Source organism: Diceros bicornis, chromosome 15, assembly GCF_020826845.1.
Source record: "Diceros bicornis minor isolate mBicDic1 chromosome 15, mDicBic1.mat.cur, whole genome shotgun sequence".
In the NCBI taxonomy this organism is placed as follows: Eukaryota; Metazoa; Chordata; class Mammalia; order Perissodactyla; family Rhinocerotidae; genus Diceros; species Diceros bicornis.
Window position 1 is genome coordinate 27,244,331 of NC_080754.1, and position 118,446 is coordinate 27,362,776.

The following is a 118,446-nucleotide window of genomic DNA, read 5'->3' on the forward strand; positions in this document are numbered from 1 at the left end:
TTAATACTTAGAAAACAACATAATTTTTTGAATGGGCAAACGATTGGAACAGACATTTAATCAAAGATATACAGATGGCAAATAAGAACATGAAAAGATGCTCAACAGCATTAGTCATTAAGAAGATGCAAATTCAAACCACAATGAGATACCACTACACGTTTCTTAGACTAGCTACAACAGAAAATCAGAAAACAAAAAAAGGTGACAATGCCAAATGTTAATGAGGATGCAGGAGCAACTGGATTTCCCATGCATTGCTTGTGGGAATGCAAAAGGGTACAGCCATTTTGGAAGACAATTTGGCACTTTCTTATCAAGTTAAATATTCAGTTACTGTATAACCCAGCAATGCCACTCTTAAGAATTGACCCAAAGAAATGAAAACTTATCTTCCCATGCCTGTACACAAATGTTTATAGCCACTTTCTTTATGATCACCAAAAACCAGAAACAACCCAAATATCCTTCAGTTGGCAAATGGATAAGTAAGCTGTGGTACATCCATATGAGGGAATAGTACACAGCAAGAAAAAGGAAGAAAGAACTCCTATGGGCAGCAACGTGGAGGAATCTCAAACGCATTATGCTAAGTGCAAGACACCAGACTCAAAAGGCTATGATTCCATCCACACGAGACTCTGGATAAGGAAAGACAAGAGGGATAGAAGACAAATCAGCGGTTGCCAGGGGCAGCAAGTATGGGGAGAAACCGACTGCAAAAGGGGCTTCAGAGAATTGTGGGGGTGATGGAACTGTTCTAAATCTTAATTATGGAGGTGGTTGCAGGACTGTATGCATTTGTCAAAACTCCTATAACTGGGCACTAAAAATGGGTGAATTTTACTCCATGTTAAAAAGAAAAAAAAAAAAAAAACCTGTCCTGGCTTCCAGGTTTCCACCGCACCAAGAGAAGGCTCCAGCTGACTTTCGTGCCTTTTCCATCTGGCCCGAGCCCAGCAGTCCACTTGATTTCCCATCCACTTTCTGCTCCAATTACAACTGTCCCCTCAGCATCCTCAACATTCCACAAACTTTCCGGCTTCCCTGCCTTTTTGCAAGCTCTGCCCCTCACCTGCAATGCCCTTCACTCTCCCTTCTGCCCCCAAACCCTCTACACGGCGGTCCTCTCTGAACTCTCCATTCCCTCTGAGTCTGCCCTGCACAGCACAGGGCAGGCCCCTCTCTCAATGTGCACGGGCGAAGGGCGGAAGATTCTCTGACTTCAGGGGCCTTATCAACAGGAGCGCAGGATGGGGCCTTCCTCACCTCCATGCCCAGCCTTCAAAATAATGGACGCGCGGCATAGCACTCACTAGGCCCTCGACGCAGTGCACCTGGGAGGGAGAGGGACCCCCGAGCCCCTAGAGGAGGTGAGATCTGAGCTGAATCTGGGCCTCAAGGCCTCACGAGGCACCTTCAAGGGAGGTCAGGCCATGAGGACCGGGGCGGGGGAGAAAGGGCGGAAAGTGTGGAGGTCCTGAAGGCCCAAGGTGACCGCCCAGAGCCCGCTGTCGTGGCGCCCCCGGAGACCCGCGTACCTTGTCCTCGTAGGAGCGCTGGGCGGTGCTCACCGACCTGGCCTTCATCAGCAGAAGCACCAAGAGAGGCACCAGGAAGCCGGCAGCGGGGACCACTACGACGATGCTGCCCACGAGCTAAGGAGCTGCGCCCGCAATGGACCTCCCGGGCCCGGACCCTCACCCCGACTCCGGCCCTGACAGACCCGCGCACGACTAGCCAGTCCATCCTCTCCCCACCCACCAAGCCCGGGTAAACCTCACCCCACCCTGCCGACCTGGTCTCCGTGCCACCCTCAGCGTCCTCCATCCAAGACCCCGCTAGATTGCCCACGCACCGCAGTGCCTCCTAGCCCCACCCATCACCCGGACCCTACCACCCTCCCCTGGTTCAGACTGGTCCTCCCCAGGGGGTTTCTCTCTAACCTCGCCCACCACTGGCCCGCCCCCGGGACCCCGCCCTTCGGCTGTCCCCGCCCTGCCCACTGCTCCCCAAGTGGACCCTACAGCCTGGTGGATACGCGATGACCTTGTCAATGGAGAAGGGCAGGTGGGTGGTGCGCAGGAGGAAGACCATGCAGGTGACAAGCATGGAGCCCAAGTACAAGCATAGGCACAGGAGGAGCAGGATGAACAAGCCCAAGTTCCGGTGACCTATGCAATTGTTCACCCACCTGCAGTGGTGGTCGAAGTCCTGAGCGAGAGGGAGAGGGGGCAGCATTCTGGACACCAGAAGAGGACAGGTCAAGCTCCCCGGGCCAGGCCGACAGCCAGCCGTGGGGCCCTTGGGCATCTAGTGTCAGTCAGCCCTGGGGTAGGACAGGGGTGCCTTTCCTTCCCCTGGCCTGACCAGGCTCAGCATAGATGTGGATGCTCCTGGGCGTGTCAGCACCTGGGTTGGAAGGGGCCAGCCTCCCAGGACCAGTGCAGGCAGGGAGGCAGTGAGCTGCATGAGTGACCAAGAGCGGCTGGGAGTTACTGCCACCCTTGGCCTTAGCAGTCCCGGAAGTGGTTTGAGGTCTGCTACTGGTCCCCTCTGCAAGTGGGCCTCCTGGTGCCAGGCAGGTGCAGAGCGGGTGGGGGTGTGGGCCAGAAGGGGGCAGATGAGAGGGGCGCTCACCTCCACACAGATGTTGCACCAGGGGCAGTGGTAGGTCCGCGGCGGGCGGTGGAAGCAGCACTGTGGGCACCACTGCAGGCGGAAGGCTATGTGCTTCGCCCAAACCACACGCACCGTCCTGGGGCACTGTTCATTGGAGCCTGGCATGGGAAGAGGATTGGGCAGCAGCAGGAGCCCTTCATCACACTGCTGCGGCCGGGGTGAGGGCAGCCCCACAGCATCGCTGGCCTAGGCAAGGAGGTGTGCAGGGGAATCCTAGTCCGCACTGAGGAAGCTGACCAAACTCAGAGAGGATGGCAGTCCAAGGGAAGGTAGACTTCCAGCCAGAGGACTTCTGTGAGAACGCAGGCCTTTGGAACTGTGATTGATGTAAGGAGTGTGTGCAGTGGGAAGGAAGAATACACAACCGAGTGGTTGCCAAGAGCTGGCTTCTCTTCCCAGCCTGCCCTGGCCCTGCCTCCAAGGCAATTGGAAAGCCTCCAGAATGCTGTTGTACCACATCTCGGTGGCTTGGGAAATGAAGCAACAGAAGCAGGGCCCAAGCGAAGGGGATGTGGGGTGACGGGGTCTTGAGGCCCGAGGAGGGGACAAGGGAGAAGCACTTTAGGAATCATCCCTGCATGCAGGACCCTTTAGGGTGCTACCTCCTTCTCCCAGGGGCCCGAGAGCTCACCTTGGTGCAAGATACCAGGGTCGGAGATGTTTAGAAACATGAGAATGCCGAAGGTGAGGACGAAGAGGGGTCCTGTGACAGTGGGAAAGGCCCACTCCCCATTCTGGGCCAGCCATCTGCAACTGAGACCAGAGCAGGACTCAGCGCTGATCCTGGAGTCCCAAAGCTCCCCGGGGGACTCACTCCACCTGGTCAGGACTCACAGACCTCAAAGCCTGCTCTAAATAGCCAGGGCAGTGACAGACCCAGAGAGGCTCCACCAAATGTCACCCAATACTCCTAGCCACCAACAGCTCCCAAAGGCACCAAGCACTCTATGCCTCTGTGCCTTTGCACATTGGTTCCCACTGCCTAGAATATCCTCCCTTCCCTGACACCTCTTCTGCACTTCCCCTGTCCGGACTCTCATGATCTGTCTTCCTTTCTGACTCTCTGTAAGAAACCTGCCGGCTTGTGTGGGAGACTCACGGGAAACCAAAGAAGAGTCCGCTGACAGCGACCAGCAGGACTCCACTGAAGGCAGCGAGCAGACTCGGGACGAGCCAGGGAATTGGGACCTGAGGCGGGGGATGGCGCCCCTTCGTGAGGGGCATGCCATCCTCCCAGAGCCGCATGGCCGGACCTCTGGTGCCCACAGGCTCCCTCCCTGATACTGGCTCCGAGAGCCCTATGTTCCCAGCAATCGCTGAGGCCATAGTGAGCTCAGAAGCCACAGCCCAGGGTGGAAGGCAAGAAGTCCCAGTGTGACATCACAGAGGATGAGGAGAATGTGGACTAGGGGCTCTGCAGCCTGTGACTGTCACTTCCCACAGCAACCACCCCACCCCCACCCGTGCTGGGGACTGAGAGGTCCTGCCCCGGTGAGCTTGGCTTGCACACCACATGAGATTACACAAACACATGGGGAGAAGGAGATGATTCCAATCACCCTCTCAGGCAAAGTGCCAATAGAAGCAAACCGTGCTCATTGCTCATCTGTCTGCAGTTTTTGCTTTGGACTCTTCTAAAATTATACTTTGGGGGAGGGGGCAGCAAAATAATTTCACAGGCTTCCTCATTTCCAGGCTTTTCATGACACAATTCTGGTCGATGAGATACAAGTGGATGTGTGTTCAGGGTTTCTAGAACAGCTTTTGCCTTCCTGATAAAGGGGGAAAGGACACAGTTGGCACAGCTCTGTTCCTTCTTCCTGTCTTGAACCTAGATGTGCTGGCCCGGGGGGCCCCTTTGACCCGTTAGCCAGCCCCTCAACAAGCTACACAGACAACATGTGAGGACCTTGTTGAGTCACTGCCCCAGCCTTGACTCCTTCCCCCTGAGCTGCGTATTATTTGAGAAAATAACTGGCTTCTCTCTTACGTGCAGCTGACAGTTGTCATTCGTTTTAGCCACTGAGCGTCTGAACCCCTCTGTGTTTGGAAGATTCCCCCAACTGGGACCCAGGGGCCACCAATGAGCCTCAGAGCTGCTATCACCAACCGACTGGGGAGTCTTGGCCGACAGGCAGCCACCGCACTCATTTTCAGAGCTCCTGCGTGTTGAAGTGTAGTGGCCATTTTGGAGGTCACTTCAATTTCAACAGTGATTGTATTACTCGTGGACGTGGGCCAAATATGTATTTCCAAGGTTCCTGCTTTGCTTTAAAAGCTTAGGCTGATAGTGAATGGGAGTAATTGAACTAGAACATTCTGAGAAAGTTAATTTGATTAAAAACAGAGAGGAGGGGACGGTCCTGTGGCGTAGTGGTTAAGTTCGACGTGGTCTGCTTCGTCGGCCCAGGCTTTGCGGGTTCGGATGCCGTGCACAGACCTACACCGCCTGTCAGCCTGACTGTGGTGTCGACCCACATGCAAAAGAGAGGAAGATTGGCACAGTTCTTCGCCCAGGGCTAATCTTCCTCAATGAAAAAAAAAGAGGCAGATCGGCAACGGATGTCAGCTCAGTGTGAATTCCTCAGAACAAAAAGAAGACAGCACAAGTCCCTCATCAACTCACAATGATTGTTACTTTTAGTTTCTTGTCTATAGAAATGTTATGTTTCTTCCTGGTGTTCAAATTAAGAGGTTGAAATCAATGTAGTAAGAATATTGTCTTATAATTTGCTTGATAAAATTATATTTTAAAAACTAAAGTTTAAAGCTTTAGAATTTTCATTTGTCAGAATTTCGTATAACTCTATATTTCTATGCACATTTAAAATACCTACATATGGAGAGATATTAAAAACTTTTAAAGGTATATGTATAACAGAGAGAAAGAATTGGTAGCCTGCAAGAGAAATGACCTTTGAATAACAGTCTGTTGTCAACACGATACAGTAAAAAGTCCTTATTTGTTTTCTGCCTATTCCACCCAGTGGTAGACAGTCATTATCTCAGCGAAAACCTAAGTGAGTAATCTGAATGGGGTCTATTCACGTACATGCTTTTTTGCTGTTTTGAGACATTTTATGACCATAGACAATTCTAAACAAATTAATAGAATGATAGGAGAGTCCTCACTTCTAACAAAAACTGAAAATGCTGAATGTTTGTTATGGTACCTTCTGCTGTGCCATGTAAAGGGCTGTTAGTCTGATGAATAACACGGTCAACACTATGACGCTTTCTTATCCTCAGGCACCTGGACTCATATAGAGCAACAGCTCTCTGATGTTGCTGTTTTCTGACGCTGAGCTCCAAATTCAGAAGAACAAAATTGACCTTGTGTCTTTTTGGCTGCTAGGTACACCACAGGCTGGCTCCGCCATCTCAGAACCCATGACACGGCACTCTCAAGCATCAAAGAATGTGAAAAACATAGAGATAGAACGAGCGTGCTCCATATTTTCTTCGTGTGCTCAATGACATTCTAAGCACTGCCTTATTTATTGGGCCCAGATTGTGGGGTAAACTGAAATTAGAAAGATGATTTCATCTCGGTTTTCTATAGGTAAAGTGTTATCAATGCGAATAAGTTTTCAGTAATTTGGATCCTTTTGCAGAGTCAGGAAGAGCACATTCCACGTCAAGTGCACGGCCCAACACAGAGACTGTCAACAAACTGGCCTCTAAGAATATATATATATATATTTTTTTGGAGAGGAAGATCAGCCCTGTGCTAACATTTGCCAATCCTCCTTTTTTTATTTTTATTTATTTTTTTGCTGAGGAAGACGGGTCCTGGGCCCACATCCGTGCCCGACTCCCTCCACTTTATATGGGACGCCGCCACAGCACGGCTTGCCAAGCGGTGCGTCGGTGCGTGCCCGGGATCCGAACCGGCGAACCCTGGGCCGCCGCAGCAGAGCGCACGCACTCGACCGCTTGTGCCACCGGGCCGGCCCCATAAGAATATTTTATTCCTTGGTTTACAACACTTATGTCAATTGGCAGCCATTGTGGCACACGCTTTACATAACAGATTCCTCAGTGTTTTCACTGCCCATTAATCCATTTTCTCCTCAGATTAATTACCAGTTAAGTCTTCATGGAACAATTTCAGGGACCCATGCACTTATGTACCTCACCCCCATAGAGATTCCACTCTCCTCCATCTGATAATGTTGGCCTCTGTAAGAAGTTGCCCTGCCTTGTCATCAACACATGCTTTCTCTGCTCCCTTCATTTTTGCCTGAAGGTCCCTGCCAGAAGCTACAGGCCAGAGATTAGGTCTTCTGGAAGAAAATCAGAGAAGTGCAGCCTGAGAGAGGGATACAGGGAACAGATCCATGCTTACAGCCTTCCTAGAAGAAGCTGATGTGCCCACCAGAGTAGACACCAGGGGGACCTGACACTCGGAACTCCAGGACTCCAAGGTCCAGCAACAGATGACTTGAGGAACACAGATTGTTGAGCCTGGGTTGACACAATGAGAATTCACAACATATGACTGAGTAACGCCCATGAGGGAAATCTGATGGTGCCTATTCATTTCAGAATTTGTGGCTTCTTATTTCAGAATTCTGTTGACCAGTTGTACTGTTTTCTGATGAGCAGACAATAAGGTCCCTTTTTATACTTTGTGTTCCATCTCTAAACCCTGAATTTCACAGACTATGACAATTGTCAAAACTTATCTGACTATTGGTGTTTAATTTAAATCTTTCCTTGATTAACATATTGATCCAAAATATATATAAGAATGATCCTATTTTATTTACTTATTTTTTGTGAGGAAGATCAGCCCTGAGCTAACATCCCTGCTAATCCTCCTCTTTTTTCGCTGAGGAAGACTGGCTCTGAGCTAACATCTATTGCCAATCCTCCTCCTTTTTTCTTCCCCCCAAAGCCCCAGTAGATAGTTGTATGTCATAGCTGCACATCCTTCTAGTTGCTGTACGTGGGACGCGGCCTCAGCATGGCCGGAGAAGCGGTGCGTCGCCGCGCGCCTGGGATCCGAACCCGGGCTGCCAGTAGCGGAGCGCGTGCACTTAACCGCGAAGCTGCAGGGCAGGCCCAGAACGATCCTATTTTAAACAGCAAAAATACTTCTTCACTTGGGCCCACCTGTCGGAATCCAGGCACATATAAGAGTTCCTCCACACTATCACGGTGAATCTGAATATGGAAAGCTGTGAGTTACAACTGAGAATTACAAGCTAATTAATTCTCAGGAAAATTTTACAATGATGCCCTAATAATTGAAATCCAGATGAGCGCTTTTACACAAATTGAAGCTTGGGACTATTCCAGCTGCCCTGTGAACATTCTGTGAAACATTTAAACTATAATGTGTAGAGACCTCCACTTGTTAGTGTCACGATAACTACAGGAACGTGAACATACATTTGCGCACAGACGCTCAGGATGCTGCTTAGATACACACGCTGCCTTTACTGAGTCCCTGTACTGATCATTGCAATGTATTATTTTCAAAGTTTCCATAAGAACTAGTTCTGTTTCCTAATTGAATAAATCAAATCTGTTATCATGCCCATGACTGAAATGTCACTTCTAAAAATAAATTTCATTTAATTAGCTATGACCAGCCCACAATGAGGGAACAAGAACTATACTTTATAAGTAGAAACATGCTAAAATTCCCTCCCAGAAAAATGATACCTGTCCACTGGCTTTATAGACGGCACGTCAGGAACATTGGACAGCGCGGGGCTCTCAGAGAACACCTGGAGTTTTCTCACTACATGCCTGTAGCGACTGGCAGCAAAACCTGGAGGAGAAAGGACACATGATCTCAACCTTGGAATACACAAGAAGATAGGTTCAGCAGAAAAATATATCTGGAATTTGGGAAGCATCTAAGTGACTCTCCAGGCAGAGTTTAATTCTCTAGTCTTAGGGTCTTACAGCTCTAGATCTCTGGCCAGAAATCAAGGAGGTCTTTGGGTGTCTTTTACTTACACCTCTTCCTATTTTACATAAACAAAACAGCCCAAACAGAACACGACATGCACAAATTGAAAGCCCAGTCCTCCCAGCACATGAGCTGCCACCGCTGCCCTGGTCACTGTGAGGTTTCGTTTCGATATCCTTGCCTAAGGGAGGAAACAGGCGTCAACAAACAATATCAATGTGTGTAAAAATATAGCTGCTAATTGTGACTGTGTATGTCTTCTAAAGATTAATTTACACTTATGATATTCCTAATTTCCACTTCCTATAAGAAATATAAAGAGGTAACATGTTCAATTAATGATATTGGCAAAAAAAAAAAAAAAAGCCACACATGAGATGGAACTTGAAATATCAGCTCAGTGAAAAAGAGATATTGGAAAAAATTGTATGAAAACCTGGTCTGGGACATTTTGCCTGTGATAAATTGCTAGCTGCTCCTGGGGAACAACTAGTGTGCTTGATCAAATCTGGTAGATTTTAATCAGATTAAGATTTCTTCTATGCAGTTACCAAGAGGACCCAGCCAACCGTCAATCAGAGGTCACATTGTCTTGAACAAGACATTTATTTGACCCTTTCCTTCTTTTTCTTTCATTCTTTTCTTTCTTTCATTTCCTTCCTCCTTCTCTCTCTCTTTCTCTCTCTCATTCTCTCTTCCTTTCTTCCTATTAATGTCTTTGAGAGAACTCTTCGAATTGGACTGCTTAGACTCCTCTGTCCTTGCAGCAAGTTTGAAACGAAACTTGCACGCATGCTTGTAGCCAATTTGTAGAAAAAGTTGTACTGTTGTACTGTCTACAATAATTAGACACCACAACCTCCTGGTTTTCCTCCTCCTTTATTTGCTGCTCTACCTGAGTCTCCTTTGCTGATGCTCCCTCCTCTCTGACCTCTAAATATTAGAGCATCCGGTGCTCTTCTCCATCTCTACTTCACTTCCTAGACCATCTCATGTGGTCCATAGCTTAACTACTCTCCATCTGCTTTCAGTTCCCAAATTAGTATCTCCAGCCCTGTCCTCTCCCCTGAACTCCAGACTCATCCTTCCACCAGCTCAGACGACATCTGCACTTGGTGTCTAACAGGCATCTCACATTTCACCTTTCCAGACTGAATCCCTGGATTCCTGCCTCCAGAAACCTACTCCTCCCTCAGTGCTGTACGTCCCAGGAATTAGGACCATCATTCACCCTCCTGTTCAGATCAAACCCTTAGAGTCACCTGACTCCTGTCTCTATCTCGTATCCCACCTCCAGTTCATCAGCTCGACATTCAAAACAAAATCTCACGAGTCCAAGCCATCACCTTCTCTTGCTTGGATATTGCAATACCTTCCTAAGTGACCCGTGCCTCTTCTGCCCTTGACCCTTAATAGATTCTGCTGCAAATAGTAGCCAGTGCTCCTTATAAAGCTTAGATCATGGCCTCTGCTCAGAACCCTCCAATTGCTTCCCGGCTCACTCACAGTCAAGTCCGCACTCCTTACTGTGGCCTTCAAGGCCCTCCCTCATCTGGCCCCACTCACTTCCTGACCTCATTCCTAACACTCAGCCCCTTGCTCACTCCATGCCAACAGGCACACAGCATTCTCCGCTACAAATATTCACAGAGCTGGCTCCCTCACTGCACGGAGTTCTTTGTTCAAGGGGTGCCGTCTGCCATTATCCACATGCCTACATCTCCTATGATACACTTAGAATAGATTCCTAACTGTTGGATTTGTGTCAATGAATGTGAATATTTAAAACATCTTTTGCATGATTTGCAAGATGCTTTCCAGAAAGTTTGCACATGTTTATACTACTATTATGAGCATAGCTATGTTATAATACTAACATTACAATTAAATATTAACACAAAATCATTTCTCTAATTTTATAAATGACAAATGATACCTTGATCTTTTCTTCTATATCTCTTGAATTACTTATGAAATTAAATATTTTTATACACCTGTAGGTCATTTTATTGTAGTTGTTTTCTGAATTGCTGTTTTATATCTTTTATCACTCACATTTCTTTTCCTTTTTTTTTTCGTGAGGAAGATCAGCTCTGAGCTAACATCTGCCAATCCTCCTCTTTTTCCTGAGGAAGATTGGCCCTGGGCTAACATCCATGCCCATCTTCCTCTACTTTATATGGACGCTGCCAAAGCATGGCTTGACAAGCAGTGTGTAGGTGCACACCTGGGATCTGAACTGGCGAACCCCGGGCCGCCGCAGCAGAGCACGTGCACTTAACCGCTTGCCTCACTGGGCCGGCCGGGCGCTATCACTCACATTTCAATGTGGAAGTTTTGGGGTATTTTTCTTGTTTTTTATTGTGGTAAATATACATTACATAAAATTTGCCATTTTAACCATTTTTAAGTGCGCAGTTCTGTGGCATTCAGTGCATTCACATTGTTGTGCAACAATCACTGCTATTCATTCCAGAACTTTTTCATCATCCCAAACAGAAACTCTGTACCCGTTAAATAAAGACTGCTCATTCCCCACTACCTCCAGCCCCTGGTAACCACCGTTCTACTTTTTTTTTTTTAATTTTATTTATTTATTTATTTTTCCCCCCAAACCCCCAGTAGATAGTTGTATGTCATAGCTGCACATCCTTCTAGTTGCTGTATGTGGGACGCGGCCTCAGCGTGGCCAGAGAAGAGGTGCATCGGTGCGCGCCCGGGATCCGAACCCGGGCTGCCAGCAGCAGAGCGCACGCACTTAACCGCTAAGCCACGGGGCCGGCCCCCACTGTTCTACTTTCTGACTCTATGAATTTAACTACTCTAGGTACTCATATAAGTGCAATCATAGGATATCTGTCTTTTTGTGTCTGGCTTATTCCACTTAGCATAATGTCCTCAAGGTTTGTCCTTGGCCTCTAGCAGTCCTGGAAGTTGGTATTTTGTAGCATGTATCAGAATTTCCTTCCTTTTCAAGCCCCAATAATATTTCCTTGTACGTATGTGCCATATTCTCTTTATCCATTCATCTGTTGTTGGACGTTTAGGTCGTTTCCACGTTCTGGCGATCGTGAGTAAAGCTGCTATGAACAAGAGGGTAGAAATATCTATGCAAGTCCCTGCTTTCAATTCTTGGGGGTACATAGCCAGAAGCGGAAGATCTGGATCGTATGGTAATGCTATGTTCAATTTTTTGAGGAACGGCCGTATGATTTTGCACAGCAGCTGCACCATTTTACATTCTCATGAGCAATGCACAAGGGTTCCAATTTCTCCACATCCTTGCTAACACTTTCTGTTTTCTTCTGTTGTTTTTTTATAACACCTATCTTAATGGGTATCAAGTGGTATCTCATTGTGCTTTTGGTGGAAGTGTTGGGTTTTTCTTTCTGGCTTGCAGGAGCACTTTTCTTCAAAAATTTTGGCTGTGTTTATTGCAAATATGTTCCTGGTTTGTTGTTTGCCTTTTAATTTTGTGTGCAATTTTTAATGTCAGGTTTTGTTGCTTTTATGTAATCAAATCTATTGATCATTTCCTTAGCATCATCTTACCTCTCTTCTAAGTCTTTCCCTCTCCTTCTGTCTGATAAATATTTACCTATACTTCTTGTTTTCTTTGTCATTTAACTCTGTAATCTATCTGAAATTCATGTAGGAGTAAGATATAAGGTAAAGGTCTAATCGTGTATTTTGCTCATGTCATCACAATAAATTGTTCCAGCATCATTTATCAAGTAAGCTTTCCTTTTCCTCTTACAACAGTTACTAAGTTCTTCATATATGCTAAGATCTGTGGGTGGCCCTGGGAGGTGCCTCCCAGACCCCAGTCCTGGAATGCAGAATCTATTCCCCAGCTGCTGGAACACAGCCTCTGCTTTGAGGGTAGCCTCCTCGAAAGAAAATTGCCTCACCCAAGGTCCCGCCTCCTTCAGGGACAGTTTGTTTGCATCCAGGGACTGGTCAACAGGAGAGTTTCAAGGCCCAGCCACTTTGCCCCAGTGCAGGACAATCCTGAAGGGCCATCCCAGCCCCCATGTGACCTCTGGGTTGCCTGAGGCTTTTGTGGGGCCCTTACCACAGATGGACTGCTCCCTCTGCTCAGGCCCGCTTCCTTCCCTTCCCTTCCCTTCCCTTCCCTTCCCTTCCCTTCCCTTCCCTTCCCTTCCACAGGTGTTGATCCCAAAATCATTGCCTAATAAACATTCTGCAGGCTACTCTTTAGAATCTGTTTGTGGACTTTTGTTTCATTAATTTACTGAAATTAGCACCATGTATTTTGGTTTTTGTAGTTTTAGAATTCAGGGGACTTTTTGCTCTCTTAGTTATCACCCTCTGAATCCCTAAAGTTATGATGTTATGTAGTAAACAAAAACATCAGAACACAAAAATATTCACTGATGAACAAGAAATGAGGCCCCACCCCAAACATCACCTTTCACTGAAAAGTAGCATCTTCATTTCCCATCTCAACTGCAATGTAAAACAATGCCAAGTGCAGGTATAATGAAAATTTACTGCAAAGTGAAATTTAAAATCTTGCAAAAGAAGTAGAATTGGATGATGTTTATAGAAGTGATACTGGAATACCATTTAAGTCAACCCAGAAAGCCATCAACCAATAAGGAGCTAGTCTACAACAGCTAAAAATTGAAGAAGGGCCAACATGGTAGGCTCTTCAAAAAAGAATGGCCTATGGCTTCCCTGGTAAATTCTACCAAACATTAAAGAATGAACACTTATCCTTCTCAAACTCTTCCAAGAAATAGAAGAAGAAGGAATGCTTTATCTAATTTGCTCTATGAGGTCAGTATCATCATGATACCAAAGCCAAATGAAGACATCACACACACACACAAACTACAGACCAGTATCCTTCACGGATATAGATGCAAAACCCTCAACAAAATACTAGAACACTGAATCTGGTGCATATTAAATGATCACGCACCATGACCAAGTAAGATTTATGCCAGGAACACAAGAGTGGTTCAACACACAAAAGTTAATAATACGTACTACACCATATTAACAGAGTGCAGGGAAAACACAGCATGGTCATCTCAATGGGGAATAAGCATTTGGCAAAATCCAACACCCGTCTGTGATTAAGACACTCACACACCAGGGATAGAAGGGAACTTCTTCAATCCGATAAAGGGCATTGATGAAAACCCCACAGCTAACATTGTACTTGATGGGGAAGGACTGAAAGCTTTCCCCGTAAGATCAGGAACAAGACAAGTGTGCTTGCTTTTGCCATTTCCATTTAACACTGTGCTGCAAGTTCTAGCCAGAGCAGTTAGGCAAGAAAAACAAACAAAAGCATCCACATTGGAAAGGAAGAAGTAAAACTATATCCATTTGCAGATGACACAATCTTGTGTATAGAAAACCCTAACAAATACACACATAAACACACACACACACACACACACACACACACACCCACACACAGGTAATAGAAGAGATCAGCAAAGTAGCAACATTATTCATAGTAGCCAAAACAAATGGAAACAACCCAAATGTCCATTAACTGATGAGGAGATAAAACAAAATATGACATATCCGTATGACAGACTATTATTCAGCCATGAGAAGGAATGAAGTACTGATACATACTATGACATGGATAAACCTTGAAAACATGCTAAATGAAAGAAGTCAGATGCAAAAGGCCACATAGATGTACCATCCATAAGAGACAAAACCGTAGAGACAGAAAGTAGATTAATGGTTGCCAGGGGATGGGAGGAAGGAGGAATTGGGAAGTATGAGGCTTCTTTTTGGGATGATGGAAATATTCTGCAATTAGATTCATCGTGATAGTTGTACAACATTATGAATATATAAAAAACCACTGAATTATGCACTTTAAAATGACTAAAATGCTGAATTTTATGTTATGTGAATTTTATCTCAATAAAAAATTGTTTAAAAGAGAGAGAATGGCTTTTAAATGTCAAACGATTGAGTAGCCCTGGGGAAAAAACAGTGCAACTCAGGTTTCTTTTTCGTATTTTCATTTTTCAAAAATGACCCTTACACTGAGACAGCCAAAACTGAAGTGATAGGTAATGTATCACATTATCATACAATTTTGTGAGGAAAATTAAGCCAAAAAAATGATACGAAGGAAGCTTTGTTCTTCTTGGCTCTAAAAATCAGTGTTTAAGAGGTAGCAGTCCAGAACTCACAAGAGAAGAACTGATTGGCTGGTCCAGCTCGTCCTCTCTTGCCACAGCTGAGCTATGAATTGGCTGGCCTTGAGTCAGGGCATCGCCCTGGACTAGTCATGGGTCACCCTTCACAGAAGATAGCCGCTGAGGGACTTTGGGTGGGGCAGAAGTACCCTGTCAGAGCTAAAGTCCTCCCCCTCACCCACACCCTGCCATTCCTCCCGCCATCCTCAGCCATCCTGAGAATTCGCCAGTCTCCCCTGGACCTCACAGCCCCTACAACCCAGCTGTGGGAGCACTGAGTGTCAGCCCAGCCGCCTCCCTTCCCAACTCCCTCCTGCTCTTCAACTCCCGTCTCTTGCCTCCCCCACCCCCAACTCTGTCCTGAAGAAGTTTTGGAGAACATCCTCAGCACCTTGTTATCGGCTCTGGAGAAGGCTAAGGTTCAGGGCTTTGGGCAATTAAGCTCAAGTCCTCTCGCTGGCTAGAGATGAACGACCCAGGGAGCGCTCTGTGCACATAGTTTGAGGAAGCTGAGTCAGCCTGTGTCTTTGTCAGGGCTGCCAAGGTGATGGACCCTCTGGGGCTCAGTGCCCTTGATTCTTTGTTGTGCCTTTATCCCCACCGCAGGAGGTAATGGGGCCCCTGAGACTCCTGGTTCCCTGCATTGTCCTGTCCCCAGTGTGTTCTTTAGGAGGAAGGTGAGGGAGGGAGAGGATTCTGTTGACCCTGGGGAGATATTTGGAGGTGTTCATGGACAGGAGGAGGGAGTCATCTTGGCACCACAGCAGTAACTGCTTCCTCTGATCGCATCTACTCCCCAGCCAGGGCAGGAGCCACCGCTGCCTTCCCAGAATTCACTCTCTTGACCCTCTATGAGTCCTTTCCTTACCATCAAAAATCTTCACCCGAACCTCAACAGAGCCCCTAAAGCACGTCCCTCCGCCTCTCTCCACACCTCCATGGCTTTCTATCCAACCTGGTGTCATAACCTCTCTGAAACTCAGTTTCCTTATCTGTCAAATGGGAATAAAGATAGTATTTACCTTATAAGAGTGACTGAAGGTTTAAACAAGATAAGGAACATATTGCATTTCATACAGCACCTGGTGCTCCATAAACGCTTAATAGACCTTAGCTGTTGCCATGATTTTATTATTTTGTAAGTCAGGCGACCAATTCTAAGGAGAGCTGAGTAAATGTCAGGCCCTGTGCCAGGAACCTAGGGTTACTGTATTTGGCCTCAAATAAGTTTAAATCTATTTGTAGACAGAGGAGAAATCAACAACCAATAAAATAGTTCATAAGCAAATAATTTGGCACAGTTTTTCAAAATCTGTCAAAATGCTCAGAAATCTCACTCAGCAACTCTGCCTCTTAAATACAGCCTCACCCCCATTTGCTGCATCCTTGGCTGCTGTTTGGCTGGATAAGCCCGTCACCAACATGTGGAGGGCTGGGCTTTGGGAAACCCACAAGGGCTTCATCTGGCTTTTCCAGCTAGTTCTCTCTTCTATGCCAAGCCAACAGCACCAACACAGTCTAAGCCTCAGCCCTGACTCTCCCATCGCCAGGGGACCAGAGCCTGAGCTCCAGACAGGTTCTGAGGGAGGCAGGGTTGCTGACCAGGAGGTCTTGCAGGGAGGATTGAGAACTTTGTCCCTACCACTGCCCTAGAAGGCTCCTTAGTGGGGGAAGTAAGATGGGGGCGGGCCAGGGGCAAGGGGTGGCCAAAGGCATTTGTGGGAGGGAGGCAGGAGGGACCAACACCGGGACAGGGAGGAGTCAGGAGCCAGGGAACTCAGCCAGCAGACAGGATCAAATTCCTCCTGGGTGAACTCTGAGATAGGTTCTAGAAACTTGCGGGCACAGGAGGCCTGAAGAGGGAAGGAGCCAGAGGCGAAGACCAGCCACTACCTGCAGCCTGGGTCCTCTGGGAAAGGCCAGCAGGCAACAGGGCCAGCGAGAGCCACCTCCCTCAGGGCCCCCTCCTGCCCACCACTCCTTGCCCTTCAGTGCCTGCCTGGAGAGCCACAGAGAGAGAGAAGACCATGGAGTCAGGCAGGACTCAGATAAAGCTTGACCCCAGGTGAGTGAGAGCAGCAGGCCCTAAGCCAGTAGCCAGTTGATAAGGAGCGGTGGCCCCTATGGCTCTGGCCTGTCCCTCCCTCCCTCCCAGGGCCCTTTGGCTCCCAGCACACAGAGTGAGACAGGACTGATAATGGTCTGGCTGTCCATGAGGTCCTCAGGAACACTGTGGGGTTGGGCCAGTGCATGACCCCTCGGAGCCTTGGCTTTGCCCGCCAACTGGAGAAAGAAAGATCCCAGAGGTGGGCACTCTGGGGGGCTTGCACAGGACCCTGAACAGTTGGGGACTCATCCCTGGTGCTAAGGGTCCTAAGGGTGCTAAGCTCTTTCTCTGGGACCCTGCTCTTTCTCCCTAGCCAGCCTCTGGGCTGCTGCCTCAATGGAAGTGGAGAGAATGCACTGTGGGCTTTTTGGACACCATAGCCAGACCTGCCTGTGGCCTGCGTGACAGCCTGCCTGACACCCTAGCCTGGGCCAATTCTCCATTCCCTCAAGACCATTAGGGGAAATAGACAAGCTCCCTGAACCCAGGAGTGTTTGAGGGGGTGTCAAGTAACTGGTGTCCCTTCTGGTACCCTCCCCCTTCCCCAAGTCCCCATATTCTGAAGGCAGACTGATGTCTCTCCAGGTACACGGCAGATCTTCTGGACATACTGAAAACCAACTACAGCATCCCCTCTGCCTGCTTCTCTCTCCCGCCCACCGCAGCCCAGCTTCTGAGAGGTGAGTCAGGGACCCTCCCCAGAGGGAAGTGAAAGGAGGAAATGAGCATCCCAGCGGGAAGTCAGGACAGCTAAGAGGAGCTGAGGAGAGGTGGTCCTGAGCTGGCCAGCCTGGAGAGCCTGGGAGGATGTCTGGAACAGTGTCCATCGTGGTTGAGGCCTTGGAGAAGAGCAACTCCTCACGGAGCCAGTAGGTCAAAAAAGGGACATGACAACCTAGCCCACAAGATAAACTTGCATGTGGGGCCTCCCACAGATCCCAGCCTCAAAGCTCTCAAACTGGGGACACTGCCTGGAGCAGTTTTCAGACCCCAGGGCCATCCAGGGACTCAGGACGGTGCCCGAATGATCCAAGCCCCACAGAATCCCCTTGACGCCTGCACAACAGCCTCCTTGGGAAAGGGCCTGTGTCATTCCAGAGGGGTAGCCGCTAGGAATAAAATTCTTAAAATGTAGATGAACCTGTGAAAGTATTCTGACCCTGCTGGCCCACTAGATCCTATCAATGAACTGCGTTTGAAAGTAAGAGGCAGAGGATGGGACTCAGTTCATTCTCTGGACACCTAAGTCATCGACAGTCAAAAGAATCTAGCACCTTTATAGCAAATGTGGTTCATATCCACGTTGTATTTTGTTTTCCCACTGCATGATTAACTTCCTCTTAGATGTAGATGAAAGGTGTCTTTATGGTATCCTAGATGCTTTCCCAGCCTCCTTCTGATCTCGTCACCTCAAGGAGCAGACGCTCTCTGAACAACAGGATGTGCTCAGCGTGCATCAGGAGGCAGACGTGGACATGGCCTTGGGCAGTATTCAGCCCCGTTTCAGATGCTCTGAACCAGAGCAGATGCCAACTGCCAGAGAGTGTCCAGAGACACCTTGTAGCTGCTCTGTGGTTCGTGCCAGGAGGCAGCTGCCAACTCCAGCTCCAGGGACCCCTTGTTCAGACGGTGCAGCTGGGGGTACAAGTCCTCCCTTGCATCAGTGGTTGTCAAAAGAGGCCGTGTTGTCCCCCAGGGGACTTCTGACAAGGTCTGGAGACAGGTTCAGGTGCCACAACTAGAGGGTGCTCCTGGCATGTAGTGGGCAGAGGCCAGGGATGCAGCCTGGAAACAAAGGAAAGCCCCCACAACAAAGAATTATCTGGGTCAAGTGTCAATAGTGCTCAGATTGAGAAACTCTGCCTTACCCTCTGAAAATGGAGCTCACGTTGCTTTGCTACAAAGTCTGCAAATAGAAGCACCAAGGATGTTCACAGTAGGGAGACCATTCTGGCTCTGGTCGTCGGGTGAGCTGCCTTGTTCCAGGTGGAACTGTTGGAGTTGGGTAGCAAGTGGAGAGTGGAGAGCAGGCAGTGGGCACGGCTGGGGTGGGCATAGAGACTGAATGAGCAGGCAGGTTCCCCAGACACTGAGGAGCTGGATCCGGCAGGAGTCAAGGTTACCGATGGAAAGCAGGTGACAGTTGAGAGGGCTTGGCAGGAAAGCTGGGGCCTGCTGAGCGTCAGGCAGAGGAGCTGTACTTGATCCAGCAGACAGAGGACTCTGAGATTGGGAGGGCCTGGATGGTGCTTTACAACCACTGATCAGTAATCAGGGTGCCTTCAGGGAAGAAAAGTCTTGAGAAGCAGGGTCATAAACGGGAGGTTATTGCCCCAGCCCAGCAAGACAGACAAGAGGCTGAACCAGGGCAAAGTCAGGGAAAGGAAGGGAAGGCTAGGGAACAGGCAAATCAAAGAAAGAGCCGGCAATCTGCTAAATATCTATACAAGGAAGGAAAGTAAAAGAGACTCTAATGATGACTCGGGATCTGGGCAACGTGATGACAGTGCCGGAAACAGGGCGTCAGGAAGAGGCGCCCATTGGAGGATGTGGCGAAACCCCTTCCTCCTTCATTTGTAAATTCTGTTGTTCCTTAAATTAAATGCCATTTAACAAAGAGCTATTCTGGAAGAGCTATTGAACTTTTCAATAATCCGGTTTTGAAATGCCTGTGATATGATTGCAATTATAATCCCTACAGGATTTTTTTTTAATGGACTGATCCAAACATTTATATGGAAGAGTGAAGGGCCAGGAAAAGCCAAGAGAATTTTGAAAAAGCATAAGGAGAGTACCTGCTCTACCAGAGGTTAAAGCTTATACTAAGACTATATTAAATCAATGAGGTACTAACTGTAAGGGGCCTGACAAGTAGACGAATGGAACAGAATAGAGGGCCCGGAACAGACCGCTGCCCACTCGGGGGCTGGCTTTATGAAACGATGCTACACATATCAGGGGGCAGGATGGATTCTCCAAGAAGAGAGGCTGGACAAATGCCTGTCCCTATGGCAAATAAACAAACATGAAAATAGCTCCAAAGTAGCTTTAATCTGGATTAAGTACCTAAATGTAAAATGCAAACATTTTTGTAAAAGAAAATATAGAAAGATATTTTTATGACTAGGAGTAGATAATAATTTCTTAAAACACAAGAAAGAACAAATGATCATGGAGAAGATTGACTGTATAAAGTAAACAAACTTCTGCACAACTGAAAACAACATCAAAAGCCAAACCATAGACCAAGAGAAGATATTTTCAAGCCTCTAAACAATGAAGGAAGAGTAGGCAACATAAGACAAATTACCCAATAAAAACTGGATTAAATATATGAACAGACAATTCAGAGAAGAAGTACCAAAACGGCCAATAAATATACAAAAAGATTATCTATTTTGTTAAGCATTAGGGAACTGTGAATTAAACAATGAAATATCATTTCACTCCTATCTTATAGGCAAAAATAAAAAGCCTGAGATTCCCCAGTGATGGTGAATTGGAGGTGAACTGTGAGCTCTCATAGACTGCTGGTGGGAGTAAAAATTGGTGTAACCACTTTGGAGGGTAATTAGATATCTGTAACACTGAAGATTCTCATCTCCTACACCCAGCAACTCCAGTCCGGCGGGTCCGAACACAGGAACTCCCCTATACACGCCAGGGAGACACATCCATGAATGCTTACTGCAGCATCTGTTTGTAGTGATAAAAAAAACAAAATCATGAAAACAATGTTGAAAAAGCATTTTGCAGGATGGTGCCATTTATATAGACTTTTCAAAGATGCAAAGCAATATCATATGTTGAATATGTACACATTGTAAAAATTAAAACATAATTGGGAAAGATATACACCAACTTCAGAACAGTAGTTACATCTGGGGGGTGAGATCAGGAAGGAGAGAGGATCCGGGAAGTACATACAGGGGGCTTCAGATACGTCTGTAATGTTTTATTTTTCTAAAAATAACTTTTGAAGCAAAATTGGCAATTTGGTAACACTTTAAAATGGATTATGGGGATATTTATGTTTGCTCTATTATTCTCTTTATTTTTGAAATATCTTATAATTTAAAAAATAATTATAAAAATAGTTTTTGAAAAGCTGTGATGAAATGTTAGATGAAAAAACAGAATACAAAACTTTACAGTATGATTGCAGCAATATCCTGCCTGTGCACTTTAACCAGCATATTTTTTAAAACTACTTTTTATTGAGCAAATACTACACGCCAGGTGCTGTGCTGAAAGGTTTAATGAGGAGATGAATAACATGTCTAAGGTCATAGAGCAGAAAGTGGAATTTTACTTTGAACTCAAATGTCTCTGACTCCAGAGCTTACGCTCTTAACCTCCGTGGAAACAAATATGCAAAAATGAAAATAATTTTGGGTTAGGAACTAGCTAGGATTATAACTCATCCTCTGTTTTCAGAATTTTAATGTTCTGATATCGTTTTCATTATTCAAAAAGGTAATCTTCACTATTTCAGAGACAGTGGGAAATGTGCTAGTTGCTAAAGGTATAGTTGTTTTCAAAACGGTCAGCTAGACAAGCATTTCCCAGAGTGTTTTCCTGGAATACGAATCCCGAGGAGTGCTTCGTGAAAACAGAGTCGGCAGAAAAATAAGTTTTGTACAAGCTGTGTTCTATGACATCCTTTTGGAAATTAATAATGCAAATCAGATAAAAATCTCCAGTATGCTTTGCAGGAAAGAAACACGTTTAACTTTGTTTAAGGCATTTCTTTTGTCTAAGGCAGATCCGTAGGCGATAGAACACTTTTGTCCTGTAATATCGATTAAGAAGCAGACAAATACAGTGTGGGACAATCTTCTAAGAAGACAAATGAGTGTGATGGAGCGAGGGGTGGCAGGCTATGGGTGCTCAGGCCCTGCTCTCTCTCAGCTTCTGCGCTGTGGAGGTGCACACAGGAGCCTGTAGATACTGCGGGTACTAGAAAGAGTCGAGTGCCCAAGCCAGCACTCACAAGACGCTGCACAAGCACTTCTGTACTGAACAGTCAGGACATGCCCATCCCCACCTTCATCAACTGAAACAACCCTTTAGGGCTGCATTTGATTGTCTATGTCACTCCACACTCTCTCCCGTATCCATGTGAACACACACCAAGAGTGAGTGTGTGTAATGGTGAAGAATACAGGCTTAGCGTCAGGACCCCTGGGTTTCAATCCAGCTCCTTCATTTCCAGGCTGTGTGACCCTGGGCAAGGTGCTTAACTCTCTCAGCCTAGTTGCCTGGAAAAGCCTATGCAATGGAGATGACAATAGCAATTGTCACGGGGTCATTTCTTTCATTCAAGGAATAGTCACAGACAGTTACTGCTCCAGGCAGTTGGATGGTGGAACGGAGAACAAGCCCCAAAGAGTCCCTGCCTTCGTGGAGCTTACACTATGGTGGGAGGACGGTTGGTGGGGGCAACGTCACACAGGGCCAGGGAGAGGCTAGCTGAGCAGGGACATTGAAGCAGAGAGCTCAGAGATGAGAAGGAGCCAGCCACACGCAGCTCAGGGAGAAAAGCTGAGCAGGCAGAAGCCACCTGGAAAGTCCTGGAGGTGGAAACAGCTCACGTGGTTGCTGGGAGTCTGAAGGAGTGGTAGGGAAATCGGAAACCTCAATCAACAGAGAAGAGAAACCTCAATCAACAGAGAAGAGCTGAGCTGCCCTGACTGAGTTTGGAGAACACAGGGTGTGCGAGAGGGTGAGGAATCAGTCGAGGAGACCTGGGGTCAGAGGCCTGGGGGGAACCAGGAGGACTGCGGTTCTGGGAGTCAAGGGGAGGGGGCTTTTCACGGAGGAGGGAGCAGTCAAGGACAGCGAGGACTGGGAAAGCCTTGATGGCTCGGGAAAGGGTGGTTTCTGCTCTCAGCTCTCACTGAGCTGATGAGGATGAGAGTTGAGTAGGGCGTGGGGGGGCGGGGCAAGGAGAGGCTTCCAGCAGTGACTCCCCCTCCTGACAATGGACATTGGTTTTAACATATCTACTGAATTAATTTTGGTTTCTGCCTATCTGGACTTTATCTTTCTTCTGTATTTTTTTAAAACTAAACATTTTTATTGTAAAAATAATTCAGATTCAGTAAAGTAAATATGAAAATACAGAAAAATAAAAAGAGGAAAAATCATATGTAATCCCACAACTCAGAGATAGGCACTGCAAATATCACAGTGTGATTTTCTTTTTCTATGCTTTTATTTAACATTAGTAGAAATACACTACCTAGAATTTTGTGTCCTGTTTTTATATGCATGACATCATATGAATTTTTTCATATTATTATATATTTGGCAAAATGTGTCCTCTTAAAAAACCATATTTTTTGTTATAAAATACATGTTCATTATAGAATAATTGGAAAAGATAGAAAAAAGTTAGAGGAAAAGATAGAAAACAAGAAGACCAAAACCACCCACAGTCCCACCACCCAAAACAGCATTGCTAATGTTTTTTTTTAAGTATTTCTAGGCATTTTTCTATGAAATGACTTTTTAATGTTTTTATGCTATCAAAGTAATACCACACCTTGGTTAAAAATTCAAATAGTGCAAAAGGGCTACTAACGAAAATCAACAATCACTTGCTCTCTCCATTCCCATTTCTAATCTTCCTCCCTTTTTAGCTGTTGGTTCTTCTGATGGTTACCTTCAAATCACCAATATGTGCACACCATTATTTTCTGGGGTATCAATTTTGGACTTTATCTGTGGTGCCTCTGTGATACATGAGGATTTCTCTCACTTGGGCCAATCTTCTTCCATTCTCTCCATATAATTATGTCAATATTTTTAGTTATTTTTTATAGCAATATAGTATATCTATAGTTTATTTCTTATCCTGCCAATTATGGACAGTATTTGTTGACTTTCCATTTTGTAAGATAGAGATATTAGTGCCCAACTCTTTTCTACCTGTCTCTCCCCAATCAAATCCTTTAAACATAGCTATAATTTTACTGTGCTAATTTTGCATCCTGCTTTGTTTACATAAGGATTTTTTTTGTAGGTATAAATTATATACAGTAAAGGGTAATGATCTTAAGTATATAGTTTCATGAATTTGTACCTATGTGTACATCTGTGAAACCACCACCCAGATCAAGATATAGAACATTTCCAGCATCCAGTAGGGTCTCTCGTATTCCCTCCAGTTAACATTCCTCCAAAGACCACTACTCTAACCTCTATCACCTTTATAGATCAGTTTTCCCTATTCTTCATCTTACATAAACAAAATCAAACCGTACTCTTGTGTCTGGCTTCCTTCACTCATCATTATGTTTTTAAGATTGATCCATTTTGTTGCATGTATTGGCTGTGTGATATTCCATTGTGGGAATATATCACAATTTGTTTATCTGTATCCTTGCTGAAGAACATATGGGCTGTTTCCAGTTTGGGCCATTATGAATAACGCTGCTCTGAACATTCTTTTGGTGTTTATAAGCACTCATTTCTATTGAATGTCTATCCAGGAGTGAAATTTCTGTGTCATAGTGTAGGTATATGTTTAGCTTTAATAGATACTAACAACCTGTTTTCCAAAGTGGTTGCACCACTGCCAACAGCAATGTATGAGAGTTCCAATTGTTCCTCATCCTCACTAGCACTTGGAATCGTCAGTCCTTTTAATTTTAGCCCTTTTGGTGGGTATGGAATGATATCTCACATTTGTATTTCCCTAATGAGTTCTCTGAGCTTGTCTTTTCATTCTCTTAATGGTTTCTTTTGATGAATGGAAATTCTTAATTTTCAGGAAGTCCAATTTATCAATTTTTTTCTTCATGATTATTGCTTTTGTGTCCTATTTTAAAAGATCTTTGCCTATCTCAAAGTCATGAAGATACACTTCTCTGTTTTCCTCTAAAAACTTTATCGTTTTAACTTTCACATTTAGGTGTTTTGTGTGACGTGAGGGAGGTGTCAATGTTCTTTTTTATCCCTCAAAGGATATCCAATTAACCCATGCATCCTTTCTTGAAAAAAATATTCTTTTCCTCTGGAATTGTAGTGGAGACTTTGTCATAAATCAGATGACCATAGATGTGTGGGTCTGTTAATAAGTTTTTTTATTGAGTGCTAATAAGTTTAGAAAAATATTATTACATATTCTTCGCAAAGACTTTTTATGGCGTGCACAAATTTTTCATGCCTGCATAATATTCTATTGGGTAGTTTACTTAATAATTCCAATACTGTTGGACATTTAAGTTGTTTTTAATTTAGGGCTGTTAGTTAATAATATTATAAACATTATCTTTTAATAAAACAAAAATAATATATCACTGTTATTTTGCTCTTCTCTGATTACTAGGCAGGTTGACCATTTTCCCACATGTCCCAAACTGTGTAATATTATTTTCCCATTTATTTGCAAGAGCCTCCTGTTTTTGTTATCAGTTTTCTTTATGTTAATAAAGATCTTAAACTTGAGTACACATTTATTAAAAATGCTTTCCTAGGGGCTGGCCCGGTGGCGTAGCGGTTAAGTTCACGTTCTCCGCTCCGGCAGCCTGGGGTTCACATGTTCGGATCCCAGGTGTGGACCTAAGCACCGCTTATCAAGCCATGCTGTGGCAGGCGTCCCACATATAAATTAGAGGAAGATAGGCACAAATCTTAGCCCAGTGCCAATCTTCCTTAGCAAAAAGAAGATGATTGGCAACAGATGTTAGCTCAGGGCTAATCTTCCTCACCAAAAAAAAAAAAAAAAGCTTTCCTCCAGTTTGTTTGCTGCTTTCTTTTTTTTAACATTCAGAAGTTTAAACTCTTTATACCAAATCTGACCATCATTCTCTTTGTGATTTCTTGGGTTGCTCCTAAGCTTAGGAAGGTCTTCCCTCTCCAAAGCTTTGATGAAGATATAATTCTCTCTCTTTTTCTGTCTCAATTTTTTGTTTGATTTTTAAAGACTTGTCTCTTTAATCTATCTGGAATTATTTTGATACATGGCAGGCTTTATGTGTATCTCTATGATTGTTTTAAATACACATTTTTGTTGTATAAGGGTAAAACTGTGTACAAACATCCTCTGTGATGTTTGTATTTTAAAAGTTTCAAGGAGGAAAAGGTAAAGTCTTTTTTTAATAAAGGACCACAACCCGTTTTTTAATGTTCAAAACTTGCAGGGCCTACTGGAGCAATATCTAGAGAGGTAATTGAGAAAGAGGCAACAGAGCTAAACAGTAACAGCAATGTCACACCGGTAATTTAGTCCCCCGGAGGGCTGTATCCTAACTAAGTAGAGGTGGGTGGAGGAAGGGATGGGTAGAAGGAAAAAAAATAGCACTATCCTGTCTTTTGTGGCCTGTGATAGAAAGCACAAGTTTACCACTGACTTCAGAAGTCCAGCTTGGGAGCTGGATTCCAAGGGCCACCTTCCACCAAGGGCAGGTCCTCTGGACTGGTCACTAGACCTAAGTGTGGTCAGAGGTAAAAGGCTTGGATAAAGCAGAGAGAAAAACGTGTGTCCCAAAATAAGGGCACCAGGATCAATGTGATATTTTTTGACAGATTCACCTTTGTCCTGGATGCTCCTTGTGGTGCCACAAGGCATGACTGACCCAAATGACAACAACTCAAGTCTTTAGTGTGATATGGTCTCTTTCCTTCCTGTTTTGGTTTCAGTGGTAACATCTCTGACTGAGCTGCCCTCAGTCACCAAACTATAGGGCAGACTAGCCAATACCTTCCTCATACCTTACTCCCAATACAATAAGACAATGGACTGGGCTCTGGCAGTCTTCTCCCCCTTCTTCCTCTCATCTAGCCAGTTAGGAGGTAGAAAGGAGAGAGTCTGCCAACTAGGGAAAAGACTTAGATAAGTGAGGGTCTGGGCTTAGTCACGGAGGACACAGAACCCTTTGTTTAAAACTAATTGCTGCATTGGTGAATCACATGTTCAGAAACACATATTGTGACTATATTCATTTTTTCCTGTTAGCAATGGTAAGGCCAGAGGAGCTTCACCAGTGTTTGACCATTATCAGGTGAGCTTGTTAAAAATGCAGATTATGGGGCCGGTCCCAGATCTATTAAAACAGCATCTCTGAGGGCAGGGCCTGGACAGCTACTTTTTAACAACTCCTCAAATGATTGCAATAAACACTAAAAAGAGCTACTGGACCGCATTTAATGTAAGACTAGGTGTGAGGCCAACATGGGTCGAATGTCCTGGGAGTCTTTACTTGTATCCATTTCTCTTTTGTTAAAATTCCTTCGTAATGTCCCAGTTTCACGACATAATTTTTAAAATCAAATTTAAACAGCTCTTAAGTATTCCATTAATTACATTCTGCTCCAGTTACAATGTTAATTGGTCCATGTCTGTTTGTATGACACCTGGCACTGGAGGTAGAAAAGTGAATAGGTCCTGCCGACCTCCTGATTCGAAATTTTTGCTAATTATGTAAAAACTTGTTTGGTGTCTATACCCTGGTTCAGGTAAGCCTTACCATACCTAGAATTATCTGGTCTAGTTTCCCATCCATGCAGAAGAACACTTACTCACGTGTTGGATACTCTAGATCTAAGAAAAAGCCATTCTTCTGCATGGATGAGAGCCTAGACCAGATAATTCTGGATATGGTAAAGCAATTTAGACCCAGATGAGGAAGCCCACATCTGCCTCTCAGTCCTGGTCTTCAGCTCACTGGAGTCTGCCCTCTCTTTCCGCTCTAGCATTGGGCCCTTTGGAAATTGCCCTCACAGTCATCATGACCTTGCTTTCTCTGGGCTCGATCGCCATCTTCCTGGAGGACGCTGTCTACTTGTACAAGAACACCCGTTGCCCCATCAAGAGGAGGACTCTGCTGTGGAGCAGCTCTGCACCCACGGTGAGGGCCCTGTAGCTGCCCTTTGGGAGGGATTGAAGAGGAGGCAGGGACCATTTTGAGAATTCCTCTAAACTCAACAATTCAAGTCAGCAAAGGGTTGCCTGCCTCTACCACCTTAGGGTGGGGGTTGTAATCTGATCTCCATTTGCGGTCAAGACTCCATGCTTGGAAGGCCAACAGGCAGTGGGATGGAGTGTTTGAATTCCTAGAGCCACAGAGCCAGCTGGAGAAACTGCTCAACCTTCCAGCAGCCCCACTCACTACTCCCCTGCCACAGTATTGCTGTTAAAAGCAAGCTTCCTTCCTGTACAGGCAAGTGGTGGTTCCTCAGAGTATAAGAGGGAAAGAGGGCCGGCCCCGTGGCTTAGCGGTTGGGTGCACGCACTCCGCTGCTGGCGGCCCGGGTTCAGATCCCAGGCGTGCGCCAACGCACCACTTCTCCGGCCATGCTGAGGCCGCGTCCCACACACAGCAGCTGGAAAGGATGTGCAGCTATGACATACAACTATCTACTGGGGCTTTGGGGGGAAAATAAGTAAATAAATAATATTAAAAAAAAAAAAGAGGGAAAGAATTTTTTTCCACATGGTCATACTCAGCTCTACTCTTACATTGTAGGCCTTTTTAACTCATTCCCACAGCCATTATATAGGCCTTTAGCTTGCTCCTAGGCCATCAGATTGGACTTCTGTTTCCTTGTGGTGAGCTCTGTGTATCTGTTTGGGGTGGAGAGTGGAGTCCTTGAGGTCCTTTCCTGCCAGATGACATCTGCCTGGGCCATCTCAAGTAATCAGAGATGCTCTAATAACATGAGATGTTCAAAAGGAAGTGCTGGATCTTGATCCATTTACTCCTAAGGGTGAACTTACCTACTCCTACCCCAGGGATATAGGATAAGACAGTCTTTAAAAGAGCCCCTGTCTCAAGGTGACTTACTGTCTCAAACCCTAGACATAGAAGGAACTGACAGCTAAATTAAAAAAATTTTTTTTAATTAGTTGATTTAATTAGTTATTTTTCCAGCCGGCCCCTTCTAAGTAATGGTGCCTCCAATGTTTAGGTTTTGCTTCCTTGGGCCCTTGCCACAAAAGGTCGAGAGGGCGAGCACAAAGTCTCCTTCCTTGCTCTAACTGGCTTCTTGCTCCTCTCCAAGCAGGTAGTGTCTGTGTTCTGCTGCTTTGGTCTCTGGGTCCCTCGTTCCCTCACGCTCGTGGAAATGGCCATAATCTCGTGAGTGTCCTGGCCCACCCGCAGCTCTGGGCCCAGTATCCTTCTGGCATCCCCTTCTGCTCCCCATTCACCCAGGACTAGAGTCTGTGTCTCCTTTTATCCCCCTACCCCTTCCATAAATCCCTGCAAACCAATCAATTGATCACGAATCTAGCCCTTTCCAACTTGTGCTACTCCGGGTCTCTTGAACTTCTGGTTCTGCTCTTCCTCAGCCACCATTTCGTTCCCACAGTCTGAAATTCCCCTCTTTCCAGGCGCCTGGACTCTGTCCTCTCTCTCACTCCTCTTGGGTCACACATTCAGAATGCCTAGTCCCTACCACGATCCCCTCAGTGAGCCCCACCTCTCCCTGCTCCCTTTGCAGTCTATCTTTCTTTGGTAGCAAAAGGTGTTCCCTCAGCTGGCTGCCGCCTCCCATCTGTGCACTCCAGTCCCACCTCTCCCCCTGCTCCTGCTCCAGATTTTACTCGGTGTGCTTTTACCTGCTGATGATGGCCATGGTGGAAGGCTTTGGGGGGAAGGAGGCAGTACTGAGGACATTGAAGGACACCCCGATGATGATCCACACAGGCCCCTGCTGCTGCTGCTGCCCCTGCTGCCCCAAACTCATGCTCACCAGGTAAGGCGGGAGGGAGAGGCATGCTTGAGGAACAGGTTAGCCTCTTCCTGCACTTTCCCAACAGCCTCTGCTGGCTCTCTCAGCCCTGCTTCAAGCCTGTTGGGATTAGGCTTGTATAGAACAAAACCAATGATGAAAGGGTGGGCATCTCACACCAGGACCCATATACTGGGCACCCACCCAGGGGTAAGGGGAGCAGAGGAAGAACCCCAAAGTTCCCATCACTTAAGCTCTCTGCCCCCTACAAACTTTAGTCACACAGAGCAAACTGGACTTTGGGCTATTTACTTGCCCATTTTGCCCCTTTTGATTAATGAAGTTGGGTCAACACTCTGATAGTTCTTACTCAGAAGGCAGCACTCTGATCTGGAGGTGAGTGGGAGGCAAGATGAAGGGTTCCTAATGCTCTCAATATTCTTGCTTCTTCCTATGTTCCCATTCATGTAACCGTTTTGGTATCTATGATGGCAGCCAAGCCTCAGCCCTGGAGCCCAGTGAGGGAGCTGAGAGTTATCTTCTTGGGGTGGGTAGTTTGTGGGTTCATGTTCCTAACCCTCTTCTCCCTTCAGGAAGAAGCTTCAGCTGCTGATGTTGGGCCCATTCCAGTATGCCTTCTTCAGGATAACAATGGGCCTGGCGGGCCTGTTTCTTATCCCTGATGGCATCTATGACCCAGCAGATGTAAGCCAGGAGTAAGGGGCAGCAAAGTCCAAGACTCATTTAGTACCTCTGAGCTCTAGAAGGAATAGCTGGAGCCAACATCCCCTGATACAAGGCCCCAGGGTCAGCGTAGTTGTGGAAAAGTATAGACTCGGGGACTCTGGTGGGGAGAGAGGAGACCGGAATACGCCAAGGCTTTGGGGCCTTTTTTATTACCTTTCCTACCATGGGACAGGAGAAATAAAAGGAGAAGAACGGGGCTTGCCTCCCTCACTGACTACTTTCTGATCTGACAATAGATTTCTGAGAAGAGCACAGCTCTGTGGATCAACACCGTCCTTGGCATGTCCACCCTGTTGGCTCTCTGGTCCCTGAGCATCATTTTCCGTCAAGCCAGGCTGCACCTGGGTGAGCAGAACATGGGAGCCAAATTTGCTCTGTTCCAGGTAACTATACCCTGGGAGAAAAAAGATGCTTAATAATAGAGCTACAAATAATTGGGGTTAGGAGGTGAGACTAATAAAGGCTAAAAGCAGGTGTGGGAATCTTCTTAGGCCTTAAGTTTCCTGTGCCATTTGGAAAACGATCCTGCCACTTCTCAGTTTTTGCTTTTCTGTGCTGTAATACTTTCCTGGGGCTGCCATAACAAAATACCACAACCTGGGTGGCTTAAACAACAAAAATTTGTTGTCTCAGTTCTGGAGGCTAGAAGACAAAATCAAGACGTCAGCTGGGTCATGCTCCCTCTGAAACCTGTAGGGGAGAAGCCTTCCTCGCCTCTTCCTAGCTTCTGGTGGCGGCCAGCATTCCTTGGCGCTCCTTGGCTTGCAGCTGCATCACTTCGATATCTGCCTTCATCGTCACGTGGCCTTCTCCCGTCATGTATCTGTGTCTTACGTCTCTTTTCCTCTTCTTATAAGGACATCAGTCATCTTGGAATAAGGACCCTACTCCAGCATGACCTCATCTTAACTAGTTACATCTAATTAGTTAAGCAAAACATGATGCTGTTTTGAAATAAGGTCACATTCTGAGGTATTGGGGGTTAGGACTTCAACATCTCTGTTTGGGGCACACAATTCAACCCCATAACACATATATTATCAAACCTTAAATTCTTCTACGTTTGCTTTTTTCTCTTTTCTTTTGTACCCAGTACTTCCTAAAGCCCTTTAATTCATCACCACCAGCAGCACCAGCATTATCGCAGCTACAACTATGAACTACCTACACCATGTGCTAGGAACTTTCTATACATTACATTTAAATTTTCACAATAATCTTAGGAGTCATTATTATTTCTGTTTTACAAATGAGGAAACTGAGACCCAGAGATGTCATGGAACTTGCTTAAAGGCACGTAGGGATGGGGCCAGAAATTAGTTAAATCTAAACTCCCCAAACCCACATTCTTTCTTAGCACACTGCCTCTTCCTCTTCACACCTCTTCTGAAAGTTCTATCAAAGGCACATTTGTTCACTTTTTATACTTTTCATTCTCTAAACCCAAAGATAACTTTTCCACCAAATGCAATGACTTCTAGCCCAATCTTGTTTTCCTTCTCTCTTCATTCTTTCTGTCTTCTTGCTGGGCCCATCTCCTGTTCCCAAGGTATAACAGCTGCTTTATAGTTAAAAGAGTGATTTCACATAAATTCTCATTTGATCTAAGCAGATGCCTCTGGAATGTGAATTTCCAGGCACACAGTAGGTAGAATTGAAGGGGCTATGGGAAGAGAGAGGAAAGAGCCTGAAATGGAGTCAGGGACTGAAGGACAGAAAGGATCTGGACCCCAGAAGCACTTAGGATCAGGCCACAGGGTAAAAGCCCTGTGATTGCCCCATGGTTACTGTGGGGAAGCCTGGAAAAGCAGAGTCTGCCTAGAAGAGGCTGTTGCTCCAGGAAAGTATACTCAGGGAAGGCAAATACTAAGACAAATGGTGCTCCTGGGGCCTCTGGACAGAGATTTTCTTTTTCTTTTATTTTTTTTTTGGTAAGGAAGATTGGCCATGAGCTAACATCCATTGCCAATCTTCCTCTTTTTTTGCTTGAGGAAGAGTAACCCTGAGCTAACATCTGTGACCATCTTCCTCTATTTTGTACGTGGGACGCTGCCACAGCGTGGCTTGATGAGCAGTGCATAGGTCTGTGCCTGGGATCTGAACCTGCGAACCCCGGGCTACCAAAGCAGAGTGCCTGAACTTAACCACTACGCCACTGGGCTGGCCCCCTCTTCTTTTTTTTTTTTTTTAATTGTGGTATAATACACATAAAATTTACCACTTTAACCATTTTTAAGTGTACAATTCAGTGGCATTAAGTGCATTCATCCATCACCACCATCCATCTCCAGAACTTTTTCATCTTCCACACAAAAACTCTGTACCCATTAAACACTAATTCCTCTTTTCCCCCCTCTCCCTAGCCCCTGGCATGGCCAAGATTTTTTCAAAGGGCACTTTAATGGTTCATTGTCCACCATTCTAGGAGCAGGGATCTCAGATACTTGAGCTAGATGGAATGACTCTTCTCTAATTATCCACGCTTTTCACCCATTAAGTGCTCATTAGTAGCCATAGCTGAGATATGGAAATAAACATGAACCCCCAATCAGTTCTTGTTGTTTCTTCTCAGGAGCTCTCAAAAAATATTGGGTAGAAGACAAGATTGTAATTTGCCTAAAGGTTAAAACTCCACAAAATTTTAATCAAGTGTGAGTCTCGACCCTCTGTAACTGCACAGATCTAAAGGTCGGCCAAATGCACAGTGAAAGGACAAGCACAGCAGTGGGCCAGCCGGCCTCAGCGCCATGGGTGCTGGGCCCACCCTGCCCTAGCTTCTCTTTTCTGTTTACAGGCACTCCTCATCCTGAGTGCCCTGCAGCCAGCCATCTTCTCAGTCTTGGCCAACAGCGGGCAGATTGCTTGTTCGCCTCCCTTTTCCCCTAAAATCAGGTCTCAAGGTGAGCACACAGGGGATCCTATCCCATTCCAGGATGGGCAAGGGGGGAGGGTCAGGGAAGAGAGGACCTTAGAACAGAGGTTGGGACAGCCTGGTTTCTGCTCAAAATACTCAGAAAGGGATCTCCAAGAAATCCCAGCAGAGGCTTTAAGGAGACTATGACTTCTTTGATCACACAGAAGAGAGCTGCTATCCCATAGCTTGAGGCCAGCCCTGATGGCCAACCCAGGAAGTCATGGGTACAATCCTTAGCTCCTGGGAGAAGAATGGGTATGGTTGGGAAGCAGAAGGTCATGCTGATAAAACACACAAAAGAAACGAGGTTTCATGCTAGCCTCAGATTGCAGAAGGTAGAGAGCCAAGTTCTATTTCTGCCTCTACCATTAACCTGTTATATTACTTATGACAACTTAATATCTGTAGGTCCCGGTTTGAGGATAAATTGGAGAAAGTGTTGTTCAACTCATATGCAAGGGCTGCTGGTGGGATACTACCTCTATAATTTAGCATAACCTACATTATATTTCACCCTATGCTCCAGTGATGAATTGCCACCTCCTCATACTGGAAACTTTTCTGCTAACTGGGCTGACACGAATCTATTACCGAAGGAAAGATGACAAGGTTGGATATGAAACTTTCTCTTCTCCGGACCTGGATTTGAACCTCAAAGCCTGAGGTGGATGGCTTGGACAATGAAAGAGACACTGTACTCATTAGACGAGCAAGAGATTTCTTCACTGTCCCTTAACCTTGACCAAATGGGGAAGGATTCCATTGTCAGCACAAAATGGCAGATTACCTTTGACTATAGACATGAAGATGAATTATGCAATAGGATGAAATTGTTTTGGATCTTGCCTGGGGAAGGTATTTTAAGTTTTATAATAAAAAAACAGGATGGGTTTAAAACTCTACAACTGGGCACATTGCCTCTGTGGGTGCCACTATTAGCCCTTAAAGCCTCTATATTGAAAGGTCACTCTGAGCTTTCCCAAAGCAAATGAAAAGGGAAAGAGTATATGGTAGTTCGTCTGGTATAAGAACTGAGTAGAACTCAGCAAGGCAAAACAGTACAAGCCCCAAGTCTCAAAGAAATAAAGCTTCTGAAGAACAGATGGAAGGTGCTCTTTCTCTTACAGATGTGTCGTTGGGGTACTGATGACACCAGACCTGGAAGATCTAGATCAGCCTCCATTTGTGGGACAACAGCTTTTTGAGTCTTCTGCGCCAAGATGCAAAAGGAATCCCCCAACAATATGGTCATGGAGCTTGATTTTGAGGACAAATATTAGGATGCAAATGCAAAAGAACTGAGAGTACAGGTAAAAGCCCCAAACACATGAAATGTATCACACATGTATACCAGGTCAAAAACAAAGGGAATGAACTTCAGGTAAAACCACATTGCCTTTATTTGGCTAAATGACAAAAGCCAATGTAACTCTGAACAAATTAATAACACTCAGACAGGAAAACAATATACTCAACACTGACTGAAGAAAATGTCCCTGTAGACGCTGGCACTGGTGATGGGGCTAACATTCACGCCACGGCCAGCATTTCTTTCCCAGACTCGTTTTTGCGGGTTCCTCAATACAAAACAACCCAACTAATCAAGTCTGTGTTCAAAACAGTCAGTGCCTCCAAAAGAAGGGTGGGAAAGCCCACTTTATACCTAAAGGAACACAACTTGAGTCATCCTAACGTTCAACTTAGTACTTTTGTTTTCTACCCCAGTCTGAGTACTAACATAAAACTTTAGCAGACAGAATATCTTCTTTCTTTTAAAGAAAATTAACATTTAATAGTTTAATCCCAAGAACACGTTCTGCTTATTTGGAAAATTAGAAGCTAGGGACCACTCTTTATCCCATGACAATCTATTCTATAAGAGAAGACAAGAACAATCATTGTATGACTTTGAAAAATATAGCCTTTAAAAATACTTATATTGGTAAGCTTAAAAAAAATACCATTAATTAAAAACATCGTTATGGAGGCCTTTTTTCCTGCCTGTAGTGGTTCAACTTCTGGTGAGACTGTGTGCTGACAGAAAATGAGAAGCTATGGCTTTTAGGAAATTAAAGAAAAGCAGCAAAATATAATCGATTTGGAAAGATTTTAGATAAGGGATCTGGAACCAGATTAAAAAGGAAATGAGCTCCAGGGGAGAAAAAAAAAAAAAAGCTACCCACAAATCAAGATATTCCAGAAAGACAGTAATAAAAACACTATGAAAAACCATTGTAGAGAGACTATCCAGAGACTGCCTGACTGGCTGTGGTCTCAAGTAAAATAAGAAAAATGCAACTCAGGTGCTGCCTAAGAAGTTATCAGTGATCACAAAAGGTCAAAAGTTCTCTTGACCTCCTCCATATTTTCTCTTCTCTTCAGCATTTCAACCTCCTCACATCCCCAACCTTCTTACCCAAGCCTCAGCAAAATAATGGTCTTTGGCTCCAGCTATCAGAAGCAGCTGCAGCAGTACAAATGATCCATTTCTATTCCTCTAAAGTTTCAACCTCTATTCTTCAGTTCTACTGTGTCTAGTGTATGAAAAGAGCAAACTTCCTGCTCAGCCCATCTCAAGGTAACTGCTGAAATGGCACCTCTTCAGCACCAGCTACAGGGCTTCAGTCTCCATTCTCCTTCTATCTTGCAGGCAGAGGCTCCAAGGCCAACCAACTTTTAAGGCTCTCCCATCTCTGCCACATTTGGCCTATTCAGGCTGACTGCTTTGTGCATGGATTCAGAGAAATAGCTCCACAGCCTCAAACATTAATATTAGATTTACAGATCACAGGCATGGTCATGGTATGCAAACCTCTAACCTCATTTAATTAGGCACAAATATCAAATAATGCATCATCCTAACAGCTTCCTCTATCCACTCATCCTTATCCAGCACCTAGGATCACATTCATCCCAAAGTATCTAACATGCCACACCATAAAAGTTTTGCTGTAAGTCAAAATTATTTGAAGATATACTAGTGTTAGGAGACTGAGGCAGTAGAGGCTCACCAAAAGGGGCAAGAGAGTTTTTCAGGAACACATGCACAGGCTGGCCCCAGCAGTCTCACAGAGCTTATCAGCCTGGAGGTCATATTCCAAGGGCAGGGCATGCCAAAAGCAGCCCATTGACAGAGCAGAGCAGGCCCCAAACATTTGGGACCTAGACATGACATACACTTGAGAGGAGTGACTGCAGGGAGGAAAACCACATTCTAGGCATCTCCCTTTCCAAATACACTTGGATAACATGTGTACTTTGAGGGAACAAGTAAGTGGGCTTCAGTGGTGACTGCATCGCGTTTCTATACCAGGGAGAATAAGACAAAAACAGGCAGAATTCCAAGAGGGAAGACTGAAGCAGAAAAGTTAAAATATGTGATCATATGAAGCTGGGTAATATAAGAAAACATTAACTCCAACTGTTTCAAAAAAAGGATTCCAAGCCAAAGCTCGTGTAAACTAGATTTGATAGTAAAGATAGCACTTCATGAAGAGAGTTAGAAATGTAGTTTTCATAGGCCATCAGGACAAGAGGTTTCCCCCTCTTTGTCCCTCTACTCTGTCATACTCTGACTCTCTGGGTGATCTGAGTTTTAAGGACGTAGGTAGTCCTGCTGTGCAGGCAGGCAGTGATTCTAGCCTTTGACCCTTAGGCAGAAGAGTAGGTTTTATCAGAAAGTTTTTATGAAGGGGACTATGAGATCCTCATAGCCCTAGCAGAGAGGCAAGAAAAGATGAAATGTGGTTTTCTTAGCTGAAAACACTAAAACTTCACCCCCACAAGGGGTATTTATGAGTGACGGGGTGGGGCTTGGACATAAGCAATTTTCCCCTGAACCCAGCTACAGGATTATTGATGGATGATGATCTGTGAGGTCATGTAGCTGTAGGATGCTGGAGGTTTAAATGAGCTCATGCTCAACAGCAAGTGTTAGGTTTCAGCATTCTCTGATGTGAAATTGAAGAGGTGAATCCCCCTGGGCAACGTTAATAGGGGAGGTAGAACCATAACCACCAGGCACACATGGAGAGGGAGAGACCCTACCATACTCTTGTAATGTGAACCCATGCTTTGTGGCCTGCTGGAGGGGCAGTGAAGGGAAGTCTCTGCCAGCTGCAACTCTGAGGAAAAGAAACACTGCATGGAGCACTGGTTCCAGTTAAGAACATTCTTAAGAGGGGCAGAGGTCAAGATAAGGCTTTAGAAAGGGGGGTTGTTTACTTACACTTTTGTGTCTATGTTCTGTGCACATCTCTCCAAATGTTCAATATGGCTATGAGCAACATGGATTAACAGATCATGTTCAAACTGCAGACATTTACAAAGTATTCTTTGTAAAAAGCTAGGTAATAAGCACTGAAATAGCAGTAGCAGGGCCAGAGACTTACTCCCAGCAGAAAAATTAATCTAAACTGACTTGGTATATGATTGAGTATTGTTCCACTCCCCTCCTCAATCACAGTAACCCAGAAAGTGTTCCTTCCTTTAAAAGTAGATTGCAGAAAAGAGATTGACAAGAGCTCCCAAATAACTGGGCAAGACATTTTCTGAGAAGATGAACACAGCAGAAAAGCTGCAGCTGATGCCATGTGGTCTGGTTCCATCCCCATCAGTGTCTTCATGGACCCCCTTGGGTCCAACAAGAAACTCCTCAGGGAGTAAGAAAAGTTAGGCTCAGATCTCCTTCTTCCCACAGCCACATTGACACATGTATCAGCAGTACATTTAGAGGATTTGTGACTGTAACTCAGCTTTTAGCTTTTCTTTAAGGTAACCAAAATTATGATATTTCCCCCCCAAAATCATCCATCAGCATGGCTCATTGCTTGAAGGATTTGGCAAGCCAGTTTGCCTCAGAAGAAGAGGCAAACACCACAGTGTATCAGGAAGAAAAGGTCTCTGGGTATTATACCACTTCCTCTGCCCACTCCTCAAGGGCAAAAAATTAGTTCTCCTTACTATATTTGAAAGATTAATTTTTAAAAAATTAATAAAAATGACAATTTCCCTGTCAAGATCACATGAACATAAACAGTAAAGCAAAGTCCATGGGGAGAGTATATGGATGCAGAACAGGCTTCTAAGGTGTAGTCAGCCTCCTTCTTGGTATGGGTGGGTGATGTCTCTTGGAGGACGCGCTGTCTGGTCTCCTCATCCTAGGTCCTCTTGCCCCAATTGTCTTTCGTTTGTAGCTGTCCTTACGTTTAGTGTTGGGATCACAATTTGGAATTCAACAAAGAGCTTCTGAAGGTGATGGGGCAGAGGGAGGGGAGAGGAAAGGAGGGATGAAAAATTAGTCTTCTTCATCCTCACTGATATCATAGGCTGCAGCCTTGTGCCTGGAGAGGTTTGTTGGGGAGGAAGGTGGGGAAGTCTTGCCAGAGAAGGGCCATCGGAAAGAGGGGGAGGGGGAGCGTTCACGAGTGGGGCTGCTGCTGGGACTCTGCTTTGGACTGATGGCCTGCAGCATCCGGCCTTTCCCCTCTTTCAGCATATGTTTCTGAGGAGACCAAAAGGAAGAGTTAGGAAAAAACCTATGGATCCTACTAAATCACCACTAGAGGATCTAAGACTTCAAATTACCATGAGTGCTCTCTGCAATGTCAAAAGTGATCAAGCCAGAAGAGGGACATAGCTATGATTCTGGGCAATTTCTTCCCTAAAGTGGTCTATGCTATACTACTTATCTAAAGGGTCCCACCTGCTATCCATAGTCACCCATGGATATGTCTGGACTTCTTAAAGGAGTTCTTAAAAGGCTACTTGGTCTGTAGTCCAGGCTCCAGGCAAAAAGCAAAGGAACTAACTCAGACAAAAGGGTACCAATACTAGTTTTAAAGTCCCCTGAAAAGAAAATTCCATATTCTCCCTGAATAATCTATTCTGATACCCAAACACTCTCATGGGTCAGATGCTTCCTGATATCTAACCTAGGGCTCACGTGTTGAATAACTACACATACACCTTTTATTTGGCTGGAAAAGACCTTGCTACTCCTCAGGGACAGAATTCTCACCTTACCCAGCTATCCTGCAGCAGCTGTTTGTAGTGGAGGCAGCTTTCTTTTTACTGTTCTTTGTTCTGTCCTTTCCTTCTGATAACTATAATGTAGAAGCAAGCTGGGCAAACTATTTGCTTATCTTGTCACCAGATTTGGAGGTTGATAGAGACCAGGCAAAATTATTTAGGAGAATGTATAAAGGTTTTAAAGAACTCTTTCTGTAAAGATTTTAAAGAACTTTTTGGGGCTAGCTGAAATATAGTTCTGACCAATAAGGGGAAGAGATTAGACAACTTCTTAATGTCAATGCCCCTTTCTACTTAACGATTCTATAATGCTTTCCATAGCATGAGAATTCCCTAAATTTTCCTGAAATTCTCTAAATTGTCCAGCAAAAAAGAACATACCAGTGCTCCTTCTGGACCAAACATTTCCAGGAAACTTCCAATGAATTCTCGAGATTTCTCCTCCCATTTCTGAATGAGGTCAATGCTTTTTTCCTCTACCTTCTGAACAAATTCTTTTGACTTTTCCTCCACATCTCTCACTTTCTTCTTTACTTTGTCAACCCGCTCCTGCAAGTGGTATTTCTTCTCCTAGGTAAAGAAATAGCTGTTTTGAGAAACAATACTCACTCTGACCTTCCCTACCAAAGAGGAAAGAAAAAACTTGGCAATCTATTGACACTCTTTTCAGTCTTCAGAATTTCACTTTGCTTTACTCTCTCCCACACTTCTCTAGCATAATAACAGATAAAATATGCTCTGGATGGTCATCTTATGCGAAAGGGTGATAAGTCCGGGACTGAACTAAATATATAGGGTAAGCCTGTTAACAGACAGGCATGTAGCCAAATGAAGTCTGATTTTAAAAGACAAAACATAAACTTGGACATAAACATGCCAACATGACCCAAACCCCATTCTAGACGGAGATGTACTGGGAGCAATGAGATCACTGCACAATATTGCCAAGAATAAGCCAATTATAATAGGTTGAAAGTGGAAGTAGTGGATCTTTTACTTAATTCATTTATTGTACTGAATTTTTTTCCTTCTATCACTGGCTTATTCTATGATTTTAAAAGAGTCGTTTGTTTTATTTTTTTCATATTTGGAGGTCTGTTTATTCACAAGATGAAGATGATACTCTTTGGTCCTATCAGCTTCCCTAAAGATAAGGGAAAATGGTACACACCCCCGGTGGGGGTGGGGGAAGTCTTTAGCCAAATGAAAAGGATTCTCATAATTTCCAGATCATAAAGGGAAAGGAATATGTTTAGAGTTTTTAAACATCTAAAAATAGATAAAGATTTTGTAGTAGGTGGTTAACAACTGTTAGGGTTTATTGCATAGATAAATCATATTTAGATGAAACCAATTCACCTATTCTTATAATTCACAGAGCTGAGAGCAGGTGAGGGAACGTGATAAACTACTTATGTAGAAGACATAGTTAGCATCTTTCTTCTTCTATTTAAATCAACTTTATTGGAGTATAATTTATATACATAATATATAGCAGTTTGTTTCTAAAGGGCAATATTAAGCCAAGATAAACTTTGCTTTCATAAATCAAATTTTAAAACTTAGGTCCATGTGCTCTAAGAAATTGCATGCAAAATGTTGTGTGTCACTATCCACACAGGGAGACGATCCATAGCTTTCATCAGATTTTCAAAAGACCATCCAATCAAAAAAAAAAGGGTAAGAACCACAGTTTTAAATGTATTTGATCTAAATACTATACTATGTAAGCTACACATTCTTATTAATTTAACTGGCTGTGTATCCTTATTATCAATGTGTTGATAATAGACAATAAAGGCAGAAAATGCCTCTTTTCCATTCTCTTTGTAAAGAGCTTAGCATAGTGTTATCTGCAAAGAGGCATTCACTGAGCTTTTGGAGGTAATAATTAGAGCAGACTGACAAGTAAGTTTAGCTCAGATGAAGTGGCAGGCAACGTGTGTCCTAAGGCCAGGGAACTCTGGGATGAGGTTGGAACTCACGTTGATAAAGCTGACATTGAGCTCCTTGGCCGTGTAGCCCCTTTGTAGGTTCCGTCTCGCGTACACATCATAGTCCCGGACAATTCGGGTGATGATGTCTGATGTGGAGATACCTTCTGTCCTCTGTGTTGGAGCAAACATGCCTAACCCAAGAACACAAACACTGTGACATTCTGGTTAGCTCAGGCAGTAGGACTAGATGGAAACTGGGTACAACATTCCTTTCCTTTCCTCAAAAAGCAGAATCTGCTAAGTGAAGTCTGGAGATACTGATATACAGGAGGAGGACTGAATCAAAAGCTAGGGGTGGGCCGGCCCCGTGGCTTAGCGGTTAACTGCGCGCGCTCCACTACTGGCGGCCCGGGTTCGGATCCCGGGCGCGCACTGACGCACTGCTTCTCCGGCCATGCTGAGGCCGCATCCCACATACAGCAACTAGAAGGATGTGCAACTATGACATACAACTATCTACTGGGGCTTTGAGGAAGAAAAAAAGGAGGAGGATTGGCCATAGATGTTAGCTCAGAGCCGGTCTTCCTCAGCAAAAAGAGGAGGATTAGCACGGATGTTAGCTCAGGGCTGATCTCCCTCACAAAAAAAAAAAAAAAAAAAAAGCTAGGGGTAAGGAAAAAGGGAGCTACATGGTCCTAATATTAAGAAAAATAAGCGGCTGGAGAAGGGTTTCCTGAAATTAAGAGATACCAAAAGTAGATGTTTAGACTGAGAATTGACAGATGTCAGTGCCAAGCTCACCTTAACCTTTTACCCAAAGTGTTACCTGAAAGTGGATGTTGAATTTCTTAGTGTATAAATTTTCCTCTGTAAAGTAGTGATGTGGCTGAGTCTCTGTCACTGCCCGAGACTCCATGAAGTGAGGATGCATGTCAACTTACTCACCTGCTTCTTTGATGTGCTTATAAACATCATCACTCCCAGCAGAAGAATAAGGTATGTCATCATGGGCTACAAAATCAATCTGAAAATAAAGAAACATTATTTAAAACCCATTTCTGCCATTCATAAAGAACCAGTAAATACTCTCAAGCCCAGAAAAAGGACAACAAACAAAAGCCAGGCCTCAAATGGACTTTTTCTCTGTCTCTCTTTGCTTTGCTCATAAATTCCACGATTCATTCACAAACCACCCAACCTAATTATTTACGGATCATAAATATGAAGTCAGCCAGTTTCTTTTTCAGTTATTTTTCCTGGTCTACTGGAAGCGCTACCCCACACTGTGTACCAGTCACCATGCTGTGGTCAATAGGGCTGGAAGACTTGCTGGTGAGCTAGTTAGTGGGTGGAGCTGAGGAAAGAAGAAAGGAAATCTCCCCATCCTCCTGGATCTATAATGATTGATTAAATAAGAGTTTCTAAAAATATGAGAAAGAGGTCACTTCTGTGTTAACTGGTTTCTCTCTCAGTCCATGAGTAGGAAATAAAAATAGCAACCAAGAGCCCTTTGAATGGAATGGATACATCTGTACTCCTGAGAAATACAAAACCCAAAGCCATAAAAGACCTTTTGGTCTCAGGATCTATCATTTTACTACTGTCAATACCTCTTGCAACAGTGAGAAGACGTCAATGGCACTGGGATCAAAAATCTGTCTGAGGGCCCTGCTAAACCTCACTAATTTACTCCTTCCTGAATAGGCCATAAGCCCTATGCTACCATAATTGCTAATACCACCATACCCAACTCCCAGAAGCCACTGTAGTGTGAAGCATGCTCATCAAAACTATGTCAGGACTCTAGGCTAACATCTCAATTACCCATGAACAACTTGTCAGGGATCCACAGGCAGCAAAGTAAAAACAAGTATGGTGTGCAAGCAAGGCACGTGGTTGAGGATATACTGCCAATAAGCAGAAAAGAGAAGCTGGAAGTTCCTCCAACCTCTTCTGTCTGGGCCTGCCTGGCTGTGTTGCTGACAATAATCTTTCTTATCACCTTTGGTGCCACTGGCTAAGTGTTGAGAAGAAAAGCTAGAGAACTATAAAAGATCTGTCCTAATCCTAAACAGTTATAACAAATATCCCTTAGCTTCAGGCCTACCCAAGTATTGCTTTTGAAGCACTTTGGCTACCTTTGCTCTTTCCTGCCTCACTGAACAATTCATCTGCAACATTCCACACACCCCTGTAGAAAACTGACAATATGCTTGCTGATTCCTCAAGCCTGAGGATGCTCAACCTAGTCTGATAAATCTTTCTCATCCTTTATACCCACCTTTTGTAGGAAACCTGTTGCTTTAATGTGAGAGAATTCAAAGAAGGTAAGAGTTTTACAACACTGACTCACAGAATAAAAGTGAGAAACATCCCTGGTTTCTGATCCTAGACAACTTCTAGCCCCAAATCAAAGCCCTGAAACTAAATTTAAGTTAACACAAGAGAAGTCTATGTCTATCTGTCTTATTTCCTGGAAAGTGAACTCCTTGAGCACATGGCTGGGGCTATGTATATTCTGAAGAGACTGGTATGTTATGAGGGTGGATACACCTATAGCGTGGGAGGGAAAAAACCACATAACTGAAGAGCAATTTCTAGCTCTGCTACAGTGTGACCTGGAGCAGGGTATCAGGTCTCTGTGAGCCCTTTTCTCATAGTAAAGTGGAAATAATAACTACACTACAAGATTATTGTGGGAGCAATGAAATATAATGGATATAAAAGTGCTTGTAAACCATCAAACCCCATATAAACGTCAGGGATAACTACTATTATTAGTAATATCACCATCATCTCCTCTATGTGAAACTTACATAGAAGGTAGAAGTAAAATAGGGCTAGTGGAAAACTAGTACCAGAAGCCTTGAGAGTTGAGGGAATTCTGAAACAAGGAATGGGGACTTGTGCCCAGTTTCTTACCCGGTGTTCTGCCAAGAACTCCGGTGTCAGGGTCCAGGGGGCATTCCTCACCACCTCATCCACATAGCGGCAGTGCTGCACTGCATCATAGCGCTCATTTTCATTCATCACTGTGAAGCCTTTGAAGTTGTGCGTTAGCTCATCACTGCAAACTGAGTTCACCACATCATAAACTTGTAAGTCAAAGTCCCCTTTGCTTAACCACTACTTAGTCACCAACTTCTCCCCTCCTCTCTCATTTCCCAGGACTATAACCAATCTCCCCACCTGGAGAAGAATCTTCTGGATATAGTTCAGTCTGGGTAACAGTGCTTTTCCTAATCCAAGATACACCTTCAGGAGCAACACTCACTACATATTATGTTCACGTTTTGGAGAAGAGAGGATACAATAGGCTTTGAAATGAACCTGGTGTGTATTTCTACATCAATTAAGTCTTTAAAAATGTTTTCCCGGTATACTTTTATAAGAATGGACTAAACCACATAACATTTGCTTGGCAGACTTTTGTATTTCAGTAGATTCAAAATGATAAACTGAAATCTACAGCAAATGCTGTTCTTAAGGTAGGCAATAGGGGTCAACATTGCTCCCATGACTGCAGAAACTCAGCTAAAAGCAGTGAGATAAATACTGGCCATCTCAGGTCAATGAGCCTGGAGCTCCTCTCTCCAGGTTTAGGTTGCTAGTACCTCATATACTTTATGTTTTAGAAGGATGTACTATATCCCTCATTTAAAGACCCAAACAAGGGCGAATAACAGTTGATAAGGATATGAGAGAGAAAAGGACTACTATAATTTTTTTCTAGACAGCACCTAAAATCATCAGATATTTTCTTACCTCCCACAATGAGGTATGTATTAGGGAAAAGGTTCTTTGCTTGCATCAGAGCCCGGGCATGACCAGAGTGAAATAAGTCAAATATTCCATCTGCATAAACTCTCACAGGCCGCTCACCTAAATCCAAAAGAAAGAATTTATCACAGAAATACATTGATTCAAAACCCTGTATTTGACAAATGGAAATGGCACTAGGTAACTGTTCCATCCTGCATACCCTTCTCTTAAAGTGTTCTCTGGATATTCACCCTAACCTGGGAGTGGATTGGAGTTGTGAGAAATAACATGACAAACCTCCTTGGCTAAAAAGACCCTCTTGACATCATATCCTCTAACTCTCTTTGTTAGCCTGGTTGTACCAAACTGATAAGGTAACTGGATTTGATGATTTTTCTTAAAGTTATTTAAAGGTTATACAACAGATTTGTCCTGACCTTCAAAATTCTCACCTTCAATTTATCTTTAAACTTCAGTTATGTTTGAACAGAGTATAGTTAAACTATATTCTGGCTGCTTGCTCTCTCAATTTCAAGAAAGCTGCCTTGATTACTACTGACTAATGCTTTGCTTTGAAAATAAATCTCCCTACTATTGCCTGGAGAGTAAGGAGTGATCCAGAGGGTTGAGATTGAGAAAGAGGGAGGGTAAGTACCAGTTATTGGTTTAAAATTCATCAACTATGGCATGTGTAGATTCTTTATTGGTTTATTCCTTGTCCAGCACTGGCATGAATAGTCAGTTACTTGGTTATTTAACATAAAACCAAATAGACAGTATGAGATACAGGAGAAAAAACAGAGATTAAATTAGACTGGCAAACTTTTTAGGCTAATTTGTGACTATTCGTTCTGCCCAAAATGCACTAAGTTTGCTGACGGCCTTCTATGGTTTATAACTAATGTCTACAAAGAGTACCATCACTCCAGGGTGAAAAGAACACAAGGATGGAAAAACCTAAGTTTTAGCTTCAATTCTGTCACTAATTATCTGTTTTACTGTAGGGGAGCCTTCACGTCTTAGTTTCTATGAACCTTAATTTCTTCATGTATATAATGAAGAGACTACAAAGTAGATAATCTCAAAAATGACTTACTCGTAAAATTCTATTATTCTAAAATTTAAAAAAACTAGGTTTATTAGTTAGTGCTTATTAAGTATAAGTTTCAAAACTTGGGAACAGTACACTTACACATATACACATTTTATGTACCACAAATGGTATGTGGGATAGATTAGCAACAAGATGGGTAATATAACTAATGTTAGCAGATCTGAGTGCAGGACCGCATTCTGAATGTGTGTCATTAGAGAGTACATGAAAAGTTATCGACCTCAACAGGCTCTACTATCACATCTGACTGTGATCCTTGAACTGTTTAGTGTCATTTTGAAATTTGACCTACCACCATTACATGCTGCTACATATAGCCTCTGTTGTTCCTTGTTGTCATTCTACCCTGCCCCATTAGCCTGTCTTGTTACTCAAGTAAGGGGAGCCAAACCCAAAAAATCACATGATGAATCAGAAGGGTTGTGATCAACGTGAGCTATATCTAATCACTTTTACAAAAGGAAAGTATTCTCTGGAATTTTGTGGACCCCCAAATCATACTCCATATAGCTAAGACATAGCCAAGGGCTATTGGGATCCCTGGCCTGACACTGTCCAGCATTCATTTCTATTCGTATTTTACTACTCCTCAGTTACAACAGAGAGCAAACATATCAACACAATTAAGTAACCACAAATATCTTCTATATGCTGGAAATGTATAGATTTGTGGCTATAACTGCCTCTTATTCCCTAGTGCTTACCTAGATTTGAGCCCAGCCCTATATTTACAGAGTAGAGAGAACACTTAGCACAGTAATCAGAAAAATTGAAAAAGAATTGGAACAAAAGGAGAATTAGAGAATTTATAGAGAAGGACAGCTGTCTATAGGGCTTTATATTCCTAACAAATGCTCATGAAAGTTTCTACTTATGATGATCACTAAAACCAATTGTTCAAAACAGGAAGAATATCTAGAATACATATTAATAATTTATGTGGTCAAAAATTGCTAATTAATGATGTAAAATAAACAAACAAATAAAAAGTATGGGCTTTGAATATAATAAAGTGAGTCAAAAAAACCCTGGAAAATTATAATATCAATAAAGATAAAATTAAGTGATAAGCATCTCTCAACCTGGGATAATTTTTGTCCTGTATCAATCAGCAGCATCATAGCTAGAGTATTGACTAATAGAATGCAGGAAGATTTGAAGGACAATTCTGAAGGTTATTAAAAATGTGACAGCCTGACATATTATTTGGACCTTTGTAAAAACAGACAAGATTATAACCCAGCTTAGGCTAATATCTCATTGTCTCTGCTCTGCTGTCATAGTTGTGACAACAGCCCAGGAAGCAAGTGTGTACCACTATATTTCATAGCTACGACATACCTTGTGACCTGGGAAACAAGTGAATAATAATAAGAAAAAATAAAATTTTATGGAGTAGAATTATCCTCTCAAATAGAACAGCAAGGCAGATAGAAGGAACTCCTCCCCCAACTAGTCTTTATAGGTAAACTGAGAGATGAATAAAGACAGTAGGTCTATATTTGATAAATACAGCTGAATGCTAAAAACAAAAACACATCAATTAGGCATTTACTTACAAGGAGTTCCTCTGCTGGCTTCTTCCATAGTTACCCTGACATAGGGCTTACTAAAGTCTACTTCAATTTCATCAGAAAAAGGAGCTGGCTGCCGTAAGCCCTTAAGAAGAAGAAAATGAAAGAAAATAAAGCTAAATTCAACAGTACAAACTGAAATACTCAAAAAACAGAGCTTTTAAGAACAATCAGTTATTCAATGTGCTGTGATTGAAATTCCTCCTAAAACTTTATAACGTTAAAAAGAAAAAAAGGCATTCTAAAATGACAAGTAAAAGTTGCAACCTTTTACCAAATGGGTAAATCATAGCATGAACGATAAATGTCTTGCTGGTGATTTCAGGGTAAGACTGAGCAAGGTGGCTGGGAACCTAAGCACAGGCCCAACTAACTGGGTCCAGAATGATGGCTCCTCTGTCACATGGCAGAACAGCAACCTTAGCATTTTGTTCTATGTGACAAAATTGACAAGGTTTGTAAGTGCATTTTTGTACCACTTCAACTAGGGGACTGAGAAGACAAACAGCTTCTGTGTACTTTATTAAGCACAATTATCACTATGTAATGCTATACACTGTAAATATGTTCTAATGCTCATAACAGTCCTGTGAAGCAAGTAGTACTATAGTTATCCTCAATTTAAAGATGAGGAAAACAAGGTTCAGAGAAGTTATATGAATCGTATGCAATTACTCAGATGCAAAGCTGAAATAAACATGCAGGTATGTTCTTTCCTCTATAGAGGAAAGCCTCACTAAAGAGTTTTTGTTAAATATATTCCAAACTCTAAGTATTTTATTCTATTTGATGCTATTGTGAATGGAACCGTTTTCTTAATTTTATTTTTTGATTGTTCCTTGCTAGCATATAGAAATGCAATTGATTTGTCTGTGTGTATCCGTGCCTGTGTGTGTAATTTCAGTTGATTTTCATATATGGATCTTATGTCCTGTGACTTTGCTAAACTCAATTATTAGTTTTAGCAATTTATTTGTTTGGTAGATTCCTTAGGATTTTCTACATATGAGGTCATATCATCTGTGAGTAAAGACAGTTTTACTTATTCCTTTCCAATCTGGATGCTTTTAATTTCCTTTTATTATCCCTTATTGCACTAGTTGGAACTTCTAGCACAATGTTCAATAGAAATGGCAGGGACAAATATCCTTGCCTTGTTCCCGATCCTGGGGGGAAGCACACAATCTTTCACCATTAAGTATTATGTTAGCTATAGGTTTTCTGTAGATGCTCTTTACCAAGTTGAGGAATCTCCCTTCCTTCTGTAGTTTGTTATGAGTTTCTATAATGAACAAGTGTTGGATTTTGTCACATACCTTTCCTGCATCACTGAAACAATCATATTTGGCTTTATCTTTTATTTTATTAATTATGGTATACCAGAGTAATTGATTTTAGGATATAAAACCAACCTTGCATTCCTAAGTGAAATCTCTCTTGGTCATGTATAAATCTTTTTATATGTTCCTGGATTCAATTTGTTAATATATTGTTAAGGATTTTTGCATCCAAGTTTATGAGGGATTTTGAACCATAGTTTTCTTTTCTTGCGATGTTTTTGCCTGGCTTTGATATCTGGCCTCATAAAATGGGTTAGGAAGTATCCTCTTCTCCTCTATTTTCTGAAAGTGTTTGTATAGGATTGGTATTATTTCTTCTTTAAACGTTTGATAGAATTCACCAATGAAGCCATCTGGGCCTGGACTTGCCTTTGTGGGGAGATTTTTAATGACTAATTCAATTTTTTTACTTGGGATAGGTCTATTCAGATTTTCTATTTCATCTTGGGTCAGTTTTGATAATTTGTCTCTTTCTAGGAATTTGTCTATTTCATCCATATGGTCAAATTTTTTGGCATAAAGTTGTTCATAACATTCCCTTATAATCCTTTTAATTTCTATTGGGCTGTACTGATGTCCACTTAGAATTTTAAATTCTAAACAGATCACATCATGATTGAGCTGAATCCAGAGACTGGGAAGACATTGCTTTGTTTTATTTTCAGATAAGGTTAAATTATTTTAATTAGGTTTTAGAATTAAAACATATTTCTTTTAAAAATCACTTATATAAGCTTAGTTTAAGATATGCTAACACTGTAAGATAAGCGAAAACATTCATTTTTAGGAGATATGTGTGTGTGTTATCCTTTTTTAAAACATTTTTAAAAAGAGATAAGATTAGACCAAGGACCCAAATGTGTAATTTTCTGAATTTATTAGAGATTTCCCTACAGATTAGAGAAAACAATTTATTCTCTAGAAGTTAGTATTCAAAGAGTAGGTTAACAATAATTTGTGAATAAGCTATTCACAAAATAAAATATATTCTATGATGCCATCTGTATGAAGGTCAAAAACAGGCAAAGCTAATCTATGGTGAACAAAAGCCAGAGGACAAAGAAGAAATTTAGGAAAAGAGGATACTGACTAGCAGGGGGGTGAAGGAGTCTTCTAGGAGTACTGGTGATTACATGGATGTATACATATGTGAACATTTATTGAACTGTATACTTAAGGTTTGTAAACTTTACTGTACGTAAGTTAAACCTCAAGAAACAAAAGATAATTGGCAATAAAATGGAATGCAGTACTGATACATGCCACAACATGGATGAACCTTGAAAACATTATGTTAAGTGAAAGAAGCCAGCCACAAAGACCACTTATTATATTATTCCATTTATATGTAATGTCCAGAATAGGAAAATCTATAGACATAAAGTAGATTAGTGGTTACACTGGGCTGGGAGAATTGGAGAAAAATGGAAAGTGACTGCTAATGGGTACAGGGTTTCTCTCTGGGGTAATGAAAATGTTCTAAAATGGATTATGATGATGGTTGCACAACTCTTTGAATATACTAAAAACCACTGAATTGCATACTTTAAGTGGGTATGTGAATTATAATGGTATATGAATTATATTTCAATAAAGTTGTTATATATATAAAACATAAAAAATATATGAAACAAATAGAAAAAAAAATGCTTATTAAGATTACCTGTAGATGAAAGACTAGCCTGACTGCATCTCTGAAAGTTATTATCAATGGTGTACTGAAGTCAGTTATTAAATATTCATAAATTTTGTGGGCTGGTTATTAAATCATTGGTAGCTTGAAATCAGCCACAGAAATCAGCAAATCCTACTTATCAGAGGTTTTTCTTTTTCCCCCAGTGAGCCAGTTTACCAGAATACCACTGGTTATTTTGCACACTTAGAAAGAGATCAGTTCAGAGATTATTATAGGGAGGAGGAAACAGACTTATGGATTTTCCCATTAATATTGCAATGGGAGTAGAAAGGGTGACAGACAAAAGATTTTGTGAATGAAGAATAGGTAGGACATGGTAAAAATAAAAAATATTGTCACTTGAGAAAGAGAGGAATTTACAATAACTGAGTTTTTGAACTGAGGAAAATAAGATTGTGGTACCATTAGCAGGAACAGAGAAGTTTTAAAAAAAGGAGGTGAGATGAAAGAAAATGAGAACTGAGAAAAGTCTTTTAATTCAGAGATTCAAATGACTATTAGAGACTTTCTAGAATATATTAGTGAAAGTCAGAACACCAGTGCCTTTAACAAAATTAGAAGACAAGGAAATAGATCAGTAATAATCTCTCATTAGAGATGTGAGGCCATAAAGGGAATGACAAAAACAGAAAGGTACCTAGAGAGGACAGCAGGATCAAGCGGCAGTTTTTTTTTTAAGTGGAGATCTGTACATGTCCAAGACAGAGGAAAAGGAGTCAAATAGACTGAAAATAGTGGAGAAGGAAATAACAGATAATTAAGAAAGGAAGAGTCTAGAGGAATGGCCTCAAAGGAGAGCAGGGCGAGAGGTGTTAGTCCTAGAAATAAGAAGGATCACATTTTTCTAACAGCAGAAGAAAGGAAAGGTTATAAAAGGACAATGTTGATGTAAAGGAAGAAAGATATACAAACTTATATCTGATGTCCTCAATTTATATAGTATAGTAAAGAAGGAAGTAAAGTTATCTATGAAGAACAGAGAGGCTGGAATGAGACTGAAAGCTTGAGGAAAGTAGAAAATATTTGGAATGGCCGTTGTGGGAAATGCATTAGAGCATCAGCAAATGATTAATGGAACTATTGAGCACTATATTCAGCCCAAATCAACCTAGAAACTTTAATCTTTAGAAGGCCAAGTTAATAGGTCCAGGAAGAGAAAAAAAGAATTAACAGAAACTGTGAAAAATCTAGGCTTAGACCCTGGTGAAGGGGAGGGAAGTAAAGAGTTAAGGAGACAAAGGGATCTAGACATTTCTCCAAAAAAGATATACTAATGGCCAAAAAGCACATGAAAAGATGCTCAACAATACTAGTCAATATGGAAATGCAAATCAAAACCACAATAAGATACCACTTCATACCCACTAGGATGGCTATAAGCAAAAAGACAGGCAATAACAGTGATGGCAAGGATGTGGAGAAACTGGAACCTTCATACTCTGCTGCTGTGAATGTAAACTGGTACATAGCTTTAGAAAACAATTCTTCGAAATGTTAAACATAGAATACCATATGACCCAGAAATTACACTCCTAGGTACATAACCAAGAGAATTGAAAACATATGTTTAAAAAAAACCCTGTACGTGAATAATGTTCATAACAGCATTATTCACAAAAGCCAAAGAGTGGAAACAACCCAAATGTCCATCAAGTGATGAGTGGATAAACAAAATAGTATGTCCATACAATGGAACATTATTCACCTATAAAAAGAAATGAAGTATTGATACATGCTATCATCTGGATGGACCTTGAAAACATTATGCTAAAGAAAAGAAGCCAGACACAAAAGGCCACATATTATATGATTCCATTTATATGAAATTTCCAGAATAGGCAAATCCCTAGAGACAGAAAGTAGATCAGTGGTTGCCAGAGGGTGGAGAGGAGGGAATGTGGAGTAACTGCTAATGAGTACAGGGTTTCTTTTTGTGGTAATGAAAATGTTCTGCAATTAAACAGTGGTGATGGTTGTACAACATTGTGAATATACTAAAAACCACTGAATTGTACACTTTGGTTAAAATGGTGAATTTTATGTTATGTGAATTTTATCTCAATTTAAAAAAACACATTAAGTATCCTATCTTTCATAACTGTTTCTTTAATCTTCCTCATATACAGTGTATCTTCCAAGGCAGAAGGCAAATGCAGCTGTCCCTCCTGGCTAGAGTTTGTGCTGAATCAATTCCTCCTAAGTATAGAGAATGAAACCTAAGGTTCTTCACCTACAACAGATCAGCAAAATCTCTCTCTCTAGAGTTGCCTCCAAGTAGAATGAGTAGTATTTTTAAAAACAGACTGTTATTCTCTTCTCAGTTAGAGAACAGTGTCTCTAGAAGCTGAGGTTTATAAAAGTAGGACTAAGTATTTCTACCTATGTTCACCTCAAACATACCTCCTTCATTTTAACCTCAGGAGAATCCTACAGAATAACATTGCTTTCAAGTCTTTTGACTACCTGGTAGTGAAGTATAACGAAAGGGCACGGGTTTAGGACCTGAAAAAACTTAGATCTAAATCTCAGCTCTATTATTTATTTATTAATATAAATTATTACAATAATGCCAGGGGAAAGGCTACAGAGTCAAGAGGAATACCATGTGATGTGAGAAACAAGGGATAAGGAACAGAACAGAAAGATTCCACCCCCTGGGGATCTGTTAAAAAAGGAAAGAAAAATAATAATTCTCCCTGATTCCTCTTGCCATTGTCTATTTTACTTTCTCTCTTAAAAACTTAAAATTGATCTCATCCTTTCTGTATCCACTGTCTTAGTTTAAGCCCTCATCATCTCCAACCTGGATCATTACCACAATCTCACAAGTAGTCCTCCGGCTTCTGTGTATCCATTTCAACCCATCCTTTCCAAAGCAATCAAGATGATCTTTCTAAATCATAAATCTGACCACATTACCTATAGGATAAAGTTTAAACTCCCTCACACAGCATACAAGATCCTTCATGATCAGGCCCTTGTTTACCTTATCTATTGCAGATTCTATTCTGAACTTTAAGCCTCAGCAATATTACGTGCAGTTTGCTACATACCATTATTTCACACTTCTGAACTTGCACTCTATCTTCCGTCCATTTCTTAAATTTCTATTTATGCTTTAAAGTTCAGCTCAGAAATCTCCTTGATGAAGCTTTTCCAAAACCACTGCCCCCACCCCTCAGTCAAAGTTAATCCCTTGCTCCTGTAGACAGCTATTGTACCTCTAACTTCCTTCTATTTGGCCCTTTCATACCGTATTTTAATTATTTGTGGCTATCTCTTTCCCCTATTCGTCTGTGAGCTTCTTAAGAGCAAGGTTATCTTTTCATCTTCGCATCTCCAATGCATAGAAACTAGCACACAGAGGTTCTCAATATATGTTGGTTGAAATGAAATTATGAGCTCTATCTTCATAAGTAGAACTACGGCCAATTTTCCCCAGAGTTTAGGTACTTTGTAACTTATTCAATATATATGATAAATATTAAGATAAGCTAAATGTCCTTCTCTTTGTAAATATTTTTATGATCCTTTTGAAACATCTGTATGAGTAAATTAATTATACTTATAAATAAACTAGCCATAAAGTTATCCCTTAATTTTTTCTCCTTAACTCTTTTCTCTCTCTTCTATCCATTTCATCCTGACCCCCCAACCCAGGTACCTAATACCTGGTGACCCTTCCTATTTCTTTCCCCACTTGCAAGGACAGCACTTTTCTAAAGCTAATGAGCTCTGAGCTATAGAGCTCTACATTATGCTCACATCTCTCAAAAGGAAGGCCTCGTTCTTTTGTTTTGTTTTGTTTTGTTTTGTTTTGTTTTGTTTTTTGGTGAGGAAGATTGGCCCTGAGTTAACACCTGTTGCCCATCTTCCTCTTTCTGCTTGAGGAAGAGTGGCCCTGAGCTAACATCTGTGCCCATCTTCCTCTATTTTGTATGTGGGATGCCACCACAGCATGGCTTGATTAGTGGTGTAGGTCCACACCCAGAATCCGAACCTGCAAATCTAGCCCAGCAAAGCAGAGCGCGCCGAACTTAATCACTGTGCCACCGGGCCAGCCCCAGGAAGGCCTTGTTTATCTTTACACTTCTCGTACTTACTGCCATGCTTGCACATTATAAATATGTGATAAAATCTTGTTTGCTCAACCCAAATATCAACTAACGAATAGAGAAATAAAACGTGGCATGTGGTATACAGTGGAATGTTATTTGGCAATAAAAAGAAATGAAGTACTGATATATGCTACAACATGGATGATTCTTGAAAACACGCTCAATGAAAGAAGTTAGCCACAAAAGAGCACATACCATATGATGCCATTTGTATGTAACGTCCAGAATAGCCAAATCTATAGACACAGAAAGTAGATTAGTGGTTTCCAGAGGCTGGGGAGGTTGGGAGGAAATGGGGAGTGATTCCTAGTGGGTATGGGTCTTCTTTTCGAGGTGATAAAAATATTCTAAAATTGGTTGTAGTGACGGCTGCACAACTCTGTGAATATACTAAAAACCACTGAACTGTACAGTTTAAATGAGTGGATTACATAATCTCAATAAAGGTGTTATAAAAAAAGAAAAATATCTTTTTTGCTTTTGCTACAGAGTTGAAAGCAGTTCAGAGACAGAAAGGACACAGAGGTGTACAGTGGAGATGACAGACAAGTTTATTTAGCAGATACTCCTCAGCAGGGTTGGTCTAGCCTGTCGGGTGAGTGAATCTTTGACCATCAGCCCATGCTAAATAGCCAGTGTGTTCCAGAGAGGAATGTGCAATAGGCAGCAAGTCACTCAACTGATTTGTGACATGAATATAGGAAGCAAAGTAATTTAAAGCATTGAGATTCCTCAGATTCTAAGGACCAAGAAATTTACGTCTTCTCAAAGCCCATTCCACTAAGACTGGCCTTCTTTGCTCCATTCCTGGCTATGGCAATTGGCTGACAGTTATCACCTACTTGGTTATAACTTTTCCCTACTCCAAGTGAGACTGCTGAATTGGTATCCACCACCATCTCCTTAATCTGAATTCTCTAAAAAACATTCAGAAATTAACAATGCTTTGTTTTGTTGACTGCTGAGCCATTTTCTGAGTTTACTTGTTGTGGTATGTAGAATAATGGCCCCCTAAAGATGTCCACATCTTATTCTCTGGAACCTGTGACTATGTTACCTTGCATGGCAAAAGGGGCTTTGCAGATGTGATTAAATTAAAGGATTCTGAGACAGGGAGACTATCCTGGACTATCTGGGTATGTCCAATGTAATCACAAGAGTCTTTATAAGTGAATGATTGAGGCAGGAGAGTCAGAATCAGAAACAGATATGATGACAGAAGCAGTGGACAGAGTGATATGATTGCTGGCTGGCACCATGAACAAAGCAATGTGGGCAGCCTCTAGAAGATGGAAAAGGCAAGGACATGGATTCTCCCCAAGAACCTTCAGCCCTGCCAACACTTTGATTTTAGCCCTCTGAGATCCATTTTAGACTTCTGACCTTCAGAACTGTAAGATAATAAATCTGTATTGTTTTAGGCCCCTAAATTTGTGGTAATTTGTTACAGCAGCAATAGGAGACTAATATACTTGCCACTACCAATATCATCAATAGCAGGCCTGGAGCATATGCCTCCTATTTGTGGAGTCCAGTTACGTTTATTGCTCAAGATAGAGTACTTGTTTGGAACCATTGTTAATTGTCTCAGAGTAGAAATGTTTTTCTCTTTGGGTTATGAAGCTCCAGAACTAACCAGTGGAAACTGCAGTTTGATCAATAGCTAATGGTCAATATATGTAAAGAAAATACAGAAACATACAATTCTGTCCCTGGGATTTTGAAACATGGATTTCATAATAATACTGTGTATTCACAGTATTATTCAATTGAAGTATAAACTTCAATTGTGTATAAGTGTTCTTTGACATGTTTCTTAGGGGAAGCTTAGGATGGGTAGCAACCTGAAATAGGATAGACAGTTTGGAATGGGGTCTTTCATCGAAGGCTTGGCAGTAGTTAGGAAATAAAAGAGAACACCTCAGAGATAAAGGAACATAAGGTAGGGAGTAATAGAAAAAGGTTCTCATCTAAGATATAACCAGTAATAGAGCAGAGGAATGATATGGGAGAAAAGATAGTAAGACACAGAAAACTAAACACTGTGAAACGAAACCAAGATCAGATCACTGCCTGGAGCCCCAATTTCTCTGTTTCATTAGTTTGAATTTTATCTTTAGCCTAATATACATACAACCTCCAAATTTTCCCAATATTCTTTTTCCAATTCCAATATAAAGCTCTTGTAACTGAGCTGTGAAAGAAAGCATAAGATTTCCAATAACTGTGAAAATACTTACTATTCACACTTAACTATTCATTCTTTCCATTATTTAAGAAAACTTGTAACACTGATATCATCAACGTTGTATCAGTTTCTACCCTCCCCCTGCCAGGTTAAGTGTTCAACAAAGAAATCTCTTTACTTACAATTGCACAGCGCGACATTTTAAAAGGAATTCCGTCTTCCTCTGTTGCCCCATTGGGTCCAGGTGCCTCTTTCCTCCTCTTCCTCGTATTGACTTTGGCTGAACTCTGTGTGTCCATCTTCTAACTGGTCATAGAAAGTGAAAAAGAATTTTTTTCTTATTGTGGTGGAAAAAAGTCTGTCACCAGTATTTCAGAGATTTTAACATGGATACACTCAGCAAAAGATCAATTCCATAGCACACATTTCACCAAGATGAGCCAGTTGCATCTGGCAAAAACAACAGAGCTTCACGAAACACAGGCTCTAGTAGAAACACTGAAATGCCTCTCTGTGGAACAACTGGCCACAATTAATCACTTGACCTTGTAAATTATTCCCCCTGACCAATGCAGCCTGTATACTAACTGCTAATTTCATATCCTGACTCCATGTAAAAGATTGGAATGGCTTGGCTGAGAAAGTCAGTTATACAGACTTTATCACTACCCCTTATATCATTCCTGGGACACCTGGAAGTATGACAGGTGCAAGGAAATGTGAAAGGTATGTCTTTGGTGCAGATGGAGAAAAGAGCCTTTTTAAAAGGGCGATGGCCATCACCAAGTCCTGATTTAACAAAGCATGGGTTTCTTAACTCTAAATGCTCTGTAGATTTCAGAGACCACTCCACCAGGGTTAGCTCTATGAAAATTGTGGGGTAAGTGTACTATATCTTTTAAATGTCCTTCCTCTTTCATTTTTAATACTCATTTCTTCTTTTTCTTTCATAATCTTAGCACCTTAAGCTTGTTCACAGCCCCCAACTATTAAAACCCCACCCAGGCTTCTCCTTCCCCCAGGAAACTTATTTATTACTCTCTCATTTAGCAAAGAAATTCTAGCAACTGGCTATCACAGAAAAGTTCTGAATATCTGATGCTTCATGTTTAGATGTTGGCTTGTGCTACTTCTCCAATGCCCTGCCGGGACATCTGCATTTTTCTTGGGTAACATAATTTGCACAGATAAATCAATTTCTTGATAATGCTGAAATTTTACGCATCAGCCAGACACTGGGGATAGAGCAACTTTAACGATGAACTGCCATCTCTGCCTAAAATATGGTACGGTGAAAGGTGGAAGAAAGATCCTCGGAGCAGAGGTGGAAAACAAAACAAATGCCAGACAGAATGAGAACATTCTACTCTGCCTCACTGCCTCTAATAAGCCCTCCTGAATAAGATGTTCATCTAAACACCCGTAATTGTGCCTTACTTTCTTTCCTCCGGCTAAATTCAAAGTGGCAATGTGACAAGATTTACAAGAAACCTGACCTAATTGTTACAGACTGAAGGTGACACTCATGAGTCATGGCTAAGTATTAGGCTGATATGAAAAAATGTCAGAGTCTAAAGTGAAAGATGAACACTACCCAGAATCTTCCTTTTATCACAATTGTAAATTAAAATGGAAGACAGGTACTATACATTTAACAAGTTTTTCAAGTGGTGATGATCAGAGCTTTTCTTCACTATTGTTATTAATTATTCTTTCAAAATATCCAGAAGTCAGTATTACTTCTCCCATCTCACTGGTCTGAGAGTCCTACGAAGAATGCCTAACCAATCCAATTAGTACACCGTTTCTAATTTGCATACAACAGGACTTTGCTATAAGAATCTGTTAAATTCTTCTCAGGCTTGGTAGACAAAATCTGTCACGAGAAATGTAATCAGCTGGTGTCAGGCAGCTCAAGGTCAAGTAGTCAATAATACTGAATACTTACTGTGTACAAGGTACTACCGTAACACAATTTTAAAAGTAAAACTATTTTCTCAAGAAGCCTTTAATCAGGCAATGAAACCACGTGCAGAGCCTCACCTTAAAAAATGTTTATGATATTATAATGCTCCTTGGGATTCTAAAACCATCACCAAAAAGTTTGTTGAGGAACAGGATATTTACACAGTTTCAAAGTATCTCCTTATAGATAAAAGTTACCTTTACATGTAGTGAAAAAACTCTTAGCTAAGTGATCCAAGCTAATTAATATCACCAATAATGCCTCCTGATATGAGGCACTGAGGATGCATTACCTGCCAAAAATGCATAACCTGTATTGATTTATGAGATACAAAAAGACAAACCCCAATTAAAGGACATTCTATGAAACAAGGCCTGTATTCTTCAAAAAATGTCCATCATAAAAAACAATGAAAGGCTGAGGGACTGTTCTAAGTTAAAAGAGACCAAAGAAATGACAACTAAATATAATGCATAATTCTAGATTGGGGGAAAAAATGTAATAAAAGATAGTTATTAGGACAATCAGTAAAATTTGAATATGGACTATGTATCAGATAATAAATGCATCAATGTTAAAATAAACTTCCTGATTTGATAATTACACTGTGTTATGTAAAAGACTGTCCTTGTTTTTAAGAGACAAATGCTGAAGTATCGAGGGATCAGGGTCATGATCTCTGCAACTTACCCTCAGCAAAAAAAAAAATGGAAGAAAAATGTGTATATTACATATAAAAAAGATAAAGCAAATATGGCAAAATGTTATCGATGTATGAATGTAGGTGGGGCATAAAGGGGTTCATTTTAATATTCTTGCAACTTCTCTATTGGCTTTACTTTTTTTTTCAAAATAAAGTTTCATTTTAAAAATGCTCTATAACTATTTTCTACACAGATAGGCCTTCATATAAGATTGTCTTTTGGGGCCTCTAGAAACTGATCTTCTTTCCTTCCTAACTCTTTGAATCAGTATACATGATACATATATTCCAAGAAGTATGTTTTCATAATCTAAATATCTTGCAAGGAAGTAAGGTAAAAACAGCAACAGTCATAATAATGGCTATCTTTTTTTGAATATTTACTATGTGCAAGTACTATGCTAAGCACTTTATATACATTATTCTCATTTAACCCATATAACCTGAGAAGCAGGTATTATTAGCTCCAACTTATAAATGAGAAAACTAAGGATCAGGGAGGTAAAGCAACTATCCAAGAGATCACACAACTAGTAAGTCGGAGCACCAGGATTTAAATCCAGATTTGTCTAATTCTAAAGTCCTTGCCAGTATATTCTTCTGTCTCCCAGAAAGCCAAGATTTTTAAAAAGAAGCTGTCTCATTACTGCTGCTTCCTTCTATCAAGAACATTCTCTCTACAGCATAGGTCTCTTAAGTTTTTGCAGACTTACCTCAGGCCAGCCTAATTAAACAGTGGAATAAAGGTAAACAAGGTCCCAGGACCAATCAAATAGAACTGACGTGGCTATTGGCCTGATTCAGAGGCTGCCTGATTTGTCAGCTGTAGAGATGTGCGGATCCTTCCTATCGGAGAGTTTTGCTGGGATTTCCTGACAGCTTTCAACTGAAGCAATAAAGAATTCTTTAATCTCTGCTCCTCCCTCTTTTGATATTACAAACAGGTAGTATTTTAAAGGCCTGTGTACCTTTCATTCATGATACAAAAAAGAGTTTTAAGGGTACCATAATAAATCAAGGAGATAAATGTCATGTGATATTTTCATCAGTTATGTTCTGTAACTTCAAGTTAAAATTCCTTAATGCTTAATAGAGAAATACTTAACATGTTCAAAGACATGTTTATAGGAACTTCTCAGAAGTCTTTGCTTCGTGTGTGGGAGGGTACATGTGCTATAATATTTTTATAGCTTTATTGAAGTATAATTGACATACAATAATCACTACTACTACTAACAGTGGGCACTTATATAACACCTGTATTTTGCCTAAACACTTTAAAAATATTAAAACTCTCTTAACATTCACAACCCTTTGACATAGGTGTATTATTTTTACCACTATTTTATAGATGAGAAAAGAGAGACACAGAAGATAGGGTTACACCGCTAGTAAGTGGTGAAGATAGAAATCAAATTCAGTCAGCCTGGCTGCAGATTACACACCCTTAACTCCTTTAGTATATGATACAATATGATACTATACTATACAAGAAGGTATCCGATAACCATCTCTAAATATTTGAATGCCTGTCATATTGGATAGGGCAGAGACTTATTCTATCAAAGTCCAGACAAGAGAAAATGGATTGGAAGATGCAGAGACACAAATTTTAACTAAATATAATAAAAATCTTTTTAGGAACAAGAGTTATCTGAAAAGTGACTGGGTTACCTCAAGACGCATTGCATTTTGGTACACCAGGACATTCAAGCAGAGGCTGTGTAAAAATACATTTATTCATTTTGTTGCTCATGATCCTGTTAAAGTCCATCTTGGTTGATCTTTTAGTATGTTCCAATCTGTTAAAATAATTTCAAATCTTGACTGCCATTGACCATATTAGCTATTTATCACACCTTCATGTAATCTATAAATTTGAAAAGCATGGTTTTTATGTCTCCTTCCAAGTCACTGCTGAAAATACTGATCAGGATAATCCAATACATGTTACCATACATCAACGTGACATACCACTAGAACCTCTCTCCTCATTGAGATCCACCTTTAATACTCTTTAAGTTAGTACAACATAAAACACAGTCGAGTCTTCTCTAGAAAACAGAATAGAGAATACATTTAGAATTCTTAATGATTAGGGTATTCAATCAGATGTAAACCTGTTTCATCGTACTATCACACAATCCACATTTCTCTATCACACTCCCAAAGATTATAATGATAATAGTGATGATAATTATAGCTAACACTTATAGAGTACTTCCTATGTGTCAGGAAATTATAAACCTTTTGCATATATTAAATAATTTAATCCTCACAACAATCCTATGAGGTAGGTAATACTATTATCCCCGTTTCGCAGATGAGGAAATTGAGGCACAGCTAGGTGAAATGACTTGACTAAGGTCACACACCTAGGACAGGGCAAAAACAGGATTTGAACCCAGGCATCCTTGCTCTAGGGTCTGTGCACTTCACAATACCACTATGCTGCCTAGTACATAAAATGGTCATACATGAATTTAATCAAAACCACTTATTGCACTCTGGCCATGAGCTACATTGATGCCAGGCAGGAATTTAACTTCATCTTCAGAAAGACTGGGCTCCCTTCCCACTGGGCATTATCACTGACAGACTACTCAGGCACTCCAGGGGCTTGTTTTGGTTTGGGCCACAGTGGAAGAGTAGAGAGGGCACTAGCACTAGACCAGGAATCACATCATATAAACTAGGATTTAATTTTAGCTCCTCCCAGTACCTTAACTCTAGGTTAAGATAAGTCCCTTGACTCTAGGAGTTTCTTCATGTGATTAAGGAAAGTTCTAATAAAATGTAGTTAATTTCTAAGTCATGGTAAGGATCAAATGAGAAATTAGACTATAAACTCCCTAATGTGGCCGATATTTGTTCTTTGTCTTCCCATTGTTCAATCTTCCTGCTCTGAAAAGAGAGCATTTTCATTTGGAGACTCACTCTCATCTGGTCTGTGTGGGCTGCATCCTCAGCCCTAGCATTAGATGGCATGAGCCAAACCTAAACCAATCAGCACTTCACTCTCCCCTGGCCACAGACTGGGGAAGGTCAGTGTTAGGTGATCTAAGCTAGTCCAATCAGAGTGAATCTCAGGACTCACCTGAGGGGAATACTTGGACAAATATTATCATTTCTTTGTGGATTTGAACCTGGAGACGTGGCTCTAGGAACCATCCTATGACCATCTAGTGACCATCCTATAACCACAAGAGCCTTTTTGGAAAGAGTCAACACAGAGAAAGCAAAGCTAATGATGCAGAGAAGCCAGATCCTGAACTGTCTAATTGGGTCAATCAATACATTCCCCTTTTTGCTTAAGTCAGTTAAGCTGGGTTTCTTATCACTTGGAACCACAAAAATCGTAATAGATATATCTAATACTTAGCAATGAGCCCTGGCACACAGTAGGCACTCAATAACCATTTGAATAAATGTACTAAGTATAGAAAACTGCTTTGGAATTTTGAAAAGCACTACAAACATTACTGTTTTGTTTTGACGGAAAGGGGGCAAGTATTTCTCAATTTGTAAGTGTATCAAAGATGGCGCAAAAAAGTTCCCATCCTGTCCAAAGTATTTTTCCTCATCTGCTTACACTATTCATTATCTGCTTACATACAATTCTTTTTAATAATTTTATTTATTTTTTTCCCCCAAAGCCCCAGTAGATAGTTGTACGTCATAGCTGCACATCCTTCTAGCTGCTGTATGTGGGACGCGGCCTCAGCACGGCCAGAGAAGCGGTGGGTCGGTGCGCGCCCAGGATCCGAACCCGGGCTGCCAGTAGCGGAGCACGCGCACTTAACCGCCAAGCCACGGGGCCGGCCCAGCTTACATACAATTCTATTTTCTAAAGATGACTTTTGTGTCTTACACTGTATTTTACATTATACTTTAAACTGAAGTCTTAAGATCCTTTGGATTTAGAACACCTAACACTTTTTGGTTTTTTATATCTTATCCACTTTCTTAGGATATGGAATATACCAAGTTCACAAACATTCCATAACAATAATCCTAAAAGAATTTAGAAATTATAAAGAGATTAACCCTCATACCTTTTCTTTAGAACTACTACCAATTTTTAAACTTCGACTTTATAGGTCTCTCAATTTTTTTTTTCAATTTTTTATTTTTCACTGGCTCTCTTGGACCATTCCCATGTTTCCCCAGATCTACTAACTTATGCATCACAAAAGCATGTAGAATAATTTAATGATTAGTGCCTATGATGGAAAAAATAACTCCCACTTTCCCTAAAGTTCCAATAGATGCCTGCCAGGACACATCCACTTTGGTACTGAGAAAAGGTATGTGGGAGGATGAGGGCATACTGAGGATAGTAAAAACATGTTGGCTTTTTAGTTCATTATGCTGACACTCAGCTGTACCTAAAACCACACCATGTTTACAACATTAACAGTGGCCCAGTAACCACTTGAATACCTCCAACAATGAAAAACAATACTTCTCGAACTCTCCATTTATGATAACTGCACCTTTGTTATCAATCAACACCATTCAAATAAAGGTGCAGTGATGACCCTGGAAAATGAGGTGGTTTTAAACGTCTACATTCAAGAGGGGAAAAAAAATACACACACACAGGCTGCCTTAATATCTGCTTGTCCAGCAGGCAACGGGATTGGGAAAAGATGGCACCTCCTCAGAGCCAATACAGTAGAAGGTCAAATGGGAATGGGGGTAAGAATTACCTAATGCTTTGCAGATGGAAGCCTGGCTTTCACATTAATTAAGCTGAGATGAGTAAGAATGAAAGTAGTTGGAGATAGAATACAGAAACTCCCTCATAAGTCTCTGGGCCATCCCTAATGGGGTGGGCCAAAACTTCCTCTCTCCTTGGTGGTTTATTCTCCAGAAAAGTTTCTTTGTCAAAAAAAGCTATAACAAAAGAGAGACAAAGGGGACTGGCAGCCAGAATGCAGCATTTGTGAGGCCTGATCTTTCCAACACGGCTGCCTATTCAGTCTCTAGATAAGTCATCTTAGCTTAGTCACTCAAATTCCCCATTCAAGCACAGATTCTAAATATGGACATAACTGCCCACACCACCACCATCCCTGCCTATTAAGTGCATTCTTAGTGTCTCCAAATTGCTCTCAAGATACAGAATGTAGTATCTGTGCCTGTGATTTTTACTCAGCTTCACAAAATCTGGCTCCAATTCCGCTGACTCACCTCCCAGTACACACTGCTTGCCTTGTTCAATGTTCCACTAGATGCCTGCTTAGGTGCATCAACTTTGCTAATAAGGAAGTACAGAGAAGTGGAAATGTGTGTTGAGGGGAGGGGTGGTGGTGAAGAGATACTGAGGATAAATCTAGTCAAACGTTTTTCCAATATGAATGTCCTAAGGAGACAAAATCTGGGTGCTGGCATGCACATGCTTGTGTTTTAAAGATGAAAGGCTTCTACAAGTGCAGTTTTAGGGACTCCCACCCAATCCCCTCTATTCTACTTCCTTATTGCTAGTAGATCTAGCAAGTACCCCAGGATGAAAGAGGAGGTGGGCTCTGCTTCCTAAGCTATACAACAACCTAAGTAGAGGAAGTTGCAATCACATATACTCTTCAAGTTTCAAAAATCTAATTCAAACTTGACTGAGTACTACAAGGAACTATCTGCAAAAAGAGAAGACATGAATTTTTTCTTGCATTCTATTTCTGCTTCCCCCATCTCTGGGCCTACATTATCTTCTTCAGTAAAACCCTATGCTTACTAATTTTCTACTGACATACCAATGAGTGAGCAAGCACACTTCACATGTGAGATCTTTACCTGCTTCTACCATTGTGGAACTTAATAAACTGGTGCTCTAAGATGCAAGCTCTGTAAACTCCTAGGTTAAAGTGCATCTAATACTCTTGACAATCATGACATCTGCTGTACATTCAGGCCTTTCCACAGATAAGAGTACAGTCACAGCACTCCTTGTGTAAAGGCCCTTGAAGCTTGAGAGAGGATATGTCTAATCCATAGTAAAGAGGAGGGACTGGATTCAAGAACCTCCCGGATCAGAGGTCAGCCAACTACAGCTCACAGGTCAAATATGGCCCAATGCCTGTTTCTGTAATTAAAGTTTTATTGGAACACAGCCACACTCATTCACTGATGTAGTGTCCATGGCTGCTTTTGTGCTACAACTGCAAAGCTGAGTAGTTGCAACAGAGATCATATGACCTGCAAAGCCTAATATTTATTATCTGGCCCTTTACCGAAAAAGTTTGCCAACTCCTATCTTAGATGAAGTCAGGACAAATTCCATCAATAATGGGGCGGCAAATTCTACCTAGATTATACAAACAGTTTTAGAGCGAAAGACAGTGCTAGGAATAGGATTATTTCAAGAAATTGTACCATAACTTTCTGATACAGGATTACTGCAGCTGCTGTCACCAACCTGTATATATCACCACATTATATAGAATATGTCAAAAGAATGCCTGATGTGGGAATTCTAAATGTAAAGGTGAATTTCACAGCATGACCTGCACTGATAGATTAGTTTTATACCAGAGCTCAATGTTACTCCTCAATATTTGAGGCCAGTAAATTGCCACATCTAAGATCTTAGCTTTAAACTTGATCTCTTCCCTCTAATCTCTTCAGAGAAACCTTTATTCCACAAACACTTAGTGGGCACTTACTCTGTGCCAGACTCTGGGTTAGCCCTGGAAGAAAATAAAGCTTATTCTTGGGCCTGGCCATACAGTAGAATATTTCAGGAAAGAGATTATCCTAAAAACCACAAGGGACACTTATAATAGTTCTTACATTTGATGATTTTGCTCTGCCACTATTCTACTAGAAGATTCAGTGAGTAAACCCTGTATTCAGATTGTGTTGTTCCTAGAGTAGGTTATAGAACTTATATCTCTAAGGCAGGGTCTATGATAGATTCAGGGAGTCTGTGACTTGGACAAAAAAAATTATATCTTTATTTTTACTAACCTCTGGCAAATTCACCATTGCCATTCACCATTCAATTATAAACATAAGCCACATTACATAAGCAATAGTAGATTTAGTAGAAAAATAGACTTTGTCACCAATAGAAATCGTAGACATTTTCATATCACATTACACTTGCTACAAATATCTTGAAATATTGTTTAAACCCATGATCATTTAAAATTATAGTTATAAGACCCACTGATAGATAGTAAACATTTACTATGTTAATAAAAAGCACATATAGTGCTACATCACACATTTAAAAACATTTTGATAACTATATTTCAATATAATTGGTTTCCTTTCTAATTCTAGGTATTTTATTTTTTGCATATAAAAACATTACTCTAAAAAAGGAGTCCACAGAATTTCACCATACTGCCAAAGGGGTCCATGGCACAAAAACGATTAAGACCTCTGCTCTAGGGCCAAAAAATAAACAAACAAATATAATCACATCTAAGGTAATTCTCTATAGATAAATAAAAAACTCCAGAGGCCAGCCCTGTGGCGCAAGCAGTTAAGTGCGTGTGCTCCGCTGCGGCAGCCCGGGGTTCGGATCCCAGGCGCGCACCAACACACCGTTTGTCAAGCCATGCTGTGGTGGCGTCCCATATAAAGTGAAGGAAGATAGGCACGGATGTTAGCCCAGGGCCAGTCTTCCTCAGCAAAAAGAGGAGGATTGGCAGATGTTAGCTCAGGGCTGATGATCTTCACAAAAAAAAAAAAACTCCCTCTGATATCTGTCAAGTGCCATATACTCAGTTTGTTCTCTCTATTTGTCACTATTTTTAGCAGCCCTCACTTCAAAACTGGTTTGCAAATAGTTGTGAATGTGATATAACAGCCTAGCAGATGCATGGGTTCCCCGGGCTCGTTGGCAGGCATTCTATCCAAACACAGAAAGCTTCCAACTAATAGAACTTTCAGCTTGCAACAAGAGAGTTACCAAAAGAAAAGGAGAAAAAAGAAAAAACAAAAGAAACCTGCTACATATCTATCTACTAATCTGGTTTGCAAACAGTAAAATACAGGCAATTCAATTATTTATGTTAATGAGATGATGCATGTAAACAAACCTAACACAGTGCCAAATGTATATTAGAGACTCACAGTCTCTTTTTTTCTTCTGGAGTGGAGCTCTGGTATATACTGCAACATAGAGTATGTAAAAATGTATATTCCCTGAATTTACTGAGTGAGTTGTAGAAGGGAGTTAAGATTTAAATTTTGCCACAAATCACTCATAAAGCAATTAACAAACAAATCACACTTTAAACGTGTGCGGGAACCCATTTGACAGGAATATTGTGAAAACAGAAGTTTAGGACTAGAAACAGAAAGGTTTAAAGCTTAGGAAAGAGGAGGTGCTAAAGTCATTCTCTGAATAAATAAGCAGGAGAGTTGAGCCTAGAGCCCTGATCTCCTCACTCCCTCCTTCCTAAGTCATTGCTTTATAACGTGACTATGTGGTGATAACACAAAAGATGTAGAAGCAGCCACAATCTTGAGCAAAAAGGAACTCGCAAGATCCAGTGATGATTGGGAAATACTCCAACTTTAGAGTCTCTCTAACTGAAAAAATTCCACCAAAAATCCTGACTTTAGAAAACCTTACTCTTCCAAATCTATGTTAGGGGAACACAAACTTTGGCATGAGAGAGACCTATTTCTGGTTGATTCAGAAGGGGGAAGTATCTCTATTAGTAGAAAAGCCAGAAGATCTGGCTTCAGATCAGAGTTATGCAAATACTTGGAAAGAAAGACATGAGTAAGAAAATTACTATTATTACCAGATATTTTGCCATTATCCATCATTAATAACAATGGCAAATTATTATGCTTGCTTTTTCTATGAATATGTCATAAATTAATTCTCATAAGCACTTATAACATGGAAACGTTATTCAGCTCCCTAAGGGAATCATGTCTAACCTACAGGTTAGACAGTCCCATAGGGGAATCATGAATTGGGTCAGGTTGTTTACAAACTCCACAAGACTGTATAAAAAATTTGGTTACTGTGCATATATTTCAGATTATTACAGGCCTGTTTAACCAGAACAGTTACCTCTGCCACAGTTAGAAAATCTAAAACAAGAGAAAGTGATCATTCTTCCCACAGTCACAGAGTGAGTCAGTGTATAAACATCAGATAAAGTAATCTGGGACTTCTGAATCCAAGGCTTCATCTGACTAGATCATTCTCTTTAAGAGATCACATATCCAAAGAGGAAGTCCCCAAGAAAAATAAAACCTCGCCTGTTTATGGAAGGAGAAATCATAGGCTAAGGGAGGAATATCAATCAGGCCATTATACTGGTTTGCAAAGGCAATTTGCAAAGCAGGGTGGATCAAAAAGAATCACTTCATTCAGCAAACACAAAGGACCCCAGAGGCAGAGGCAGTGCTGCAGTCCCCAAGCCTAAATGTCTTCTCTTCTACGGTCAGTTACCTTAAAGCATATATTCTGTTCTAGAAAGAAATTCTTGAGTAGTTCCTTTCAGTTAGGTAGAATGTGAGCCAAGTAAACACTTAATGTTCCAGAAAAAGGTGTAACTAGCCATTTTTTAGCTAAACAAAGGCTATCCCTCACCATTTCCAACTTCTTTTCATTCAACAATCTTTCTGAACTCTCTTCAGAGTGTACATATATGTGTGTAGGAGGTGGGGACGACTATTAGGTTATCAGAGAAATACAGCATCAAACTTCCTTTACCTCAAACTTCCTTTATTAGATTTTTTTTTTTTGGGGGGGGGGAGATCGGCCCTGAGCTAACATCTATGCCAATCCTCCTCTTTTTTGCTGAGGAAGACCGGCTCTGACCTAACATTTATTGCCAATCCTCTTCCGTTTTTTCCCTTTTTCTCCCCAAAGCCCCAGTAGATAGTTGTATGTCACAGTTGCACATCCTTCTAGTTGCTGTATGTGGGATGCCGCCTCAGCATGGCCGGACAAGTGGTGCATTGGTGCGCGCCCGGGATCTGAACCCGGGCCACCAGTAGCGGAGTGCGTGCACTTAACCGCTAAGCCACGGGGCTGGCTCCCTATTAGATATTTTTTTTTTAAATATTGGGTGGCACAATCAGTAGCACCTTCTACAAAGGGCTGTAAGAGAGGAGGAGGTAATGAAACTCATTTTAGTTTATTTCATCAGCATTATTAGCAGCCCTCATGAAAGGGAATCAGCAGCTAAAATAGCATTTGAATTACCCACAGCATGGTACATTCCCAGTATGCCAGTCTTGGCCTCCAGTGCACAAATCACTGAGCTGGATAGCTAAAGACATTAAAGCCTCTCCTAAGAGGCATTCTGGCCACCATGTTGACCTTCCCAGCATCATCCTTTCTTTCTCATGATGGTCATCATCTGTTTACCGCTGATTATGGCACCAAATCCCATTCTCGACTAATATCTTTTTACTAGCAATTCTCTGTACCTGCAGAACCACTAAATATCAAGACTGAAAAGGACCCTGAAGGTCACATCTCCCTACTCCCATTTTATTCTTGGCAGAATGTTTTCTGTCTCTATCTTCAGTTCCCTTCCTACATCTTGTTCCCACCCTCCTCAAAGCTTCCCCTTCCTCAGTGTCTATTCCTGGCAGTTTTTCCTATCACTGTCTCTATATGTCCTCACTGCCTCTATAAATATCACTGTCCCGATTTCAATATAGGTTCTGGTTCTCCCAACTGAGATCCTGAGTTTCAGTCCTCAGTCATTACTAGTCACCTCAATTACATTCAGGAAGTCTTCTCCAGTTAAGTCAACCTGATAGAGCCTGCGCCGCAGCCATAGATCCAGTCTTCCCGATTGCATGTCTGTACTTCCAAACAGTCCCCTAATCACAGAATCATGGCATTTTAGACCTAAAAGGAAATTCAGAAATAATCTGGTCCAATGTTTTTCAATCTCTTTTACTACATTATACTTGATACATTTTAAGATATATGAAATCCATTTTATATCTTAATCTCATACACACATAACTGAAACAAGTTTCATGAAACAATACTTACCTTTACTATGTGAACATGCTGAAAATTTCTATACTATTCCTTTTTTTTTTTTTAATTTCATCAGGTGCTATCCGCTACATGGATTTCACGACCCAATAATAGGATGGAACCCATAGTTTGGGAAACATTAACCTAGTCCAAACTTCCCACTGACTGATGAAGAAACTGTAGCTCAGTGGAGAGGTAAGTTTTCCAGCCACAAGAAGTTTGTCCACAAAATTAAACTCAGGTCTGTGTGGTAAATCCAAGATTAGCGTTCTTTCCACTAAAGACCTTTTCTGCCCAGTCTCCCCACTCAGTCACGCCCCGTGCCCTAACACAGCCCTACAGTACCATGTCGGTCACTGATCCCACTCCCTTCTCCTAGTCAGCCCCTCAAAGTCGACTCCTTGGTCAGAGTCCCCTCGCAGCCTCTGCTTCCTGTTACCTCAAGTCAAGTCACCTCATAGTCACTACCCACTGATCGGTCTCCGCCGAGTCACTGACCCTGGGTCACAGTCCCTTCGCAGTCGCTGCCTCGTACTTCCTCTGTCAGAGTCCTCTCGCAGCCTCTGCCTCGTGCTCGCCGAGGTCAGAGTCCCTTCGCATTCAGTGCTCTTGGGCCACAGTCCCCTCGCTGTCACTGCCCCTGGGTCACAGTAGCCTCGCAGCCCCTGCCTCACACTGCCCTCACTGTCACTGACCCTCTCTTCCTTCAGTCACTCTCCTCGCGGTCCCAGCGCAACAGTTTCTCGTCTCAAACAGAACCGCAAAGATATGCACAACCCGGGTCCTCACCTGCAGCCTAAGCTCCCCGGGCCCCCGTCCCGTCGGACCTCCGCCGGGCGCCGCGTCACGGACAAGGGAAGTCGAGGAGGTTGCGGGGAGACGCCCGGGAAAGGCAGCTGACGGAAGAGCGGGCCGGAAGTCCCGCCCACTGCCCGCCCTCTTGTCAATCCGACCACAACTTTCCCCTGAAAACTACTGCTTCTGACACAGTAGTTCCGCCTCCACGGAGTCCCCGGGGAAGGAGTGACTGAGCAGAAAACTCCAGACAGGAAAGGAAATGGCTAAGGGTCAGTCTCCACTGGGAACTGGCGTAGGCGGTGAAGACGCCTCCTGGTGTGAGATCCGGGTGTGCACTGTCACGCGTGCTCACTGGCAGTCTGTCAAGAAGCATTAATCCGGCGGCTCCGGGCTGGGTCCCGCTCTGGCGGACCTGGCCGCCCGGGTCCTTCCCGCCCCAGCCCCAGCCCCAGCCCCTGCCCCTGGGCAGCCACAGGGCAGGTGGCCGTGACGCCTTCCGCCAAACACCCGGCCTGCGACCGCTTCACCGCGGCGCCAACTTTTCCCTATTTGGTGACGTAAAGAGAATTCACGTCCGCCAACCCAGCCCTATGAAACCCGGTAGTGGGCCCCAAAGCCTCGTTCTTCATGTTATTTCCCACCCAGGGTGGCCCACCAAAAAAAGGATCCGTAGGAATCAACTGAGGCTACTTGAGCAGGAGCGGATTCAAGGGAGGCCACTGGTAGGAAATCACATGGCGGGGTGTCTGGTGAAGAGAAACGTTTCCTTTGCTAGATTGAGCCTTTGGAAGGGTCCCTTTTGATTGTATAGGTGTAAGGCAAGTAGATACCCAATGTTATGGAAGGAGTATGTAAAAGAACTTTTTAGTGTATTTACTTATTTATTCATTATTATTTTTGTTGACATACTTGAGTTGAAAGTGACTGCGAAGAAACAGGGTGGGTAAACCTCTGCGTCTGCTGAGGAGCCTCCAGGGAGAAAAAGGATTTAAATTGTGACCTTTTCCCTTTTGAGTTTCAAATACTAGTTATTTTAACATGGCCAATAGACTAAGATGCTCCAAATAAGGGCAGCTAGCTTGAGAAGACACCAAGGACACTAAGGGAAACATCAATACAAAAATAGTGGGAGTTGGGACAGTAACCAACATAGTATCAGAGAGTCTTAAGGAAGGGCTAGTTTCAGACACAGCTTGAAAATTCTCAGACCCTGACACTGGACAAACCCTGGAGAAACAGATGCATGTTTAAGCTAATAAGCTGTATAAGGTGTAGGGTAGCAAGAGCGGAGCAAAAACACTGGCTGAGAGATAAAGGCAACAATTCAAAATGTAGGGAAAAAACTTTATGCACAAATAAATTCATCTCAGTGTTATTTGTAATAGTGAAAAATTAGAAAAAATCAGTCCCTCAATAAGGACATGGCAAAAAGAACCAACGGTATAACCTAATGGAATAAATGCAACTATTCAATTCTGCTTGTGAAAATCATAATGCAAATAAAATGATAATAAAAACTGCACGTGACATTATGAGAAGTGAAAAATCAGGTTATAATATTGTATATATGATATTTTCAAAACTCTGCAAATAAAAAAACACTGGTAGAAAACATACCAAAATATTTACAGTTGGTTATATTTGAACAGTTGAATTACGGATTTTCCCCTACTTTTTTCTCTACTTTCCAAATGTAATAAGAACATATTATAACAAAATCAAAACATTAAAATATAAGGCCTAAAATTCAACAGACTCAGTTGCCAAACTGCCAACTTATCTTTATTTTGTCAAGTTAACAATATAAAAAAGTTCATATTTCTTCATGGTCATTTCTTTTCCCAGCTTTCAAAGATTCAATAGTAGAAACAGCCGAATGCCACTACAACACAGAATAAACTGTCCTAAAAAACAAACAAAACAGAACACACACTCACAAATCCAGAACGTTAGTACTAATGAAAGACTAAGGGCAGCACAGACCTGAAATTAATACCATCTCAGATCTTTGCCAATTTTCAATCATGAAGACTTCTTCCTTCTTCAAGAAACAAACGGTTTCCAGAGTATAGCTGTAAAGTTGCCTGCCCCAGGGTAACTATAAAAAATGCTTGCTAAAACGGTAGGATGGATAAAGAATTAGATTTTCTGAAAGTAGAAGTAAAATGCAAATTCATGAATTTTATGTAATGCATATTCATAAAATAAGTATTTCCATTTTCCCTGATTTATCAAACAAATAATAATATTTATCAAAGAAATAATACCAAAGAATAATAAGTATGAAATGCTTTCAGTTTCCTAGAGTAAATGCATTACCCAACTCAAGGAACTATATTATAGTATCACAGATAATAAAAATAACAGCACCTTGTCATAAATTCTAGATAGGGGCAGACGGTCTCTAGGTATTTGTTCTTAATTGATAAAATTCATTTGTCCATTTTTTAGAATCAGCTCCAAGTGCTTTCCAGATCCCAGTTAAACTTGTTAAAACACTTTTTAGGTATTTATTACAGGAGTTCCACCTGCTTCAGCAACTCCTGACCCACCAACTTCACCTCCAGCCTGGCACTGATGGGAGAAAATCTGAACTCAAGTACCTGATTATTAACCAAACGCAAAATTCTTTGGTTGGCCCAGTTCCCTGGCTCCTTGGGTGGGATAACTGGGATCCATGTTCTACAATAGTGCTATCTATGGTAAAGGACCTGTTTTTTGTTTTTGTTTTAATTTCCAACCCCACATGGACTGATACTTTTGTAAAATACAATAAAAATTAGTGACTAGGAAAATGAAATAAAAAAACATACAAATACATCCTAAACTTTTTATTATTAGATTCAATGGACATAAAATTACTTTGTCAAATTCCTATAAGAGTTTCTAAACCCTTACACTCAATTCATGTATTTATCTCATCAAAGACCTATAACAGTTCATGGACTGGCACTGGTCTGTGGACTCCGCTTTGACTGGCACTGTTCTACAGCGCCACCCAGAGTTCCCCAGCAGGATTGAGGCGGGGTTATCCACAGCAATTATCAGCTCAGTAACATATGCTTTTTTCTCCCCTTTCTCATTTCCTCATCCTCCACTGGTGCTTCCTAGGATCTTCTCCCAAATAAACAAAGTGCTTTAAGCTCTGACAATGAAACCTAAATCAACACTCCACAAACAGCAGACTAAGTCAGCAACCTAGACAAGGCTCTCAAAAATGATTTTTTTGTGTGTGAGGTAGATCAGCCCTGAGCTAACATCTGCCAATCCTCCTCTTTTTTTTTTTTGCTGAGGAAGACTGGCCCTGGGCTAACATCCATGCCCATCTCCCTCCACTTTATATGGGATGCCGCCACAGCATGGCTTGCCAAACAGTGCATCGGTGCACGCCCAGGATCCGAACCGGCGAATCCTGGGCCACCGCAGCAGAGCGCGCGCACTTAACCACTTGCGCCACTGGGCCGGCCTCTCAAAAATAATTTTTAAGCACCGCCCCCACCAATCCTGTTTATTAATCTTTATTAAGTAATAATTCATAACTAAAGTTTTAAATTACATATTTGTTAATTTGAGTATTGTCTGGCCCCCAGTGGTTTATAAGCTCTCTACAGGAAGAAACCATGCCTGTCTTATTCATCATTTTATTCCTAGCACCTCCAGGACAGAGGCTGGCACGTAATAGGAGCTCAGAGTTATCTGTTGAATGAACGAATTGTATTGTATAAGGACTCAGGGAAATACACATATTTAATATTAAAAAGCAGGAAAAAACATCACCTTAGCTTGGCCCTTCCCCCAGAGAGCTGATAAATGAAGATTTACATAGTAGTACGTCCCACTGTTCAGCCCTTGATCCCTAAGGTAGTTGAGCATAAAAAGAAACTTTGGTAAGAGCATAGAATTTCAGAGCTAAAAGATCATCTACACAAGCAGCTTCCAAACCTGGCAGTAAGCATAATCATGTGGGGAATTTTTTTAAAAACTCAGATTCACTGATCCAACCCCTGGCTTATTTGATCAGAATCTACTTGAATAGAGCCCCAGCATCTGTACTTTAAACAAGTTCCTCAAATTATTCTTAGGCAGCCACAGCCAGTCTCTCGGAAAACTCTAGTACAGCTTCCTAATGTTACTGATGGAATCAGAGAAAAGTCCAATGACTTGCCTAAAGTCATTCAATTAGAAAGTTACAGAGCTGGAAATGGAACATCTCTCTTAATTCACTCAATCCAGTTTCTGTTCTACTCTACTATACTTGAATTCAGACTCTACTAATTGGCAACCTGGGAGCATCTGGACAGAGGATGGGATCATTTCTGGAAGCAAGTATAAAATAACAACATATGATTAAAATATAAAAAACGTTCATGTCAACAACTTACCAATGTTTAAATGAAATCTCTTTTTAAAAATTCTTCTTTATTTTTGCTTAGCTTTGAGAAATAACTTTAGTTATTTCTCAAGTGATTAATTTTATTACTGAAAGAAAATCACCTTTGCTCATGGAATCCCTGCCACCCAATTTTCTCTGCAGCTTAGCAAAGTGCTATTTATCTTTTATCACTAAACAATATGCTATTCCCAAATTCAAACTTGTGAAGACTTACATCCTCTGTATGCATACAAGTCTCCTTGCTTATAAGCAGCACACTAGATTTCTGCTTTAGTAACACAAAAAGGAACAGGAAAATCATCTTATCCAGGAGGAGTCTAAGACAAATGTCTCAAACTAAGGTGTCCTTGCATCTTAATAAATGTTACGTAATTTGATGTAGAATGTCTACAAGTCCTTGGAAGGGAAAAAGAGGTTTCCAAATAGACTTACATTCATGAAAACATCATGAGTGTAGTTGTCAGTGTCAGCATCCCAGAAACAGCGAGCAGCCATGCTAAAAAGTCCAAGAATGAAGAATTATCAACAATATAACAAGGATCTGAACCACATATGTCTTCCATAAGCAAAAGTTTTACTTGATATATTCTTATAGATCAGTACTTCCAAACCTTTTCACAGGCTGGCACACAGAAAACCATATTTGTACAGCAGAGTATACTGGGTAAACTAGAAGGGACTGGAGTCATAGGTAAGGCTGCTTGCAGCTGGAGGTGATCAGCCCTGGGGTCTACAGCCTCAGACTCTGACTGGCTACCTGATGGCTGAAGAGGTCAATACCTTGAAGTCTTTGGTACTCTGGGTGCGAAGCTCTGTAATTAATTACTTCAGCTAAGATATTTGTGTGTGACTTTTAGAGGAAATAATACTTAAGACTTATGACTGAAATGGGCTCAACTGCTGCACAATAATACGACAAGATAAGTCTGTAAAGGACTCAAGAGATTATTTAGTCCAACTTGATCATTTTATAGAGTCTTAAAAAGAAAAGGGCAAACTCTGAACTAGAATTCAATCTTGTAACTAATTCTAAATCCAGTATTATCTCTACAGGATGCTATGCTACCTCTAAATTCTCAAATTGGCCATTCTCCTCTCCTCAGTTCTTGGGTAAGAAAAAATGTCAGTCAAATAAAAGCCAGTTAAAAAATGGAAACAGAGCCAGCCCTGATAGCCTAGTGATTAAAGTTCAGCACATCTGCTTCAGCAGCCCCGGTTCGGTTCCTGCTAGCGGAACCACACCACTCATCAGTAGCCGTGCTGTGGTGGGGGCGTACATAGAAGAACCAGAAGGACTTACAAATAGAATATACAAGTATGTCCCAGGGATTTGGGGAGGAAAAAAAGAAACAAAAAGGAGAGGAAGATTGGCAACAGATGTTAGCTCAAGGCTAATCTTTCCCAGCAAAAAAAAAAAAAAAAAAAGGAAATAAATGCCTAGTACTACTGGATTCGTAAATGAAATTATGGTATTTCTTGGCAATGAAATTCTATGCAGACATTAAAGATATTTTTTACATTAAAAACTTCAAAAACATGAAAAGATGTTCACAATATAATGTTAAGTAAAAAAAGTAATTACAAATGTTTTACATTTTTTATTAAATGTATGTATATGATTCATCATTAACATTTATTGAGCACTTACTTTGTGCCAGCTATACATGTATTAACTCACTTAATCCTGTGAGGTAGGTACTATTATTATACCCATTTAATAAAAATGGAAACAGAGGGTCAGAGAAATTAAGTAAATTTGTCCAAGGTCACTCAAAGAGTAAGTGACAAAGCTTGGCTCTGAACCTAGGCGATTCAGCTTCAAGTCTGTAGAGAAAGATATACATATACCATATTATAGTGGTTCATTTTTGAAAGTTTTTTTGGGGGGGTAGGGGGGAGGAAGATTAGCCCTGAGCTAACATCTGCTGCCCATCCTCCTCTTTTTCCTGAGGATAATTGGCCCAAGGCTAACATCCGTGCCTATCCTCCTCTACTCTATATGTGGGACGCCTGCCACAGAATGGCTTGATAAGTGGTGCACAGGTCCACACCTGGGATCCGAACCTGCAAATCCCAGCCGCTGAAGCGGAGCACATGAACTTAACCACTACGCCACCAGGCCAGCCCCAAAAGCTTTTTTTTTTAAGTTTTACATAGAAGAGTTCCCTCCAGCCTAATATTTCACATTTTTTTTTTTTTTTGGTGAGGAAGATTAGCCCTCAGCTAACATCTGTTGCCAGTCCTCTTTTTTCTGACAAAGATTGGCCCTGGACTAACATCGTGCCCATCTTCCGCTGCTTTATATATGGGACGCCTGCCACAGCATGGCTTGATAAGCAGTACGTGCGTCGGCTCCCAGGATCCGAACCCGCTAACCCCGGGCCGCTAAAGCAGAGCATGCAAACTTAACCACTATGCCACCGGGCCAGCCCCTCACACATTCTCTTTTTTTTTTTTCTCTTGTGAGGAAGATCAGCCCTGAGCTAACATCCATGCTAATCCTCCTCTTTTTGCTGAGGAAGACCGGCTCTGAGCTAACATCTATTGCCAATCCTCCTCCTTTTATTTCCCCAAAGCCCCAGTAGATAGTTGTATGTCATAGTTGCACAGCCTTCTAGTTGCTGTATGTGGGACACAGCCTCAGCATGGCCGGAGAGGCAGTGCGTTGGTGCGCGCCTGGGATCCGAACCTGGGCCGCCAGCAGCGGAGTGCGTGCACTTAACTGCTAAGCCACGGGGGCCGGCCCCCCCGCACACATTCTTAAATGAAAAAAGTTCCACCTATTTCCAAACTGCAACAGTAACAATATGAAATAAAGTTAATCTACTTAATTGATCAATCAACAAGCATTTATTTAGCAACTACCACTTGTCCAGAAAGAGTAAAATCTGGCTCTATCCTCAAACAATTCCCAATTTAATTAAGTGAAAAAATTAACATACATCAAAAGAATAAGAGAATGTATAGTTGGTGCTAATGTATAGGTTATTAGGATTAAAAGGGATTGTAATGTCTATCTAGTTCAAGCCTCCAAGTGGCACAATATTTGAATTAAATCTGTAGAAGAGCTACAGAAGTTTAGAGAATTTAGAGAGGAGAAAAAGCCAAAGAAGACTTCATGAAGGAAGCGGTACTTTTTTTTTTTTTTTAATTTATTTTTTCCCCCAAAGCCCCAGTAGATAGTTGTATGTCATAGTTGCACATCCTTCTAGTTGCTGTATGTGGGACGTGGCCTCAGCATGGCCGGAGAAGCGGTGCGTCGGTGCGCACCCAGGATCCGAACCCGGGCCGCCAGCAGCAGAGCGCGCGCACTTAACCGCTAAGCCACGGGGCCAGCCCAGGAAGTGGTACTTAAGCTGAGTAGAACCAGGTGAAAGCATGAATATAAAATTTATTTAACAAATATTTGTTGAGTATCTATTATACATAAGCAAAACGCTAGGTGCAAATGATACAAAGATGCATAAAACACAATCCTTGCCTTCAAATTGTGGTCTCTTTACACCATTTCCCAACAAAAGGAACTAGAGGTCCTTGAAGAAATGGCCAATTCCAAGTTTAGGGCAGGAAATACATAAGATAAACCTGGGACATCTGGGTCATATCAAAACCCTGGGCTACATCAAAAAGATTAATATATACATAAAGTTGTGTCAAAAGGACTTAGAAGAAATATGATGGAACAGTTTGCAGCAGGCCAGTGCTCCCACCAAGATCAATTAGAAAAACTGGATAAAATGAATCAGATAGCTGCTGAAGCAAATAGGAGTAGGGGGGCCAAAATTCCCGAGAGAGATGAACGCAGGGAGGTAAGGTGATATTCTGCAGCAGAGTTCTCCTTGGGGCATTTGCCAACTCTGGGCACAGGGCTAGTGGCTGAGAATCCGGGCTTTGCCCGGGTCGAGAACTAATTACTGAGGGAAAAAGAAACCAGCAGGACTGCTGGTAGTCTTGCAGGGCTAGGGAGATAAAATTGGAGACTTGAGGGACCAAGATCCCTGAAAAAAAGGAGAGAGTAGAACTGAGCCTGTCACATGGTAGGTTTCCCCTCAAGACGTGTGCTGAGTTCTGAGACTGTGTAAGCAGGAACCTAAAAAACTAATTGTGGTAGGCAAAATAATAGACCCTCACCACATATGTCTGTGTCCTAAATCCCAGAACCTGTGAATATATTACATGGCAAAAAAGGTTTTACCGATATATGATTAAGTTAAGGATCCTGAGATGGGGAGAGTAGCCTGGATTACTCGGGTGGGCTCACTGTAATCACAAACTCAATGTAAAAGAAAAAGGGAGCTGGGAGGGTCAGAGTCAGAGAGAGATTTGAAGATGCTATGCTGCTGTCTTTAAAGATGGAGGAAGGGTGTATGACCTAAGGAATGCAGGCAGCCTCTAGAAGCTGGAACAGGCAGGGGAATGGATTCTCCCCTAGAGCCTCCAGAAGGAATACAGCCCTGCCAACACCTTGATTTTAGCTCAATGAAACCCATTTTGGATTTATGATCTCCAGAAATGTAGAATAATATATTTGTGCTGTTTTAAGCCATTGGGTTTGTGATTTACTACAGCAGCAATAGGAAAATAATACATTAAGGAAAAAGCCTCTGAAATGAAGAGTAATTTTATGCTGAGAAGACAAGAACTGAAAGTCAGGACCTGCTGGGGGTGGGGTTCCAGTGCATTCTCCAGATTCTGGTTGAAAGATCTGGAGCGCTACATTCAAGAAAGAAGGGTGAACTGAAGATAGAGAGAACCTTATCAAAACTGCAGCCCAGGGGCCGGCCCGGTGGCGCAAGCGGTTGGGTGCGCGCGCTCCGCTGCGGCGGCCCGGGGTTCGCTGGTTCGGATCCCGGGCGCGCACCGACGCACTGCTTGGTAAGCCATGCTGTGGCGGCGTCCCATATAAAGTGGAGGAAGATGGGCACAGATGTTAGCCCAGGGCCGTCTTCCTCAGCAAAAAAAGAGGAGGACTGGCGGATGTTAGCTCATGGCTGATCTCCTCACAAAAAAAAAAAAAAAACTGCAGCCCACCCTTAAGTCAGCTCAGTACCTGACTGGATTAAGGTAAGCAGCCCATACTCTACTGAATAGCAAAGGAAAGGGTAAACTCTCTTTGGAAGAAAATAATATTATCTGGAGGTTCTACAATTTTTTAACACAATGTCCAGGATTCAAACTAGGTATGCCAAGAGATAGAGCCATATGAAAGATTATCAAGAAAAAAAAATAATCAATGGAAACAGACTCACACATGATCCAGATACTAGAGTAAGCAGACAACGACTTTAAAATAACTGCTATGACCAAAATGTAAAAAGGGAGGAGACAGGGAGCATGGAGAACAGAGATAAAAAATAAAGCATTTCACTAGAGAATTGGAATCTATAAAAAAGAATTAAATGGAAATTCTAGGCCTGAAAAATATAATAACTGAAATTAAGAATTCAGTAGGTGGGTTTAGCAGCAGATTAGACACAACAGAGAAGATTAGTCAAGTGAAAGGTCAAAAGAAAAATATCCAAACTTAAGCAGAGAGGGAAAAGACAAAAATTCAGAAAAGAGCATACGAGACATGTGGAATACAGTAAAAAGATCTAAATACATGTAATTGGAGTCCAAAAAGGAGAGCAGAGAGCAAATGGAGGGCAAGCAATATTTAAAAAGGGTCATGGGGGGCTGGCCCGGTGGTGCAAGCCATTAAGTGCACACCCTCTGCTGCAGGGGCCCGGGGTTCACTGGTTCGGATCCCGGGCACACACCGACGCACTGCTTGGCAAGCCATGCTGTGGCGGCGTCCCATATAAAGTGGAGGAAGATGGGCACGGATGTTAGCCCAGGGCCAGTCTTCCTCAGCAAAAAAAGAGGAGGATTGGCAGATGTTAGCTCAGGGCTGATCTTCCTCACAAAAGAAAAGTACATAAATAAATAAATAAAAAGGTAACGGAGGGGCTGGCCCGTGGCATAGTGGTCAAGTTCACACACTCTGCTTCGGCGGCCTGCGGTTTGTGGGTTCGGATCCCAGGTGTGGACCTATGCACCGTTCATCGAGCCATGCTGTGGCGGCGTCCCACATATAAAATAGAGGAAGACTGGCACAGATGTTAGCTCACTGACAATCTTCCTCAAGCAAAAAGAGGAGGACTGGCGACCGAAGTTAGCCCAGGGCCAATCTTCCTCACCAAAAAAAGAAAAAAAATTAATAAGGTAATGGCCACATCTAGCACCCAGATCTCAGTTTCTAGTGCCATTCTCCAATAAAAAGAAACAGGGCTCCTTGGAAAAATAGCTGATTCTAGGGCTGGGGCAGGGAATAAATAAGATGGAACATCTTATAGTACCAGTAAGTAAGGAAGCGCTCAGAAAACCCCACAATAGTATAGTATGTCAAAGGGACACAAGAGTCAACTGAAAGAACTCCCAATGGCCAAAGCTGGAACAATCTGAGCAATAAATAATGTAGTACTGGATTATAATCCAAAGTATAAAAATCCATGAATCCATATTGAAATAAATGAATGACTGAATGAATAAATAAATGAGAGAGAAGAGACTAATCTCCTGTGCTGAAAAATTCCAAATAATTTATGTAGATACTCTGCCCTCAAGGAGGTGGAGCATAACTCCCTGCTCCTGAAGTGCAGGCTGCCATAGTGATTTCTTTCTAAAGACTACCTTATGGAAAGGGGGAGAAAGAGAAACTTTACCATGGGAAACTTGACAAACACTACCTGAGGCAAGCGATCAAGGTCAACATCAATAGTAACATGTTATATTGATAATATGCCCCCTGATATGATATGATGAGAACGGCACTTTACCTCTGTGATCTTACTCCCAAAAACCTATAACTCCAGACTAATCATGAGCAGAGAAATCCCAATTCAGGGACATTCTACAATATACCTAACCAGTACGTCTCAAAACTGTCAAGGTCATCAAAACCAAGGGAAGTCTGAGAAGCTGTTGTAGCCAAGAGGAGCCTAAAGAAGCGTGTAATGTGGTATCCTCGATAGGATCCTAGAACAGAAAAAGGACATTAGGTAAAAACTAAAGAAATCTGAAAAAAGTGTGAACTTTAGTTAATAATAATGCATCAGTATTGGTTCATTAATTGTGACAAATGTACCATACTAATATAAGATGTTAATATTAGAGGACACTGGATATGGAGTACATGGGAATTCTCTAAACCATCTCTGCAACTTCTGTAATCTGAAACTAATCTAAAATAAAAATTTTATTTAAAAAAAGAAAAAAGATAATGGCTAAGAATTTTCCCAAGCTGACACAAAACAGATTCAAGAGCCCACAGACTCAAGAGGCTCTGAGAACTCCAAGCAGAATAAATACAAAGAAAACCATATAGGACCGGCCCCGTGGCTTGGCGGTTGAGAGCGCGCGCTCCGCTGCTGGCGGCCCAGGTTCGGATCCCTGGCGCGCACCGACGCACCGCTTGTCCGGCCATGTTGAGGCCGCGTCCCACATACAGCAACTAGAAGGCTGTGCAACTATGACATACAACTATCTACTGGGGCTTTGGGGGAAAAAATAAAATAAATAAATAAAAAATTTAAAAAAAAAAGAAAACCATATACATCAGAGTAAAAAGACGAGAAAAACATTTTTAAGTGGCTAGAAAAAAGAGACACAAAACCTCCAAAGGGGTGCTGGCCCAGTGGTGTAGTGGATAAGTTCACATGCTCCACTTCAGAGGCCCAAGGCTTGCGGGTTCAGATCCCAGGAGCGGACCTACACACCACTCATCAAGCTATGCTGTGGTGGCATCCCACATACAAAGTAGAGGAAGATAGGCACAGACGTTAGCTGAGGGCCAATCTTCCTCACCAAAAAAAAAAAAAAACAAACCTCCAAAGGAACAATAGTAAAACTTATAGCTGACTTCTCAACAGAAACAATGTAAACCAAAAGACAACATCATCACATCTTTAAAGTACTGAAAATGGAAAATCACATACTCTTTCCTTCTATTCCTCTCCCTTAAGGAATGTAAATGCAGTATTGAGCCATCTTCAACCAGGCAGATGAGGACACACAGAGCAACAACTGAGAAGAGCCTATGTCCTTAACAGCAGTGAGGCACCACACCAGGCTTCTATCTGGTGTGTTTTGAGAAGAGAAACAAAGCTTGTTTCTTTTTTAAAAAAAAGAGAAAAGAAAAGAATCAAGAGTTAACTTGAAGAAGCAACCAATGGCCAAAGATGGGATAATCTGAGCATCAATAAGGACAATAACTGCAATGGACTTAAACACATCACATATATTTAAAAGGGATTCCTAGATAGGGGAAAAAAAAAAAAACTCTCTGGTAACTTTTGGAGGATGCTAAGGAACCAATTCATTATGCTGAAAATTGTTAAATTTATCCTTCCTTTCCTAAACAAACTGTACCTCATTGTAGTAAAACAGTTAAAAGAAAAAAAGGAAAGTCATTCTTAATAGAAGAATTCCAGCTAATAAAGAACAACAATAGAACTAGAAGATCACCATTTTGTACCCTCTGATGAACACTGGATCTAGGACAGATTGCTAAAACCATTAACGGTAAAGCTGACAGGGAACTTTATAATAGACGGACCCATCCAACAACATCTTTTTTTGTGTGTGTGTGAGGAAGATCAGCCCTGAGCTAACATCCATGCTAATCCTCCTCTTTTTGCTGAGGAAGACCGGCTCTGAGCTAACATCTATTGCCAATCCTCCTGCTTTTTTTCCCCAAAGCCCCAGTAGATAGTTGTATGTCATAGTTACACATCCTTCTAGTTGCTGTATGTGGGACGTGGCCTCAGCATGGCCGGACAAGCGGTGCGTCGGTGCGCGCCCGGGATCTGAACCCGGGCCGCCAGTAGCGGAGAGCGAGCACTTAACCGCTAAGCCACGGGGCAGCCCCAACAACATCTTAACTCCATGATCAAGCTTAACAACAAAAAAAGGGACAATCACATTTTGTGCCTCCTGATGAGATGCAATAGGAAGTATACTAAACATCTATGTAATATTCTTGCCAAAAACTCAAACCTATGACTAAGACTAGATCTAACTACTTACTTACAAGAAAATATGGGAAATAAAAGACATTAAACAATACCATGGGGACACAATCAGAAAATGCCAGAATGTAGGAAACTCGATAGGACAAACAACCCAATTTCTTCAACAAATAAATGGCAAGGTAACAAAAAAAGAGAGAGAGAAAAACAGAGGGAGTGAAAATGATAGATTAAAAGAAATTCAAGAGATGTATCAACCAAACGTGATGTGTGGACTTTGTCTGGATCCTGATTTGAACAAACTGTAAAAAAATATATATACATCTATATATACATACACACAAACACATACACATATATATACAGACACATATATATGAGACAGTTGGGTATATTTGAACACTAAGTAAATATTTTATAATATTAAGGATTGACAATATTTAGATGTGATATCTTACTACGTTAAAAAGAGTCTGTATATGTCAGAGATATAAACTGTTGTATCTACAGATGAAATGGTATGATCACTGGAATTTGCTTAAAAATAATCTGGTGGGGACAGGGAGAGAAGGTGGCAGTATAAATGAACATCAGTACGTGTTGGTAACATTTGAAGCTAAGTAATAGAAACATGGGAGTTCCTCAGTCCCTACACTTTTGCATATGTTTGAAATGTTAGATGATAAAAGTTTTAAAAGGGGGTGGGGGAGGCCTTGTATGCCATGCTTTAGAGTTTGGCCTGATCACATTTCACAAAGTCAATCATAACCAGTTTAAGGAGTTTATACTTGACAAGATTTGAAATAAACTCTATAGAGTTCATGGAAAGAAAGTGAGGTATACTTCTGGGAGATTGGTCTGGTAAGCAAAACGAATTGTAGAGGAGAGAGAGCAGAGTCAGGAAGCGCTGATAAGGGGCTGCTAAGTAAACCTGGCATCTAGATTACAGTGCGTGCAACGGGAGAGAGTAACGGTTAAATAAGATAAAAGAGGACTGCCAGGTTTTAAGCCTGAGTCAATGGAACCTTGGTAACACTGTGAGAGACAGAGAAATTAAAATGGCAGGCTGATTTAAGGAGAGGAAGGGAAAAGAAATTTCGAATTCTATGTGAACATGTTGAATCTGAGGTGACAGAATAAAGTATTTCTTAGTCTCTCTGTGGTGAGGAAATCTCCAGAAGCCTTTTGACCAAACGGTAGAGGGCACCACCGTGAAGAGAATGTGCTGGGATCAGAAGGCTGGGCTCTATTAGTGACCTTGACACCAGCCAGATCTATAATTTCAGGCAAATCATGCTGAACCTCGTAAGTGTCATCATAAAATAACAGGACTGAACACTAGAAAACATCTGTAGTCCCTTCCAAATCTAACATTTTATCGTGAAAATTTTCAGTGATAATATCTACAAGGTATTTTCTTTTATTCATTCAACAAATTTTTTTTTTTCCCAAACCCCCAGTAGATAGCTGTATGTCATAGTTGCACAGCCTTCTAGTTGCTGTATGTGGGACGTGGCCTCAGCATGGCCGGAGAAGCGGTGCATCGGTGCACACCCAGGATCCGAACCCAGGCCACCAGTAGTGGAGCGCGTGCACTTAACCGCTAAGCCATGGGGCCGGCCCCATTCAACAAATATTTTAGGACTTTCTTACAAAATACTATACTACGCACTGTTTACAAAGGAAAACAGGAGATTAACACTTGGGCATAGAAAAAGATAAGAAATACAAATTTTGAACTCACTAATACAGGAATGACAGTTTGAGGTCATGAGAATGAATGAGCTCATTGAAAAAGCATAGAGAAGAGCAGAAGAATAAGAACTGAGCCTGGTAGAAAGCTCACAGCTGGAGATGCAGGGGAGAAAGAGGGACCAGTGAAGGAAAGAGAATAATCAGAAAAACAGGAGAGAAACAACTTAGATAAGGGACATTAGGGCCAAAAACACCAGAGTGAATTTTAAGAAACAGAAGCCCAAGCCAATAACAAGAACTAAGAAAGTGCTATGAGATTTGCTAATTAGGAGGTCTTAGACAATTTTAAAGAATTAATTTAGGAGAATGGCAAGACCAAAAATCAGGCAACAAGGAATATGAAGGAAACATATACACATAATCCCACACTCTCTTTGGGAGCCTATGTACAGAAGCCCTAAAAGAGTTATTAGCCTACAGATACTATGAAAAGTGAGTTACCCCATGGAGCTTACCCAGACTGTACACTTCCCTGTTCAGTACCAGGGCCTCTTCAGGTTACAGCTGCATTTTGTTAATACTGTCCTTTCCTCTCACTCTTGTAAAGACACAATCTTACCGAATTGTCAACAGGATGAATACCTAATAAGAAACATACAAGAATAAAAACAAGAAGGAAAAACCAACTACTCACAATACTCCTTCACCTCTTTGTTCTCCAATCACTACTTGCACCACCATTTTATATCGGTCAAATCCCATTTCTAGAAATAAAAAATAAGAAAGTTATTTATAAGCAAATATAAGGTAAAGTTACTTACTGAAGGCAAATTTGCCTAGAAATGGACATAAGCATTCAGTCTACAAGCACTTACTGAGTATGATGATAAGCTTGGGAGTCAGAGAGACTTGAGATCAAATCCTAACTGTAAGCTTCGTCAGTGTGTAACCTTAGAAAAGTTATTTAACCTTTCAGTTTAAGTCTCCCTCATCTGTTACATGGGAATATCTTACCTACCTCCTGGCGAGGAAGTGTTATGAGGTTAGATGAGATAAGCTTCCTCGTTTCTCTACGATTTCTCTTCCATAGTAATCTCTCAATTGATCTTAGTTTCTCTCCTTTCTCCCCTACTCTAAGTCAGGTACTGAGCTATGCCCTCAAGATACAGAGACAAATGAGACACCATTCTTGCCTTAAAGAACTCACAGTTGTTAGGAAGGCAAGCATGAAAAATAAAATGAAAATGCAATATACTAATAATTCAAAGAGTGGCATGTATAATATATATTAGGATCACAGAGCTAGGCAGCAGGGAATGGATGACCCAAAAAGACTTCTTGGAGCGTGTGATAAATGAGCTGAGTCTTGACAGAGGAGTGGGAATTTACCAGGTGGACAATGCCTCTCCATTCTATGGACAGAGAATAGCATATGCAAAGGCACAGGGCATGGGATCTTTAGGCAACTGTACTCTGTTCAGTAAGATAGAAAAGGAAAGACCCATAAGATTCTAGAGTATACTGGGGTGGCCCGGCACAATGCAGCAGCTTCCCTGGAAATTATACTGCTAAAACTGCAAAATCCTACAAATTCTCACTGACACTAAATCTGGAAAGAATAAAACAGAATGGACACTTTTATCTTCCCCCTTTTTTGACCAGGGAATAGTGGAAAAAGTTTAAAAATAAAAAAAAGTGAAATGGCCAAAATTGAAACAGATTCAACTCTCTGATGAAAGTAAAAGCTCCAAGATTATATAGTAAATTAGGCAAACAATCTGAACACTACAGGTACCCTCCCATGTGGGACATGAACCCAGTTCAGGATACTTAAAATTTCAGAAGACAGAGCCCAAGTTGTTATTTAAAAACATTGCACACAGCTTGGCTGACCTTCCTCCTTTCTCTATCGATTTCTCTTCTTCCTTTTCTCATACCCATGCTTTAGAAACGTGGCTAGAAATATTAAACACCCAGCCCTTAAATTATAGTTCTAAGAGAAAAATAAAATACTCTCAGATACAGTGGGAGGAGAGTAAAAAAAAAAAACCACCCCACATTACATTAGAGCAAAATGAAAAGAAGCTGAATAGCAAAATGAAAAGGTGCAATGGCAAAAACAAACAAAAGAATAACAAGAAAGAAAGAAATAACACTGTTTAAAAGACAAAAAACTCAACCTAGGAGATAATATAAATCAAGGATCAAAGAGAAATTCCTCACAGATGATTAACAACATAGAACAACACAAGCTCATAAACTCATTAAAATAATAAAATCAGATTATAAGACAACAGAAAGACGAAAAGGGAGGTTATAGCCCTAGGAAACAAACTGAATACCCACACAATATCAGCGTACAGCTAATAAATTAAAAATGGCAAGAGACAGGACAGACACATGAAAACTGAATTACTGGCTTAAGATAATCACAAGTAAATGTAAAGAAAAAGGAAGAAATTAAAGCAGAGAAAAGCTAATAGATATGGAAAACAAAGATGATTCCACATATCAATATTTGGTGTCCTGAAGAGAAGCTAACAAGTGGAACAGGAAATGTATTCAGAGATACAGGAATATTTCCCTGATACAGAAAAAATAAAATCTGCAGATTAAAAGACAGAAATGGATTTGGGGTGCTTTTTCTAATTTTATTTATTTTTCTACACTGTTTAAATTTTTTGGAATAAGCATGTATTTTTTTTTTTACAATAATGTTAACAGTGAATTTTCATTAAAAAGTCTGAAAACAAAAATGCTAATATACTAACAGTTAATTTGGGTGGTAGAAATACATGGAATTGCTATTTTCTTCTTTTTACTTTTCTATATTTTTTCATTTCTAAAAATTAAAACAAATTTTGAAGAAGAAGAAAAGACACCAAAATATTAAACAGTAACTACCTTTGGGTAATAGGATTTTATATAATTTAAAAAAACTTTATGTGTATTGTCCAGGCTTATTACAATGAAAACATATTACTATTACAAAGACATTTCTTCCCTCCAAAAAATATCTTTATAAAAGCGTAGACAGAAAGAAAGGACTTTTCAGATTTAACATTATTAACATTATTTTTAACATTATTAACAAAAGAGAGACAGAAAGACAAAGAACAGGGAGGGAGAGCACATGATCTGCTCTGCAAGATGTAGAGTTTGGCAGAAGTGGAGGGTTGAGTAGGGCAAGGAGCTAAGGATTCAGCTGGAGAGACGGACTGAGGTTAGCCTGTGAGGGTACTGAATGGCAGGCTGAGGAGCTGATATCTTGGTAGGAAAAACAAGCAAGAATTATAGGGGAAAGGAGCCCCTGTACCTCCTGGTCTTTCCACATACTCAGATTTCTCGGATGGTCGTTCCGCACAATGTTTTATTTTATATCTTTACTCTTTCCCACCACGTGCAAAAATCTACATGAGTATAAGTTACCAAATAATTGAGAAGACAGACATTGAAGAGAAATTTGTCTTTAACAGAATCCACCAGGGCCGGCCCGGTGGCATATTGGTTAAGTTGGCAGGCTCCGATTCGGTGGCCCAGGGTTCGCAGGTTCGGATCCCACTCGTGGACCTACGCACCACTTACCAAGCCATGCGTGGCAGGTGTCCCACATAAAATAGAGGAAGATGGGCACAGATGTTAGCCCAGGGCCAATCTTCCTCACCGAAAAGAGGAGGATTGGCAATGGATGTTAGCTCAGGGCTAGTCTTCCTCACCAAAAAAAAAATAGAGGGGCCGGCCCGGTGGCGCAAGCGGTTAAGTGCGCGCGCTCCGCTGCGGCGGCCCGGGGTTCGCTGGTTCGGATCCCGGGCGCGCACCGACGCACTGCTTGGTAAGCCATGCTGTGGCGGCGTCCCATATAAAGTGGAGAAAGATAGGCACCGACGTTAGCCCAGGGCCGTCTTCCTCAGCGAAAAAAAAAAAAGAGGAGGATTGGCGGATGTTAGCTCAGGGCTGATCTCCTCACAAAAAAAAAAAAAAAAAAATAGAATCCACCACTTATGTCCCTTGTTTAAAGATGAGGAAGGAGACAAACAGGAAAATTGAACTTTTAAGTCATTTCCAATTTATCAACACTATTACCTTTTAATTTATCTTTAATATTTTCTGATAAATGTTTTGTGAGCTGAGGAATTTCTTCTGGAGAGTATTCAGCATTTGCCAATTCCTCCTTGAGCACAGCATGGATACAGTCTTTAACCACAGAGGGTCTGAACCTAAATGAAACAGTTCCAAACATCTAATTGGTAACTCCAAAACCCCAACTTACCTTCACAGCTCAACTTCCCCCAGCTTTTTGTTATTAGAACCTTCTTTTTCATATTTTTTATTATAAAAGTAATAAAAGCAAATTAAGAAAACAAGTCATATTCCAAATTTATATCTCCAGACTGGACCTCTCCCCTGAACTACAGGCCACATATTCCAACACATATTCCATCTAGATGTCTAGTAGGCAACTCAAATTTAATACATCCAACACTGAGGTTTTTTTTTTTTTTTTTTTTTTTTTTTGGTGAGGAAGATCCACCCTGAGCTAACATTTGCCAATCCTCCTCTTTTTGCTGAGGAAGACTGGCCCTGGACTAACATCCATGCCCATCTTCCTCCACTTTACATGGGACGCCGCCACAGCATGGCTTGCCAATCGGTGCGTCAGTGCGCACCCGGGATCTGAACCAGCGAACACTGGGCCACCGCAGCAGAGCGCACGCACTTAACTGGTTGCACCACTGGGCCGGCCCCCAACACTGAGCTTCTGATTGTCTCTTCTCCGCAACCTAGGTTCTCCTGCAGTCGTCCCCATCTCAGTCAATGGTAACTCCATTCTTCCAGTTGCTCAAGCTAAAAACCTTGGTGTCCGTCTTGTTGCCCTTCTCTCTCACAGCCCACACCCCGTTTATGAGCAAATCTTATCAGTTCTACCTTCAAAATAATCTAAAATTCAATTATTCTCACACCCCACTGCCACCACCTTGCTCCAAGCTACCATTACTTCTTGCCTGGATTACAATGGCCTCCTAACAAGGTTCTCTGTGTCTGCCTTTGCCCCTCAAATCCTGTTCTCAACACAGCAACTAGACTGGTCCTGTTGGTCCTGTCCGTGTCAGATCATGACACTCCTCTATTCAAAATACCCCAAATATTTCCCACCTTGCTCAGAGTAAAAGCAACATCCTAACTGTGACTTGCAAGGTTCCATATGGTCTAGCCTACCAAAATCCCCGACCTTGTTTACAACTACTTTCCCCCTAGTTCTCTCCACTCAGGCCACACTGGCTTTCCCCATGTTCTTTGACCACACCAGGCAGGCAAACCTCAGTGCTTCTGCACTTGCTGTTAACCTTTGCCTGAAGTTCAGTTCCTCCCTTTATATGCATAGCTAGCTTCCCTCACTTCTTTCAAGTCTTTATTCAAAAGTCACTTTCCCTAGCCACCCTCTCTAAAACTTCAAACCACCCTCCTACCACATCACTTTATATCTCCCTTCCTGGGACTTGATTACTCTCTGATACACTATATAGTTCACTTATGTCTTTATCTCCTTTGTTGTCCTTCTACCAGCTCGAATGGAAACTCCATGAGAGCAAGGATCTTTATCTGTTTTCTTCACTGTTATATCCCCATTTCCTAGAACAGTACCCAGCATATAGTTGACAATAAACATTTTTTGAAGGAATGGATTACTGAATAAACGAAGACACAGGAAAAAAAAGTCTCCCCTAATTTCATCACCCTAACAATACTACTAGCATTTTAGTTGTATTTATCATGTATTACAACACTAGGTTCCTTTTCTGGGCTATATATTCTATCAGTTGATTTGTCTATCATGCACCATGTTACCAGAATGTTTTAAGTTTTGAGCTTATAATGTGGTTTAATATTTGGTAGTATTAGTGGCCCCTTATTAATTTTTAACAGTATTTTCTTTGCTCTCTTGCCTGCTTATTCTCACAGATGAACTTTCAAATCATTGACAAATTTCCAAGATTTGATCCGTTCAAAATGTGGTCTTCCTATTAACAAACATACTATATCTGGCTCTTCCCTTAAGCTTTTTCCATTCTTAGCAAAATGTTAAAAGTTTTCTTCAAACAAATCACAAATAAGCTCATAGGATTATTCCTACATAATATATAGGTATATATATTATAATATATAACAAATACATATATTTGTTAACCTTGTTCGGCACTGTTTTACAACAAACACAGATGAATGGCATTCTACCTATTTAGAACCATTTACCAAGACAACTGAATATTATCTTTTTTATGTCCATTCTACCCATGCGAAAACTGCCGCATGTAATTTTTTATCACATTGTAACCAAAGTTTCTGGCTTCTAGTATTTGCCCAGCATTTGATTCAGCGATCTGGTATTAAACAACAGAGTAGGGGCTTGGGAAATCTTTTTTTTTACTTAATTTTTTTATCTTGTGAAGATGAAGTTAGTGATGGATCCTACAGCCCTAGCAGAATGTCTTCTGCACTAGACTGTGTGCCTTAACTCTGGGAAGGCATGGGGATGGCAGGCCAAGGGGCTCGGCATACTACTTGGGTAACACTTTGTACACATACAGGTCCCGCACCCTGCAGACGAGTAAGCGTATTCTGGCACACGTACGCACACAGTAACCTTGGAAACAGCGCTGGAGGGCATTCCATGCAAGCCGCTTGTTTTCTGCCCTTCTCTCTACTCCACCCATCTCCTTTCCTCTGTGCCCTCGTCCTGGGTCTCCTAGAGCCAACCATGCCCACTGCGCTAGCCTAAGGCGCTCCCAGCGCTTGAACACAGCAACTGCAGGTGCGGTCCTCTGCTGTCCCCTGCAACTGGAACCCCAAGAACTGCACCTCTCCCTCCCGAGTCGCCCCTCCCTCTCCAGCCCAGTCCCTCCCTCCCTAGCCCCGCCCCGCCCCGCCCTCTCCTCGGCCCACCCCTCCGTCCCCAGCCCAGCTCCGCCCTCCCACAGCCCCGCCTCTCTAAGCACCGCCCAGCACCGCCCCCCTGCCCAGCACCGCCCCCTGCCTCCAGGCCCGCCCAGTTCGCCCACCCCGGCCCCGCCCTCCCTCCACAGCCCCGCCTCTCCCTCTGCAGGCCCGCCCCGCCCCCTCCGCTGGTCCCCCGCGCGCTCCTTCCCAATGCCCAGGCTTTGAGGCGAGCTCTGCCGGCCCGACCCAGCAGTCTCGCACGCCCCCGCCCCAAGCCGTCCGCTACCCGCCTTTGCTGGAAAATGGGCCGCAGAATATAGGTGTTCTCGGACTCGCCGGCGTTCTTCTCAGTCTCAGGCAAGCCGTCGCCCGCAGAGAAGGACACGCCCATAGAGAAGGACGCACTGGTCGGCGCAGCCATGGCCAGGGCTTCTTGGCCCGGTGTATCTCGCGATGCAGGCCTGCCGGTTGCGGCACGGAGCTGGGACACCGTTGCCAGGACAACGGCCCTGACGCGACGCAGCGGCGCGCTCTCCGCAGAGCGGGCCGCCCGTCTCGGCGAGCTGTCGCCGCCCTCCTCCGCGCCTGCGCACCGGCTGCTGGGCGGGAACTGGCCGAGCGAGAGCGACGGTAGCTTCCGCCAAAGCTGATGTATTTCCGTGTGATATTTAGAGTGCTGTAAGGCGCGTTAACTCCTAATAACGGCGCTACAAGCTTAGGAAATTGACACGGAGCCTGAGGCCCGTAGAAGTCGAGGGATACGCGGCTAGTGAGCAGCGGGGCCCTGACTTTAATTATGTAAAGGGTCTTCAAACGTGGCCCGCAGGTCAAATCCAGCCACATCCTGCTGTGTACGACTTGTGAACGAGTTTTATATTTTTAAATGATTGAAAAAAATTAAAAGAATAATATTTCATGACACGTGAAAGTTACAGGAAATTAAAATTTCAGTATTCATAAATAAAGTTGTATTGTAACAACCATGCTGACTTACATATTGTCTATGGCTGCTTTTCTATATTAGCAGAATTGAGCAGTTGCAACAGAGACTGTATGGCCCTCAAAATGTAACATATTATCTGGCCCTTTATAGAAAAAGTTTGCAGTGCCCTGCTGTAATCCATAACTGCCAACCTGCAGTTCCCCCAGCCTCACCTACACCCTTGCTCCAGTGCAAAAGTCAGAAAGGGCCAGACTTAGGGTGCATTCTGTGCTTATTCTCAGAGCACCAGTCTCTGGTCCTGTTTTAGAAAACTGTAGTATCCTGGCCTCTGCTAGCTTCAAAAACTAAGAAAACAAATTCCCCCAATATCCATCCAGGCTTCCTTTGGTAACCTTCAACCTATTGGTTGAATTAACAAGTTCCAAAACCTGCTTTTATAAAATGCAAAGGGGACCGTTTCTATAAAAGTATATCTTTGCAAGTTCCAGTAGAGACCGACGAATTTTACTATTCCAGATTTTGGTTTACAAAGTGTTTTCTTGTTAATGTTGCCTAGATTGGTCTTCCTGGCTCAATAAACTCCTTTCAATCTCACCTTCCCAGTCCACCTTTCACACTGCCCCCAGAATAGTTTTCCTTTGTCACTACTCTGCTTGAAATCTTTTGATGTCTCTTTATGGCTGTCCCCCAACATTCACACTTCTTTGCTTGCCAGTAAGACCCTTCGTGATCTGGCTGGGTTGCTGAACCTTCCTCTTGGCACCGGCCAGCAGCCTGAGGTCTGTGCAAGGGTGCAGGTGTGCACCCAGCATCAGCTCAGTGCTGCCTCAACCACACCCTCTTTAGCCTCCCATTGGTTCAGCAGCACCAGCCCCATCTCTGGCTGGGGTCATGCAACCACAGACTAGCCTGGTCCCTGCCTGGCACAGGAGTCCAATGTCTCCTGGGGGCAGATAGTATATTTTCTGCTTGCTGTTTCACCAGCCTTAAGAAATCATACCCCTAGAACACAGACTTTTCCTCACTTTTTCTGATCTCTTCAACTATGTTTCTCTCACCCATCTACTGCAGTCCAGCTAAAAACCCAGATGATTCGGTGCATAATTCAATTCAATAAACATTTTATTATACCATCTATGCTAGGACCTGGAGATATAAAAATGAATTGTCAACTTAAAAGGCAAATTCGTCAGTTATTTTACCCTCAAAATGAGTTTCTTCTGGAATAGCCAAAAGAATCACAATGTGGGATGTGCACTCTGTGGCAAACCGTAGGCAAATCCAGAAAACAAAGGAGAGGAGCTGCTTTTATAGAGAAAAAGGGGAGTAGGGAGGAGCTGTTCTAAATGAAAGTCCATCAGGGGGAAAGTTAACAGTTCAGGGTGGCAACAGGTTCTCATTGGCCAAGCTGTGGCATTTCTCATTGGCTGGGCTGTTGCTGGTGCAGAGGGAAATCTTCCCTTAGTAATAGTTTTACTTCCTGTTGAAGAAGCAAGTGTATCTCTTTTCCTGTTTGATGTAATTGATAATGTATGATAGGATGTGAGAGCTCCCCCTACAGACCTTCCTGAATCCAGTTTAATTCAGGTTTCTTTTGTTAATTTCCACAGACAAAAAATCCAGGCCTTGTCCTAAAGAGTGAACTGGGGAGCAGTGGACTAAACTAATTATTACTAAATAGGGTGCCACTTGCTATAACAGAAAGCTGAAGGACAACCTATTCCAAAGATGGGCCTACTTTTCTCTGCGCAGGATTATAAACAAGGCACCATCTTCTTCATTCCAGGATGATATTCAAGAAGGCACACACAAGGTAAGGGACAGACAACTTTTCTTCTTAATAAAATGTTTACTTAACACCATCCTGATGAACAGACTAGCATCAGCCCCTCTGCCCAAAACTTGGTTGGAAGCCAAGCCAAGAGCCAGATGTAGCATTTGTTTGGGAAGAAAAAACAGGTGAAAGCCCATTCTGAGTATGAGGTGATCCTGGGATGTAGGTAGAAGGAAGAGGATGCAGGTGCCCTCTGGAATCCTACAGAGGGCAGCCAACAGCCCATGTGGAGGGCTACGGGGCCCACAGAAGAATGAATGCAGAACTCCCTCTCCTCTCCTCTCCTCTCCCCTCCTTTCCTCTCCTCTCCCCTCCCCTCCTCATCTCCTCCCCTTCTCCTCTCTCCCCTCCTCTGCCCTCCTCTCCTCCCTCTTCATCTCCTCGCCCCTCCTTTTCTCTCCTCTCCTCTCCCCGTGGCCTCTCCAAGGCCCTCTCCATTCCTCCCCCTTCCAGGGCCCTAAATTGAGTTGTGCAGAGAGAAGGTAAGTGAGCTGCTCTAGTTCATCTCTAGAGTCAGCGACATTGCACCCTCACCTGCTGGGATTGCACTCCAAACTTGGAGAAGGGTCTGTCGGTTTTACTTTCAAACTTCCGTTTTTGATCTTGTGCACTTTGAGATCTGAGAGTGTCAGCAGCCAACTGTGGATCCACCCTAAATGTGCAGAATCTGAAGGAGAAAACCATCAGCCTAGGTGGGGAAGAGACTGGAGACATTGTCCTTTGAAGTCCTGTCAAGTTCTACAATAACATCAGTCTGAGGTTCCTGAAAGAACAGAGGAGGCTCAAGCAAGAAAGAGTTAACTCTCCACTGTGAATTCTCTTGGTGCCAAGGACTGACCTCTCTGACTTTGGTGTCCTGCTGAGCCATCCAAGAAAGTAGGGCTGAGCCAGGATGGGGATTGTGAACCTGGTGTGTGTGTGAGTGTGCATGCATGTGTGTGTGTGTGCCTAACATATCCAAAACTAGATTTAAATTATCTTTAAATTATCCATTAATTATGTGGAGGTGTCAGTACCTTTCCCTGCAGGAGAAGCTTCTACGGTCAGGTGCATCCTAGCCATGACCCTGTAACTAAATCAGCCAACAGGGAAGTGTGAGACAGACACAGGCAATGCTTCTCGGACTCTGTATGTGGGCATATGATGTGGTGTCTGGACCTCAGGACTCCCTGCCTGCTCAAGATGCTGTGCCTCTTTCTGTCCCTGACAGCTCTATTTGTCCACCTTCTCTGCCTTGGGCAAGCCTTTTGGGCCAGCGGCTCTGGAAAAGAGAGGGAGGGACCTGACTCCTACAAGCTCTGCTAATTTGACTGTCAGATAACAGAACCATGCTCCTCAGCCCTGCTCCAGATCCCTGGGAGCAGAGGAATTGTTATATTCTGGAGGCCTTTGATGCTTCAGTGGCTCCTTCCTGACCTGGGACAGTGCTGGGATGGAGCTGGGGTGCAAGGGACTATGGAGGGGATATAGCAGCACCTGGGCCCCCACATTCGCTTCCTGGCTTTGTTGACTCTATGGCCGCATAACCTAGGGTTCTCAACTCATTTCCTGGATCTGCCCACTACCTCCTTTCTTGCCAGTACCCATCTTCCTGGTTATTCCCAGGCTGCTTCTGCCTGCTTCATCCTCTTCCCTGCCCATCAAACCTTCCCACCAGGTTCTCCTTCATCCCACTCCTGACTCTACTCACAATCCAGCACCACTTCCTGACCAAAGATCCCAAAGTGGGAGAGAGGGAGGTCCTCTGCTTTCCACATTCCACATTGAAGTAGCTATGGCATCACAGTTCTCCACCCACACCATCCCATGTCTCCTCTCCATGCCTTTGAGTGCCCTGTTTCCTCTTCCGGCAAAACACTTCCTCCCCTCTTGCTGGGCTAACTATGTCAAGAATCAGCTCAGGGCCGGCCCTGTGGCTTAGCGGTTAAGTGCACGCGCTCCGCTACTGGCGGCCCGGGTTCGGATCCCGGGCGTGCACCGATGCACTGCTTCTCCGGCCATGCTGAGGCTGTATCCCAAGTATAGCAACTAGAAGGATGTACAGCTATGACATACAACTATCTACTGGGGCTTTGGGGGAAAAATAAATAAATAAAATTATTTTTTAAAAAAATCGGCTCAGACACAACTGAAGCCTTCCTTGATCTGTCACAGATGCTCTCCTTGGAGGTTCACTCTTCCTCCGAGCTCTCCCTGCACCCTGTGTTGACCTCTAACATGGCCCTTACCATATGACATTCAAATTATTGGTCTATGTGTTTGTTTCCCTAACCTGACCATGAGCTCTTCAAGGACAGGACAGGGTCCAAGGGCAAGGACCATGTCTCAGTCCTCTTTGGATCTGCAGCACGCATGGCAGTGCCAGGTACACTATGGGTACTCAGTGTATACCACTTATTGAACTGCACTGAACACTAATGAAAAGCACACAGATGGTTTCGTCAGCTCAGGCTGCCATAACAAAATACCAAAGACTGGGTGGCTTAAACAACAGAACTTTATTTTCTGGAGGCTGGAAGTCCAAGATCAAGGTGCCAACAAAGTTGGTTTCTACTGAGGCCTCACTCCTTGGCTTGCAGATGGCTAGCATCTCGCTGTGTCCTCACATGGCCTTTTCTTCTACGTTTGAGTGGAGAGAGAGATCTGGTATCTCATCTTCTTATAAGGATGCCAGTCCTACTGGATTAGGGTTCCATCTTTATGATCTCATTTAATCTTAATTAGCTCCTGAAAGGTCCTATCCCCAAATAAAGTCACATTGGGGGTTAGGGCTTCAACCTATGAATTTTGGGGCACACAATTCAGTCCATAATAACCAGTGAACTTGAATTTAGAAGATAGGGGCTCAGGTACTGACTTTACCTGAACCTAGTTGAGTGCTTTTGGGCAGCAAGTCCATTATCCTCTAGGAGCCTCAATTTCTCTATCTGTAACATGTGGCCAATTTTATGGGGTTGTTGAGAGGCTGAAATGAGATCATGGCTGGAGAACATGTTATGGACTATATAAGTTCCTACACAATAATAATGACTTAATTATTCCTTCTACTAACATATCATCTTGCAGTTTACAATGTGTTTTAAAATGCATTATATTATTCAACATACGTGCAAGGAATTATTGTTGTTATTATTACTACAGAAATACCTAAAAGGGAAGTTTGTTTATAATTCATACCCACTACTTGCAGAAAGAATTCAAGGCAGCTTATGATGAAAACACTCATGCATGAAAGGGCGTTACCTATCACTTCTCACAGAGGCTGCAGAAAAGGCCCAGGAAGCTGTTGATGAAATGAATGACCACCAGGAGAATCTGGAGGAGGCTGATGCACAGAAGGGAGGAGAAGAAGGACACGTGCCAATCGACAGCTTTAGAAGGCTCCAGGCAGACAGAGTTCCAGAGTGAACGGTCATACAAATAATTCCTATCCCAAAAAATAAGGAGACCAGGGATTGAGGAATAAGTAAGAAAAGCCAAATAAGCAACCTCCATAGAAAGCTGGGGCCTCCCCCATCTCAGGTCATGGGCCTGGCCTCTTGAGGGTGACTATTATTGGTGCATTTGCAATTTTCTGAGCATCAGAGGAGTGAGATGCCAGAATGCATGACCAAAAGGAGTTTGTAGTCCATCTGCCTATCTTTGTTCTTTTTCTCTCTCTCTCTCTAAAAAGACTGCAAGTCCCAGTCTCTGTCCATTTACCTGGTATGCAGGTCTTTGAATGGGTAACCATATTTCCAAGCTTGCGTCTGATTGAAGGATGAGACATCAAACATGCAGAAAGGACCATCTTTCAGGGCTACTCCAGAAGTGATAAAGCAAATCAAGGCTCCAAGCAAAGCCAGGCCACTTGACAACAGAGCAGTGAGCATCTGTAGAGGGAGAGAAGAAAAGTGAGCCTGAGATGGGGTCATGCCTAGGTGACTTGTGGGGCGATCTGGACCAGTCTAACTTCTCTGGTGCTTGGGTTTCCCCCCATCGTATCACATGGGGATAATCCTACCCACGGCACCTCCTTTAATGCGTAACCAAGGTAGGGTGGCTGATGAGGGGTCACTGGGTAGAGCCAGGAAGGGGTGGAGAGAAAGCACTGAGAAGGGGGAAACACTGGCTCTTGGACCTGGATCTCCCTGACTCAGCAGGCTCTTGGGAGCCTCTCAGCAGGTTGGCATGGAAAACTTCTACACTCAGTCTGCAGTCATTCAGCCTCTGGGTTAAGGGTCAGAGGGTTATCACAAGTGCACTTCTTTATTTATCTATTTTATTTTTTGTGTGTGAGGAAGATCAGCCCTGAGCTAACATCCATGCTAATCCTCCTCTTTTTGCTGAGGAAGACCGGCTCTGAGCTAACATCTATTGCCAATCCTCCTCCTTTTTTTTTTCCCCAAAGCCCCAGTAGATACTTGTATGTCATAGTTGTACATCCTTCTAGTTGCTGTATGTGGGATGCCACCTCAGCATGGCCGGACAAGCGGTGCGTCAGTGCGTGCCCGGGATCTGAACCCGGGCCGCCAGTAGCGGAGCGTGCGCACTTAACTGCTAAGCCAGGGGGCTGGCCCCCCACTTCTGACTCTTTTAAGGGAAAGCTGTATTTTCAAAACTTCCTAGCTCCCATCCCCGGTTCCTCTCTTTCTCAAAGCAAGCATGAAAGGAAGGAAGGGAGGAAGGGTAGGAAAGAAAGGAGGGAGGGAGACAGAGACAGAGAGAGAGGAAGACAGAGAGAAATTACAGTCAACTCTGAAATGCCTCCAGTTCTGTCATTGTATATTTCTAGTCTGTGTACCACTCACTTCCCTCCCAAAAGACAACGAGTTTATTTCTTTGGCAGGATTCTAGCTTGCTTTTATGTTGGCTTCTTTCTCAGGATATTAGATTTTTTTTGCCCTCCCAAAAAATACATATTTTAAAAATTTAAATAAAAAATATATATAGTTTCCATACAGAATCGTAGAGTCATTTTCTCACTGATGTCAAGCTGGTTTGGAGCTTGGGAGGGGCCAGAGAAAGGTATACACAGTGAGTTTTTTTTTTTTTTAATTTTATTTATTTATTTATTTTTTCCCCCAAAGCCCCAGTAGATACTTGTATGGCATAGCTGCACATCCTTCTAGTTACTGTATGTGAGACGTGGCCTCAGCATGGCCGGAGAAGCGGTGTGTTGGTCCGCGCCCGGGATCCGAACCCGGGCCGCCAGCAGCGGAGCACACGCACTTAACCACAAAGCCACGGGGCCAGCCCACACAGTAAGTTTTGATTCTAAGTTAAAAGATTCGAGATGAAATTACTCTGGTGTAAGCCTAGGACAGTGGTTCTCAAAATGTGGTCCCAGTCCCAGCAGCACTGCATCACCTGGAAACTTGTTAGAAACACAAATTTTCCAGCTCCACCCCAGACCCACTGAATCAGAAACTCTGGGGGTGGAGCCCAGCAATCTGTGTTTTAACAAACTCTGCAGAGATTCTGATGCATGCTCCAGTCTGAGAACTACTTGCCTGCGGGAAAACCAGATGTGACTGAGAACAGATAGTGAATGAAATGTGTGGGTGTTTATATTTAATTCTTTAACATACAATTCTGAATCAGCGGAGTTCCCGAAATGTGGGCTGCAAATAGCAAAGCAGGCTGCAGAGTTACTGTAAGGAGACCACAAATTCATGTGTCTGAGACTGAGTAAGCAATATATCTTATCATATATGTACTGAGATTTTTCAAATATATATAGCTGCTGCTTTAATTAATAAAGTGCACATTTATTCTGGGCGTCAGTTTCAGTATCTGTAAAATGGAGGAGTTAGACTAGCATCTAGTATTAGATAATCCCTGGAGAACTTTCCGGCTCTAAGAAAAATTAAGCAAAATAGCCAGGAAATTCTCTATCAATGACATATGATTACAGTGTATATAATTCATGTCCATATTGTTCAATAGGCTAAAAAAATAGTAATAACAGTTCCTCACATTTGTATAGGCATTTATGGTTCATTAAGCACTTACTCCCTTGACTTGATCCTGTTAACTCTCATTTTACAGATGAGGACCTGAGGCTCAGAGAGGTTAAGCAACTTGCCCAAGAGCTTAGGGCTATTAAGGGGCATGGTCAGGACCTGACTTCAAACCCCAACACGGAAATTGCCTCTTTACCACTCGCCTCTAAAGTAAGAGAACGTGGGGACATTCTAGGTGTTAGAAGAGTGGAATCTGGTGCTTACGCTTCTGCAGGGCCCACTCTTACTGAAGCAGCCATATCTCCAACCCATCAAGGAGATGAGGGTAGCTGCAGTGAATACCTGGGAGAGGAGAGAAGAGTATTACCAAGAAATTGGGTAATTTACATTTCTAGTTGCCACCTGTGGCTGTTGACATAAAGTGGTTGGGCATCTCACATGGACTTGATTATCCTATTTTTCCCAGAGAGTTGGCTTTGACTGTCAGGACCCAATTTTGGATGACTAGCTTGATCTGACTCTGTGGATGGCATCATTCACACACAGCCTGCCTAGTCAGAAGCCAAAATCCAGCAATCCTTGACAAGTTTTCCTAGAGTTTCCTATCCTTTGGTATTTGCTATAGACCTAAGACCAGCTTGTTAGATCAAACTTTTTTCTGAGGAATCAAAACACTCCTCCCCTCACACCTCTCTGCTCTACCCCTGGGAGGCGCTTTGGGAGTTCACATGCTGGGAACCCTGGACACTTACCATGAGGCCTCCTCCCCAGAGCCCAGAGCCCAGCATGGCATGCCTGCCAATGAGGCCTCTCAACAGGTAGGTCACATCCCAGTTAGGAAAGAGGAGCACCATGTTGGCCCCAGCAGCAAACAGAGCTGTAGTTCCAAGGCTCAGTCCCAGAATGCGGGAGCAAGTCCGTGAGCATGCCATCATGCAGGGAGAGGGTGATGTCCTGGAACCAATGGAAAGAGGGTCATGGTAGCTCTGCTATTAGGAGCATCGAGTAGGGGAACCCCTGTAGCATGGGGTGGGGTGGGGAAAACAGACTACAGATACCGTCACCTCCCGGGGTCAGATCAAGAGGAGCCAAGAAACTTGTTGAAAAACTCTGCCTCTTATAAATATTCCCCAATGGATAGGATTTAATTGCTCCATTTTCTGCCAACTCCACTCACACAGACACACTCCTCATCCCATCGTATTTTGCTTGTACCTCTATGACAGCCAGTGATTATTTCTATTTGGTACAGAAAAATACATTTTTAAAGGTGTCAACCTCTCTCTTTAAAAGCTGTCATTTTAAAGATGTCCATTGTCACCACGTCTATTCAACATTGTACAGGAGGTCCTATCCAGTGCAATAAGGAAATTAAAAGGAGCAAAAGCCATACAGATAGGAAAGAAAGAAGTAAGAATTGTCATTATTCATAGGTGACACAATTATCTATGTAGAAAATTCTATGAAATCTATCAAAAATTACTAGAACTAATAGTTCAGCAAGGTCACAGAATAAAAATGCATATACAAAAGTTCTATTGTATTTCCAAACAAGCAATGATAAATTGTAAAAATTAAAAAACAATGTCATTTACAACAGCATATTTTGGGGAGCCAGCCCGGTGGCGTAGTGGTTAAGTTCACGCACTCCGTTTCAGTGACCCAAGGTTCACAGGTTCGGATCCTGGTTGCGCATCTATGCAGCACTCTTTAAGCCATGCTGTGGTGGCATCCCATATACAAAATAGAGGAAGATGGGTACAGATGTTAGCTCAGGGCTAATCTTCTTCAGCAAAAAGAGGAAGATTGGCAGTGGACGTTAGCTCAGGGCTGATCTACCTCACCCAAAAAAAAAAAAAATACAATAGTATATTTTTCTATTTTTAAATAGAAAATACTTATGGATAAATTTAACAAAATATATGCAAGACCTGTACACTAAAAATTACAAAACATTGCTGAGAAAAATTAAAGAAGACCTAAATAAATGGAGAGATGTACCACAGTCATAGATCAAAAGACTCAATATTGTTAATATGCCAGTTCTCTCTAAATTGATGCATAGATTCAATGCAATCTCAGTCAAAATCTTAGCAGAGTTTTGTTGTAGAAACTCACAAGCTAAATCTAAATTTATATGGAAATGCTAAGGACCTAGATTAGCCAAAATAATTTTAAAAAAGAAAAACAAGCCAAAACAATTTTGAAAAAGAAGAACAAAGTTGAAGGACTTACACCGTATGATTTCAAGACATTATAAAGTTATGGTCATCAAGAAAGTGAAGTAATGGCGTATAAAAACATACAGACCGCTGGAACAGACTAGAGAGTTCAGAAATAGATTACACACATATGATCAAATGATTTTTGAAAAAGATGATATTTCAGTGGGAAAAGGACAATCCCTTCAACAAATGGTGCTGGAACAATCCATACGCAAAACAAAAAAATATATACTTGACTCTTACTGCAAACCATATTCAATAATTAATTGGAAATGGACCATAGATCTAAACTTGATAAAATTTCTAGAAAAAAACAAAGGAGAAAATCATTGGAATATTGGGCTAGACAAAGATTGATAAGATGGGGGCTGGCCCCATGACGTAATGGTTAAGTTCAGCGCATTCCGCTTTGGCGGCCCAGGTTCGCAGGTTCGGACCTCAGGTGCAGACCTACACCACTTGTCAGCCACACTATGGCAGTGACCCACATGTAAAGTAGAGGAAGATCGGAACAGATGTTAGCTCAGGGCTAATCTTCCTCAAGTAAAAAACAAGGAAGATTGGCAACAGATGTTAGCTCAGGGCTAATCTTCCTCAGCAAAAAACTTAAAAAATAAAAATTAAAAAAATTTTATTAGATAGAACACAAAAAGTACAACCTGTAAAAATGATAAACCAAATCAAACTACTTCAAAATTAAAAATTTGGTGTTCAAAAAACACCAATGAGAAAATGAAGAGGCAAACTACAGACTAGGAGAAAATAGTCACCATATATATTTTGTGAATATGTATGTGAATGTTAATACATATACATCTGACAATGGACTTGTATCTAGAATATATAAAGAACTCTTAAAACTCTATAGTAAGAAGACAACTTGATTAAAAAATGGGAAGATCTGAACAGACACCTCATTTCATCTCACAAAAGAAGATATATAAATGACAACTAAGAACATGAGAAAGACGCTCAATATCATTAACATAGAGAAATGCAAATTAAAACCAAAATAAGATACTACTGCACATTGACTGTTACATTGGAATTGTTACAATTAAAAAATTGGACTATACCAAGTGTTGGTGAGGATGTGGAGCAACTAGAACTCTCATAGATAGCTGGTGAGAGTGCAAATGCTACAACCACTTTGGAAATTAGCTTAGCAGTTTCTTAGAAAGTTAAATATTCACTTACCAAATGATCAAGTAACTCCACTTCTACATATTTATCCAAGAGAAATGACAACACACATCCATACAAAGACTAGTACTTGAACGTCCATAGCAGCTTTATTCATAATAACTAAAAATTAGAAATATGGAAACAACCTAAGTGTCCACCAACAGATGAATGGATAAACAAAATATGGTATATACATACAATGGAATATTATTCGGCCATAAAAAGGAATGACTTTCTGATACATGCTACAACATGGATGAAACTTGAAAACATTATGCTAAATGAAATAAGCTAGACACTAAAGGACAGATAGCATGTGATTCCACTTATATGAAAATCCAGAATAGGCAAATTCATAGAGACAGAAAGTAGATTAGTGGTTACCAGAGGCTGGGGGGAGGGAGAAGTGGGGAGTTATTGTTTAATGGTTATAGAGTTTCTGTTTGGGGGAATGAAAAAGTCTTAGATGGTGGTGGTGGTTACACAACGTTGTGAATGTAATTAATGCCACTGCATGGTACACTTTAAAATGGTTAAAATAACAAATAACAAATAAAATGTTATATATATTTACCATAATAAAAAAATAATTAAAAAATGAGAAATAACTCAAATATTCATCAATAGGTGAATAGATAAATTGTGGTGTATCTATACAATTGAGTATTACTCCTAGGTAATAAAAAAAGAGTAAACTACTGATACATGAAACAACATGGATGAATCTCAAAAGCATTATGCTAAATTACATTATGCTAAGTTCATTACATGAAATTCTAGAAAAGGCAAAACTAGTGACAGAAAGCAGATCAGTGGTTGCCAGGGTCTGGGAATGGGGGAGGGGATTAATATAAGGGGCGTAAGGAAGCTTTCTGAGGTGATGGAAATGTTCTATGTCTAGATTCTGGTGGTGAATACACAACTATATGTATTGATAAAACTCATCAAGCTATACTCTTTAAACTGGTGAATTTTATTGTATTTTAATTATATATCAATAAAGTTGATTAAATATTAAATATCATGTCTAGATAAATTGTAAAATGCCTCCTCCACACCTTTACTTATAACTATTTCTCTCTTTTATATTTTCACTGCTATGTGAACTTCTTGTTGTTGTTGTTGTTTTTAATATGAATTAGAATAGGACTAGTGATATTTGGGTAGACTCATTCAATGTGGATCTGCAAAAAATCAGTGCCATGACCTCCCCAAGTAGTGCCCTGTTGCACTTTGCAGTTCAGTTATACGTCTGTCTCACCTTAAGGCTCTTGACACTCCCCTCCTAATACATTGTCTTGCACATAATCAGAAAATATATATGGATCCGAGTCCCCCGACACTATCTCTCTCTTATGCATGTACATACACTTACATATCTAACGAAATATTTCAGAGTTTAAAGAATTAAACAGAATGTATATAATATATTTATACTTATAAGTTGTATGGAATAATTAAACAACACCCATGAAAATACAACCAGGTTTTAGGTCATTACCAATAATATTATTGAAGCCCCAGGTGTGCCCTCTCTAATCCTACCACCTTCCTGGACTCCTTCCTAGGAATGACCACCCTAAATTTTGACTTTATCATACTTTTTAAAAAACAGTTTTACAACTTATGAACTCTATTTTTTTAAAAAAAAAACTTGATTTTCTATTTTCTATTTGCCCAGATTGCAGCTTGTGGTAGAGACTGGTGTCAGACACAGCAACGAGCAGGCCATTTGGTTGGGGGTATGCTCTGGCACCCACAGCCCTTGGTGATCTCTGCCTCCCCTAATCTCAGAACCCATGCTCATCTCTTGCTGCTCCTCCCAACGGGGAACTTCCTGCTGCAATCGCCAATATTTGGGTGCGATGAATTGCCTTCACTGTGTGCTGTCTCCACAGGGTATTTGCTCTCTAAGCCATGTTTCTCACAGTGAATAAAATAACTTGTCCCTGTTGAAAGGAAGTTCAGGTCTTGGTGGAGGGGGGGCACACTTTGGGGGAGTTGGGGATAGGATATGAAGGACCAGTGGCCCTTACCCCATAGATAGAAGAGGCCTGGACAGAAGGGTGGGGATCAGGGATCAAGAGGGATGGTGTGTCCTTTCTCCTCCCCCTCCCCAAGCTGGCCCACCATAGGCGGCCTCTTTTCCTGGAGTGGGCCTCCTAGCATCTGGCAGCTTCCTCCTCAGGTCCTCAGGGTGAGGAGCCTGCCCCGCTGTCAGGAGGCAGGGCACCCATAGGATAACAGTCCTCCTCACAGTCTGTGGTGGTGATGCAAGAGCATGTCTGGGCAGCCTCCCTCCCCAGCCCGTCCCCTCATTGAGTGCAGGGCTCTCAGTGTGTGTCTCCGTGTTGGAGTGAATTAGCCAATCGAGGGTGTTAGCAAATAACGACTTTAACCCACACCCCTCCCAGATGACTGACATTTTGTCAAGGGCCCAAGTGAGGACTGGTGTGTGGTTGGACTTGCAAGCATGCTCTCTAGACCACGGGCTGGGAGAAGCTTTTGTTCAGGAATGAACTTTAGCCGCCTTTGAATCATTCCACCTATGAGTAAGGCCTGTCTAGACATAGATCACCAAAATAAATCCCGCTGACAATCTCTCCTATGGAAATTTTTCCTATCAGGAAAGAGTTTTAGAAGGGAAACTAAAAAATATGGACATGCAGAGGGAAAACTAAGAAGTTGAGTATGGCCTTTGAATGAGTGATATCCTGGCTGTCCCACTAATCTTACACCCAAAGCACTTGCTGTGCTGCTCCACCCAGGAGGGCTGTGGCTTAGTTTAAATTTCACTTCCTCTCCCTGACTTTGTTGACCTAGAAATCACAACATTCTGAGCAATGCTTCCAAAAATGTGAGCCAGGGGATTAGCAAAGATGTTGGCTAATTTGACGTCTGAAGAGACAAACAGGATCATAAGGTAAAACCAGGCTTTAGGGGAGTCCCTGTTCTAACCTAAGATCCTAACTGGGTAAACAAATCATTGGCTACATATCTGGGCGACAGTATAAGTGATCAGCTAAGTTACATGGCGGAAGGGACTGCAAATTCTCTGTGCGTCTATCTACCTCACTCATCACTAGCCAGACTTTTCTTTCATTCCTTCATCAGTCGAATATTCATTAAGTGACCACTATCTGCCAGGAACTATGCCAGGGGCTGGGGATACAATGGTCAATCAGTCTCCTCTCTTGAGGAACTTAAAGTCTAGCGGGGACAGTGACAGGGCAATAAGCAAGTGCCAAGCAGAGGTGTCTGACTTAAGGTGCAGTGGAAGCACACAGAGGAACACCTAATCCTGTCCTGCAGAAGCAAGGTAAAACTCCCTGGGGGAAGTGCTGTCCAAGCTAAAACTTGACTGACAACTAGGCACTCGACAGGCAAAGTTAGGAAGGGAAAAGTATTCTAAGCTTATGTAGAGGCCTGAAGTTGACAGACACACAAAGGCAAAGAGAAGTTAAACGAATTGCCTGAAGTTCACACAGCTGCTCCTGTTAGGCCAAACTGTTCCCTGGCCATCACCTCACTGGGCCGTTTCATCTCTGCTTACCTGCATTCCGTGGCAAGAAGCAGGATGGGAGAGAAAGAACTTGGAGAAGGACTCGGTCTTCAGAGTGGGCCTGTGCTCCCTCAGCTCCAACTGGAACTCCTGCAGGGCCCAACCCGGAGGCTCCTCTTTCAGGACTCTCTAGGAGGGCCAGGGAGGCTCTGTATATATGTAGAGGTCACCCAGGTGGGTGCTCCCACACCACTGCCCACAGGCCTCCATCGAAGGAGCTTTCCTCTTCCTGGAGAGCCCTCTCCTGATGACCCACCCTCTGCTCATTTTCATGTGACCCTAAGGAAGGAAGCAGGAGGCATGGCCTCGTGAGCTAAAATGTCTTAATGAGTCAGAGGATGCACCCATGAGAAATACTTTATCCTCCCTTCTTTCCCAAGAAGCAACACTTTTTCACACACTAGCTGCCCATATCTGTTTCACTGATTGCAGAATTTGAGCTCTTTGGAAGAACAGCACTGAGCAGAGAGGCCGCCATTTTTCCCTTATCACCCTCCTTATTTTGCGCTTGCCTGACTGGATGTGTTGCATGGTTCCTTTACTCTTACACGGTGCCTAATAACTTTTTTGTTCAAGTGCCGGGCCACCATCATCTTGTACCACAGTCACACCAGACCGCTGAGCATTTTGTGGTGCTCTCTGCATGGGAGATATGTGACCCCTTTCGACAAGCTTGTATTCAAGATCCAGTTCCAACATCCCCAGGGAAGTCTTCTCTGTTTTTTCACTCAGAGTTAGACACTTCTTTCTCTATGCTCCCATTGCACTTTATTTTTTCTTAAATTTAGGTATTACACACACACAGTAAAATGCACAAGTCTTAATTATAAAACTTGATGAATTTTTACACATGGACCCAGGGTAACCACCACACAGATCAAGATACAAGACATCTCCAAATCCCCAGAAGGTTCTATTGTGTTCGCTCCCATCATTATCCCTATCCTCAGTGTTAACTTTCTTCTTTTTTTTTTTTTAAAGCTTTCACTTTTTATTTATTTATTTAATAATTTTTATTTATTTATTTTTTTCCCCCAAAGCCCCAGTAGGTAGTTGTATGTCATAGCTGCACATCCTTCTAGTTGCTGTATGTGGGACGCGGCCTCAGCATGGCCGGAGAAGCAATGAGTTGGTGCGCGCCTGGGGCCCGAACCCTGGCTGCCAGCAGCAGAGCGCGTGCACTTAACCACTAAGCCACAGGGCCAGCCCAGTGTTAACTTTCATTTTAGCTTTTATCATCGATTAGCTTTGGCTGTTCTTGAATTTCGTATAAATGGAATCACATGGTATACACTTTTTCATGCCTGGCTTTCTTCACTCAATATTATATCTGTGAGATTCATCCATCATATAATTCATTCTTCTGTATTGCTCAATATTATTCCATTGTATGACTATATTACAATTTACTCTACTGTTAATGGACATTTAGACTTTCGATTTTTGCTTATTATAAATAATGTTGCTATAAATATTCTTATATATGTCTTTTGGAGGACCTATGCACTAATTTTTCTAGAGAATATACCTAGAAGTGTGATTGCTGGGTCATATTGTAGGTGCATATTTAATTTTGGTAAATGATATTGCCAAACAGTTACCCAAAGCGATCCTACCAGTTTACACTCCCACCAGCAGTGTATGAGAGTTCCAGTTGCTTCACATTCTCACCCACATTTTTAATTTTAGACATTCCAGTGGGTGTTTAGTAGTATCTTGCTGTGGTTTTAGTTCGCATTTTCTTAATGGGTAAGCACATTTTTGTATACTTATTGGCCATTTGAGTATCCTTTTTTGAGAACTCCCTGCTCAAGTCATTTGCCCAGTTTTTATTGGTTGTCTTTTTCTTACTTTGTAGTTCTTCATAATTCCAGATATGAGACCTTTGTCAGATATATGTACTGTGAATGTTTTCTCCTGTCTGTGGTTTGCTTTTTCACTCTCTTAATGATGTATTTTGATAAAGAGAAGTTCTTGATTTTAAGTTCCATTTATCAATCTTTTCCTTTATGGTCATTGCTCTTTGTGTCCTGTTTAAAAAACCTTTGATTTACCTGTGCTATTTATATGCCTCTTCCTCCACAACCGTGAGATCCTTGAGGGCAGAGGCTGTGTCTTATTCTACTCTGTATTCCCAGAACCAAGCATACAGCTTGGAATGTGGTAGGAGTTCAGGAATCACTTGATTAATGAATTAATTCACGCATTAGATGAAGTAACAAACATAGTCTCTGTGCACAGAGATTTTACTTCTTTTTTTTTTAATTTCTTTTTTTTTTTGGGGGGGTGAGGAAGATTAGCCTTAACCTAACATCTGATGCCAACTCTCCTCTTTTTGCTGAGAAAGATTGGCCCTGGGCTAACATCCATGCCCATCTTTCTCTACTTTATATGGGACATCCCACAGCATGGCTTGACAAGCAGTGCGTCAGTGCACGCCCAGGATCCGAACCTGCGAACCCTGGGCTGCCGAAGCAGAGAGCATGCACTTAACCGCTATGCCACCGGGCTAGCCCCCAGAGATTTTACTTCCAATGATGAAATAAACAAACAATACTGAGAAAACCCTTGATGCATACATAGAGAAGGGATAATTATAACTGGCTGCTACATTTTTTTAAACTGCATATAAGCTATTTTCTATGTACGAAATTTCCATGTATGCCGATGTATATATGCCTGAAGCAAAAGGTGATAAACAACTATTGAAAAGTTCATTAAATAGGATCTAGTTTTTACTTTCAGTGTAACAGGGAATCATTCAGAGCCTAAGTGAATTCTTGTGTCTTCCCAGAAAATTGAATTTTGATAGAAGATACTAAGGCTGAGGACTCACAAAGCTTATAAGAAGACGAAAAATTTATTCACTTTATAAAACACACTTATAGGGCCGGCCCCGTGGCTTGATGGTTAAGTGCGCACGCTCCGCTACTGGCGGCCCGGGTTCGGATCCCGGGTGCGCACTGACGCATCGCTTCTCCAGCCATGCTGAGGCCACGTCCCACATACAGCAACTAGAAGGATGTGCAACTATGACATACAACTATCTACTGGGGCTTTGGGGGAAAAAATAAATAAATAAAATTATAAAAAAAATAATAATAAAAAATAAAAAAATAAAACACACTTATAAACTATCTCATTAGATGTTTACAACAGACCTAAAGCCAGTAAAATAAATGTTAGGTTACCTTCATTATACAGATAAAGAGATTGTAGCCCAGAGGAATTTGACTTGCTCAGAGTAACAGTGAGTGAGGCTGGGGGAATGATCCTATATTGTCTGACTCGACATTCTACATAGTCCTGCACATTGATGCTTGAGATTCTTTTTCCTCAGTCCAGATTCCAACTATCTTTTTGTGTGTGTGTGAGGAAGATCAGCCCTGTGCTAACATCTGCCAATCCTCCTCTCTCTTTTTTTTTTTTTTTTTGCTGAGGAAGATTGGCCCTGGGCTAACATCTGTGTGCATCTTCCTCCACTTTTATATGGAATATCGCCAAGGCATGGCTTGCCAAGCGGTGCGTCGGTGCATGCCCGGGATCCCAACGAGCGAACCATGGGCCTCTGCACCGGAGCGCGCACTTAACTGCTTGCGCCACCGGGCCGGCCCCGGATTCCAACTATCTTAAGGCATTTCTTCTTGGAGGCAGTACTGTGGTGCTTTAGCACCTGAGAGACCTGGGCCTCATTCCTGCTACAAATACCTATAGGCTATGTGAACTTGGGTCGTTCACCGAGCCTCGGTCATAATCTGAGCCTCACTTTCCTGCTTATAAAATGCCTATCTCACAAGTTTATTTGAGAATTAAATATGATGCAAGATGCCTAGAGTGGGTTAGTCCTCTCCTTCTGTTCTTGGATCTCAGCTTAGCAAAAAGGATTTTATATGCTGTGTCTGTTAGAACATCTTGTAGTTAGGCAATTAGAATGATCTGATGGTTAACTGCGAGATATCATTCAGATTTTTAGAAGGTATCTCTGTTCCCAACCCAATGGCTTATCTAACGGCAGACACTCTCCTACGGATATCATTAAAATGATGCTTGTGGAGCAAATGAAACCGCTGGAATTTGGCTTTAACTCCTTAAATTGCCAAACTTAGTTGGGGCTGGCGATGGCAGCTGTGGGTCTTTGTTCCTTAGGGTCTATTTGTGACAGTTAAATCAATGATTAATCTAAGGAACAAGACGCTTCTTTTAGAAACTATATATTTGCAATGAACAGTTTTACTAAGTAAGGCCAGCTTTAGGTCAAGTTCTTCACGTCCCTGTGGTAAGCCCTCTACAGTAACAGAGGCCTGGTTACTGTCGTGAAAGAACTAAAGCATTACCTTTTTATAGATGTGTTAATAATCTTAGATTTTGGCTCTGTTGGAGACACAGCTGCTAGTTATTTCTTTGTTGGTTTGGACAAGCAAATGGGAGTCTGAAGGCACAAATTAAGAATGGGGAGTGGGTGGGAAAATATTTTGCCTAATGCCATAAAAGGCTTCCCAAGGCTGAAAAGCTTGGGAGAACCAGATAGACAGATGTTCCATTCTGTGGGATATTGTGGGGTCTGGAGCTGGGATTTGAGCAAGGAATAGAGGACGATGAGAAAATGGAATTCACTGGTGGAAGGGAAAGGGAAAAGATGATGACAATCAGGTCAGTTTTCCCCAAATAAGAGTGACAGACTAATCGGCTTCCTTGTGGGTGGGCTCCAACCTCAACTGACAGCTGACTGAACAAGAGAACACATTCCCTTAATTGGAGGGAGAAAAAAAGGAAGCTAGGAGATGTTGAAAGAGCTGCCATTCATACCAATCTACTGAAGAGGAAGTTTTTTTTTCTTTTTCCTTTATTACTATAAAAGTATTACAAACTTCAACCAACTGTAATTAGGCTTCCGTCTCCAAAAGCACACTGAAACTGTTCTTCATCTCCAATGACTTCTTGTGTCCAATGAACACATCACTGTCTTTTTTACTTGACCCCTAGGCAGAATTAGATATAGTTGGCCACTAGATTCTTCTTGAACATTCTCACTCTTAGATCTCTTGACACCCTGCTCTGGTATTTCTCCTCCCTCACTGGCTGAACATCCTTGCCTGGGGCTCTTTATCTTGGTGATCTCCAGGCCTGGGTTCTGGGCCCTCTTTAATTTTCTCCCTAGGTGACCTCATTCTTTCTCATGGTACTAAATTCCGTCTATAACACTGATGATTTCTCAAGTCTCTTAACTCCAGCCCACCTCTCCTCCAAGCTTCAGACTCACATTTACAACTTTCACTACTCCTGCACTTGGAAGTTTCACAATTAAATCCAAAATGATTTCTCCCCCACCAAACCTGCTTGATCCACCCATGTTACCACCTGAGTAATTGATACCACTACACACCCACCTGCTGGAAACTTGAGTCACTCTTGATTTCTCTTTCTCACATCTAATCTAACAGTAAGTCTTCTAATTTCTAGCTTCAAAATGCATCTCTAATCTATACACTTCTTCCCAGTTCCACTGTCACTACTCTGGTCCAGTCGACTTCTGTTTTGTACCTTGATCATTGCAATAGTCTCCACTCTTGCTCTCTTCCAATCCACTCTCCACATAATAATGGCTTCTCATGACACTCAAACACTATTTGAGCTCCTTACCAGGGCCTAATTAGGCCTTGTATGATCTGCCTCTTACTCATTTTATGCCACTCCCTTTCCTCACTACTTGCCAGACACATTGGCCTTCTCTCAATACCTCAAATACATCAAAAACATCAAAAACTTTCCTGCTCCTCGGCCTTTATATTTCTTGTTCTGCTTGGAAGTCTCCTCCAACTCTTACCATGGGCCACCTTCTTTTCATCCTTCAGCTCTCAGCCTAAATGTTAACTCGCCAATATCTTATTTAAAGCAGAATTCTTTACCTGCTCCCTTTCTAGTTTTTTTTTTCACAGTATTTGAATCAGATCTAAATTTTTTCATTTGCTTATTATCTGTATTCCTAACTAAAAAGAAAGTTCCTTGAGGGCAGAGGCAGTGTCTGTTTTACTCATCACCATATACCTATTATTTGGCACCTAGTGAGACTAGTTAAGGCCAAGGATAGGGAGTGTGGCTGGAGGAATGGGAAAGGTACCCTATCACCCAATTTAGGTAGGGTGCCCACCCCTTGACCAGTCCATGTGGCCAGGGAGACAAGGTCTTGAAAGAAATGCCAAGTCCCATCAGGATATGCTGCTGAAGCATGGGGATGAGGAATAGTTCCACGAGAGGAAGAGGAGTAACACAAACTGGTCCCTGGGGTTACTGTTTGCTAGACAGCAATCCCAATTTCCACTACACAAAATAATCATGTCTTCTGGCTTGTCTCCCGTTAGCTTAGTAATTATTTTTTTCCTTCACTTGTTTAAGCTGAGTCCTTAGTCATCAGTCATTATGGCTGGTCTGAAAGACTAAATGCTTGAATTTTCCAAATATGTCAAATATAGAATCCTACCTTCCTAACAAGGCAAGCTAACCCAACGATTTCATGACAATATGACCAACATTTATAGAGCATTTGACATAAATGTTCTACTAAGAGCAGAGAAGAAACTAACAAACGTTACCCTTGACAATGAGACTATGAGCTAACCTTTGTCAATAAATACAAGCGTCCTATGAGAATATGAGGGGAAGCTTTTAAGACCTGAATTGTATTAATAAAAGTAATACCCAGAGAGTCTTATCTCACAAAAACAATAATAAAAAAAACTAATACTGAAAAGTTTTTGATTTTATTTCCAAGATCAAATATTACAACAGGACATTTACATGTATTTATAAAAAAATGCAGCAGTTGAATTTATAGATCAGAGGTTTCCTTGAGTTTGGTCCCTCTCTCAGCACAGTGAGCTGATGTCTTCAAAAGACTTATCATCCCAGTCCCCTTCCACCCCCACCCCAATTGTCCCACCCGCCCCTCCCAAATTCAAGTTGCAGTATCAATATAAAGCAACTGGGTACAACACAGCAAGAATATTCACAATTTGGTACAGCCAAAACCAGAGGATCACCAACTGAAAGATCCTCATTTTAGAAATTATTTACCTATAGACTATGTATATCTATAGATATATCACACCCAGTTATCTAAGATTTCCCTGGTTTTAGAGCAAGTGGAAGTTCCATTGAGTCTTAGCCAGCAGTTACAGCTCTACTTTATCTAATGGCATGTTTTTCTCCTCTTACAAGTTTAGATTTTCTATGGTCTCCATGCGTCTTCAAATTTAAGGCTTTCCCTAGCACCTTTATTATCACTTACTAGATATACAGGAGGGTCTCTAGTGTGTCTTGAATAAAAAAATTTAGTGGATGATCCAGTTGCCCCTTGCTCACTAGTCCCAAAGCCTTCCCACTTTTGAGAAGAGCTGCAGAAACAAATGATATCTCCTAGCACCATGGGAATAAAAGCCCAGAAAACTGAGAATTTTATGTGTATTTTAGAGAGCACTTGCCAGAAACTTTACAATAGGAGCACTGTCTCTGTCCATTATCTTCTTGGATTCAATTACAAAGTTATACTACAGATGAAATTTAGAGCCTGTCCTGCATTAAGAATGCAAATTCTTGCGTTCTAAGACCACCACTTTATCCAGAATAAGTTGAGTATACAAACATCCCAGGGAATCTCTAAATACTGTTAGGAACTGCTTGAGAAACACTTTAAAGCAAACACCCCAAGATGACTTCACTCAAGTCCCCAACCCACCCCCATCCCTATCCCCAAACAAATTTCATTCCTTGATTAACCTCTCTGAATAAGATGGGAAGTGAGGTTTGGAAAATGACATGAAAAATGTTTAAAAAACACAATTAGTGAAGACATGCCAGAACTGGACATCGCAGATGATTCAAAACGCATTGTTCAAACTGAACTCATACAAAGCATGCACAGAGCCTACAAACACTTCTGAAAGTTTCCATGGAACAGTCAATAACTACGGGAAAAAGGACTTTGTTTCTTAAACGGTTGGAAAAAAAGAAAGACACCAGATGCTTAGAAGTTGTTAACAGTCAAAAGGAAAACCGTTCTAGAAAAAACATTCTTAAAAGAGTGAATAAAATTTTGTCTAATAGATTAATGCCAAAGCTTGGAATGGAAGCTCCCTCAAAGTCTAAGCATCATGTTAGCATCAACTGGTACTCACTGCGCTTTATCTAAGACTACAGATTATCTCATATAGCTTTACTGTCTGTTTCCCAGCAAGTGTTTTAAACAGCCTTTCCAAACTGAAGGGACAAACCTAAGAAAGTAATAAGGCCTAAATCCCAAAATGGGTAAGATAAACAGCCCCTACTACAAGCTTGCTACTCATTAACTGAAAAATGGAGGTCACATACTACTTTCATTCTAATTAGCAGGTAAAAGGGGATTTTCTGGTGGCAATAGTCACTCCATGTGAGGTTTATCTTACAGGCCAATAAATCATCAAAAAGTGATTATTAAGAGCATATTATTAGTGTCAAAAACCTATTTATATTTTGAATCACATCATTTATTGATATTTTCCATTATTAAGAACACAGAAGCTTTGAGAAAGCACACTATAAAACCATTTTGTTGAAAACAGCAAGATATCCAACTGAGCATCAACATTTCAATGTCATTAACTTGAAACAGATCCTGCTGACATGTACTCTAAAGCTAGCAACCTTGACAGAGGGGGAAAAAAAAGCAGAATGGCAGGGAATGGTTCCAGATCAAGAATCTCTCCCTTATCAGTTAAGATGCCCATATTGAGTCTATGAAAAAAGCAAATGAAAAAGATTTTAAGGGAGAATTCCAGGTCAGAATTTATCTAGTGATTTGAAATGTTTCTCATTTTATTTACTATGTCTAATAAATGAATGATTCATAGTAGCCCAGTTAGATTAATAACTTCCTTTGATGGAGATAAACTTTTTCTTATGTTCAGTCCAACTTAGCTTGACTATTCTTCCTATTTGAAAACCCAAGTGACCTTATAAGGGATATAAAATCTTAGGGCATTCTGATCTCTCTGGAAGAATACCATTAAGCAAACAACAAAAATTTGCTGTTTGTTGCAAGAGAATTAAGTACAACAAGGCAACTTCTCATATTTATAGATTAGTATGTGATTGTTCTTAGGCAAAATACCACCATTGGTATTTGTATCTCTAAATCCTACAAGTAAATTTGGTTATCTTTTGAAAATACAAAAATCCTATGTTATGTTTTATGAAAGTAGTTCATATCGGATTGCCCAACTCT

General features: G+C 42.0%; 5 protein-coding genes across 10 annotated transcripts; 1 reads left to right on the plus strand and 4 right to left on the minus strand.

The window, feature by feature from the left end:
- Window positions 1-1,941: 1,941 nt before the first annotated feature.
- Window positions 1,942-3,927, minus strand: LOC131415083 (palmitoyltransferase ZDHHC19-like). Its single transcript, XM_058556525.1, has 4 exons — window positions 3,782-3,927; window positions 3,285-3,429; window positions 2,641-2,868; window positions 1,942-2,214 (listed from the first exon to the last, which is right to left on the minus strand). Exons 1-4 carry the CDS (start codon window positions 3,925-3,927, stop codon window positions 1,942-1,944), a joined length of 792 nt encoding a protein of 263 aa, XP_058412508.1.
- Window positions 3,928-16,835: 12,908 nt separating this feature from the next.
- On the plus strand, window positions 16,836-33,962 carry SLC51A (solute carrier family 51 subunit alpha). The gene is made up of 9 exons (XM_058556018.1): window positions 16,836-16,873; window positions 17,501-17,595; window positions 27,617-27,771; window positions 28,928-29,001; window positions 29,462-29,620; window positions 30,190-30,301; window positions 30,580-30,726; window positions 33,138-33,243; window positions 33,784-33,962. The coding sequence occupies exons 1-9, from the start codon at window positions 16,836-16,838 to the stop codon at window positions 33,918-33,920; spliced, it is 1,023 nt and encodes a 340-aa protein (XP_058412001.1). The 3' UTR covers window positions 33,921-33,962.
- Window positions 33,963-34,633: 671 nt separating this feature from the next.
- On the minus strand, window positions 34,634-71,572 carry PCYT1A (phosphate cytidylyltransferase 1A, choline). 5 transcript variants are annotated; one of them, XM_058556016.1, is made up of 11 exons: window positions 71,456-71,572; window positions 70,392-70,528; window positions 61,360-61,487; window positions 57,199-57,322; window positions 47,660-47,759; window positions 44,990-45,106; window positions 44,147-44,298; window positions 42,170-42,248; window positions 41,273-41,415; window positions 39,669-39,857; window positions 34,634-38,760 (listed from the first exon to the last, which is right to left on the minus strand). In XM_058556016.1, exons 4-11 carry the CDS (start codon window positions 57,313-57,315, stop codon window positions 38,554-38,556), a joined length of 1,104 nt encoding a protein of 367 aa, XP_058411999.1. In that variant the 5' UTR covers window positions 57,316-57,322; window positions 61,360-61,487; window positions 70,392-70,528; window positions 71,456-71,572; the 3' UTR covers window positions 34,634-38,553. The 5 variants fall into 5 exon arrangements, with proteins under 5 accessions (XP_058411999.1, XP_058411998.1, XP_058412000.1 ...); XM_058556015.1 differs by lacking the exon at window positions 61,360-61,487 and having other exon boundaries at window positions 70,431-70,528; XM_058556017.1 differs by lacking the exon at window positions 61,360-61,487 and having other exon boundaries at window positions 70,401-70,528.
- Window positions 71,573-73,220: 1,648 nt separating this feature from the next.
- DYNLT2B (dynein light chain Tctex-type 2B) lies at window positions 73,221-94,105 on the minus strand. Of its 2 annotated transcripts, none has more exons than XM_058556020.1 (5): window positions 93,787-94,105; window positions 90,644-90,777; window positions 87,255-87,324; window positions 76,290-76,353; window positions 73,221-73,368 (listed from the first exon to the last, which is right to left on the minus strand). In XM_058556020.1, exons 1-5 carry the CDS (start codon window positions 93,915-93,917, stop codon window positions 73,321-73,323), a joined length of 447 nt encoding a protein of 148 aa, XP_058412003.1. In that variant the 5' UTR covers window positions 93,918-94,105; the 3' UTR covers window positions 73,221-73,320. The 2 variants fall into 2 exon arrangements, with proteins under 2 accessions (XP_058412003.1, XP_058412002.1); XM_058556019.1 differs by lacking the exon at window positions 93,787-94,105 and adding an exon at window positions 75,242-75,320 and having other exon boundaries at window positions 90,644-90,815.
- A 4,678-nt stretch (window positions 94,106-98,783) lies between these two features.
- On the minus strand, window positions 98,784-103,412 carry TM4SF19 (transmembrane 4 L six family member 19). Its single transcript, XM_058556527.1, has 5 exons — window positions 103,396-103,412; window positions 102,971-103,172; window positions 102,483-102,560; window positions 99,976-100,145; window positions 98,784-99,700 (listed from the first exon to the last, which is right to left on the minus strand). Exons 1-5 carry the CDS (start codon window positions 103,410-103,412, stop codon window positions 99,520-99,522), a joined length of 648 nt encoding a protein of 215 aa, XP_058412510.1. The 3' UTR covers window positions 98,784-99,519.
- Between the last annotated feature and the right edge of the window lie 15,034 nt (window positions 103,413-118,446).

Coding starts and splice junctions, on each gene's coding strand:
- TM4SF19 (XM_058556527.1), bottom strand. Junction 102,561..102,970: donor TCTGGGGAGGAGGCCTCATG/GTAAGTGTCCAG, acceptor CTCCTCTCCCAG/GTATTCACTGCAGCTACCCT. Junction 100,146..102,482: donor AGAGTGGGCCCTGCAGAAGC/GTAAGCACCAGA, acceptor CTCCCTCTACAG/ATGCTCACTGCTCTGTTGTC.
- LOC131415083 (XM_058556525.1), bottom strand. CDS start 3,927: ATGCGGCTCTGGGAGGATGGCATGCCCCTCACGAAGGGGCGCCATCCC. Junction 2,869..3,284: donor CGGGCCCCTGGGAGAAGGAG/GTAGCACCCTAA, acceptor CTCCTTGCCTAG/GCCAGCGATGCTGTGGGGCT. Junction 2,215..2,640: donor GGTGCAACATCTGTGTGGAG/GTGAGCGCCCCT, acceptor CCTCTCGCTCAG/GACTTCGACCACCACTGCAG.
- PCYT1A (XM_058556015.1), bottom strand. CDS start 57,315: ATGGACACACAGAGTTCAGCCAAAGTCAATACGAGGAAGAGGAGGAAA. Junction 45,107..47,659: donor AGCCAGCAGAGGAACTCCTT/GTAAGTAAATGC, acceptor TTTTGGATTTAG/GTGAGCGGCCTGTGAGAGTT. Junction 44,299..44,989: donor TACATACCTCATTGTGGGAG/GTAAGAAAATAT, acceptor TGGTGAACTCAG/TTTGCAGTGATGAGCTAACG.
- DYNLT2B (XM_058556020.1), bottom strand. CDS start 93,917: ATGGCTGCGCCGACCAGTGCGTCCTTCTCTATGGGCGTGTCCTTCTCT. Junction 90,778..93,786: donor CGGCCCATTTTCCAGCAAAG/GCGGGTAGCGGA, acceptor TGTTTCATTTAG/GTTCAGACCCTCTGTGGTTA. Junction 76,354..87,254: donor CAAAGAGGTGAAGGAGTATT/GTGAGTAGTTGG, acceptor TGGACTTTTTAG/CATGGCTGCTCGCTGTTTCT.
- SLC51A (XM_058556018.1), top strand. CDS start 16,836: ATGGAGTCAGGCAGGACTCAGATAAAGCTTGACCCCAG. Junction 29,621..30,189: donor CCCAAACTCATGCTCACCAG/GTAAGGCGGGAG, acceptor TTCTCCCTTCAG/GAAGAAGCTTCAGCTGCTGA. Junction 33,244..33,783: donor CCCTAAAATCAGGTCTCAAG/GTGAGCACACAG, acceptor CCTATGCTCCAG/TGATGAATTGCCACCTCCTC.